General features: G+C 40.7%; 2 protein-coding genes across 6 annotated transcripts; both read left to right on the top strand.

Annotated features, from left to right (window-relative positions):
• The first annotated feature begins 69,632 nt into the window (after positions 1-69,632).
• Positions 69,633-124,050, top strand: LOC134214300 (ras-related and estrogen-regulated growth inhibitor). Of its 5 annotated transcripts, XM_062693712.1 has the most exons (6): positions 69,676-69,776; positions 71,002-71,242; positions 71,378-71,637; positions 113,701-113,757; positions 113,907-113,980; positions 123,290-124,050. In XM_062693712.1, the coding sequence occupies exons 3-6, from the start codon at positions 71,550-71,552 to the stop codon at positions 123,716-123,718; spliced, it is 648 nt and encodes a 215-aa protein (XP_062549696.1). In that variant the 5' UTR covers positions 69,676-69,776; positions 71,002-71,242; positions 71,378-71,549; the 3' UTR covers positions 123,719-124,050. The 5 variants fall into 5 exon arrangements, with proteins under 5 accessions (XP_062549697.1, XP_062549695.1, XP_062549694.1 ...); XM_062693713.1 differs by lacking the exon at positions 71,002-71,242 and having other exon boundaries at positions 69,633-69,736; XM_062693711.1 differs by lacking the exon at positions 71,002-71,242 and having other exon boundaries at positions 69,645-69,776.
• A 134-nt stretch (positions 124,051-124,184) lies between these two features.
• On the top strand, positions 124,185-125,588 carry LOC134214298 (uncharacterized). Its single transcript, XM_062693709.1, has 2 exons — positions 124,185-124,697; positions 124,872-125,588. Exons 1-2 carry the CDS (start codon positions 124,353-124,355, stop codon positions 125,202-125,204), a joined length of 678 nt encoding a protein of 225 aa, XP_062549693.1. The 5' UTR covers positions 124,185-124,352; the 3' UTR covers positions 125,205-125,588.
• The last annotated feature ends 18,591 nt before the right edge of the window (positions 125,589-144,179 follow it).

Here is a 144,179-nt window from a genome sequence, read left to right as displayed (position 1 = left end):
TTACAATCAATTGAACGACATTGCATTGTTACGAGGAAATAATTCGTTCAATTAAAATTATCAGCACATCATCCGGCGGCTCATTAGCTTTGAAATTATTGAGTCTTGATGCCATACAAAGCTAATAAAACAACTCCTACCTGTTAATCCTCGTCGCCAGTTGTAGAGAAACGGGATCAGGAATAGGCCAAGCCAGGATATTCTTTACACAAACACAGAAATAACCGGATTTACAATTTAACGTTTTATTCCACCAGACTGCATTACATGCGTCCTACTAGTTTTGCTCTTCCTCACTGACTTAGGAATGGGCGATACCGATACGATATATCGGGAATCGATATTTTCGCTCCGATTAATCGATATTTTGTATCGATTTTTTCATGTTCGATATTTGACCGTATCGATTTTTTGTAGCTGATATGGGATTTCGATTTTTTTTCTAAGACATTATCCGTAATATAACAAAAGTAAAAATATAACACATTAGACACAATCTGTTAAAAACAGTGAAACTATGATGTGTGATTCGATGACCTAAAATAGAAAATCTAAAGTTCCTATTTTTTTTGCTCGTGCTTTTAAATTTTTGGACGTATCTATATATCGATGTTTCAACGCCGATATTTTTCGGCATCGATATTTCGACAATAAAAACATCGATTCGGCAGTATCGATATTTTCCCGAAAAACGCCCATTCCTACACTGACTAACTCTTGTTCTAGTTACCGCCTACTATTCTCTTCCCCTACACTTATATCACATTGACAGTAGATGGGAGAGATTATCGCGGGGGTGAAAAATTCATTTTCAGTGCAAAACATAAACAAACTCCGTGGCTGCCCCATATAAAAATCCAAGATGGCTGAGTCATGAAATTGACATACTGCAACACCTGTTTGTATTCATTTAGAACTCGATTGTCTCTCCAATATCAAGTAAGGGAGAGTTCACTGTATAATTATTCAGTATGGAATTGGAGAAAAAACGATTTTTTAATTCTATTTAAATTTAAACCAACATATTTTCATGATTATGTCTGTTATTCTGTATTCTGTGAAAGATAAAATTCCTTAACTATTATCAAAAACATGCTTACACCCTAGAATTAAGTTACATGCAGTGTGTCTTTCGGCAGTACAGCAGAACATTCCATGTAGAACTCAAAACACAAATAAATTGCAAAATATCCAAGATGGAAAAGTCGTAGCTACTCAAGTTTAGTTCAAAGAATAATTGTAGTACAAAGTTGCGAAAAGTACAACAATACACATCCACAATACAAAACTTTTGTCGTTACCATTAAAATGTGTCTCCAAAACTTCAAGAAAATCCCAAATATACGTAACAACCCCCAACCGAGTGCTTACCGGCTGCATGTGCTCCCATGTCTAGATAACGCACTCCTCCCAGCCGGCCGTAGCACTATTCCGGGCGTAAATTGGAATTTAATGGTGTTTCAGTTTCGGTTTAAAACATTTCCAACGAACCCTGCATCCGTACACATTTGCAATGCATTTTAATTAAAGTAACATAAAATACATGCTTCTGCTTTGTTGTTTGTTGATGATGCAAAACTTTTCCTTCCTCCCACTGGCCGGAAGCCACCGTAAATTTCTCCCCTTCGCCCCCGTTGCTCACACACACAGAGCATAGGGATTCTGCACATGGCTTCAGGAAGAATTAGCCCTGTTATGTTGCTGCTGTTGCTCCCCGCAAAGAACATGAAGGAGTGCCCCCGGTTTTATCACTTTATAAATGCTGCTGGAAGCCAGGCACTCGTGCAGGAGGAAAACTCCTGAGCAATTTTGTGGCGCTACATGAAATGATAAAATAGTGGGTAGGGTATATCGGGGTAAGAGGGAACCCCTGCATCACCCCTTCAAAATTATTGTTCCTAATGCAATGTTCAATATCTTAGCAGTGATGCAGCCTAACGGATATTTTTCTTTTCTGATCATAGGAATGAGCATCCAGTGCCGGTCTACTCTACTGGAAGACGAAATTTCGCATCACGTGAAGATGCATGCAACATTGGAACCGGCTTAACGAACGACCTCTACGGTGTAGGGAAACAACGTGTGGATTTACTGAAGCTGCTAGAAGCGGCTAAGCCTTTACGTAAACCCGAGTAAAGGACATTTTTCGTTCCACATGGGCGGTCACACCGACGACTGCGACGTAAAGAACACAAAGGACATTCATTATAATAATTTAACTTTCAGAATTATTCAATTAAACATGAGCGTAAATTAATTTAGTTAGTTTCATGGGAGTCGTATTTTGCGGTTATCTCCGAAAGGTATATAAATTAACATAGTTGCTTACGGCTTTGAACAAATTTGATATCGATCTCAAAAAAATCAAATCTGAAACATGTTTTCTGCTGTCAATTTCGATCGCTTCATCATTGTACCGACAGGAAGAACATCAGCGCATCACTAAATCACGCAACGGACGCGGCAAAGCCATGCATATTTTCAGCGCCATCTATCGCATCGAATTAAAATTTCATCCAAATCTTGTCACGATATTTTTACTTCTATTTTTGTTGGCTACCGCAGTTCAATCGAAATAACGCGCCTCGCATAGAGATAGCAGCGCTTCAACAACATGAAAAACACCCGCCGAACAGAAAGTTTAATGCAATGATTGATGGAAACATGTGTTGAGCGGCGGCCGTGGCTGGCCATTTCGACCGAATCGGAAGCACTCCGAGCACACATGAGTGTTCCCTGGTGGGAGCTGCTGTTGAGCACCTGAGGGAAATTTTGAATGGCCGTGACAGAAACGGCTGACTGCTTTTTTTATGCGTTAGGGTAAAATGTGAATAGTGCATGGATAGGTGCAGCTTTAGACAGAAACTAGACACACGTGATCCCCGGAGACACTGTTTTATTTTTTTCAAAAACTAATCACTAAAATTTGAATAACATGATGTTAGTTACTTTATGTTCATATAGACATTAATTTAGCCACTAGAGTTTCATGATCGGTAATTTTTAAATCACAAATCGTTGTAGTCCTAAACGAAATCGAATTTAGAATATGCATGATCAATTGAAGTTCTCCTGTGCTGAGAAATACGTGTATAATCGAAGACTCTTTTTCGAATCAAATCAGTCTGCCAATCACCTCAAATGACTCGATTTATGGATGTCACACAAATTGAATCGCAAATCGCCAGCAAGCATCTCCAAAAGACCAACAAATTGTTGGTCATTTGAACTAGGAGAGTTTGTAGAAAGACAAGCTAAACAAAACATCGAATTTATTCATTTATTTCTACTAGAACTTGGTTGCAATTCATTCAAGTGCAAGCTGCTCTTTATACGATCAGCTAATCCTTTATACACTTTGCATTCGGGGACTCGCGCCATTGTAAAAAGTACAACAGGTTCGAAAAAAGCACGCTTCTCGTTCACAACACAGGCGGGACTGTGTGAGCGGTCCAGGATGAAGCGAGTCCCGGAAGGTTAATACAAGTAACACATTTCAATAAAATTGACGTGGATGCAGATGTCTTGTGACGTTTCGTACACTTTGAGTACGCGATAGCGTTTCTGTTATAAAGATTTGAATGAAACTTTTGAAGCATTTTCCGCAAATCTTCCGAAATTTGAATTCCACTAATTTCCCATGGAAATATCTAAACTTTACACACCCAATCGGCGACTGTTAGATTTTCTAACAATTCTGTATAAGAACCTACCAAAAATTATATCCAGCTTTTTCCACAGGCCACGCTATAAAATTTGAATCGCCCCTTTTTGACATCTGATGTATCCACTATTATTGCTGTAGTTGGATCAAAGTATGCCTTGTAATACTTGAAAAAATACGTCAAAAAAGAAAAAGTTTTCATAATCGCTCGTGAATTTAGAATTTTAATTTTGCCGCTGCCGATGGCTGAACGTTATTTACTCCACAATTGGGCAACCAAAAAGCTTCAAGGATCATTCTATCAATTTGCACAGAACTGGGCATATGCGAAATTGTTAGATTCTTATACAAAAAATGTAAGCTAACAAACAAGTATTGTAAGAAAAGCTTGCAAAATTGAAAGGTCTCATACAATATTTGTATAAGAATCTAAAAATGTCCAGTTCTTATACAAGTTATTGCACTAATCGGTTTGTGAGTGACCAGCTGTTTGGGATTAGTTTCGGATACCACGAGAGGACAGAGGCACGTCTTATACTTGTGACACATATATGATACCAATATCACTGTACAGCATAAAATCATATGTCTGTCACCCAGAATCACGCTGGTATCACGATAGCACGATGATTTCCGTACCCTGCCCTTCGACCGTTGTATTGTACACGTAAAAAAAAAACCTTATATGTTATGGCAAAAAACCATTCGAAAATACTTATACTCTTCATTATGCCACCTAATGAATGATCCCATATCAAAAAGCTAATAACATTCATAAGTTAATGAAAAGTATAAGTTTCCGAACGTATGTGACTAATGCGATGTATAAGTTTTTTCTTATACATGTCATTAAGCGCCTGCTTTGGCAAAAAAATATTAGAAATATTAATAATAAACAACATTAAATTTTTTTACGTGTACGAAACAGAACATAATTTGTTGTTTGAAATGTCAAATACGCCGTTTGACATATGAAATAAAAACAAACATTTGCAAGCTGACTGAGTAAAAATCGTTTTTCTGCAATTCTGCGGATGATATTTTTCATAACATTGGCAAAATAATTATTCGTAAGCCCATTATTTGCTACAATTATGCTCCGAAGATGTCTTCCTATTGATTTTGCCAGTTTTTGGGTTGTTTCTAGGAAGATCTACCGCCACTTTTGCCTGATATTCGATGGTTTGAGATCTGTATCGTGTGATTTCGAACATTTTGTGCAAGGATCGCATGGGTTTTAATTGGAATGAGGTCTGGGGATTGGAAAGGATGCGGGATCTTTGATTTGCCATTAGTCAGCATCTACTTTTTTAGATGGGAAGAATGTTTTGTACCGTTGTTTTGGAATTCAAAATTGGATTATTACCCAATTGAATGGTGCTGCGGATTTATCCTGCAAAATGTCCAAATGAATTAAACGATCAGTGCCGTTTGCACTGAAATCACCCCAAACCTTAGAATAGAGTGATTAAAGTCCGCAGAAATAATTGCCCTGCGGAATATTTGCAAGAACTCGCATATTTCTGCTAAAATACCTATACGAAGAATTGGAAAGCTATGACGTTTTCATATCGATGAATGAGCTGCTGACGCGAATTCACAATTAATTAAAAAAATACGGGTAAATATTGTGTAGTACTCATAAAAACTATAGTAACATTTTATGATTTCTATACATGATGAAAAATATAGTTTTGGAACGGTAGAATCAGTTTCAAAACAAGCTATCAAATTGATACAACGGTGGAAAGAAAAGATGTATGTCAACTTGACACTGTACGCGTACAGCGTGATACTAAAATCATTGTGCGGCAATCATATGTCTGTCCATAGTCATGTCATATGTCATAGATACCATTAAATTTCCAACTTTTACCAACAAAATATATTTAGTGCCCTTCTGTGGATCCACAGTGAAGAGATAAACACAATTTTAGAACAATGTCTTAAAGATAAAATGACAAATAGTTTGGAAACTCGTGATATATGGGGCATTAGGGCAAAACGAGCTCGATAACTACATACAGAAGTGTTCCACGTCCATGAAACAGCACTCACTGAATTCTTTGCAAAATTCCCTTTCGAATAAGCTCTTGATCTCTTCTGTAAGTTGTTCGTGAAGAAAGTTATCAATTTTTTCCACCTTTGCAATCGAATTTCCCCATTGTGCAGTGCGTGTGACACGACGAGTCCGAAACAAGAGATTGTTGTTGGACGAAAACTTTGTAAAACAGGAGGAAATTGGAAAAGTGCTAAAAGGTAGTGGTAAAAATGTCGGAGGAAGTGCTAAGGAAGAAGATGGGTGGAATTATTGAATCCATAGCGCTCCTGGAGTCATACAAGAAGGACATTGAGAAGGAGAAGCCGTCAGCAGGACACGTCCAAGTGTGGTCGGAAAAGCTGGAGTCGTTAAACGAATTGTTCCATCGTTCCGCAGCTAAGTATTAGACCATACCGAGAGAAGAGGAGGAACCGGTAAGTCCGAAATCTGTGAGATTGAAATTTGATGCACGTCACTATTCTCCGTGCATTTAACATTAATAATTCTTCCTCCCAATCGAATCAACCATCGCGCTGTGTAAAGCTTCCGGAGCTGAATCTTTTCAAGTTCTTCGGTAAGCTTGAAGACTGGTGCGCTTTCCGAGATTTGTTTAATTCGGCTGTAGGTTCCCACACGGACATTGGCTCGGTCGAAAAACTGCAGTTTCTGAAGGGATCCGTTCAGGGTGGAGCTGCACGTCTGCTAGAGCCGATCAAAATATCCGAGCAGGGATATAGGGATGCCTGGAGAATACTACGGCTGAGGTACGAGAATAAGCGGCAGCTGATCAAATGTCATATCAGGAGGCTTTTCGAAGTTTCATCGATGAAGAAGGAATCTGCAGACGAGCTGCTTGGTTTAGTCGACCGGTTCGAGCAACAAACTTTGTGCTCAAGTCTCTTGGCGAGCCAGCAGATAAATGGAGCTTGATTCTCTTATATTTGCTATCCACCCGATTGGACGCTTGCATATTCCGAACATGGGAGAGCAATTGTGCCAACCACTGCCTCTGTCTGCTTACAGGAAGTGTTTCATACAGTGTGATGCACCTCACTTCCTCTATCACTGTCCCAAGTTTCAGAAGCTCGACTTTAAGGGGAGAATCAACGTTGTGAGGCAGCACAATCTGTGCTTGAATTGTTTGCGCTCTACGTCTCACTTGGCACGGGACTATCCAGCGCAAGGTTGTCATCGCTGCCAGCAGAGACACCATACGAGTCTTCACGTCACTAACTCCGATCAGAGAACCACCCTGATGGAAGCTAGAGGGGAATTGAGTGTATCTGTTTTCGCTCCTCCTGCTTCGACTTCCTCCGCAGAATGTTCCCAATCTGGAATGTTGCTGTGTGGTATGTTGCCTATGTGGCTTCCATCGACACCATGACCGTCAGTGTCGTCTTCCTTCCGACTGCGCTAGTCAACATTCGTGACAGCAAGGGCACTGCTTACACTGCTCGTTGTCTGCTGGATAGTGCATCGCAGCATGACTTCATCGCACAGAGGCTGAGCGACCGGTTGAAGCTTCTTCGTCTACGACTCCCGTTCCCATTCGCAGATCATGTGGAATTGGCGGATCCAACGTTTGCGATACCTGGCGACATCGATGTAATTCTGGGTAGCGCACATTTGTTCCGTTTACTACGTTACGGTTCCATCACAATCTGTGACCAGCTGCCGACGCTTCAGCGGACATAATTTGTTTGGGTGGTTTGGGCGGCTGCACACTGTTTAACCATGATCAATCGGATCCACGGACCTGCCATTTCAGTCCGAGTCCTCGCTCGAGGAATTCGTACATCGTTTCTGGACCCTGGAATAACTACACGACACCAAAGGTTGGTCCCCTTCCGAACGGTTCTGCGAAAAGCACTTCGTCGAAAACACCATACGAAATCCGGACGGGCGAATCGTAGTAAGGCTTCCAAATCGGGAAGAAATTCTCTGGCAACTGAACAGCAACCACTACAACGCCACCCGCCGCTTCTACGCTCTGGAAAGATCCCTGTCGAGGGACACGGAGAAGAAGGCTATGTATTTTCGATTTATCCAGTAGTAAGTGTCGTTGGGACATATACGAGCGGTCACAGCCGAAGAACTGGACATCAATCCCCAGTACGTTTTGCCTTATCACGCGGTGATGAAACCGGAGAGCACGATTACGAAGCGGCGCACGGTAGTCGACGCTTCCTGTCGGTTAAGAACCGGACTTTCGCCTAACGACATACTGATCGCCGGACCTACTATCCAAGACGACCTCGTGTGCTTGATTTGACGTTTCTGCATGTACCGTTTCGTTGTGTCTGCCGCGATAGAGAAAATGTTCCAGCAAATTCTGGTGCATCCGAGCGATCAACCACTAGTACAGACAAGGACTCGCCACTAACGACATCCCAGTTTCTCACCGTTACGTACGGTACCAATAGCGTTGCGTTTCTGGCGGCTCGTACATTGCAGAAACTCGCCGATGATGAAGAATCTCGCTTCCCACTGGCCGCACCAGTCGTTCGCAACGATTTCTATATCTGCTCAGCTGATTCGAATCATGAACGCAGGTGGGATGGCCATTCATGTTGACCTCCGTGAAACAGAAACTATTCTCGAACTGGATCGGGAAAGTTTCGTTACTGCTTTGGGGCTCCGTTGGGAGCCATCTACGGCCTTCTCTCCTTCAAGCAACCGAAGTGGCTGCGAACGATTAACGAAACGTGTTATACTTTCGTTTATTAGTAGCCTGTTTGATCCGCTGTGTTTGATCGGTCTGTTCATCGTCAAGTTGAAGATGGACTGGGACATCGAGGTACCAGCTGGATTCGCACGGGCTTGGTCAGAACTTACACCGCATACACCGCCTCAGTCAGGGCTGGATTTGGGGGGGGGGGTGTGGTGGGTGAGCCGTGACCCTGGGCTCCCACAAATATTATGTACCAAAACCAACATTTTGAGTACATGATGGGGCCCCCACAAGCTGTCGGCCTTGGGGCCCCCTTCATGCTAAATCCGGCCCTGGCCTCAGCCAACTGAAGATTCCTCGACAAGTCGTTGAAACGAATGCCCAACTGGAGATTCACGGGTTTTGTGACGCTTCACTAGACGCCTACGGAGCTTGTCTTTATATCCGATCAGTTTTGACAGGTGATTCCGTCGCAGTACACCTCGTCACCGTAAAATCGAAGGTCGCTCCACTTGGGAGCAAATGTATACCAAGGCTTAAGCTGTGTGCTGTGCTCATACTGGCCCATCTGCTCATGAAGTTATCTAACAGCGTCGATATCAACTGCAAGGTTTACCTCTGGTCTGATGCGATGATCGTCTTGAACTGGCTTGCAGCAACGCCGTCGACCTGGGAAGTTTACTTCGCAAACCGTGTATCTGAAATACACAAGCTGACCGCACATGTCTCCTGGCACTATATTGCCACCGGCGACAATCCCGCTGATCTAAAATCTCTCGTGGCACTACGCTCGATGTTCTCCTTGACAATTTACTATGGTGGCATGGCATACCTTGGCTGTCGAAAGATGAAGAAGAATCGTCGTTTGCATCAGTACTCACTTTCGAGATGGAAAGACGCCGGGTTGTCGCACTTCCAGTCGTCGTAGAAGACGCCGACGTCATCGATCGCTACTCCAGTCTCAGTTGCCTCCTTCGCGTTTCTTCGTGGTTTCAAACGTGTTCCACGTTTCGTGGAAATTTTCGGCGAAAGGCAGTGGAAAGTGGACCCTAATGCCGAAACAAATCTACTGTACACTGATGCGATTGGTTCAGAGGATGCAGCAGCACCATTTCGATTCCGAATACCGCCGTCTGGCCAACAACCAACAAGTTGGCCGGTTACATAATGCGCACATTGCGGTAGACGTGCAGCACCCTATTGTCCTGCCTTCGAAACATAGGCTCACCATCCTCATAGCCAGACAGACGCACCTTAAAACTCATCACGGTGGACCTGAACCACTCTTATCCACCCTTCGCAGAAGATTTTGGCCTATGGGGGACCGGAATCTGGCCCGCAAAGTTTACCATAATTGCTTCACCTGCACAAGGATGAGACCATCACCATTGCAACAATTCATGAGGGATGCTGTACGAGTGCATCAAGCGTACCCGTTCCAAAACGTTGGAATCGACTACGCGGGGCCTGTTTACGTTCGAACAGCGAATACCCGACGAACCGTGCTGGTCAAGGGATACATTGCAGTATTTGTCTGCCTCGCTACGAAGGCCGTTCATTTGGAACTGGTCGACAGCCTCACAACGGAAGCATTCATTGCCTGTATACGACCGGTCGTGGCAAGCCCTCTAACGTCAATTGCGATAACGTTCAGACATTCGTCGGTGCCTACCGAGAGCTGGAAGACCCTCGACGTAGATTCGTGTCTTAGCAACACCGAGAAGCAGTAAGCAATACATTCGCTGAAGACAGAGTACACTTCCACTTCATCCCTCCCCGATCTCCCAATTTAGGAGGAATATGGGAAGCCAGCTTCACAAGTGTGCGGCCCAGTTCTACCGAACGAGCTATCCGTCACGAGGTGTGCTGTCTTATCGCGCGTGCTACTCCGTTCGTTGTCCCACGAGGAAAGAGGCAAAGTCATAGCCTGCTATTTACTAGTCGGTGTTGGCAACCAAACCGTTATACAATATTTGCATATCTGTCATCAATGCACTCTAAAAGTCGATTGCCCAATTCCTAATATATCTCACCCTCACAACAAGTTAATTGGAAACGCACACTTCACCGAGTCGGAGTTCATTACTGCGTTGATCCAAGACGAAGCTCAGCTAAACTCGCAGCCAATTACACCGTTGCCGAACAGTTCGGATGACCAACTGGCCCTTACACCGGGACATTTCCTGGCGGGTAGACCACTAAATGCAACACCGGAACCTGATCTATCTGAGGTACCAGAGAATCGGTTAATCAGATGGAGAAGAGTGCAGAAAGTGAGGCGCAATTTTTGGACTCGTTGGCACAACGAGTATTTGGGAGCTGATCCTTATCTTCCTTCAGACGTGGACTGTATTTGGGTGTTTCTTGATTCCTTAATTCCAGGGTATTTCGGTGGGTTACTTCGTCGATTTGTCCACAACGCTACTATTACATTTGGCACAATTTATTCACAAAAGTCCATTACACATTACATTTTACTATTAAATGACTACACCTTATTAGACAGGAACTACATTTATTTCTACTAGCTAAACATATATTTTAGGGCAATTTTCCGTAATATACTTGGGCTCAGACTCCATCTGACCCTATAGGCACCATATCCAACTTAACACTATGGGTGACTTCGTGCTGGGGTTAACTGCAATCGCCTTCGACCTTTGTTGTATTCCTTCAACCGAGCTCGATTGCAACGAGGGGTGCAGCGATTTATTTAATCGTTGATCCATAGACAACGAGTATCTGCAAACGTTGCAGAAACGCTACCGTTGGACAGAAGAACTGGACAACGTTATGGCTGGATCGATCGTTACACTCAAGAACGAAAAGCTACCACCGCAGAAATGGTCACTTGGTCGGATTTTTGCAATAAGACCACGATGGTCTATTTCAGGGCCCTTGGCTCAATTTTTCGTGGCCCGCGGCGTGTAACAAAAAATACTTCATGACCGGCCCGGAAGTTTTTCTATCTGGCTCGAGAAGCTCCTTCTTATTAATAAATACTGTAGGTTATTACTGAGTTATGTTGTTAATGAGACTTTGGCAATACGGATGAAACCTTTTCAGGACGGAGAACTTGTTAGGGAATGCATATCGGCTGTTGACGATATCGTGTGTTCCAGAGAAAAGCCTCTTCCAGTAGTATAAGTTTCTCGTAAAGCACGATGAAGAGTTAAAGTTCTCACAAAATATTTATAAATTACGTTTCGTTTAAAATCCACCTTGTTCTGATTCTACCTGCTCGTAATCGATGAAAAAATAAATAAAACAAAACACATGCAGCTGTCTTCATAAGGGGCATTTTATGATCATCGTCAAATCAAAGTGGAATTAGCAGCTTTGATCCCATTGTAGGAAACGGTATAGACCTGAGGAAAGCTGTTAAGACCTGTATGAAGGAGCATGAACTCTTCTTTGAAAACTTAAGGCCTAACAACTGCTCAGACAATGAAAAAAAAATAACACGGGCATTGCGACACTTGAATATTAAAGCAATTTGTTTTTTTGTTAATCCATTGTTAATCAGCCACAAAAGTTAATTTGTGATATTTCTCTGCAAATTGATTTTATCATTTTCATTTCCAAAAAGATCTTCATATGTGCAAAAACGATCAATATTTGTGATGTAGCGACGCTCGTTATTAAGAAAATCAACTTTACCTAAGCGAGGAAACTCAACCACCACTAGTTCCAAATTATGTTGACGGAAATGGAAGCAAAATAAATAATTTCTCTAATCCTGTAGAAAACAGTTCATGAAAATCTGTAAAATATGCTGGTAAACTTGAATCTTTTCGACAGAAACTTTTAAGCCTATTAGCTAATTTCTTAGAACATAGTTCCACAACACCGTTTACTGATGTGAATAATGTGCTTGAAATGTTTCAAATGGAGAAAATTAACCTACAATGCAAAAACGAGCTCAAATCTAAATTTCAGAAAGACACATCTGACCACCGATTGTGAAATCAATATGCGTCGAGTATTGGAAAGAATCCAACAATTCCATGTCCTGTACGTTAAGAAAAAGAAAATAAGCACACAAAAAAAGATTGTTCAAACGCAATAAGGCCGATACAAATATTTAAAATCTATTTTGTCTCCCCCCCCTCGGATTTTTTTTGCCAAAAAAATAATATTTTGATATTTCAATTCGGATAATTTTGAGGAATTTCCGAACATTCTTTAACAAATCCGAATAGTGTTTTGATTTTTTTCATTTTAATATTTATTTTTTATTACCCCCCTCCCCCTTGACCTTTCGGAGACCAGTAGGACAAAAAGTTAATTAAATATTTGTAACGGCCTTAAATCGCGTTTAGTTTTCCTTTAAAAAAATGCTATTTGCAAAACAAAATGCCATTCTGAATAAAAAAAAAAAGAATAAAAAGAATAAAACAAATCTTTGGCTATTTCTGAGATGTATAAAAAAATATCTACCGACTATTTCCTGGTCCGCCAGCAAATTGTTATTTTGAAAATTGGCCCGTGGCTTGAAAAGGTTGAACAGGCCTGGTTCGAGTAGCAACAGTACGAAAAGCTCCGTCACATCAGATCGTGCAGTATCTAGGCTGTGTTTACTCCCAACGGAAATTGATCCGGTGAGAATTCGCCTTCGCCCGCTCGATCCTGCGTTCAATAATCGATCGGCATCTTCAATGGGAGCCGATCGATGTTCAATAGGATGTTCAATGGGAGCACTTTTTATAGTGAGAAGTGAGAAATGAGGAATGAGAATTGAGACGTCTCTCTTCTCACTCTTCATTTCTCACTTTTCAAATGACCTATTCAGCCAAATGTCCTACTCAGTCAAATGACCTATTCGAGCAAATGTCTTATTTGGTCAAATGTCCTATTCGGCCAAATGTCCTATTCAGCTAAATGACCCTTCCGGCCAAACGACCTTTTCAGCCAAATGACCCTTTCGGCCAAATTACCCTTTCGGCCAAATGACGGTTTCGGCCTAATGGTTTGTTCGACCAAACAAACCCTTCCCTCGTTTAGACAATTGACCTCGCTAACCGCACGGCCACAAAGCCCACTCAATTGTTAGGCCTTTTCCAACTGTTTATAGACAATTCTAAATATCAAACTAATTAATTTTCATTAATGCAGTGCTATCGCAAATATCCTTTCAAAAATACTTTTTGCCATCATATATTATACAGAACAAACGTTTATCTGCCGGCAATCAATGCCTCGCAGGAGGTCCAGTCTCCGAGCGGAAAGGTTCATCGAGTGCGTATTTTCCAACGAACCAAATTTTCACCCCCATTAGAATAAAGCACTCGGGACAGCCTAGCTTGAGAGCAGAGTGCTGCGTAATATTTTTCGGCCCTTTTTTTAATACTTAATTCATGTATTTTGTTTACCTTTCTCCATGGATGGTATGGGTACAGTGATGTTTATGAAAGTGCAACAAATTATATTTCATTTGATTTTTCTACAAACCTAAATAATCATTTTTGTTCTTCATGTCTCTCTCAACTTCTCTCTTCCGTTAGCGAATCTCATTGCTGTTCTTTATGTCTTCAGAATTCAAGATACTTGATTACGTTAACAAATAAAATAAATAAATACTTTATTGATTGCCTACTCGATACTTACGAAATTATAGTTTTCTATGACAACGACGACAGTTTCGTCTACCACTGTTATCACGAGGATGCCTGTGCGTATATGTCTCAGATGATGGAAATATCATTTGATGAGATATTTTTTTCTAGGAGCACGATTCGCTGCATCCTGGCGAACGAGCGAGCTCGCACGAGTGAATCCGGTGCGCTGCAGCAGATGCGTTCGCCGGCTTGATGTTGATTAAATTTTATGAAACATGAACGCTTTAAAGTTTTATCTTGTTATGGCGGTATTATTTGTCCGTCAAATAAATCGACATTCGACACACGCGGGTAGGCTTCTTTCCGTGCTGTGGTGATTTGTGTTCGTTGCACTGGGTGTGGGGCTTTGTGTGCTGTGGGTTTCGTTTCACAAGGGTATGTTTGTTCTCTATGTGCACTACATCTCGCTTTTCTCCATTGGAGTTGAATGTTTGTTGAAAAGCAATTTCAAATATTTACGCAGTGATTTTTTGTGTGAGTGTAAACAGAATGTTCCATCTATGGATGATTTCATCGGAAAATGATTGCATCTACAAGATAATAATAGTTTAAGTGATTGCGGTATGATAAAAGCATTTCAGCAAAACTCAAGCCATTGCAGCAAAACAACATAGCGATAATTATCCTATAAATAAACACTTTTCTCATTGTTATCAAGTGCGGCCGAAATGAACGACTTTACAGTTGGAAAAGAGGGCCGAACAAATAAAGAAGCATTTGGGGCCGCCATAGGCAGTCACAGGCAAAAATGGGAAGTATCAAATATTCTAAATGTTAAACTAAAGTTTTTATAATGGTTATCAAACTGTGACCATAATTGAATTATTTAAATATGGAATTCCATTTTACAATACAAATATGTATAGCATGTTTTACTTGTTTGCTACCTACATTTTTTTTTAAATAAACAAGAAGGTGAGATTGTCATTAATACCTTAGCGTTGAAGTTCTAAAATCAATATTCCCTTCGACACAAGCCTTCATATTTAATTCAATTGAAAGTTCATGAACCCTTCAACCCCTCGAACGGCCCTCGATGGCAGCACTACTCAAACTACATCATCGAGTCGGATTCTTCGGTGGGCGTTGATCCTGGAGCTGATGCCAAGTTTTATTTAGGGCCGACTACAGCGGCACCACACACACAACACATAATGGATAAAGTTTTATCGTACCGCGCCGTACCGTGTTTGGCCAGAGGAAACTTTGGCTTGGGCGGCATGTGCTATACAAAGCGGCACCCGGCCGAATGGATGGATCGGCGCATTCCACCTATATGCTTTGGAGCCACACTGTAGCTGAGCTGTTGGATAACATTTATCGCTCTATCACTCGTCAGCAGTGCTTTCGTTTGCGAGAAATAAGATCTCGCTTGGATGCTAGAAGATAGGCGGATGGATGCAGTGACGGAGCTTCCAAAGCTCCTGATGGAAGTTGAACTGTTCTTCGCGAAGCAATTTGCTTGGAACTTGTATTATTTTAGCTGATAAGTCCAAATTGTGCCTCAATTCGTAATTGTGACGATCATTATCCGCGAATTAAACTTTTGAGCTAATTTAAACGATCGCACTAATTAACGTTCCATATTTTAATTTAGCAAGTCCTCGCACTCTACTCCAATGGTTCTACATTCTAACTGGAACTTGGCTTTGATCTTTTGTTAGCATTTCCACCTTCATTAATTGAAAGATTTTTATGAATAAATAAAAAAATCTGGCAGTAATTTCTATTACATCCAGTATAGTTTTTAGTCGAGTCATTTATAAACCTAAGATAAACGTTTAATTTTGATTAGCAATAATATTAGAAATGCAGTCTATTTCTTAAATGAGAAATTAATAAATGTTATAAAATAAAAAAAATAAAAAAATAGAAAATTCTGGGAAAAGTCTCATTGATTCGACAGGACTTCCGGATAACAAAATAACCAAAATCTAAATAAGGCATTCCTGTAAATTGAAATTCTAATAACTTGTGAAATGAACTACCAAGAATTGTTGAATAATATTTTTTTAGAAATTCGAAGAGCAGGAACTCCCCAGAAGTTCAGTACAAGGAACTCCATAGAAACACGGAGAGAACTTTTCCCATAATTCAAGAGGGAGAAATTCCCCAGAGTTTTTGGTATCGGATTTGTTTAGAATATATGGTCTGGAGCGAACGATTCCCCAGGATCCTCGGAGGAAGAATTCCTTCATATTTCTAAAGGAGTAGTTCCTCTGAATTTATTTGGAAGGGATTATCCAAAATGCGTGCCAGAGAAATTGCTCTGAACTCTTGGAGGAGTATAGGTAGGAGGAGGTAGAAATAGAATAATCCAGAGCTTCGGTGAAATTCTCCAAGAATCCTGAAGGAGGAACGAGGTTCCCTAGAATTATTGTACAAAGAATTCCCCATAACTCCTGAAGGGGTATAGACCTGTGCGCCGCTGCGCCACGCCGCCGCCGCCGGTGGTTTTACTCGCGCCGCCGCCGCCGACGATTTTGGGTCGGCGCGCCGCCGATCATAATTTGGCCACGCCGGTGACTAATCGCAATAAAAAAAATTAATTAACTTAAGTCGAGTCGAGCCAAGCACGAGATTCAGTATCTCGGCCTAATAATTGAGATCGAAATACGTATCTGTGAAGAAATACAGCGTGGTAGAGTTAATTGGAATAGTACTAAACTAGTCTTATGGAAGTCAAAATTCAATTTCAAATCTACCTCAAGCTGTGGTGTCTCTAGGTCAGTGTAGTGACATACATTGTATTGGTTAATTAACAGGTTGGTTGATTAGTTTGAGAGTTTGAATGAGGATTTATCTAGTATAATAATACATAAATTGTTAAACTGATCTTTGGAATGCGTTAAGCCAAGGCCTCATTTAGTCGGGCACCTAAACTTGTAAGTGACTCGCAAAATGGGTTTGTTGTGGAGCCTGAATACATGCCCAAAGCGTCCCCATTCTTGAAGGATCTGCCATTGGTGAAGTTAAGAAATTTAAGTTGCACATTAGTTATTTTGACATTTATTTATTTATTTAGATAAACTTATCTAATCAGTTTCTTTGTTTTAAGATTTGTGCTATTAGGATAGTTGGCTTATAAGGCAAACTGATTTGGCAAAATAATTAAATCCCAACTGTTAATGCTTTACCGATTTTTTTACGACTCACGAGTAAGTAATTCATATTTTGAAATCAATTTCTGAACATAACTGACAAAACCACTTGCTGAGCATCAGCAAAGCAAATATTACAAGCATCAGTTAAAAACGCTACCCAGACGTAACCCAGAACTGGGGTGTTGTCGCCTCGCTGAATAGTATTTAATAAAATTATTTAGTTAAAACGTCAGGTATTTTCAAACATAACGAAAATTTAATTTAATTTTATTGTCTTGAAATTATTTACTGTATTATAAAAGCCTTATTGTGAAATTCCTGGAATTTCGGAGAATATTCGAAGAAGTATCGTATCAAGAAATTTATTTGATAATTCCTTCAGATATTCCTCCGAAAAGTTCCTTTTTAAAAGCCTTAGGAGATTATTTTAGGAATTCTTCCTATTTTTTTGGGTATTCCTTCGGAGATTCCTTACAAAATTTCTCCGAAAATTCCTCAAGAATTTTCATTACGGATTTCTTCAGAAAATCCTTTACGAATTTCTTTCGGAAATTGCTTAAGGAATGCTTTCGGATTTTTTTCCACGAATTCCTACAATCTCCTTCGGAGACTCCTTGAGGAATTCCTTTGGATGTTTCCTTAGCAATTCCTGTGAAAATTCCTTAAGGAATTCCTTAAAACATTCCATTCGTTCTTTTAAGAATTTCTTCGGAATTTTGTTGAGAATTTCTTCGACAGTTTTTCCTTTTGAAATTGTTTCGGCATTTATTTCATGAATCGCAGGAAAAAGTTTTTCTAGATATTCATAAGGAATTAATTCAAATTTTGCCTAAAGAATTTCTTCAGAATTTCTTCCAGCAACTCCTTTAAAAAATTCTTCAGGAATTCTTCCGGTACTTCCTGCAGGAATTTCTTCAAAAATGCCTTCATCTTGCCTAAAGTCTTTGTTTGTTTGTTGTTTATTTTTGGATTTTTTTTTTTCGAAAATTCAATAAGTAACAACGTCGCAAACAATTTCATTTTCAATAAATTTAATAAAAAAAAGTCTGGAGAAATCTCCGAATGAAATCTTGGAGGTTTTACGAATAATCTTTTAAAGAAGTCCCTGGAGGAATATCCGAATGAATTCCGGGCGGTTTTTTTTTTGTTACTTGAGAAATAAAATTCTGGAGGAATTCACAAATAAGTTTTTGGAGGCGTTCTTAAAGAAATTTGTACTGGGCTTAGTGCAGCAATTTCCAAATAAACTTTTGAAGGGATTCCCAAAAGAGAACCTGAATGGATTTTCGAAAATAATTCCTAAAGGAACATCTAAAAGATTTTTCAAAGGTAAAATACTTCCCTAAAGAATTCCTAAAGGAATTTCTAGAGGAATCGATAAAGGCATTTTTGAAGGATTTTATGATGGAATTTCCGAAGGAATTCTCAAAGGAAATTACGGAGAAAATCCTAATAGAATTTCAGAGAAAATGCCTACTGGTTTTTCTGATGTAATTCCTAGGTTTATCCAAGAATTCCTTTGGAATTTTTCTCAGTAATTTATTCGCAATTTCCTCCAGAGATTCCTTTGAAGATTCGTCCAGGGATTCCTCAAAAAGTTCTACAAAAACTCCTCCGTAAACGAATTCCAGAAAGTTCTTCGGAAATTCTTCGGATATTTCTTAAAATTTAGTTCGGGATTACGTCAGAATTTCCTCCACGTATTCCTTTGTTTAAGAAAACCTTAGGAAATTCGTTAAGGTTCGTTCTTTTAGAAATTCCTTTGAAAATTTCTTAGGAAATTGCTTTAGGAATTGCTTCATAAAACCCTTAGGAATTCTTTTGGATATACCTTCCGAAAATCATTCGCAAATTCCTTTTGAAATATCAACGGAAAATATTTTAGAATTCCTCCAAAATTCCTCCAGGAATTCATTTACAGATTCCTTCGGAAATATGTTTAGTCATTGAAAGTTTGCTTAGGAATTTCTTCGGAAATTAATACGGAGGATTATTTTAGGAATTCCTTCGGATTTTTTTTAGAATAAAAAACGTTGGAAATTTTATAGAAATTCCTCTAGGGGTTCCTTAGCAAGTTCTTTGACAACTTTTCCTGAAATTCCCATAGGAATACTTTCAGAACTACCTTAAACAATTCCTTGGGAATTTCTACGGGTAATCCTTTGAAAATTATTTGGTAACTTTAGAAAGAAGTTCTTGGACATTTCCCTCAATAAGTCCGTCACAACATTCTCCCTTTCTTTTGCATTTTTTCGGGAATCACTTCAGAAATTAATTCAAAGAAATTTCTTCGGAAATTGCTTTTGGGAACCATTCGGAAATTCTTCTAAAAATTCCTAGAACATTTTTTTCGAAATTTACTGTAAAGATTCTTTCTGATTTTTCTACGGGAATTTCTTCGGTTCCCTAATGTAAACTATTTTTAAAATCGGTGCTTCCGGGCAAAATTATAAAAAAAAAACCTATACATATAATAAGCAAGGCCTGCGTGCCCAAATCTTTGCTCCTTATTACGAATAAACGAGTCTACATTAAGCAAGGTTTTGTATTTTCTTGGTGTGATTTGTGGGAAATGTGTCGTGGGATCAATAGTGAATCTTACACTAAGTTCTTTCGAAAATTCCTTCAAAAATTTTGCAAGATTGTGTTTATAATCTCTTTTCGCTATTCTCTCGGAGAGTGCTTTCTGAACCCCTTCGAAGATTTTTTCCAGCAATTTCTTCGGAAACTGTTTTAGGAATTCTTTCGGAAACTATTTATACTCTTTCGGAAACTAATTTTCGAATGAAATCCTGAAATAATATTCTACGGCAGCTCAACCTTTTTCATGAGAGGTACCCCTTCAAACTTTTGCATTAATTGAGGTACCCCCTCTTGAAAGTAGGCTTCCAAGCCTCTTGAAAGAATAATTCTGAGCATTTTGAAGGGAGCCTCCAAGCCTACAAAAAGAAGCTTTTTAATCTCTTGAAAGTAGGCCTCCGCAGCTCTTGATAATAGGCTTCTAAGCCTCTTCTAGATACGCTTTCTAGCCGCTTAAAAAGAGGATTCTTTTGCATCTTGAAAGGACGCTTCTGAACCTCTTAAAAGTATGCTTCCAAGCCTCTTGAAAGAAGAATTACGAGCTTCATGAAGGTAGGCTTTCAAGCATCTTAAAAAGAGCCTTCCGAGCTTTTTGAAAGAAGGCTTGTGACCTTCTTGAAAGGAGGCTTCTTTTGCACCTTGAAAGGACGCTTCTGAGCCTCTTGAAAGTATGCTTCCTAGCTTCTTGAAAGAAGAATTCCGAGCATCTTGAAGGGAGGCTTGCGATTCACTTAAAAATAGGCTTTCGAGCCTCTTAAAAAGAGCCTTCTGAGCTTTTTGAAAGAAGGCTTCTAGCCCTCTTAAAAGGAGGCTTCCGAGCCTCTTGAAAGGAGCTTCTGAAAGTATGCTTCCGCACCTCTTGATTAGAGGCTTCTGAGCCCCTTGTAAAGAGGCTTTCGAGCATCTTGAATGGTGGCTTTTGAGCTACTTAAAAGGATCTTGAAAGTAGGCTTCCGGACTGCTTAAAACGAGGCTTCCAGGCATCTTGAAAAGAGGCTTTCGAGCCTTTTGAAAGAAGGTTTTCGAGCTTCTTGAGAGGAGGCTTCCAAGCCTCTTGAAAGAAGGCTTGCGAGCCTCTTCAATGGAGGCTTCCGAGCCTCTTGAAAAGAACCTTCCGAGCCTCTTGAATGAAGGCTTCCAAGTTTTTTGAAAAAGGCTTCCGACCCTCTTGAAAGGATCCTTCAGAGATTTTTGAAAGAAGGCTTCCGAATCTCTTAAAACGAGGCATCCGGGTCTCTTGGAAGAAGACAAAGGCCTCTTGAAAGGAGGCTTCCGAACCTTTTGAAAGAACCCAGTCAACACAAAATCATATATGATGCAGCATAAGATGCTAGAGTGGAGACGATATACGAACATGTTGTATGGGGAAGTACCTATAACGCCTCCACTTTAGCATCTTATTCTTGTTGTGACTGGGAAGGCTTCTGAACATCTTGAAAGGAGGCATTCGAGCTGCTTTGAAGAAGGCTTCCGAGAAGCGTAGAAGAATGCTTCTTATTCTCTTGCCACAAAGCAACCGAGCTTTTCTGTAAAAAAAAGCCTTCATGCCTCTCAAACGGAGGCTTCCTAACCTTTAGATTCTAGATTTTGGTTCAAAACCATGTTTCTAACATATTTGTCAACATTTTGTTTAGATCAGGTAGATTGCAATAAATATTTTTTTTAAATTTGGTTTTTGTCCGATTGTTTTTTTTCGTTCAGCAACCCTTCATACGCTGTTCTGGTTTAGGAGGGCAGGGTTCAATTGGCTTTGGTTTACTGATTGCCATGCACATTATGTACAAGACAAAGTTTTGAAATAAAATATACACAATTATCAAAACTTTTTCAATAAGCTCTGATTGGAATTGAAATACGTCCGCCATTATGCATTTTTGCCCGAGGTACCCCTTAGGGCCAGTGAAGGTACCCCCAGGGGTACATATACCCCAGGTTGAGAACCGCTGTTCTACGGTTTTACCTGTGGTTTTACTAAAGGAATTTCCCAACAAAAATGCCTTCATGGAGTTTCCGCAGAATTTCTTATAGGGTTTTACAAAGGAATTTCTAACGAAACTTCCGGAAACCCCTTCAGGAACTCCACGAAGAACTATTCTGGCATATTTTACCAACTTTTAAGAAAAATATTCAATTTGGTTGGTCATCGTGCCCAAGTCTTATTCAGCCAGAGCTCATTTTAGTTATGTTGATCATCTATTGAGATTTGTGCATACAAAAACGCGAGGTGGGGAGTAAACTGTCCATTGTGGTTGTCATTAGTGGACTCCATCGTGAATGCCCTTCCAGGATCTAAGGGTCACAGCAAATGAACGAAGTAGCACTGAAATTTAGATATATTGAGAAATAAATCGAATGGAGTTTATCAAAATCCAGAATTGGGAAAACTTTTGGAAAAAATATTAACAAATTAGTCCTATGACACCGAAGTCTAATTCTCAATACTGCTCAAGGGATACGAAAAGTGAAGCAGGATTCGTTGTTAAATTTTGATTCATCAAAATCAGAGAATGATAAAATAATTTTAGTTTAAATAATATTTTGAGATCAGGTACTTATTAGTGTCGCTGGTAATTTACTATGGAATGTGCTGTTTGATGATCGACAAACATAGAATATTTCAATTTTAATCCACTTAAGTTGATTTTTATACGGGCGATTCGTACGGTGTGAATCAAAACCACGTGAATTCAAAAATCCGCGTTAATTTTTTTTTGTCGTTTATTTTTTCATCCACGCCGGTTCACGCCGCCGCCGCCGATAAAAGCCAACGGCGCGCCGCCGTGACGCCGCCGCCGCCGGGGCAAAAGTGACCACTACGCCGCCGCCGCCGATTATATGACCGGCGCACAGGTCTAAAGGGGTATTTACCCAGTTGCGACTTTATTTGCTGTTTTTTATACGATATGTGGTTTACTGGGTAGAATTCATGGAGTTGGAAAAACCCAGAATTCTTGGAGTATGCGTTTCCCAGGATTCAATAAGCAAGAATTTCTCGGAATTTTGTTATTTAGCAAACGAAAATATTGAGTTTATCATCAACGAATGGAGCACATTTTAGGGGAAGAGGCCCCAAAACGCACCCGAAATTTCCCACATTTTGATGAAACATCTAACATTTCGGCTAGGAAAAACGCCCTAGGAGGACTCGCATATGTACAATGTACCACGCGTCTCCACGCACTGTCCATACCAAAATGCTGATTTGCCGACGCGTGGTGCGTTGTTCCCTAATAGCTGCCAGCTAGAAGGCGTTTTGCCTCGTAAGTTTTCCGGCAGCGAAATATCACCACTTTTTTAAAATGTGAATATATGTGTCAATATGATTGAGATTTTCTACAATTTTTAGATGGCATCAGTTAGCTATATTGTTAAACTGTTGCATGAGGTAAAAATACCCATAAAAATCGTTATAGCTAAGACCCTAAAGCAGTCTTTGTTTAACTAGGGCATACTGCCCCTCCTTCCCCACCGGTTTTCGACATATGCTTCACTATTATCGATCGAAGCACATATCATCTCACGGGTATCAATAAGCACCGGAAAAGGATTCACTTTATGCTTCGATACGTATTTCATCCAACTCAAAATTAAAAATCCGCTCCGGATCTATATACAATCACGAAAATGGGTCTAACTCATTAATATTTCTTCACCGAAAAAGCTAATTTTCACGAGATACATTCCATGCGACCAATCCGTTTTGCCCTTGAAAGCTATGCATCCTTGGAGGAAACCATCTCACTGGGATGGATTTTGGGGTGATTCATTGCTCTGGTGCTCCACTCGCAGCTCTATACAGCGGGCAATTCAAACTGTTGCATCTGTCTGCTGGCAGACAGGCTCTACCGGATTTGTGACACTACCTTACGATCCGGAGTATAGCACTTTGTAGTGAGGAATGAAGCTCACTTTGTTCAGCCTTGCGTGAAAAATGAGTATGTTTTCGGCTCAATCGTGTAGGTACCTACCGACCGGAGTGTGGGAGGGAACAGTGATGCCAACTATTCATATTTGTTTCTTGTTAATTGTATAAGATTGAACCTGACTGCACTAGATAGTAAAATAGAAAGGAAATTGAATGGAAATAAATATCGATTGACTAATTACGCAAAAATTAAACTGGCATCCACGGCACGGAGAACATTCCCCGACGAAAACGACCGAAAGACCACTCGCTGTAAAGCTAACGATAAGTGAAGGAATATTTATTGCACCCAGCGGGATTCGTGCTTTTAACGGAGAAAGCGTTGCACATGTACGGGCACACATTGGTTTGGTTGGTTTTAGAGACACGCGGCCGCCAGCCGAATTCGACAGAAACCCAGACCCAGCCGGAGCTAGCCGGAGCTTTCTTCGTTGTTGGTGGGCAAACTGCAATCCGCTGGTTCCTGGAGTTGGGTGGTAATTTCGACGCCAGTTTTTTATTGTACCGTACCACACCCTCTGGTCGTCAATGTGCGAGACCCTTAAGTGCAGTAAAGTTGCTCATGTTGCGTTTTGGAGCGAGAAAGCTGGGTTGACAGCCAGAAGAGATATGGAGCCCCCCGAAGATCTATCCTATGGAGATGATAGCCGGTCGGTTTGGCTTTGATGACGTTGTTTCACCGCCTCCCGGGCTGCTTGCCAGTTAGTAGACACGCTGTAATCTAGGCGTCCACACTGTCATTTGACCGCACAGTGATCGTCCCGCTATAGATTCTGGATTCGCCAATGGATGAAGAGACTCGAGCGGACAGTGCAATCAGATGTTTTAGTGTCACCGCATAGTGGCTCTCCGGTGTGGTAATTAATGTTTTACGACTTCGATATGGTGTCGTTATGGCACGATTTTATAGAGGGGAGAATATTCCGCGCAATGGGTAGATTAAAAAGGAGATATATCAACTTGAACTGGGAAAAGTGAAAGTAAGTAGCAGATAGGTTTTGTTCCTCAAATAACTTTAAGGATTTGAAATAACAATTTTGAACACAGTTGGAACATTAATTTCTGAAGCACAAAAACGCGCTGTCGCATATTTCTAGCTCGGTTCTGGCGATTTCCAAGGAACTTATAAATATAAAGTAGTGAAATCCGTATTGATTATTTGATATCCATTCATGAGTTAAAGAACATGGTAATAAAACGGGCAGGGGTCTCGTTTGAGCTAAATCATTACAAATTTGGCACTTGTTGCTTGATTTAAATTGAGGGGGTCAAACGCAAAGGGGTGTAAGTGACAAAAACTTAGTTTTGAGCAAAATTGGTGCAAAGTTTTTCAATACTTTTTCGTTACATTTAAATTGTATGAAGCTTCAAAAAATTTCTTTAATTTCTGTGAATTTTAACCTTCCTAATGCATTAGAAAAAGTTACACATAGTGCTTTGGAGTCCGTTTGGACCCAAAATTTCATCACGATCACAAAAACTCAAATTTCAACCGATTTTTGATTTTTAGGCACCAAACAAAATCTGTAACCCAAATTGCCCTTAATATAATAGTAATAAGCCCAAATTGACCTTTCTGGTCCCCGGGGAACCTGTACTAAATAGGTACTGTTTGAGCTTCCCAATTTGGCTACAAATTTTCGAGTTTCGTGTTATCTCTTCTTCTTTTCTTTTCTATATATAAAAATGTGTTTGCATTTTCTTTGAGGCAATAAGAATCATGAACGGATGGACCGACATCAACATTTCCTTACCAATCGATTCGTCTTGGGAACAGCTGTGTTTATATACACAAAAAGTTTGTGCATTTGACGGGAAAAGTTGGAAAATTGTCAAAATGCAACATTTTCATGAGTTCTGCAGAAAGCCCTGAAACTCGATCTGAAATCGATCTAAAGTGTGATGCTGCAATCAACTCTAGACCAACATTTGAAAAGGGCGTAACAGCCAAAATTTATTCCTTCTGATTCTACGTCCACATATATAGCTTTATATGTAGACAAAGAATCAGAAGGAATAAATTTTGGCTGTTACGCCCTTTTCAAATGTTGGTCTAGAACTAAACGATTGACAGTTTGACCGAGAAAAAAAAACAATCCAATCCTCAGGTTCGACAAGTGATACATAAAATTGCTTGCAAATATGTGCTCTGATGATTCCAACTGTATTTGCTATCTCTTATACCTCATTTATTGGCAATTTTATCATAACTAAAATAATAAAATAGTTTCGGTCATCGGAAAGCCCTCTGGAAGATCTGGAACATCCGTAAAAGTGGCCAATTCAAAAAGCTCACTCTGGCGAATTGTGGGTGCAATCAATAGTAAATGTCTTCTGTGACCTTCACATGTCCCAGAAACGGTACTCCGGAAGATCCGGAATATCCGTAAAATGACCAAATCCAAAAGTTCATCTTAGAGCTTTGTGTGGCGTTAGACAGGCCTATAAGGTCACTCCTGACGGAATCCAAGTTTCAAAGTGCTCGCGTTTTCGGGGGCACACCACTCGATACGGAAACAACGCACAACTGTCATTTTTATTTTTTCACGCATGCTGCGACGCAGCAAAGCTAAATCAACAAAAATGACAGTTGTGTGTTGCTTCCGTATCGAGTGGTGTGCCCCCGAAAACGCGAGCACTTTGAAACTTGGATTCCGTCAGGAGTGACCATAAGTATGACCAAGTCTAAAATACTGTTCCTCAGTCACATGACAGATCGTAGACTACGATTCGTAGTAGCCATCGCATGCAAGAGACACATTCGCAGTTAGTCAGTTCCTCCTTTCATAACGAGGTGAGTCGCGAGTGCAAGCAATTGGAAACATGATGAGTGATTCATATGTGCGATGTTAAATTGCACAAGCTTCGCGATTTTTTTAAGCAATCCATCCTGGTGAATTGTGAGAAGTGAAAGTCTTCTGTCAACCATAAATGCTCCCGTAACGGTCCTCTGGAAGATCCAGAACATTCGTGAAAGTGGACGAATAATAAAACCATTCCAGAGCATCGCTATTTTATTCGTAAGTATTTAAATATGAACGTAAGCAATTGTGAAATCTGGTAGTCAAATACTACCAGAATAGCGGTTGAACCAAAACAATAATATCTATGTTTGCTTCAATAATAATGAAAAGCATATTTGATTTAAAAATAGCTTTTATTCGCTTAAAATGTCACACTCTTTTTGATTCAAACGTTTTTATTTTTGGTGCTAAAACAAACTGAACTTCTGTTTTAATTTACCTCAAATATGTTTGTTTGAAGGTATCGTACTTTTTCCTGCGTTTTGAAAAAAAAATCTGGGAAAATCTCAAAACTTTTCGAACAAACTTTGAATAAGTTCCAACTTCCATCATTTTTTTCCAAATTATTTTATGAAGAAATTCCAAAAATTTACCCGAGGAAATTCGAAACGATTACCGATGAAATTCCAAAGAAATTCTTAGGAAATTTTAATGAATATTTCGAAAAAACTGTAAAGCATTTTCCAAGATAACACGAAAGAATTTTCAAATTCACTATTAATCGGCATTTGACATATTCGACCATAAGCCCGTTACGCTAAACGGAGTTTTCGACCAAATGCACCCACTGTGGGGAGACCGACGTACAGTGGGACCAATTCCAAAAAAGACGGTCATAAATGTTAGAAGTGAATAAAATGGTCTAGCAGGCCACATATGGTGATTTTTCATTGAATAGATGGTTTATCTTCTCGGCATCACCGACCCGGTAGCTAGAGTTCCACTACCGGAGGTGGGGCACCAGTCGTCGCAAGCACGCTATAGTTCTCTAAGACAACGTGCTTGCACCAAGTGGTGCCCCATCAAATATCAATGGCTGGCACCGCCAATGTAGAGTTTCTATGAGCATTTCCACAGGTATTTAATTACCGATTTCAGCCGCCTCACCGCAGTGCTAACGAAAAATTTATTTTATTGTTAGAAATTGTAAACATATGGAATAGGTTTTGTTTCGTCCCTAAACTAAGTAAAGCTGTAGAGGCGCAAGTTGTTACTTGATATTACGATTCATGTGAAAAACTCATGATATTTTTACAGAGTAAGTTTGGAAAATTAAAAGTAAGGGATAAAATAAAATCCTGTTCTGAAATTATCCATTGCGACTAGACATAACATGACTTGATAGTTTATCCTACTTTCATTATCAATATTTTCAAAATCTCAGAGCGCAGGAGCCTGTAAGAACAAATGATCACGTGGGATTTCCTTAACAAAAGTATGCGTGAGCCAAGAACAAATGGTGCTAGGGGGAGCGTACACATATTACGTAAGCACTTATAGGGGAGGGGGGGGGGTGTGGCTTCTATCGTTTTTTACGCACCATGTAAATAAAAAACATTTGTATGAAAGAAATTTTACACGAGGGAGGGGGAGTCGAAAACCCCTGAAAAAAATTCTAACGTAATAACTGTACGACCTCTAGACAATTTTAAGCTGATATCACACCATTGCATTGGGGCAAATGAGAAGTAGAAAGAGAAGTGAATACAAATTGTGCTTTGCTGCACTTATCAAAATCGATTGGCAAGACCAAAAGGAACACCGTCAGTAAAACCGAAATAACTGAGCGGGCGGAGGGTGGCGGAACCTACTTTCTTCAGGATTAGATTCCTGACAAAAAATGAAGCTTCAGTGTGAATTTCATTGATGGGTACCGATGGGTACCCTTTTGAATTTTACAATGAACACAGCTGGAAGATAATAGGGGAAAAGACGGCTTTGGCAGGTTTTGTTCTATTATTGGCAGGGGGGTTTTTGTCGACCGAATTTTATGAAATTTGGCCACAATATTCTTTGATATGCAAAGAATGTTTAGGCCAAATTTGAGCCTAGTCAGTCATAAAAAAACCCCCTGCTAATAATAGAACAAAACCTGCCAAAGCCGTCATTCCCCCTACAATAATAATTTTATACATAATAAAGACCGAGTACTTTCTGCGCGATCAAAAATAACTTACGAACGTATAAGCGTGGCTTTATTAGTTTTAGGACTACACTTTGTAATGGTGCCAAATATAATTGGCCAACATATTGAAGCAGTTAGATTAATGTTACAAGATTTAACAGAAATAAAAATCGACAACATGCTCAACTTGTATTGGCTGTAAAGGTAAGATCCACCCGAATAAAATGACTCAAAGCTATGTTTACATCATCGTCAGTATCGTCACTAACAACCCATGACTCATATAATCAATTTGGATCATTTTGAAAAAATGGTTTTTCACCGTCTTTTTGAAGATTGGTCCTTCTGTGCGACGCCGGCCATCGTTAGCAGGATGCGATCATCTTCGAAAACGAGTGGGATACGGTATTCTCCGGATGTTGGGGCAGCGAAAGAGACGGCTTAGCGGAAGATGGACGCTAGCACGCAATGACGGAATAGGAGCGGAGAAGTGTATAGTGTCGTATAGTGCCATCTTCAAAAGTTTAGAGAAAATGTCGAAATAGTAAACAAATATTTTGCACGAACAACAAGTTTTATTTCTTAATTTTTCGGCTTATTTGTGTATAAAGTGCGATATTTCTTTAATTGAGATTGACAAATTTGTTCACCTATAGAATCTGTTTTCGTTGTTGTGGAAGAATTTAGCGCAGACGACTTGTTGTTGTTCTAAAGGAAGTAGATCAGCGTAGCGGTTCATAACTGGTGAAATGTTCTCGTTATTCAATATACTTTTTTGTGCCATTGGAGTAAGTTATTCACTAAAAATTAATTATGAACGGTTCATATAGAAGTCAATTAATAGTTATGTATTTACAAAAAATCAGAATCATGTGCTTATTCACGATTTTGTCAGTCATTTTAGGTTGGTAAAATGAACGAGTACTACGAGAGACCTTCGTCCATCAAGTGCGTAGTACCATCTTGCACTCAGAAGCGTGAAGCTGGGGTATCTTTTCTCAAATTTCCGGATAAGCAGCGCGACCAGAAGAGATATAATACTTGGATCCTTGAGCTGCATTTGAAATATCCACCAAATAAAGGTTCTGTTGTCTGCAGTCAGCATTTCAAAGTAGAAGACTTCCATCATCCCAGTAAGTAAAAAATAAATTCTAATTAGCATGACATTTAATCCCATCTTTTGATTAATCCTTCGAATGTTCTTATTACACAGGAAATGATCAAACGAAGCTAGTTTTGAAGAGCCATGACATTCCAATTCCCCCTGAGAAGGTCAAATGACCGGGCTGCAGCCAAAGCTGATTTGTCCCACAATGATTCGTCTTTAAGCAACAACACTACTCAGCCTCCTTCTTACGACGATGCTGCGGTCCAGGTTGATACAACTGACCTGAACTGACGTTCTGTTTAAGAAAAAGGAGATGATAGTTTTTAAAATCGATTCAGTAGAACAACTAACAGCGTGGACCGGTTTGGGGAGCTTTAAGTTGCTAGAGATAATCGTGAGTGCTGTCGAGATGACACCAGAGCCAAAACAATTTTCCAAGTTGGTCATTAGTATCAAACACTTGGTAATACTCGTGTTTGTAAAAAAATAAGACGAACATGTCGTTTCGTTGCATTTCAAGTTTGTTTGATATAACTCCCAAAACCACGTCCAAATATTTCCATACAACTGTTTCCATTCTGGCTGATGTGATGCGCGTAGCTGTTCCATGGTCAACCAAAGAAATAATTGCTAACGATCTTCCATATTACTTTCAACAGTATTCAAATGTGCGGGCTGTGTTGGACTGCACTGAAATTCCCATTCAGCGATCGAACTGCTTGCACTGCAGGATTTTGACATACATTACAAAGGTCGAGAGACTGCAAAATATATGATTTCAGTGACACCGGGAGGTTGTATCAGTTACATCAGTGCTGGTGATGTTGGCAAAGCTTCAGATAAATATATCTTTAATGCATGTGACATTGTTTCGCTGTTCTAGGAGAACGATGCAATCATGGTGGATAAAGGTTTTTCTGTAAAGAAAGAGCTTGAACAACACAATCCAGTACTGATCAAACCACCAACACAGTTTGATGCCCAGCTCAGTCAGGAAGAAAATCGAATGTTTTAATCGCAGGAGCTAGTGTCCATGTCGAAAGAAGCATTCAGCGGACTAAACAGTTCAAACTACTAACGGATAGAGTAGATTCTACGTTCATTTATTTGTTAGACGAGATCGTTTTAATTGCGTTCGGAGTAGCTAATCTGTCAGCACCGATACTGGCGGACAAAAGTTTCAAATGATGTAAATAAAAATTCGACTTGAAACTATGAGGTGAACCGGTCAAGGGCCGAAAACCTCATTAATAAAGACAATAAAAAAAAAAAAAATTCGACTTGAAGATAATTTTTTCAGTTAACTTGTTTTATTCCTACTAATCCGTACATAGTATAGGTAAAAATATGTTGAAATAGATGTCCCTTAGCACGGGGATAAGTTTTGCAATGAATTGACTATCATATTCAACATTAATTGCAACAGTGTCGTTTTCGTACTCATTGTAAATAACAATTTTTGCCTTTTTAGTTCTCGTGAGACATATGCCTAACTGTACCTGACCATAGTACGCACTTCATAGTTATTGGTGATAATATCAATCCATTTCAGTTTCTTCAACATTACTTCTAATGTACTGCCCTTGTCAGAGATGGGGCATTTTATTTCGATTAATTTATGGTCATCTACAACAACCGCATCTGTAGAGCAACCAAAGAAAGGAGCCGATGGTGGTACCACAAAACCCATTCGTATAATTGTCTTTCCTGGGTTCTTCTTCTTATAACACCGTTAAACAATGCTTCCCTTCTCCTTGCCGTACATAAGAGATGGTAGGCTTTTTTCCATGGGGTGGATGATCGACGACAACTTCGTAGACTTAAGATATTTAACAAAAGATATTTAACAAAAAAAAAATAATAATATGTATACAAAACATAGCATTCACTAGCGGTTATGCGGATGCTTCTCACACGTCGTCAAATATCGTTTGATTGACTGTGTGTCTCAGCGCTAATCATGAGGCTTTTCTGTGGGGACCACAAACCCTGGAGTCATAAAATAGATGGCCTGAGAAACGACTGCGCTTGTTGCACTTCGTCAAACTCGTTTTGGTGCGTTACTGTGCTTCGCTGGTGTATAGGTATTTAATTCAGGCAACTTGGCAGGCAAATTGTATTTGTCAATGATGTGCATGGTTGATTACAAGATGGAGAAGGACCATCCTTCGACGGGTCCAGTATATTCCTACCTGGTAAAGACTTAGTTAATGCAAAATCTGGTAGCTCTAAGAATGGAAAAACAATTTTGTTACACATTTGAGTAAATCATAAGTGCAATATTATACCTGTTATAAAATGTTTTAAAATGGACGTGGCGAGATCATCAGACATAACATCAGATATTGTTTTCTTGCGCTGGTTGCACAATGACGACAGTGGGGCAGTCTCATACAAATTTGCCGCCTGTATTTTTGCCACTTTGTACCATTGTTGACGTATATCAGTGCTTGACAACATCTTCAAGTATCTAATCCTATAACTTAAGACATTGAAATATAGTTCATTTAATTTAATATTAAATTACTGGTGACTGTTTAAAAGAAACAAACAGATTTTTTTTTATTCATGTATTTATTTGGTAGGCACTCTGTGTTCTTAACTGCTACCGTGCCGTGATCTACTATGGTATTCTACTGTACAAAATCACAGAGTCTATTTTTAGATATCCATTATTCGTTATTGTTGTCGTTGCCAGTCCATCTTGTCGTAGTCCATTGTGTCCATTTGTCCATGTCGAGTATCCAATGATCGTTGCATTTTTCGGTTGCCATTTTAATCCAGGTAACGTTGGAGGAATGCCTCCGAGAAGGGAGCAGGCCATTTGGCATAAAGTCATTTGACATAACGCCATTTGGCATAAGGTCATTTGGCATAAAGGCCATTTAGAATAACGGTCATTTGGTATAACGGACATTTGGCATAATTGTGACCAGCGTCAAAAGCGAGGTTCTTTTGACATAACGGACATTTGGCATAATTTTTCTTTGCGTTCGCTAAATGGTGACTTGGTGGTGCGAGAAATACCCCGGAATAGTAAATATAACACTTGTCGATAACAATATTAAAAAGACATTATCCTCTCGTGGAAAGAATGCATTTTCAATGCAAAAGTAGGCGCATGCCCGGATTAGAGCAATGGTGGATGTAATCCCTTCTTTAAAAGTAGGCGCTTGCCCGGACTAAGGTCATGGTGGATGCGATTCCTTCTTTGAAAGTAGGCGCTTGCATGAATTATGGCAATGGAGGATGTGATCCCTTCTTTAAAAGTAGGCGCTTGCCCGGATTATGACAATGATGGATGTGATTCCTTTTTTAAAAGAAGGCACTTGCCCGGATTGAGGCAATGGTAGATGTGATCCCTTCTATAAAAGTAGGCGCATGCCCAGATTAAGGCCATGGTGGATGCGATCCCTTCTTTAAAAGTAGACGCTTGCATGGATTATGGCAATGGAGGATGTGATCCCTTCTTTAAAAGTAGGCGCATGTCCGGATTTTGACAATGGTGGATGTAATTCCTTCTTTAAAAGAAGGCGCTTGAGGTAACGGTGGATCTGATAAGCCTTCTTTAAAAGTAATCCCTTTAAAAGTGATCCCTTCTTTAGAGGTAGGCGCCTTCCTGGATTATGACAATGGTGGATATGATTCCTTCTTCAAAAGAAGGCGCTTGCCCGGATTGAGGCAATGGTGGATGTGATCCCTTGTTTTAAAATAGGCGCTTGCACGGATTATGGCAATGGAGGATTTGATTCGTTCTTTAAAAGTGGGCACTTGTCCAGATTGAAGCAATGGTGGATGTAATCCCTTCTTTAAAAGTAGGTGTGTGGCCCGAATTGTGGCAATGGTGGATGTGATCCCTTCTTTAAAAGTAGGCCCTGCCCGGATTATGGAAATGGTGGATGTGACTCCTTCTTCATAAGTAGGCACTTGCCGGGAATAAATCAATGGTAGATGCGATCTCTTCCCCGAGTAGCACAATTCAGATTGATTTGGTTGCAGTAACTCAAATGTGACTTGATTGGTTTTAGTAACTCGTCTACGACAAGTGTATTGCTTAAGTTTTTAAAGTTAGGCGCTTGCCCGGATTAAGGCAATGGTGGATTTGATCCGGTCTTAAGGCGCATGCCCGGATTGAAACAATGGTGGATGTAATCCCTACTTTAAAAGTACACGCTAAAAATGAACTACTCAAAATCGAGTCGAATCCGACTCATTTTCATTAAAAACGGGACAACTCAAAATTTGAGTAAAAGATACTACTTCAATAAAATGATGATTGCACTTAAACTAGGAGTCTGTTTGTCGTAAAATGCACTTAGATAGATAGATAAACTTGATTCGCATCTGTCGTATTAAAAATTGATGGAAGGCCAAGCTTAACTTTCGCGAAATCATCATTTTATTGAAGTAGTATCTTTTACTCAAATTTTGAGTTGTCCCGTTTTTAATGAAAATGAGTCGGATTCGGCTCAATTTTGAGTAGTTCATTTTTAGCGTGTAGGCATGTGGCGTGAATAAGTCAGTGATGGATGTGATCCCTCCTTCGGAAGTAATTCTGCCGTTTTGTTATTTCGTTCTTCCGGAAAATGTCTACCATCAGTCCAAATTTATCAGAAAACAGCCTCGACCTACTTTATCTACGCTAAATAATACATGAAGGATCCCTTTTGCTTGCACAGTTCGAAATTATGCCAAATGTCCGGTATGCCAAATGACCATTATGCCAAATGACTTTATGCCAAATGACCCAGACCCCTCCGAGAAGAACAAGTTGTCAGTCGTCATCAGGCAGCCGTGACGGTGAGTCGCGTATCCCACACGCCACCATATGGGCTGCGGATCCGGCGACTGACGAGGGATTGGTGGAGGGGCTGAGAATCGAACCCATGACCATTCGCATATAAGGCGAACGTGTAGCCCACTACGCTACGGGACCCCCTCATGCAAACAGATATTTGCAACGATAATTTCCCGCTGGGCAAGTGTACCGCATCTCCCAATCTTTTAGGTACTAAGATGTCACCATAAAAATTTCTCTCGGTGGTTCTGCGGGATTCGATCCACAATAAAAAGACAAATCATATATTATATCACTCTTAATCAAATACACAATATCAAAATACATACCGTTGGTTGATCCATTATTACACGCTGTAATGAAAAATTTACCTGGCCAAAAAAGCGAATGAAATTGTATTGTATGTCACTTTTCACATTTTTCCGTGTCAATATCAAAGAATATACTTTATTCTACGTAACAAACATTGGATATTATTATACTAGTGGAATTTTAATTTATAAGTTACATGTAGAAAAGTGCTGTTATTTTTGCAGTTGCTGAATTTCCCATGTGATCATGCTCGTTTACATTAAAAAGTTCATTAAATTTCGAATATGTTCTTTATATTTGAAACTTCAAACGTATCTCTAACTTTCGCTTTAAATAAACACGCAGATTTATTTTAAAATTAATTTAAAATAACATTTTAATAACCGATCTGAAATCACTACCTTGTGTTTACCGTTTTCCACTTTTTCTCGAACTGTCAAGTGACAACACCATCAGCCTAGAGCAAGATGCGTGCCTCGGCAGACTCAGCCTGTGTAGATTGGACCAATCCAGTAGCAATTCTGACGTATTGGCCAAAGGTTGGCGATATAATCAGTTTCCGGTAGGACAAGCAAGTGAGTTCCAAGTCGTGGCTGTCAGGCTGTCAGCTGTCGGTAGTGTACTGCTCAATCCGCAGACGAAGCACTCAGTAGTTGGCCTTGTGAGCCGTTGCTCTTTTTTTTGCTTAGTTTGGGATAGGAAGCTCGCCGAACCTAATTCTCCACCCGGATAGCTGGTACCTCCTTGTGCAGACGTGCATCCTGATATATGATGGGCGAAAAACTCCGTCTATGACGATAAGAGAAAGTGTGTCCCCTAGGACCGGACCTTGGATTTCGAAGATGCTTTTCCGATGAGGACACAGAAAAGTGCTCCGGAAAGAAGACGCGAAAAATCGCCATTCACTGAGCTGCTGGAAAACTGTAGACGCCCATGTGCGATTGAACGTCTTCGAGAAGTCCAGATACTAAGTTCGGAGACTTGACGTGTTTGAAACCGTACTGAAGGACATCCTCCAGGCCTGCGGAATAAGACTCTGTCCCGTACCCAGAATGTCCTGTTGGAAGCCCAGGCTTTCATCCGCCTTCATCTTCTCGGCAAACCGGCGGTTGACCATTTGACCAATCTCCAAACCAATCTATGTGACCAGGATCAGTAAATTCTGTCGCCACTCGTCCGGAAAATACCAGTCCGTCTAAGGTCAGTTGACTACGACCAGAAACAGCAAAAAAGCACAAAAGTGGAGGGGATTTTTAATCATGGGGTAGGGGAACTATGTTTTAAAAGCGGCAGTCAGTTAATACGAGCCATTACATTTTCCTGGTTAAAAGGCGAAATCAAGTTACACAACCAAATGCAGCGTCCGAACATGTTTTTAGATCACTAAATTTCAAAAAAATTGGCAAGACATCTATAATAAAATTAAAAATAGCTCAATAACTTTAGCATGTGTCTGGAAAACAAAATATTATACATTGTGCCAAGTTACTAAAAATAAATTTTACTACGTTCTTCATAGAAAACACAAATTTATAAAAACTTTGCATACAGAATAAAACGCGCCAATCAGATATGCTTGACTAAGAATGTCATAGTTTAATAAGGGCGTGCAATAAATATATATTAAATAAGGCCGATACAAACATTAAATTTATTTTATGTCCGACAGCTCTTGAAAAATACCAGATGGGAGAGGGGAATAAAAAAATAACAAGGAAACGAAAAAAAAGTCTAAAATGCGAATAATTGCATGAAAAATTAGGAATTTTGATGAAAATTGATAGCAAAGAATGTTTAGAGAAGGCAAATGCCCTTTTGGATATGTAGAATAGAATGTGTCAATGGCAAAGGTTCTCAGTCATCCAAAAAATTCCTGGAGTTTGGCCTCAAGTAAAATTTCCCATTAAATAAATAAAAATGTTTGTACGAATTCAGTAAACTTTTCTAAGGAAATTTATTAGAATTATCCATAGCATTTTTTTTAGAATAATTTCCTGTGCAAATTGGGAAAACCTTCTCAAGGAGGATAAATTAGTGGGGATAAATTAGTGGGGAATCGAATGCAAGTTTCATTTCGCCGCCTCCACCGGCTAAACTTGTTTTCGGCATGATGCCGAATACGCCACCACCCGTCGCCAAGTAAATGTTTTGGATAGCTTGAGATATACAATTTATATGCATAACTTTGGTCCAGTTGCCCTAATATAACTTTTGCACACATCTATCGAAACAGCTTGTTGGGCTCCCTAAATATATCCCTTTGCAACTTCATTTCCAATCAAAATATATCGTCCCACTAATCCCAAACAACCGGCAACGGATCTTTCCATTCCGCATCGTCAACTATTTATGTGCGATTCGTTATCCCACGGGTTACCTCCTCGTCGTACGCAACCGAACGGTGAAAGCCCTTATCAGAGACGAGAACGAAGCCCTTCACAATCAATTAGGATCCTCCAATAACTCATCAAAACGTCAATTATCCGAACTGGTTGTGACAAACAGCCCAAGTGGCCCACCTCATATCAAGGGTGATCCAGAGCGCCACGCACCCGTTCACCTGCCGGGCCCAAGTTTATCCAATAATGGCTTCATTTCAGACAGAGGAGGACTGGGGGAGAAATCTTTTTCACGCATTAATTGAAGATGACATCAATAACACATTCAACGCCGGTCGTCGTCGGTGCCTTTCCACAACCTCGCAGCTCACTATCTGTTCGACTGGTAGACGTACAAGACGTGTATGTCAGTGCGTGAGGGAGGGCAAATGTGTTATGCATGAACCAACCGATTTTAGTCGGAGCGCAATTGATGACTGAGAGCAAGCGATAACGGCCATCCGGAACGTGGTAATGATGTGGACAATCAAGATGGATGGATTTTGCCATTAACTTTGTTGACATCGGCCTGTTCCAGGAGAGTGTTGTTCCGGTGAATGTTGCGCAAAGCAAACTCTATTTTCGCACCACATCTCAATTCCGGGGGCCGGTGAAAATAAATTAACGGGTGCTTCAGTTTCACTCACGCCATTATCAATCAAGTGTGAGAGCACAACGTTGTTGCTGTTGCTCGTCTGGATTCCGACGGTTCGAGGATGGTATGTTGGTCATGGGGCGAACATTCTTTTCCTGAGAATGGCGATTGAAGGCGGGGAAAGAAAGTTAATCAGTGCTGAAAAAACTTCGTCAAGTATCACCTAGCAGATGTCTAGGAGAAGCAGCTCCGAGGCTGTCATCAGTCACTCAATCATCTGCTGGTTCAGGAAAGAACAATACGCATTCTTGCTTCTCTGTCGTGTCGATAATAACGAATATTTGAAGATGAAACTAAGACTATGCAATGACGACAGATTCGACATAATTTTTATCAACTACGTACCAGAGCGCAAGTTTTCCTAATTTTTGACAATCCCTTACTCCGAATCCCTTAATCTTACAGACATGTTTTTCTGAGTAACAAAAAAATCTGTTGGATCGCCAGTGTGAGAACTGAGGTTCTTTTTTGGCGTTTGCACGCGGTATTTGTCCGAGAAGCATGAGGAAGACCTATGGCTTGTTATTCGTCGAACCTGTTGTCTGGCACCAGTGGGTGATAATATGACTGGTTGTTATGCTGTTCATGTAGAGACTCTAATAACATTCAGAATCGATATTCTAAGGGAAAACATTTCACGCAAAAACAACGGAACATTCGGTTTTCCCTCGAATTATGGATTGTAAACCTTTTATATAAATAGGTAGTTCTTCTAAAGTCAGCTCTGTCATTCTCTCGGAAGTACTACAAATAAATTCACATTACTGAGCACGATAGGAATCACCCCATTTCAATCACACGAATGGCCAATGGAATCAAAAAAATCAAAATTCACCTGCATCCAGTCGAATGGCTCTACTTATTATTGCACCCAATATCACAGCAGAATTTTCGGGAAACTATTTTAAAGGTTTCCATCCGGTTGGCTTCTCTCCGACAGGTGCAATGAAAATTTGCGGCTGGTTGATTTCCCTCGCAGCAGAATAAGAGAATAATGCTTGACTGAATGGGACCAACGCGGCGCGGCCGTCAATGCTGCTGCTGCTGCTGATGCTGCCGTGTGGTCACCAATGCGTGCACGACCTCCCCCGCTGCTGGAGAAGAGGCGCGCGTATAGTCAGTCAATGGCCGAGTGAGTCACGTCGGTGCAGCTGGAAGGCGTGCGTACGTTGGGAAAATATTTTCCGGTGGTTATATTTGTTTGAAATTTCGGAAATGTTTAATTGCTTAAGCTGCGCGCTGGTGAGAGAGGTGCAAATTTCGGCTGGCCAACAAATAACAGCCGGTCAGCCGGGATTTCCGGACAAATGGGATCGATCGGAATTCAATTTTCAATCGAGCGAAAATATTTAATATTTTATGAAACTGGTGTGCCGCGAATAAAAGATATTAAATTTGGAGAATGGTTTCAATGCGGTAGGATACTTTGAGGCAATTAAGTAGGAAATAGCCAGTAAATGTGTTTTTGTATCTTGGTATTTTATTTCCATTCAGTATCTGTGTTCGCTTACACATTCTACTGTGGTAATTGTTCTTTATCTGAGAGCCATATTTTCACTCGCTAGATTACGCTAATTTCTCCAAATAATTTATCTCCCACGAAATTCCGTCTGCAATGGCAGCATGTTTTAATCTCTTGTAAATTACTTCGCTCATACTTGTAAGCGCAAGATTTTTTGCAGCCATCATCCAGTCAGCGTCAGTGTCCTTTTCCTCGTCTGCATCGTTCACATCGTATCTAGGACTAGCAGCACAGTTTGAAGCAGGAGCTGTGAAGAATGGAACTTAATGGAAGAGGACCAATTCAGGCAAGCAAAAAATATGCCCACAAAGAAATGAGGTGAGAAGAGCCTGGAAGCGAAGTGGCATTAGATCAGAAATTATATCCTCTTAAAGAGGATTAGGACGCATAAGCTAAATCGAAATATGTAGTACACTGTTATGAACGATTGGGATGATTTACGCCGTCTGGCTGGTTGTCATCGAATGAAGGAAAAAGTAAGATTTATGCTATTGGTTACACCAAAATGTAAAATAACTCAGATCAACATCCCGATATGGAATATTGAATAATTTGTTTTTAAAAAGCCATTATTCAGCAAGGGTTTTAACATACTGGACTGACCTTCGAACTTGATACAACTCAAGTACAGTCGAGCCAAGTACGGGACAGTGAAGACGACCTTACGATTGTGGTCGAAATACGTAGGAGAGATTGGGTTAAAATTGACAGGGTGAATAAAACGGACAGGGAGAGACGTCTACTCGGGTCTGAGGTATCGTTTTGGTTCAAATCTAGACTAACATTTGAAAAGGGCGTAACAGCCAAAATTTATTCCTTCTGATTCTTCGTCGACATACAAAGCTATATATGTAGACGAAGAATCAGAAGGAATAAATTTTGGCTGTTACGCCCTTTTCAAATGTTGGTCTAGAAATATCTAACATGGGATGCAAAATGGTGGGTTGACATCAAGGAAGGAGCGCCCAACAGAGCTCTGGTCCCCACAAGTTCCTATCTCACGCTTCCACGGGTCGTCCGATGACAAAAGACCGGCAGCTAAGGGTTGTGTACTTGGCTGGTAGTCCAGCATGGGCACTGTTGTCCTTCTGACATCAGCTAGAGGTACGCCTCGAGCGTCTGTTCACCAGGAGGTGCGGCTCAAACAGCGTCTGCCTGGTACCCAACGGCTGATCAACGAAATGCTGTATCGCGTCATCTATACCTAAGGTGGCAGCCCCACCAATGCGGTGTAGGTAACGCGACCCCGGTAAGGTAGCTTACTGAAGCCTCTCAAATACCACGAAAAATGGAGATAGAAGATAAAGAGAACGTTATTTTTCGCAACCGACCCGGCAACGAAATAAGGACTATGATTGGAAACTCGGTACCTGGAATGTCAGGACCCTAAATGAACCTGGACGAGTGAGCCTTCTGGCTCGTGAACTGCAGAAGGTTGGAGTGAACGTGGCTGCTATTCAAGAAGTCCGATGGCCTAGATCCGGAGAACGTGAATTCCGAGCCGTGGACCCCATGACCAATACTGCATTCAAGTATAACATCTATCACAGCGGCGGTGAAAAAGCAGAGCATGGAGTTGGTTTCGTAGTGATGGGCAAGCAGATGAAGCGAGTGATGCGGTGGAAACCCATTAGCGAACGAATCTGTGTGTTGAGGATACGGGGCAAATTCTTCAATTACAGCCTAATCAACGTTTACGCACCGACAAACGATAAATCCGACGACGTGAAGGACACGTTTTATGAATGTCTTGATAAAGTCTATGGAGAGTGCCCAAAGCATGACGTGAAAATTGTTATCGGAGACGCTAACGCTCAGGTCGGTTGAGAGGATTTTTGTTTCGTCCCATAATCGGTAGGGAGAGCCTTCACTCCGCTACCAATGACAACGGCCTACGGCTAGTAAATTTTGCTGCTGCCAGAGGGATGGCCATCAGAAGCACCTACTTTGCACGAAAGAACATCCGAAAGCACACCTGGAGACACCCAAATGGTGAAACATGCAACCAGATAGACCATGTTCTGGTGGATGGGCGCCATTTCTCGGATGTTATCGATGTGCGGACATTCAGAGGTCCGAACATTGACTCTGATCACTACCTCGTTGTCAGTAAAATTGGATCACGGTTGTCAACTGTATCGAACGAAAGGTCACAGCGAACGATGCGTTATAATATCCAGCGATTGTCGGCGGAAGGAGTATCGGCTGAGTACCGCCAGAAGCTCGACGAACGGATAAGTGCAATCAACGTTAGCGACTACATCAACGATCTATGTGAGTCGATCCATGGAGCGGTGAGCACAACAGCACGAGAAGTGATAGGCACTGCACAGAGGCGACCCAAGAAGGATTTGTTCGATGTGGAGTGTCAGACAGTGACAGACGAGAAGAACGTTGCCAGAAGCCGGATGTTGGTGTCGGGTACCCGATCGAATAGAGATCGGTACAAGGAAGCAAGAGCAGCCGAAAAAAGAGCCCACCGCAGGAAGAAGAATGAATATGAAGAACAAGTGATTAGCGAGGCGCAGGAAAAAATGGAGCAGAACGATATGCGGAGGTTTTATGAGTCTGTCAATGGCGTGCGGAGAAAGAAAGCGCCATCTCCCGTCATGTGCAACGAGCAACCAGGGAATTTGCTGACAGACAAAACTGAAGTGGCTGTCAGGTGAAAGCAACACTTTGAGACTTTGTTGAATAGTGGAAGTGACGGTGCATCGGTGAGCAGAATAAATATTAGTGACGATGGACGATGTGAAGTCGCCTAAACTAGATGAGGTTAAAAAAAACTGTTAAAGAGCTGAAAAACAATAAGGCTGCGGGGAAGGACCAGCTCCCGGGTGAACTTGTCAAACATGGCAATGAGCAGCTTTATGAAGTTCTGCACCATATTATGTCGAAAATATGGGAAGACGAGGAAATGCCTGCTAGCTGGTTGGACAGCCTCATTTGCCCTCTCTTTAAGAAAGGGCACAGACTGGAGGGCACTCCTTAATTCGGCGCACAACATTGTGTCCCGTATTCTGTTCAACAGATTGAGACCGCTTGAAGAGTCCTTCGTCGGCGAATTCCAAGCAGGTTTTCGTGAGGGCCGATCAACGACGGATCAACTGTTTACCCTGAGACAAATCCTTGATAAATTCCGGGAGTACAACTTGCAGACACATCATCTGTTTATTGATTTCAAGGCGGCGTACGATTCAGTGAAACGGAATGAATTATGGCAAATTATGCTTAAACATGGTTTTCCGGCGAAACTGATACGGCTGATTCGTATAACGTTGGACGGATCAAAATCAAGTGTAAGGGTTAACCAGCTTAAGTCCCGTAGTCTGCAAACGAAAACAAAACTCGCGCTGTATACTACTCTGATTCTTCCGGTGGCTTTATACGGCCATGAAACATGGACGTTAAAGGAGGCTGATCGGCTTTCGGAGCTTTCGGAGTGTTTGAGCGTAAGGTGCTGCGGACAATACTCGGCGGCAAACAAGAGAACGGTATCTGGCGGCCCCGCATGAATCACGAATTGTACCAGGTGTATAAAGGGCTGGATATTATTAAGCTTATTCAACACGGCAGACTACGGTGGGCTGGTCACGTTGGTCGTATGCCAGAAGAACGTCAAGCGAAGATAATAATTAGTAGAGAACCCGGAAGAGGCCGCAGGCTTCGTGGAAGGCCGCGTGGCTTTTTGCAGTTGAAGAGGACCTGAGGGCGTTCAATGTTCAGGGCGACTGAAAGCGATTGGCCCAGGATCGAGTCCAGTGGAGAAGGATACTCCATTCGGCGTAGGTTCATCGAAGAACAGTAGCCCATTAAGTATCAAGTAAGTACCTAACATGGCTCATACTCCGAACACTGGCGTCCGGCCGACCCGCTCAAACGTCATAATATCTAGGGGAAGTTCATTTAGTGTTAGTCTATGAATGATAAGAAAGGCGCTTTGTGGATCAAAATCGATTCTTGTCAAATCTACCATTGTACACAAGAGAAGGTAGATCCGAAATATTTTCTTTAAATTGCACATCATTAGATCGCTTGGTGACGGTAGAAAGTTGGAATCTGCTATCTTTTAAAAGTGCGGGAAGTAAACAATGATGACGTCTCACATCATTGAGTTGCGTTAGCAGTCAAATGAGATTTTCCCAAGATTCTGATTTCGGTATACTTGCTGTTTATTATTGGAAAGGCGCGTCATTGGAAACAAAATCATCTTTTTACACGAGAGAAGGTTGAGCCGAGACAAAAATTTGCAAAAAATGCAAATCATAATCACTTGGTGACGGGCAAAATTCTTTGTCGGTAGCAGCCCATGCGCTCCTTGCAGGGAGACGTTGCAAAACAATGTATTAGAATGGATGACGTCTATCGTGTTCCAGCGGCAAATCATAAATTGGCAAAATTTAGATTTCCGGCGTGCGCGGTACGAAAATTCCTCTCCTCTTTGAGTGGGACTGTGGCTCTGAAAAGGGCCGTTTTAAGTGAAGCTACTTCCTCGTTCATTCACTAGGAGCTGACCCTGACTGGTGACGATTTTGGGACCCTCCGAAACGGCGGGCTTGGCCAGCTCGACACGCACGAAGATGTCGTTTACGAGGCTGTTTATAATGCTCGACGCCTCGACGCCTGAGCCTTGCTGCCGCCGCTCGTAGCAATTATCGTTGCTGCCACTGCCCGTAGCAACCATCATTTATGTTGCCTTCTTCGCAGTCTTTCCACCGCCATTGAAGTCTATTTGACGCTGTGATGCAATTATACTTACTTACTTATGGATCCTGTACACCTCCGGTGGTACAAAGGGCCGACTTGAAAGATCTCCATCCTGAGCGTTGCCCGGCTATCGCTTCAACCTGTTGCCAGGTTAGATTTCGGTCGACTTCTTTTATTTCTTTATTGAGGCTTCGCCGCCATGAGCCTCTGGGTTTTCCTCTGTTGCGATGTCCCGCTGGGTTCCAGTCCAATGCTTATTTACATATTTCGTCCGTCAATTGCGATGCAATGGTCCAATGCACCGAGTTCATCATTGACGTTTGAGCGGTGCGCTGTTTACTAAGAATGAATACTTTTTCATTCATCGAGTTCATGCAAGTGTTCATTTTTAGTAAACAGCGCCCGTCTCAAACGTCATTGTGTTCATTCGGTGCATTGAACCATTATTTTCCGATTTTCCGAGAAAACCATACTTCGGCTGGTCAGAATACACACTCACTTTTTATTCCTGCAACTCGGCAAAATCCGCACAGCCGTGTGCCCAGCAAATAAAAAAACTGATATCCCGTCAAAAATGTAGTTTGTTAGCTGAATTTCGGCAAATTATTTTCAGCAACTTTGACAGAAATCTCGGCAAAAAACATGTTTGCTGGGGCACGACTGTGCGAATCTCGGTAAAAGTTCAACATTTTGCTGAGATCCCGGTAAAAAAAAAATAAGTGTGTACGTTTGCATGGAGTCCGAGGCCCCGCCTTTTTGAGAGCAGCATCATTGGCATCGGATTGCTTGCTCCGCCTTTCTTTCGTTCGATGCCAGTGCTTTCGTACATAACCAGGGCATCTTCTTCTCCTTCTTCTTCTTTAACTTCTTCAAAGTGCAAATTATAATCGCTTGGCATCGGCTTGCTTGCTCCGCCTTTCTTTTGTTCGATGCCAGTGCTTTCGTACATAACCAGGGACTCTTCATCTTCTTCTTCTTCTACTTATTCAAAGTGAAAATTATTATCGCTTGGCGTCGACAGCAGCGCAAGCGATCTTCGGAGGGGGATGCTGCGAAAATTGATTCGCATGGATGGTGTCTATCGCGTTTTAGCGGTAATTTATCGAGTGGCTGACATTGGGGTCAGTAACCATGAAATGAAATTTTCTCTAGATTCTGCTTCGGTTTTGTCGCTGCTTGTGATTGGGAAGTTGCATTACTGAAAACAAATGGGTTCTTTTCAAAATCATAACTTCACACGAGAGAAGATTGAGGCGAGATAAATATTTTTCAAAGTACAAATCATAAGCTGTGTTGCTGCTTGTGATTGGATAGGGGTATTGTGGAAAACAAATTTGTTCTTATCATAACCATCATATTACATAGGAGAAGTTTGAGCTGAGATAGTGTGTTTTGTATAAACATATTATAAAATTGAAAATTTATACTATTATGCTATTGTTGTTTATAGTACGCTTTACCATAATTTTTCATTTAATCTTTTATGTTTTTACATGTCTTATTGTACTTGGTACAGTCATTTTAAATGCGAGTGCATCTGTCAATTATGTATATCTGTCTGTCAATAAGGATTAATGTTCCCGTGTTACAATTTCTTCGAGTAGAATTCAACTTATTCCGTGCTGATGAAGATTCTGACGCCGGTGAAAATGTTGTGATGCAGTCCGCAAGAGCAGATGTCGATGATGAGCGTGGTGACGTTGAAGAAAACGTGTCTCCTGTAGCTGATGATGGCGAACATATTTTCTTCGCTTTTAAAACAAGAAAAAACCAATTTCGATCGGGCTAATCGGGAGTTCCAGAAACAATTCGTGGAAAACGTTTTCGGTTGCGCATGTGATGTGTGTGCTGACATCAGGTTCAGAAATGATTTGAAACCAATCTCCAACTCAAATGCTACCGACTATTTTTTTTCGAAACGATGGAAGGATTTTCGGCGTGTGCTACGTGTCGAACAAGCCTGAACCAGGGATCAATTCCCACTTTTATGTCGCAATCGAATGGCTTTACATATTTCAAGTTTCCGTCCAATTTTCCTCCACTGGACTCACACTGACCACAAGACTGGTGTCTCCCAGGATCAATTTCATGCATTTTTGCCGTTTGCGGCATACTGCAGGTTTGTATTATTATTATTTATTCAGACTAAGGCCGAAGTGGCCTGTGCGGTATATAAGAGTCTTCTCCATTCGGCTCGGTCCATGGCTACACGTCGCCAACCACGCAGTCTACGGAGGGTCCGCAAGTCATCTTCCACCTGATCGATCCACCTTGCCCGCTGCGCACCTCGCCTTCTTGTGCCCGTCGGATCGTTGTCGAGAACCATTTTCACCGGGTTACTGTCCGACATTCTGGCTACGTGCTCGGCCCATCGCAGTCGTCCGATTTTCGCGGTGTGAACGATGGATGGTTCTCCCAACAGCTGATGCAATTCGTGGTTCATTCGCCTCCTCCACGTACCGTCCGCCATCTGCACCCCACCATAGATAGTACGCAGCACTTTCCTTTCGAAAACTCCAAGTGCGCGTTGGTCCTCCACGAGCATCGTCCAGGTCTCGTGTCCGTAGAGGACTACCGGTCTAATTAGCGTTTTGTAGATTGTTAGTTTGGTACGGCGGCGAACTCTATTCGATCGGAGCGTCTTGCGGAGTCAAAGTACGTACGATTTCCAGCCACTATGCGTCTCCGAATTTCTCTGCTGGTGTCATTTTCGGCAGTCACCAGTGAGCCCAAGTACACAAATTCTTCTACCACCTCGATTTCGTCACCACCGATGCAAACTCGCGGTGGGTGGCTCACATTGTCTTCTCTTGAACCTCTTCCTATCATGTACTTCGTCTCGACGTGTTGATGACTAGTCCGATCCGCTTAGCTTCCCTCTTCAGTCTGATGTAGGCTTCCTCCATCTTCTCAAAGTTACGTGCCATAATATCAATGTCGTCGGCGAAACCAAATAGCTGGACGGACTTATTGAAAATTGTACCACTCGTGTTAATCCCTGCTCTTCGTATTACCCCTTCCAAAGCGATGTTGAATAGCAAACACGAAAGACCATCACCTTGCCGTAACCCTCTGCGGGTTTCGAAGGGACTCGAGAATGCCCCTGAAACTCGAACTACGCACATCACCCGATCCATCGTCGCTTTGATCAACCGTGTCAGTTTATCCGGAAATCCGTTTTCGTGCATTAGCTGCCATAGCTGGTCCCGATCGATTGTATCATATGCGGCTTTGAAGTCGATGAATAGATGATGTGTGGGCACGTTGTATTCGCGGCATTTCTGGAGTACTTGGCGAATGGCGAACACCTGGTCCGTGGTGGAGCGTTCGCCCATAAAACCCGCCTGGTACTGACCCACGAACTCCCTTGCAGTTGGTGCTAGTCGACGGCATAAAATTTGGGAGAGCACCTTGTAGGCGGCGTTCAGCAATGTGATTGCGCGGTAGTTGCTACAATCCCGCTTATCGCCCTTTTCGTAGCTGGGACACACGACCCCTTCCATCCACTCCTGCGGCAACACTTCCTCCTCCCAAATCTTGGTAATGACCCAGTGCAGCGCTCTAGCCAGTGCCTCACCACCGTGTTTAAATAGCTCTCCTGGTAGTTGGTCAACCCCAGGGCTTTGTTGTTCTTCAGCCGGCCAATCTCCTCATGGATTTCCTGGAGATCCGGAGCCGGTAGAATTATGTCCTGCGCGCGTTCTCCCAGGTCCATCACCATACCGCCATCTACGTCTGCCACATCGCCATTCAGGTGTTCTTCGTAGTGCTGCCGCCACCTTTGGATCACCTCACGCTCGTTCGTAAGAAGTTTCCCGTTTATGTCCTTACACATATCAGGCTGTGGCACGTGGCCCTTACGTGAACGGTTTAACTTCTCATAGAACTTTCGTGTGTTATTAGCGCGGTACAGTTGCTCCGTTTCTTCACGGTCTCGATCTTCCTGCTGGCGCTTTTGCCTCCGGAAAATCGAGTTTTGTCTGTTCCGCGCCTGTTTATATCGTGCCTCGTTCGCCCTCGTGCGGTGTTGCAGCAATCTCGCCCATGCTGCATTCTTCTCTTCCACTAACTGCTCACATTCGCCGTCATACCAGTCGTTTCTCTGATCCAGGGGCACCGTGCCAAGTGCAGCGGTTGCGGTGCTACCAATGGCGGATCGAATATCGCTCCAGCCATCTTCAAGAGACGCTGCGCCTAGCTGCTCTTCCGTTGGAAGTGCCACTTCCAGCTGCTGCGCGTATTCTTGGGCTAGTCTACCGTCTTGTAGCCGCCCAATGTTAAGCCGCGGCGTCCGACTTCGACGCGTGTTGTACCGTTTTGCTTCGAATTGCCGGACGCTTCGAAAGCCGGACACTTCAATTGTTATTTGACTTTATTCACCATCTTAACAAGTTTTTCTTGGGTTATCAATGCAGGGAACGATTCTTGGACTTGAAACCATTCTAACAAATGTAAGTAATTCGTGATTTGTGGTAAAAACTTGAAAATTAGAGGTAAAAGTTGAAAGCATTTCATCTACGGTGAATTTCGTTTTTCTTAGAATGCAGCTTAAGACTCAACATTAGAAAAACTAAGCTCATATTTTCTATATTCTATCATTTGCAAAGGGTATTAGTAATTTATTAACATAGTATGGCAGCACTCTTTGTCATGAATTAGAGACATTGCTTGGGAATTCATAGCTTTTTAATTTTTATTACATTTTCTTTGTGTCCGGACTTCGAGGCAAGTTTTTACAATTGCTTCGATTTCCGGACATGCTGAAATGATGTTGAATAACTGTTCATCAGTTAAGTTAATTGAAATCAAATGATTCGTAATGAGCAATCATAGTTACAATTTCATTAGATTTGAGTTGCTACACCCCAAATGGAACATTGCTTGCTCTCAGCTTCGATATATACTTATACACATATTGTAAATGGTATCACTTTATTAATTGTACACAAGTAGCAAAACTTGCCTACAGTTTCTAGTAAAGGTTGTCTTCAAATGTATTTTTTTTAACCATTCACACTTTTGTAGAAAAAAAAACAAGTTCGTAAAACTAGCTTTTTTAACAGAATTGTATAAAAAGACGCGTTGTGAACGACTCCCGTCGAATAAAAAAAACTCAACATTTCTCGGACACGCCCGGGTTTATCAATCCGCATGAATTCATTAGGGGAAGAGGCCCCAAAACGCCATATAAAATAAAATAAAAATACGTAAAAATACCCATATAGTGTTACAAATAAGACAATAAAGCTTTGTTTGCTTAGCTAGGGCATACTGCCCCTCCTTCCCCTATTCCAATCGCTCCTTTCAATCCTTGATTTCCAAAAGCAAACTGAAACGGATTTCAAAAGACACATAAATACCTCTAATTGCAGCTTACCCACGTTGAATTTGAGAGGTAGTATTGAAGAAAATATTTCATTACTCACAGACACGTCAAATGTCAAAAAAGCGTTCTACCTTGGAAGGGAAAAGGAAGGAAATTGTATGAAATTATTAGATTCCCAATGTTGTATATTGCAGTTAAATGCTCCCGCTTGGTTTCAAATGCTGTTTTTGATAGTCCTGGTCAATCTCGGAGCAGAAACTTCGGATGGTACACACAACCGGGGGATGCCAGATTTCCATAAATTTGTATAGAAACCTTACCTTACGGATTGATATTAATCGAGAAATATGAATGCTGTATTCTAGTTGTCTCTGAACGGATTGAATTGGCTATTTAAAGATCAATATAGCCAAACTCGAAGTGTCCGGAAATTCGAAACAAAAGTGTCCGGAATTTGAAGCATCCCTTATACTGTGTCCGGATTTCGAAGCACGCGACGTTCAATGTTTTCGATTATATTAGCTATTTCGTGCATACAAAATGTCATTTTCAGTACACTACAGCAAATTCGATAAGTTAATCTTGAGAGTGTGTGTTATCACTCAGTGTCAAGTACTTAATTCCGTTTGTAATATTGAACTGAAAATTTAGCAGTGCTTAGGTGTCCGGACTTCGAGTCGAAACGGTACACCGTCGAGAGTTTTGAGCGCAGGCATACTGCAACGAGGTAGTGGTCGGATTCAATATTCGCACTGCGGTAAGTGCGGACGTTCGTGATGTCGGAGAAGAATTTACCGTCGATTAGAACGTGGTCGATTTGGTTTTCCGTTTCTTGGTTAGGTGATCTCCATGTGGCCTTGTGGATATTTTTGCGGGGAAAGAAGGTGCTTCGGACTACCATTCCGCGGGAGGCTGCGAAGTTTATGCATCGTTGGCCGTTGTCATTCGATACGGTGTGCAGACTATCCGGTCCGATGACCGGTCTATACATTTCCTCCCTTCCTACCTGTGCGTTCATGTCACCGATGACGATTTTTACGTCCCGCAGTGGGCATCCATCGTATGTCTGCTCCAGCTGTGCGTAGAACGCTTCTTTCTCGTCGTCGGGTCTCCCTTCGTGTGGGCAGTGCACGTTGATGATGCTATAGTTGAAGAAACGGCCTTTAATCCTCAGCTTGCACATCCTTGCGTTGATTGGCTGCCACCCAATCACGCGTTGGGGCATCTTACCCAGCACTATGAAGCCGGTTCCCAGCTCGTTGGTGGTGCCACAGCTTTGGTAGAAGGTAGCCGCTCGATGCCCGCTTTTCCACACTTTCTGTCATGTCCAGCAAATCTCCTGCAGCGCCACGACGTCGAAGTTGCGGGGATGTAATTCATCGTAGATCATCCTGTCGCAACCTGCGAAACCTAGCGACTTGCAATTCCATGTTCCAAGCTTCCAATCGTGATCCTGTATTCGTCGCCTAGGTCTTTGCCGATTATATCGAGTCGCATTATCTCTTATATTGTTCGTAATGATTGGTTTTCTAGGCGGCTTATTGGGCCTGCGCAAACCTCCTGTCTCGTCGGAGGGCCGTCGTGTCAGGGCTGTTTAGCGTCCCACCTAACACCAGGACTCTGGGCTTGTGCGCTTTGAGCAGCACACGGTCGCTTTGGTGGGAGCCTACTTGCGGATACATGCAGCTTTTTATAGAGGTTTAACAGGGCCCACTGTCAAACCCCACCACATCCTAGGCAAGCCCCACAACTCGCAGATGGGCTGGGGAGGGATCGTCAAGCCCTTGGACATAGTCTCTGCTGCCCGCAAAGGTTGTGGAAAAGTTATTTTACTTAAAAATTTATTACATCAAATAAATATATGATTTTCCTAATCTTTTCTTTTTTTTGTCTTTATTATCGAGACTTTCAGCCCGAGGCTGGCTCGTCTGGTAAGTTTCCTAATCTATTTTCATTAACATGAAACAGGTAGTTTGGCAATTATCAGCCAAATTATCAACATTCCAGTCGACGTGGCCCAGATGGTAGGCGAACTTCCCCGCCAACTGGATGACGGCTATGCTATCAACAATACACAAATCAAGTTACTTGTCCGGCTACGTGAAGAAAGGTATCTTTAAAGCATGGCTGAGCAATTTGGTTACAACAACGCCCTACAGGCGGAATGGAATTGTTTTCAATGAAGAAAACTTGGCTGCGATCGGACAAACAGAGCAGACGGGTATTTCGGAGGAACGTAGGGCAGTATTCCTTAAAGTCGTCGACGAGATGAACGAGGTAGAAATGATGATTGGACAACAACATACACTCATGTGGAATGAAGACAAGTGTCTGGAACTTGCACCGGCACAAAATCAGAAACCGCTTTCCATTATCTATGATGTTTGCTGAGGAGCTGTCTTTCCCTGATATTGTCGGTGTAGCACCAACTTAGAATTCGGAAGTCAGGACTTCCGAACCGAACTTTCTTCCGAAGTTTTATATGTAAAACTAATTGATGCGTTGTTTAACGCATCTTTAGGCGAATCCAGCGCACTATTCTGAAGTTGGAAAAGTTGACTGTATCTGGAGAAATCCAACTTCTGTATAAAAAGCGTTTTAACTTTGTTCCGGATAGACAATATTTAAATTGGACATCCGAGATGCTTCAACCGTGAAGTCCATGTAGCAGCGTTCATGATGGCTACTAGAGAGGTGCGGAATCGACGGGGTGCGAGACCGGAGCATATTTTCTATATGCCCATGAAAATCATGCGGCTGCGGGTATCGAAAGGATTAAATAATACCTTTAAATGCATGTGCACTGCCAATATAACAAGGGCACAGTCCGCAATACCGCAATATCAACGCCAGGGAACATATTTAGAATTTCAAAATAAAATCTTTTACACTTCACGTAATCCTACGTCCAATTGGCGGTCGTGTCTCGGATACAACCTTCTACTTTTTATCGCTGATGTAGCTGCACATCTGCGACGTGCTTTCGTTGTCGTGTGGAAAGAAGATGGACCATTCCTTCTGATTCCCCGTTAAGATAGATAAATTTCTAGTAACAACTTAACGAGACGCGAGTTGGATGGAAAATCCTAGCGTTGCGTTGGCTCTTGGATCTGCTTTTTCGTCAAAACCGTCTCACAGCAAATCCACCACATTCGAATCACCGTCAACTGGGCCCTTGTCTTCGTCTTGTCCTTCAGAACGTAGTATTGTTTTTTTTTAATACGCTTCCTCTTCCCTTACAACAGTGTCCGCGCAGCATCCAGTTGTTGCAGCTGAAATTCTAGTCTAGTTGTATCCTTGGCGAAAATCAATGTATCATTTTTGTTCAGTTGCATCATGCACGAAAAACATGAATGGAAGATTTGATGATTCAATGATTTGGTCATATTTTCTAAAACAACAATTGAATGAATAATGCATTTTTTGAGATACTCGTATAATTTATTATTTTGATCAAAATAATAAAAAAAAATCCAATAAAATATATCCCAAGTACGAGCACTATTGGAATCATCACACCTACTGCGCATCAAATGTGACGTTTCCTAACGGTTGCGTTCGATCCAAACCCGGCAGGTCCGCTACGCTTTCACTGAGATTTTGAATAATGGACACATTGGGACCGCTCACCGTCCGAGTAATTCGCTGGAAGCTTCCATCGGGCTTGGTGGTGTTGATCGTTTCCCTCACAGCGTACGTTCCATCCGGTTTGCGGAAGGTACGTTTGGCTGCACCACTGGAACCTCTCAGTTCTTCGACCCTTTTGGGCAAACGTGCACTGGTCATGGGCGACGATCTGGAGAAAGTGTCGTCGAAATTCCGTTGAGTGCTCTGATGGACGGGCATAAATTGATCGCTCGAGTCCAGATCCGATATGTTTCGGTTCATCGACGGGTAATAGTCCATGTCTTGCGAGTACTCGAATCCACTAATCATTGGGGTTTCGTCGAATGTGCCTTCGCTACCCATTCCTAGCTCCATGCCGGACGACTCGTTGAAGTAGTCGTCCAAGTTCGATATTTCACGCCAACCGGGTGGGATATTGGCTGGCGATGCCCGGGTTGTATTCAACGGTCTTGTGTGATTTGGTCTATGTTCCGACATTAGCTGCCGAGGTTGAGAAGTCATTTGACGCCTTGGAGTGGAGGGACCAGAACGCATGCTCGTGGTGTGGCTTCTCGGAGTTGTTCCAGCCGTCAGCCTGGGAGTGGACGGTTTCTTGAGGCGAAGAATGAGCCTACTCAACAACTGCTGGATGGGAACCATGAACTGCAGCAGCTCGGGGTCGCTGATGTTTTTGTTCATGTTTTGAAACATGGTTACGGAGAGCGACACGATGGCACCGATGAGTCCCATTGTGAGCTCACGGTTCGATGGAGCCCCAACGGCTGCCGAAATGTTGCGGGTTCTATCCATGGTGCTCGGGGGTCGATGGAGGCAAATAGAGTTTATGCTTTCAGACAAGTTTGACACGACAATTACATTGTTTTCATTGTTTCAAGGAATGCTTTGATTCGATGTTAATATTTTCTGAAGTTTCTGATAAACGGTACTTCAATTTTCAGTGAATATGAACCATTTGATTTTTTTGTTTCCTTATTGGCATTGCGTTTTTATTCAGACAAAATGATGTTGATACATTAGGTGAGCATGAATATTATTTGATATTTGATTCGGTATTAACAAATTTAAGCAAAATTCAAATTCGAAATTCATAATTTTACGGAATTGATTGTTTTTTCACCTTAAAATTATTTAAAAGGAGCTTATATAATATGTACACATAACATATAGGCATCTTTGCCGTGGAATGCGGTCCTTCGATGATTTTGGAACGCTAGCGAACCTAGCGGTGGAAGTCAAGCTTTACTGAACAACGCACATTAGGCAGAGCAGCATCGCATGCTTTGCTTTCTCTTTCTGTCGCCCTGGATATACGGGAGTGCCGTTCGTCGATTGTTGATACACAAAGAGCCTACTTTGAAATTTGCAGTTTGTTCTATGATGTCTATCTGTTTTGTGATATGTAGGTAGATCTTCATTAGGGAAGTTTTACTAATTTTAAATTTTTCAATAAATTAAATCAATAAAATTTTGACAACCCTTCCACGTTTCTCACATTTCATAAATAACATTCGGCTATTATTGGCTGAAATGGTGTTCTTGGCGACAACACTGGTACAAAACAAGTCACGCGCGGATGCCGGGTTGGTTACATTTTTGGCCTTTCGTTGATTGCTATTACTTATAAGTGAGTGTAAAATATACAGTCAGCTTTTTCTTGTCCGACTATTTAGCAAATAATAAAGACACTTTTTCCTATACAATCTATGAATAGTTGATCAAGAATGCAATATATCAATATCAAGAATATAAGCCTAGAATTTATATGACACATATTTATATGACACATTCAATCACTAACATAATTATGTTAGCACTAAGTGCTAACATAATGGCTATAAACTTCGAAAATAATACAGAAACTTTGTACAATCAAAAGATTCGACATACATTGCCAGATGAAATAATTCGCAGTTAACAGGTTCTTGAACATGACCCAAGAGATCTCAATGTATTGTCACTTTGAGCCGCGAAAACTTTTTTCCTTCACTGTAACTAGAAAGTTGGGAAGCGTTTCGTGTACCGAAATATCGAGCAAGAGAGAGTCCACTGTAAATTTGTAGTCCATTCAAGACGAATTCTCTCACTTGTGTCCCATGAAAAGATAAGTGGGATGACAATGGATCTGGGGAAACCACACGGGTCGAAAAGTCCAACCAGCCAGTCATCGTCAACGGAAAGAACGCCAGCAAAAAGTGATTTATGGGCCACAAATGGATTCAAATGCAAATACGAAAGACGACGGCAAAAGGAAATATTTCCCTCGTCTTTGATTCCAACAGAGAAAAGCATGTTGCCCAAGTACTTTGTTGAAGGTGGTCGACTGAGAAAAAGTTTGAGAGCTGTTTTTTTGAATAAAATTGAAAGAAATGAAAAACTCCTGTATGTGGCGATTTTGAGATGAATGTCTTACTGGTCAAATTTGATTAATTTATGAATTTCTCCAGAAATTCAGAATTGATTGAAGGATTCAGATGCCTCGGCGAAACAACGACTTGCGGCAGATCAATACAAATACTTTATTTAACCTATTTACCGCACACGTACGTACCATACTTAAATATGCTGCCGCACCACGAAAGTTACTTACCATTTCACAAATAATTACTTCCTATGAACCTTTTGGTTGACAAAATTGGTCCTAAATGTTCGCTAACTAATTCTGATTTCACACAATCGCTGGGAAGCCAACCATCAGAAGTTGATGTCAAACCATAAGGTACTGGTACTAACAATTTACTTCTGCTGCTAATGGTTTCTCAGTTTTCCAATAAAACATCATATTAAGCAGCCGCTAGCCCAAATTAGCAAATTCCGAGCGCTAATTGGGTTGCCAAAAAATCTTAAAGAAGTTTTCTCCTCGAAAAGTAAAATTATCAAACTGAAACAGTTCGAAACCACTGCGCAAGACTGTCTGCGTGTGGTTGGTTCATTGCGTTGGATGATGCGACGACATCGGAAGGGCGCACTTATTGAGTGTACTCGGGGTAAATAAATTATTTTTAATTGTGCTTTATTAAAGTCTGCTCTTGTGAACAAGAGTGCGAGTGATTGGGTTGGCGGAAAACAAGGCTAACAAGTGGCAATGGGATTTTTGCTGTTTGAAAAAGGATTGTACGTACTTGACCAGATTAGAAGTGTAATCATCCAAATTTTGGATCTGGATGGCTAGGATGAACAAAACAGATAGAATGTATTGACCTTCAGAATTGTTTGTAGATAAAGAAGAAAAATCTGTTTTCGGAAATTTTTTTTTATTGTGCTGATTATAGCGCTTCTCCATCAAGCATAGCCGAAAAGAAAACCTACATAGCTAAAAGGAATATTCAAAAACGTTCACTCAACGAAAACCGCATGTTGATTAATTGTTTCAATAATTAGTACAGTTATATAATTATATCTATTATCAATGGTCTATGCTATGGCGTCATAAAAATAAACTGGGTCAGTAACGTAAATCAATGTGTTATCAGCATATCCTTTTGAAGTCGAGTATTTTGTATACGGTTTTAAAAAAAAATGTTCACTAATGGCATGAAACAATCTTCGCAAACCTTATAATTTTAAGCAACGCTTTCTAGAACGTATCCTGCAACATGGTATATCTTATTCTTTTCCAAGTTGTCGAACGTTTTATCATAAAAAATTCATTGGGGAACTCCATGTCGCATTGTGCGTTATCTTGTCCGTTTTAATTTGTATCGGATGTTTGGCTCAGGTCTCGAATTTCAATCGTAAAGTCGGCTGCCACGTCCTATCATCGGATGATACGTTGACGAGGTGATTTGCATCAAAAATTGGTACACGGAAAGCAGTTTAAGGTTGTCTTCAAACTGTAGAGCAGTTGGGCGTTTCTGCTTGAATCTTATTAACAAGAAAACATACTCCGCGCAATTTTGCGTGAAGCGTGTTGTAAACAGACAAGAATACTTTTGGTCGATTAAGAAATATGTTTGTAAATGAAGAATGGAATGTGTACACAGGATAGCTGCTTCTTGCCTGGGTTTCCAGATCTTACGAAACCATCCAAAAATACATAAATTTCCTGAACGATGAAGATGTTTGGTATGCTTCCATGTTATGGAGAGAAAGCACCAAAGTTGACCGACGAGATGACATAAATTGGAACCACCGCCAGATGTTTTGTATTAAAAAGCCGTGATTAGGAGTTCCGTCCTTCTGGTTTCAGCACAAAATTTACATCTTTCCAGATTTGTCGGGAAGCCACCTTCAAGTGCTTGGCTTTCTCAAAGTTAACCAATTGTTGCAAATGAAAAACATTACCGACATCTGATGTTAGACCGTTTTCTCGCTTGATATACACCGGTTCATAAATGGGAGAAGAGTCATTTGACCGAAACCTATTTGACCGAATGCCACTAGGCCGAAAGTTGTTTGGCCGAATATACCATTTGGCCGAACAGACCATTAGGCCGAAAGTTGTTTGGCTGAATATACCATTTGGCCCAAAGGGTCGTTTGGCCGAAAGGGTTATTTGGCCGAAAGGGTCATTTGGCAGAAAAGGTTGTTTGACCGAAAGGGTTATTTGGCCGAAAGGGTCATTTGGCCGAAAAGGTTATTTGGCCGGAAGGGTCTTTTGGCCGAAAGGGTCATTTGGCCGAAAGAGTCGTTTGGCCGAAAGGGTCATTTGGCCGAAAGGGTCATGAGGCCAAAAGGGTCATTTGACCGAATGGGTGATTTGGCCGAAAGGGTCATTTGGACGAAAGGGTCATTTGGTCAAAAGGGTCATTAGGCCGAAAGTGTCATTTGACACGTGACCACATGACCACATGACCGCATGACCCTTTCGGCCAAATGATCCTTCCGGCCAAACGTTCGTTTCGGCCAAACGACCCTTTCGGGTAAACGACCCATTCGGCCAAACGACCTTTTCGGTCAAACGACCCTTTCGGGTAAACGTCCCTTTCGGCCAAATGGTTTGTTCGGCCTAGTGGCATTCGGCCGAACGGGTTTTGGCCAAATGACCCTTCCCCGTCCGGGAATTATGTTATCTTTGAAGTGTTTCTTATTGCTTTCTTATTGTTGCCATATTCTCTCTGACAAAACCACAACAAAAAGCGCGTTGCCGATGAGAAAGTTCGCCACTCTTCGTCGCTCTTCCCATACTCTCTGTCAGAATCCAATGAAGCTCTATTTATTATTATATTTTGTCCTATTTAACACAAAGTATACTTTTATAAAACGAGAATCCCAAACATGGATATGTTTAGCGCTTATTTTGGCAGTTTTTCCATGGAAAATTTAACAAACGTATCCGAGAAAGTGAAAATTTGTTTCTTGTTCAGTCGTGTTTCTCCAGTAAGCGGATCGGGGATCGTCGAAATTTAGTTTTGCTTTGTGCGGGTGAGTAAATTAATCAGAAAGTGAAAGTTTGTTTTTTGTCCAGTCGTGTTTCTCCAGTAAGATAATAGCCAACGAGCAAGCGTTGTGCAGTGCGTGTTTTAGTCGTTGCGAAGTAGTTAAGATATCAGTCTTCGAGAAAAAACGTAAGACACGCGTTGCTTTTCCGTTTTTGTATCATCATGAATATGACGTCGTTCACAAGAAATAATTAGCCGCATACCAAGGTGATTTCCAATATAGTTCCTTCCCAACTAACATACTATTCCTTTCCAGTGCGCTCATGGAGATGCAGAAGACTCCTCGGTCTCTTGTAGCAATGAGTGTCGAACTAATTTTCCTCCCCTTATCCCAATTGACTGTGAGGACGTGGCCGGCATCGTTATTGGTCTTGAATAAAAGAAACTCCGAAGCATGTACAGTGAGAATAGTTTTCTTCTAGTCCCGAGAAATCTATTCAAATGGTGAGCTGTGCATTATTTGTTGTTTCTCGGCCAATCACGACTAGCAACTACGATGGGTACAGTCAATCAAGCTAAGCTAAGCTAAGGAAAATTTTACAAACGTATCCATTTGGCGGGGCTGCTGTCTGACTCAATGCACCTGACTATCAACATGCCGTCATCACTACCAGACCAACCCATGAACATGCTACAGACTAATAATAAAAGTGTGTCAACTCATTTGTGCTGATATTCGTAATGGAATCCTCTAAATGTATTTATTTTCGACGTTAATAGAACTAGCGGTTTGATCCAGAATGGAGTTACTGGGAGCGAAAACAAGACAAGAGCAAAGCTTAGACAATAAATGTATAGAAAAACAATCAATTGGTCGGAGTTCTTCCAAAACGCACCAATGATAAATTCCCCATTTTGTCGCACACGTTTTCGTGTAGCAGATCCAAATAATTACCAAAATATTACCAAATCGTATATAATATCTGTCCATCCTACAACTTGGGATGCCTAACAAATGTACGAATTAATTGAAATGAATTGATTTTCGTTTTCATTCTACGAACAACATATCACAAAACCGTCTAAGACGAATTAAGTACTGTCCATTTAATTCCACCAGTTAATTTTCGTTATCTTTGCAGATACGTATTTCGACCACAACTGTGTGGTCGTCTTCAGTGTCTTGTACTTGACTGAGTGAATGAGTGAGTGTTTCTGAGCGTGTTTTGAGCGTAACATCTGAGTCAATTTTTCAATCTGGCCAATTTCCAATAGCAAACAATAGGACAAGATTCCCCGTCGAATGGAACAGGTTCCGAGCAATTCGGCCAATGTCAATGTTACATTCATGCACACATAACAGACCTCAACAGTTGACAGAGACAGAGACAGACAGTTGAGTCGATTAATATATAACACTGTGGGTTTCCGAGCCTTCTATCAAAAGTTTAGTTATGTAGTGATCATATAGCCTTTACGTATACGTAGTATACGAGAAAGGCAAAAATTGGGAATGGTACACAATTGAGCTTTGGCTGACTTTTACGCATTGGTGAGGCGACTACCCAAAGACTAAGTTAAAGTCTCCCACTATAACCAATGGTTTTTATCCGGTTAGCTTTGTCGCTATAATGTATAAAAAACTGCTATACTGATCTATTGTTCTCTTTGGAGGAGCATAACAATTGCGGAAATATACTCCATTGACTTCTGATTTGATAATGCCAGTGTCATCGAGAAACGCGAGAATCTCCTGAATGCCGACCACTAGTCCATATTGCCACAACGTTGGACTTATCCGCGATCCAACCGGGGGGCGGATCCGGCTGGGATGTGGTACGGTCAAAGCCAAAAATCGGCCATTTTGTAAACCACGCGCGTTTCCAATTTTTTTTCTAGAGCACGAGATGAAAGAACCATAACGCGTATGGGGCTGATATAATGGTAGATCGTTTGCTTAGTTATGCTGAACAATCATAATTTGATTTTCGGCACTGTACGAAAGCTATTAGGGGAACTGGGGTAGGACGCCCACGTTAAGGAAAATGCCATTTTTATCAATGAAAACCACCATTTCAGCCAGTTTTCATCAGCGCATACTGAAGAACAGCATATCTGCGACTGACTACCGATAACAGATATCTAATTGTCCATTTTATTGCACAGAAATTTGATTTTAAAAAGCACCCGAAAAAAATGATTTTGAAACGATGCGGGGTGAGATGCGCCAGTGGATGGATTAAAACGCGCATGTGCTCATCGTACTGATTTTAATTTTAATTGCCTACATTAAGGCAATTAACCGAATGTTTCAGCTGTTTCGGTTATACGAAAAGAGCATGGACGTACTGCCTCACACCGACCTCAGAAGTTTGAGGGCCCATAAAATCGTATTAAGACCGATTTTGACGACGATTTTGTTTTGAACATAAAGTATGAGTAAGCAGCATGGCTCATGGCTCAATTATTAATTTATCAATGTATAACAGCGACAGAAAGACTAAATTCCACCGAGCTAGAATTGCATCAAAACACGCAAAAATCGTTTTTCGAGTTTTTCATGTATAACTAGAGAAAAATCATGAAATATATGTATCCAATGGCAATATTTTTCATTGCTTTATCGTATAGACTATTGAAAATAATCAAAATGGGGATATTTAACCTTATTCAGGGGTGGCGCGTTTTAACCCCTATGGGCGTGCTACCCCCACTTCCCCTACGCCAGATTTGGGCTTTTGGAAATGTATGTAGATAAACGTGTGGTGAATTTGAAATTCACCACGGGCTTCATTCTATAATCACCTTACGGGCAGGTGATTATAGAATGAAGCCCGTGGTGAATTTCAAATTCACCACAAGTTTATCTACATACATTTCAAAAGCTCAAATCTGGCGTAATTAGTTTTGCACAGTGCCGAAAATCAAATTATGATTGTTCAGCATAACTAAGCAAACGACCTACCATTATTTCAGCCCCATACGCGTTATGGTTCTTTCATCTCGTGCTCTTGAAAAAAAATATTGGAAAAGCACGTGGTTTACAAAATGGCCGATTTCTGGCTTCATTCTATAATCACCTTCAGCTCTCCTGCCTAGCCACTGTGTGTACAGTGACCTGCATAATAAAAAGCCCACTTGCCGTTTTTCATACAAAATGGTCAACTTTGGAGATCTAGATCTCGATTGCGTGTGAACCAATTTTGCTGAAAATTTTACCAGAGCTCAGATATAACTTGAATTTTACCACATCTATGTTTCGACCATATTGATTCATAGGGTAAAAAGTTATCGCGGTAATACCAAAACGATTTTTTCGGCAAAAAATTTATTTTATAATATCTTGAAAACTCCAACTCTTAGTGTACAAGTATATTCCGAAAACTTTTTTGTATTGCCAAAATACGCGTTTTTGCTGAATAGTTCATCAGTTTACAACCTATAGAATTCAAGATATTTAAAAAATAAATTTTTGCCAAAAAATTAATTCTAGTATTACCGCAATAATTTTTTACCCTATGAATCAATATGATCGAAACTCAGGTGTGGTAAAATTCAAGTTATATCTGAGCTCTGGTTAAATTTTCAGCAAAATTGGTTCACACGCAATCGAGATCTAGATCTCCAAAGTTGAACATTTTGTATGAAAAACGGCAAGTGGGCTTTTTATTATGCCGGTCACTGTAACTAGGTTGCAGATGGTCAGAATGGCGAGTTTGATATCCTTGCTGAAGATGTGGTGGCCTGAAAGGAGATCAAGCAAGCATCTAGTTTGGTCGTGATTCACTTTTCGGTCGCCTGTTTTCCAAGTTTCGGATGGAGTTTCGGTCAAAAAGTTACCTGCCATTTTTTTCGTCTTCCGCGAGTGAGACTCGGCCAGTGCGTCGGGACCCAGGTTTCTGGACCGTACAGTGAAAACCGGTCCGATCCGCCTGAGTTTTGGTGGTTTTTCGGTAGTTCTCGCGTGGTGTGACATCGACGCGTGTCGCGCTTATTTTTCAGTCATATGGCTTTTTATCATTCATATGGCTATTGCGTCTAAGTGTAGTAACACTTGGCTTTGTCCCGCACACCGGAAGGACAGTATGTGGCGGATCGCCGTCAGGTTCCCACCGGTACGCAGTGAATTTTTTCATATTTCATAAAATATCACAAATGAGAAAAAAAATGCGACATTCCTCCAAGGATTCCGACGGGGATTCTCCAAGGATTTCGAAGCATCAAATCATTGAAGGATTTTGAGGCAAATCGTTGAATGATTCCGAAGCAATTCGTCGAATAATTCTGAAGCAATTCGTCAAGGAATTTCGAAGATTCGTTGAGGGTTTGGCAAAATGTCCAAATCCGAATTTAATAGTTAAGGAATTTTGAAGCAAATCGTCGAAGTATTCTGAAACAAACTGGCAAGAAATTCCGAAGCAAATTTTCGAACGATTCCGAAGCAAATTAACGAAGCATCGACATCTACAACACTTCAAACTGTCTTTGAGCTTAGATCCTAATATTCAAATCGATCAACATAAAGATCTTTGAGGTCCTCACTATTTCTATAAGTTGAAATAGCTCCACGGGACTTTGTTACACTAATATAGACACATTATAGAATTCGTTGAACATGTACGACAATCCAAACTGTTCATGAGTTCAATTCTTTATATTCAAATTGATCAACAAGAAGATGTACGATGGTCTAGCATGAACTCACCCCCAAAAATTGTATGGTGAAGGACATCTAGGATAGATCCATATACAGTGAACTCTCCCTAACTCGATGTTCTGTAACTCGATATTTTCCCTTACTCGATGAAATTCAAAGTCCCTTGAATCCAGCATACTGCGTTCCCTCCGTAAGTCGATATCTCCCTTACTCGATATTCTCTAAGTCGAAGTAATTTTCCAATGCATTTTTACCTCGCTAACTCGATGTTGTCTGAAACAGTTACATGTACGATATAATAAGAAGTTAGAAGTGAAAAGTGATAAGCGAAGAAGTGAGAATGAGAAGTGAGAATGAGAAGTGAGAAGTGAGAAGTGAGAAATAAGAAGTTAGATGTGAGAAATGAGAAGTGGGATGTGAAAAGTGAGAAATAAGGAGTGAGAAGTGCGAAGTAAGAAGTGATTAGTGGCGATTGAAAAATGAAAAGTGAGAAGTTAGAAGTGAGAAACTCTAAGTGAGGAGAGAAAAATGAGAAGTGAAAAGTAGTAAAGAAAAAGTTAGAAGTTAGAAGTGAAAAGTTGTAAGTGAGAAATGAGAAGCCAGAAGTGAGATATAAGAATGTATAAGTGAGAAGTGAGAAGTGAAAGGGGAAGAATGAGAATTACGAAGCGAGAAGTGAGATGTGTGAAGTGTGACATGTGTGTGACATTTGTAGTGCGAAGTAGTACTGAAACGAAGTGGGAAATGAATAGTGAAAAGTGCGTAATGAGAAGTGAATAGTGGGGAGAGGGAGGTGAGAAGAGAGATGTAAGAAGTAAGTAATGGGAAATCAGGTGTGTGAAGGGAGAAGTAAGAAGTGAAAACTGAGAGCCTTGGAAAGAGAAGTGAGAAACGATTTTTTTTCTGTTTCCTTCTTTTTTATCATCTTCCTTCTTGTGTCTTCCTTCTTTATGTCTTATGTCCCTCCACTCACTTCTCACTACTCAACATCTCACTTCTCACTACCCAATTATCATCTCTCATTGCTCACCCCTTGCTTCTGTTTATCTAACTACTCATATCGCACTATCCTCACTTTGCAACTATCACATCGAGAAGGGAAGTGACTCCTCACTTCTCATGTCTCACTTCTCACTACTCACATGTTACTGCATAGATCACACTACTTAATACTCACTTCCGTTTCTCAGTACTCACTTCTCACAACTCTGTACTCATTTCGAACGTCTCATTTCTCACTTCCCAGTTCTCGCTGTTCACTATTCACTCTGAACATCTCACTTCTCAATACACTTTATAAGGAAACAAATTTAAACTATTCGGCTAAATGGCATTTGGCCAAATATAAATATATTCCGTATCTCGATACCTCCCTAACTCGATGGTCCCTTCAATATCGAGTAAGGGAGAGCTCACTGTAGTACGTCATGCAGAACTATTACCATTTTTAACACCCCTCTCCCCTTTGTCACACTTCTTGTAATGAACCTCTAGTTTTTTTATTAATCGTCACGCTGCCCAGACCTCCCCCTCCATCCCAGTAAGGATGTGACGTACTTTGTGAATGGCCACCTTACACAAATTTCATCAACAATGAGAGCATTTCTCGAAAAAAAAAACAATGACCTGTTACCAGTCTACTAAATATTTTTTCGATGAAGAAGATTATTATTGAGAAACTTAACTATTGATTCCTTTTGGTACACTGCTTTCAAAAAGTTTACTCCTAGTGTGCTGCATGTTTGGAGCAGTGCACCAGAGCTTATCATGTCGATTCGACAGTTTTACTAAAACGCCTTCTGTTGACGATCTCGCATTAAATGGTTGCAGAAGAACTGAGGGATAGATTTATTTTTGCAACATATTTTGGCTAAGGGGGGTGCCGTAGCGTAGTTGGCTACACGGTCGCCTTACAAGCGAACGGTCATGGGTTCGATTCCCAGCCCCTCCACCAAACCCTCGTCAGTCGCCGGATGCGTAGCCTATACGGTGGCGTATTGGGGAGCGCCCTTACCGTTACGACTGACAAATTGTTCTTCTCGGAGGCATTCCTCCAACGTACCCGGATAAATGGCAACCGAACAATGCAACGATCATTGGATTCGCGACACGGACAAATGGACACAATGGACTCACGTTGAGATGGACCAGCAACAACAACAACAATGAATAATGGAAAATCTAAAAATAGATTCTGTGTGGATTCTGGCTGCAGAATACCACAGTAGATCTCGGCACAGTAGCGGTTAAGTAACACAGAATGCCTACCAAATAAAGAAAGGAATAAAAAAAAAATATTTTGGCTATTACATTTACTTCATTTTGGGATGAGTATGGTAAAAAGCGTTAGAAATGAAATTTTGCGATATTATTCATACGTAAATTACTTTACTTTTACATATAGATATTAGTCTTAGTAAAATCCACTTTAGTGCAATACTAAAACCAATTATATTGTCGATTGAATGTGTTGTAAGCTTTCTTAAGTTCTAGGTACGCAATCCTCATTCGTTGGATAGACTGTCATCTTATGATACCCCTTGATGGATTCAATACTTATAGAAATGGTAAACATATCGTATAAAATATTTAATATGTATAATAAGTATGAAGCAAGTAAGTATGAGAGTACCAACGCCTTCGGGTTGCAACTTACTCTAATTCTGATCGATTATGGATTAGCAATAATTCACATGTACAGCCGGTCATCAAGGGACGTCGTGGTACCCGTAGACCAAGCTTTACTCTATAACACTATTGACGATAAATGGGACGAAAAAAATCTGGATGCGATGTTTGTGATCATAATAACACGTTTTTTTTTTGTACGTACGTACTGTGTACGTAATGATGTCCTTTGGAGCAATTCCAACTAACAAGCAAGTTTGGGAACATATGCGTCACTCTGTTATAGAATTCTGGAGTTCCGTAATTGTTTTGAGAATACTGTGATTTTTATATAATGGTGTTCCATTATGGTTCTCCAACTAACAAACATGCTTCAGAATCTATGATTCACTCTGTTGGTCTTCCCCAATATCTGAACTCATTTATGGTACCGTAGATATTCTGGGAATTTATTATTTGTATATACTGGTGTAATGATAATGATGTCCCATGGGGTTTTTACAACTGACACATACACTCAGGATCCTATGAATCACTCTGTTGGCCTCGTAGACCTCCAATATCTTTGGAGTACCGTAGATATTCTGGGAATGTTGAAATTTTCATATACTGGTGTAATGATGTCTCATGGGGTCTTTACAACTAATATATAAGCTAAGCAGCCTTTGAAACACTCTGTTGGTCTTGTAGACCCCCAAGATCTGAATTCAAGAATGATTTGGAGTACCGTAAATATTCTGCGAATATTGTATTTTGTATATACTGGTGTAATGATGATTCATGGGGCTTCTCCAACTAACACACAAGCTCGGAAATAAATGAATCACTCTGTTGGTCTTGAAGACCTCCAATATCTGAACTCAAGAATGATTTGGATTACCGCGGGAACTCTGGGAATGCTGTGGTTTGCATATACTGGTGGAATGATGTCCCATGGGGTTGCTCCAACTAACATACAAGCTCAGGACCCTATGAATCACTCTGTTGGTGTTGTAGAACTTCAATATCTGAACTCAAGAATGGTTTGGAGTACCGTAGCTATTCTGGGAATGTAGATTTTCAATATATTCACTTAATCATGTCCGTTGGGGTTTCACACAAGCTCATGAACCTATCAATCATTCTGTTGGTCTTGTAGGCATCGAAGATCTGAACTCAAGTATTGTTTGGAGTGCCGTAGATATTCTGGAAATGTTGTATTTTGTATATACTGCTGTAATGATGTTCCATGGGACTTCTCAAACTAAGACACAAGCTCGGGAACTTATGAATTACTCTGTTGATCTTGTAGACCTCCAAGATCTGAACTCAAGAATAGTTTGGAGTACCGTTGATGTTCTGGTATCATTGTAATTTGATAAAAATAGTTTAATTATGTCTCAAGAAGCATTGCCAATTTCAAATTAGGATTGAGGCCCCGTAAAACGCTTTGTTGTTTATGTAGATCATCAAGATCTGAACTCAAGGAAGGTTTGGAAGCCCTAGAAGAACAAAAAAAAAATTTTCCCCCATATTTCTACTGTTTCATGGTTTGCATACGTTTTTGAAGCAGAATATCCAAAATTTATGTTGAAATACAACGAAAAAAAATCCGTATTGAATCGGTTAATTAATAGTAACTTAATTATGCGACTTTGCGTAATAGTGTCTTCCAGACATTTTATAATTAAGTTAACGCGCGTCTTTGTTAATCCGAAAGTTAATACGATACAGGTCGTTTTTAAGTAAGAGTTCTTTCAGAATGGAAGATTTTCTAGATTTCCCCTACATATTCTGTAGATTCTCCACATCTTACAGATGCGGGACAAATATAGGCTGAATCAGAGACTGTGCCGATTTGTTCAACAATCCAAATAAGAAAATTACACATTTTGTATGTCAACAAGTGACAAGTTCATTGGCCTTGGCCAGTTTTCTCCATCCAACATTTTCTACGTTCGATGGGAAACAAAAATCGATTCATTTCAAAGTCACTCGGATGGTGCGGAAAAACATGACAAGTTCATGGGAGGTGACAACGCCCTACCAACAGCTGACCACCATCCTAAAGCCGTCAATAGTTGGGGAGAATGACCTAAAATGCACTCCTTGGTCCAATGTGTACCAACTCGAGCACGATGCAGAAATTCATATTTTTTATAAAATCATTGAAGTTATTTGAGATTTTTGGAATTAATATGCTGGAGATGCTTTCGTTTAAAGAAGTTTAATCCACAAACAATCTGAAAACTCAAGAGCTACGCATTGGATCAACCTCCCCTGAAATGAACCGCACAAACTGGCGCATTCCAATTCTAATATGTTCGTATAGGTGGGTGAGATCGGTATCACCGTCACGACATTTCCACACGGCCATTGATCACTCAACAGATCGCAGAATCCAGTTGGCAGACGAAGGGGAAACAGATGGACCAGCAGCAGATTGGGATGTTTTTCTTTTCTCTTGTCGGACGCGTGTAGCAACAAGGTAAATAAAACATCGGCGTGTTTGTGTGTCTATAGCGTCGAGCCGATTCCTTTGCATCGCACGGCATGTGTATGTGAGAAAATTTTGCATGTAAAACATCCAAAGGTGAATGGAAAGATCAACAAATTTTCCTTGGCAAGGGGAAACTCGCGTGCCAGCGATCGTACGAATACCAAACCACTCGCGCGTGGTAGATGGTCCATATTGGTGTGATCGAGCGATGTGGAAAGCCTAGTTGATGGCCTATTTATAGGATTAGTCGTTGAAAATCGTAGAAGAATTGTTTCATGGCGCCAGTTTGCTCAGTCCTAAGACATTAGAAAAAATAAAAAAATAAAAGTAATAAGCAGATTTTTCAAACTTAAATCGGCCATGCTTAAGTGGGGGAAAAGGTGTTTTCTCATAAATGGAAAGCAATTAAAACGAACGGCTTGTAGACAATTTGAGATATCACAGAAAAATTTCTCTAATATAGAGATAAGAGGATGATAAAATAAATATTACACAATTTTTAACAAAATTAAGACAAGCATTCCTTTAAGCTTATCTTCTACTTGATGGGATACTCGATGAGCCAACGCCGTTTGTGTGATTTGACTGAATGACCAAAATCTCGTATAAAATCTTGTCAAATCTCAGGGCACTAAGGGGGAGCGTCTGTTATTTTAATTTGTTCAATGTCAATGTCGGTTGACGCTCTTCCGGTATACGATCCAACTTTAGTCATATACTTTTAAAAGAAACCAAGCAGGCAATCTTCTTCTTCTTATTGGCATTACATCCCCACACTGGGACAGAGCCGCCTCGCAGCCTCGCATTCATTAAGAACTTCCACAGTTATTAACTGCGAGGTTTTGAAGCCAAGCTACAATTTTTGCATTCGTATATCATGAGGCTAACACGATGATACTTTTATCCCCAGGGAAGTCGAGACAGTTTCCAATCCGAAAATTGTCTAGACCGGCACCGGGAATCGAACCCAGCCACCCTTAGCATGGTCTTGCTTTGTAGCCCCTTTGTGGCAGGCAATCTAGAATTCCTAAATAATAATAGAAAATGTAAAATTACAACACAAAAAATATTGTAACGAATAACTTCAATTAATAGAAAGTCAAGTTGTCTCGATATTTGGAGGCATGTAAAACAAAATACACATTTGCAAACAAGTGAAACAAAAATATCTAAGTTTTTCTTTGGAATGTACTAAAAACGACAAAAAGATTTGAACGAGTTTTTACATCCATATTGTAAATCAAACCAAGTCCCAATTATAAATGTTATAGGGTATAATTTGACAGGTTCTATTCGTTAATCCTTTGCGTGAATCGCGTCGTGTCGAACTTCGCGTTTACTCTGGCAGCCATACAAGACTGTAAAGCACAGATAATCCAACACTAGCTTAAATTTCTTTCTTTTCGATCTCCAGAAACAACACTCCAACAATACAAACATGTTGAAACAAAAACTTTTTCATCCCGCAGATCAAACTCCCCGTACCGTACGGTCATGAGTTTCCCACCGCATTGCTGACTGGTATTGGTACACTTTTCATCTGCGTCTCTGTTTCGATCCGCATTTTTGCCTGCTTTTCGAAGGGAAATCGTTGGCCAGCGCCATTCAGTAGCACATTTTCCCATCGTTCGACCCAGACGCGCCGAATTCCTGCTGATTCTGGCGCAAATCGAAAAGGCGACGATAACCGTAAACGACGACGTCGCTCTTTTTCTCGTTCATATTTCAGGTGCGCGCGCTGTGATTGATGAAAATTCCACGCTTTGCGTTTTCCAAAATAAGAAGAAAAAATCGTCGAAATTCATGTTCCACGGATTGGAATTTAAAGTGACGGGGCTGCTGGCTGCATGTGCCGAGTCGTGAGCGACAATTATCGGGAGGAAAAATAATTTCCTGGGGTGGAATGTCTGCTCCCGGAATTCGAAAGAATGATTTTAAAACGATCGGTGAATCCATGTGTTAAATGCTGCACAACAAAATTACCCAACCGCGCCAGTAAGAATGCAATAAGTGAAAAAGGAAATACGATTTAATCTTCGGCATGAGGGATATTGAGATATGCAATAATAAATGCAAAAGCAGTGAAATGTCTTCGTTATAATTTTCAACACACCTTTGTAAGAAAGGGAATCCAGAGAATTTCTTTTATTGAAGGTATTTTTCAACAAAACATGTTTGCCTCCGGAAAGCCGAATAAATAATATACTACAAGTCATTTCTTTGCTGCAGCATGACACAGTACGACTGTGACACTCGATCTAAGAGCTAAATGGATTACAATAAATCGTCTAAAAGACAGCATTCCCATCATGCGGAATATTTGATGCATGTCATTAAATATCTGTACCACAAATCCAACTTGAAACTATTTAGCTTTTACGATGAATGCGTTTCTTTAGTATTATTTTGAGAGGAGCCTATGAAAACTGGTTTGATTGAATCACTTAATACTGAGAAATCGATCAGTATTGAACATAATCATAAAAATAAGAAAAAAAATAGGTTGTTGGTGCTTTACGCATTCTAGATTCAATCCATTATCAACATTTTTAAAGGAATCACTTCGCTGGACAATTTTTATCAACTGATAATTTAAACGTATATTCACCTACGTGTAATTTTATTTTAAATGTTTTAGTAAAGAGCTGTCTACTGTCTACCTGCCTGACCATTTCAAACTCACCAGGTATTCACAGCAAATCCAAAATTAATTTACATCCAAATCAAACAACCTTGTCAATTGAGTTGTTTTGTTTTCTTTCATACCAGAGAAAACAAATTCCGGTTTATTTGCCGGTGCGTGTGGTGCATTTAATGTAAGCAAAACTGATGCGCACGTAAAAAAAAAATCAGTGCTGGTGGTGGGCTTCATGCCCCCGTGGACCTCGTAGAGCAGCATCCCCGCTTGTTTAATAAATGGCGTAAAATAATTAAAATTTGATTCAACACGTGAGGATGCGTGTGCGGTTGCGGAAAAATTGATCAACAAAGTGTTGCCCCCACAACGCGGATGAAGAGGGAAAAAGTGGTAATGCGTGGCCCAGCAAAGTACGTGCTCGTGCGGTTTCCAGTAGTGAAGCGAGTGAAAGTTTTCCATAAACCGTGGCTAACAAATTGGAAAATGGTTGGACTTTAAAGGTTCTCGCTTTTCGTGTAACGAAAATGGGGGTGTGCCGGGTAGGAGTCTCGATGTAGGTCAGTTTACAGAACAGAAAATCCGGGAGCAGATGTGCACGGGATTGGAAATCGTTATATATACAAAATTAAAGTTTAACCGTTTTCCATTTCCACTGATTGCATTGTTCGATTGGGTGGATTTATTCAACGCAGTCAGTGAAGCAGAGAGTGATGCATCGTTCGAGTGCGTAAACAGAGATATTACTGCTGGTAGTGCTGCGTGGTGCAGTGATTTATTACGGAGAAGCAGTCAAGTCATCGACGGACTCGCTGCAGTGAAGCCATTCGGATTGAAGGAAATTACTTTCGAGTGTGAGCCGGTGGAATGACTACCCGAGGGATAAGGAGGAAAAAGTCATACTTAGCAGAGATTAAAGTAGCTGTAATAGGAGCACCGAGTGTGGGGAAAAGCGGTAAGTAATTGATGGACACGAAAGAGGAACATTATGAAGATTGATGCATTATTAATAAGCTGGAAGCGGAGGGGTGGCAAACAAAAGGAATTTACTTGAAATCTTCCGCATGCGTGCCATTAATCCTTTCACTCATCACTGCTTCCAAGATATTTTATTGCTGTCGATTGAAACCAGACAAACCGTAAAGTATAACAGTTAGAATGAAACCAATAGTGCTCAAAAAATATTTTAATCTGTGATGAAGTTAGGGGCCCTCCTTAGCCGTGCGGTAAGACGTGCGGCTACAAAGCAAGACCATGCTGAGGGTGGCTGGGTTCGATTCCCGGTGCCGGTCTAGGCAATTTTCGGATTGGAAATTGTCTCGACTTCCCTGGGCATAAAAGTATCATCGTGTTAGCCTCATGATATACGAATGCAAAAATGGTAACTTGGCTTAGATACCTCGAGTTAATAACTGTGGAAGTGCTTAATGAACACTAAGCTGCGAGGCGGCTCTGTCCCAGTGTGGGGATGTAATGCCAATAAGGAGGAGGAGGGGGGGGGGAGTTCTTATTCAAACTTGGACAATGGATTTTAGTTACTTCATTCAATTACTACGACCTGTTAAAAAGATTCACTTTAGTGCAATACAAGCTTCAATATTCTGTTTTGAATATTCTCATTACTTACATACATCTTGCACACTTTGCGATTGCGAAAATCGGAGACCGTCACGAAAATATGATAGACTTTGAACGTTAATATCTCAGCCGTTTCTCGAAGGATTTCCAATATGTTTGGACCATTCAATCAAGGATAAGTCAACGCTTCATTGTATTGTTCCAAAAATACAGATTTTCAACTATTTATTTTTAAAAATTGGCAAACAATTTAGAAATAGTAAAACAACCAATCCAGTGAATGCATCGCAAGCACCGACATCAAAATCAAGCAACTTGAGGGTTTGAATCTAATCCTCAGTTCGAACAAGATTTCACGCAGAGCGGACTCAGTGGAGCGGAAACAGCAGCACGATGGCACTGGTAGCACTTTCAACGAAAAACAATCGCATTGATGGAGGTCGATGGCGTCGGTGGTCATCTGTCAACCTCAACGAGCTAGCACTTTATGTGAAGAAAGGGTTGATTACAAAAATATCGTCTACTGTGATTTTTTTTTTTAAATGGCTGCGTCTTACCCAAAACTCATTAAGGTTGGTTGCAGTTAGTTAGTGAAAAAGTGCATTGGGGAAAGAAAATTGGATCTTCTCAGCATTTTCTGGACAGAAGGGTTTAATTTCAAAATCGATAAAGACGCTACTTTAGAGAAAATTTTCTACAGTATCCACCCACCGGCGACCGTCACTCAGACCGACAGACGCCAAGCGATTATGTTTTGTACAATGAAGGAAATTTCGTCTTGGGTAATAGTAGTTTGTGCAACTAGTTGCAAAAAGATGATTTTTTCAGCACGAGTTGTGCGTTTATCCAACGAGGCTTGCCGAGTTGGATAAATACTACGAGTGCTGAAAAAATCGAGTTTTGCAACGAGTTGCACACGCTATTTTTTGCAATGACGAAAAATGGGCTTTAATATGATAAATCTATACCAAAATTGTGCAATCGAATTTACTCCACATGATCATCCATGCCAATAAATTATGTTGCGGCAGAGAACAATAAGATTCCATCTTATCGTGCAAAAATCGCTATGAAGCGATGAATGCAATTGCCTTTGGAAAATTGTGATGTTATGTCCAACAAACCATTTCATTTATTACGAGACGCTTAGAGTACACTATTTAAACACTCACCCAAACTAATTCAGCTAAATGTAGTCAAGTAACTACTGTCCCGATGTAGGTTTTTCATTATAGCACCCAAATGAGTGCTATAATGAATATTATGCAACCCATTTGAGTTGCATAATGGTCATTAAAGCACCCATTCTGTTGGTATGGAAAAGTAGGCCGTTTTATCACTCAAATGACAACTGTAAACCAGGTATTATGATCAGGAATTGCAAAAAAATTATTTTGTTACTCTTTTCAACAAAACGTATTTTGATTTTTTCAGCATCTTGCGAGAAAATTTCACAGGATGCTTTGAATTTCCAATCTACCATGCTTCAAGACCGCTCTCTAGAATCCCGATCAAAATGGATTCCTCGTAGTATAGTAGTAAAATTCTTTTTTATTTATCTTTTTTCTTATTTAAAAAGTTAACATTTCGAGTGATTTAACCTATAGCTCTCCAGCTATAATAGTAGTTGAATATAAACATTATTAATTAATTTGTGTGTATGTGTGGAAACTATTTTACATTTCACGCCAGTTGTGGCGTTTAATGTGGGTTTTAATTAATTAATTTTCATAATCCTACCTATCTTTAACATAAACCTAAGAGACCAATCATTCAAAGCTGGTGTTTTGATCAACCAGTTCCAGTCTAACATCCGTTTTCAATCTCAAACGCGCCGATATTTGATTAACGATAGGAGCCAGTTACTCTGGCGACCTTCGGTTTGATTCCGATATCCTGGAGGAGGTACTGGAGGCTTTTGGGGGTGCATTGGATGAACCTGTATGGTTGATGCTTGATGCCTAGGGATGAGTTCGTGGAAATTTTGCGCATTGAGTGCCGGGGGTTGTTTTCTCGTCGGCTGGTTTTTGCTGCTGACCTTTTTACGAATCTCTACGAATTCCGATCGCTTTCTTCAAACCTTTGCGGTGGCCTCATGATTCTCGCCACAGTTGGCGCATTTTACTTCAATCTGCTGCATATCAGGATTTTTCGCAATGATGCGCCACATATATTTCTCTGCTTGGTGAGCCTCGCCACACTCGATGCAACGGGGAGCCAAACGACAATTTTTGGTATCATGACCAAAGTTGCAACAATTCATGCATAGCGTGACGTCACTATGCACCGGCTTATACCGTTGTCACTCAACAACGGTGCTGTCGATCGCTTTAATCATCTTCAACTGCTTCAGCGTGATTGATTCATGTTGCAAGTGAACCAGATGAAGCTGGTCACGGTACTTCTGAGATTTATCCTTTCTGGCAATCTTGTATATGGCAATGGGAATCAGTCCAGATTCCATCAGCATCTTCTCAAGATCCTCGACCTTCCTGTCGTCGAGACCACCTTCTCAGTTTTCAATAACTCCAGCAAACTGAAGTAGTGGGACTTCGTCTCGACCATCAGTTTCAGCTAAGCATATGCGGTATTTCGAAAAATTTCGTTTCAGGTGATTCGAAACGAAATTCCGCGGAATTTCGCGGAATTTTAGCATGGCGAAATCGCATTTCTTGATTTCGTTTCGTTTCGTTAAATTACAAAAATTTCGCTAGAAAAAACTAGCTTCTAACGAAATTTAACGGAATTCCGCGGAATTTCGAAACAAATTTAAACTTAAACCATTCTTCATATTATCAAAAATTTTGGCTGCGCCGCTGAACAAAATCGTTAAGTTGTTTTTAAAACTTTAGGTTATACATTTTTTTCTAATAACGCTTACTACATAACCCTATTCTTAGTCGACAAATACGTATGTAGTTTTCTTCTATGAAACGTGTTTCCAAGTTTCAAATTTATATTCAGTGATATTTTTTACTATTTGTACAATATGAATGCGGAACCTATCGTGTTGCTGCTGGTCACGGGACGCTAGCTGCCGGGAGAACGCGAAGTGAAAAAAAACTACCTCGCGTAGCAGAAATTTGTTTAACCAGTGTACAACCGATCTTGTAGATGCTGATCACTAGTGTGGGAGAACGCGAAGTGATAAAACTAATGTCTGCATCGAAGAGCACAGAATTATTAAGTGCGGAATCGATCGTATTGTAGAAGCTTAATAAACGAAGCACATTGAATTGTGTTGGATTGATTTCAAACACAGTTTTCGTCTTCTTGTTTTCAAAATAAGTTTACAATAAATATTTAGTCGCTTACCAAGGGGCTTCACATGAATTACCTTTTCTACTAACCAACGATTCTTTTCCCGTAGCGCTCACGGAGATGCAGAGCATTTCTCGGTCTTTTATAACAGCGGTTCTCAACCTGGGGTACATGTACCGCTGGGGGTACTTCCGCCGGGCCCCGGGGTACCTCGGACGAAATGCTTAATGGCGGATGAATTACAATTTTAATCCAAACTTATTAATAAAGCCTTGTATTTTTTTTTATTTCTAAACTTTGTTTTGTACATAATAGGGTAAAGGATGTATTTTGGACCAAACTTACTGGGGCTCTTATTTTGAACCACCAAGAAGAATTTGCTCTCGGTGGTCCAAAATATGAGGCGTCGAACTGGTGGTCCAAAATACCTTCCTTACCCTATGCATGGCGATCAGTAAATCATGGACCTTTGAATCCTGTCCTCCTCAACCAGTACAATGGATGAAGAGATGTGGGACAAAAGATCAAAAGGGCAAAACCTCGAATGAACAAATTTTAAAAATCTTCTATGCAATCTTCCGGGTCAAAACATAATGTTGTATAATATGTTAAGAATATGATTCTTAACTAAAATCTAGAGTCTACAGATTCGAAAGCCTCCATTTGAAAGACATGAAGACATTTTCCCGAAAAGCTCAGTTGCTTTGTTGCAAAAGAATAGGAAGCATCCTTCTACGCTTCTCGGAAGACTCCTTCCAAGCAGCTTGGAAACCTCCTTTCAAGTGACCCCTTTCAAGAGGTTCGAACACTTTCTTTTAAGACGCCTGGAAGCGAAGCTGTTTCTCTAGAAATTTCTTTTTTTCTGCTTCTTTTAAAAGCCTCGGATCTTTTCAAGGCTTTTTGAACAGGCTCGACAGCCTCATTTTAAAGGCTCGGAAGCCTACTACCTACATTTTAAAAGGGTTGGAATTCTCTTTTCTAGAGGCCCGGAAATCTTCTTTTAAGCTTTCTTCTTCAAACTTTCTGTTTTTTCTTTTCTCCTTCGTTTAAAAGGTTCAGAAGGTTCTTCTCAAAAGGCTCGGAAGGCCTCTTCCAAGAGCCTCGAAGCCCTCTCGAAAGCCTTGGAAGCCTCCTCTCGAAAGCCTCGGAAGCCTCCTTTCAAGAGGCTCGGAAGCCTCCTTTCAAGAGGCTCGGAAGCCTCCTTTCAAGAGGCTCGGAAGCCTCCTTTCAAGAGGCTCGGAAGCCTCCTTTCAAGAGGCTCGGAAGCCTCCTTTCAAGAGGCCCGGAAGCCTCTTTTCAAGAGGCTCGGAAGCCTCCTTTCAAGAGGCCAGGAAGCCTCCTTTCAAGAGGCTCGAAGCCTCCTTTCAAGAGGCTCGGAAGCCTCCTTTCAAGAGGCCTCAGAAGCCTCCTTTCAAGAGGCCTGGAAGCCTCCTTTCAAGAGGCTCGGAAGCATCCTTTCACGAGGACAGGAAGCCTCCTTTAAAGAGGCTCAGGAAGCCTCCTTTCAAGAGGCCCGGAAGCCTCCTTTCAAGAGGCTCAGCCTCCTTTCAAGAGGCTCTGGAAGCCTCCTTTCAAGAGGCTCGGAAGCCTCCTTTCAAGAGGCCTGGAAGCCTCCTTTCAAGAGGCTCCGGAAGCCTCCTTTCAAGAGGCCTGGAAGCCTCCTTTCAAGAGGCTGGAAGCCTCCTTCAAGAGGCTCGGAAGCCTCCTTCAAGAGGCTCGGAAGCCTCCTTTCAAGAGGCTCGGAAGCCTCCTTCTAGAGGCTCAGCCTCCTTCAAGAGGCTGGAAGCCTCCTTCAAGAGGCTCAGCCTCCTTTCAAGAGGCCTGGAAGCCTCCTTTCAAGAGGCCCGGAAGCCTCCTTTCAAGAGGCGCGGAAGCCTCCTTTCAAGAGGCTCGGAAGCCTCCTTTCAAGAGGCTCGGAAGCCTCTTTTCAAGAGGCCCGGAAGCCTCCTTTCAAGAGGCTCGGAAGCCTCCTTTCAAGAGGCTCGGAAGCCTCCTTTCAAGAGGCTCGGAAGCCTCCTTTCAAGAGGCTCGGAAGCCTCCTTTCAAGAGGCTCGGAAGCCTCCTTCAAGAGGCTCGGAAGCCTCCTTTCAAGAGGCTCGGAAGCCTCCTTCAAGAGGCTCGGAAGCCTCCTTTCAAGAGGCTCGGAAGCCTCCTTTCAAGAGGCTCGGAAGCCTCCTTTCAAGAGGCTCGGAAGCCTCCTTTCAAGAGGCTGGAAACCTCCTTTCAAGAGGCTCGGAAGCCTCCTTTCAAGAGGCCCGGAAGCCTCCTTTCAAGAGGCTCGGAAGCCTCCTTTCAAGAGGCTCGGAAGCCTCCTTTCAAGAGGCTCGGAAGCCTCCTTTCAAGAGGCTCGGAAGCCTTGTTTCTCGGCCAATCATTATTAGCAACTAAGATGTGTACAGTTAATCAAGCCAAGCTCTTCGTTGACTATTTCCACAATATGTAAGGTACATTGAAGATTTGTGGGCATTTATAGATTTTTGCATGAAATTTGAAAAAAAAAATCCATAATGGGTTGAAATATCATTAAAATTGCTGATAGTTCTTAACTTATGATTGCTTTTAGCTCATACTGACCATAACAGCTGTTCTCATATGCCAAGGACACACAGACAATAGCTCAGTTCGTCGAGCTGATTGTATATAAGACTGTGCTGCCGCTAACCGCAAGTCGAGCACATCTGTATATGGTAAAACAGTTATTTGACTTTGAAAAAGTGAAATCCGAATTGCGTACGTAAAACCAATTTAATCAAAATTCCGCGGAAAAAAAATTAAATTTCGTTTCGTTTCGAAAAATTTCGAATCAAATGAACCTTGATTTCGTTTCGTTTCGAAGTTTCGAAAGTAAATTCATATTTCGTTTCGTTTCGATCCGAATCAACATAGACATTTTAAATTTCGTTTCGTTTCGTTTCGTTAGGAAAAAGTGTGTTATCGCATACCCTTAGTTTCAGCCCATCTGAGCACAACTTGATTGTGCGCTTTTATGTGCCAGATCACAAAGGGGCGGGGCTAAAGGGTTTATTTTAGTGAACACGCTAACTTTCACCTACTCAGTGACTGAGTAAAATTGTATTGCTCTCTCTTTCTATCCCATGGAAATTTTACTCAATTTCCGTCAAAAGCAGGACAACTCAAAACGACTTGAAGTCGAGTCAAGTACGAGACACTGAAGACGGCCTTACTGTTGAGGTCGAAATACGTATCTGTCAAGATACAATTAAGTGGTGGAATTCAATTGGATTGTAAAAACTCGTCTTATGACAAGTGAAAACATTCCACTAAAAAGTTCAAAATAATTTTCTTACCGAATAGTCTGTTTATCTGGGTGAAGATTTTTCCCAATGGTAAATACCTCTTCTTGGATAAATAGTTTTAGTCCTGAAAAGGACTGTGTGTAATAAATTCTTGAAGTTTCTCTCACTTTGCCACCGGTGCCATAGAAAACGATATACGTACGCTTGCAATGGAAGGCGGAAACGAACGTTGCAAATAAATATATTCGTGTTTGGTTTCGCGCCACATTTTTAAAGATGATATCTTCTAGGATGCTGATGCCATACACTGAAAAACAAACGAGTGGCTTCAGTGGAGATGCGGCCTATGAGTTATGTTAATCTCTTCTCCATGGTTAGAGTTTCAAAGTTCAATCAACTGGGAGCTAATATTCGGCTTCTTGATTCGGTTGACTTCCGAGCAGTTTGCTCAATGTTAATAAAGTGACATAAATTATGATAACAAATACCATCTATTTCGTACAGTGGTCCTAGGTCACATTTGCGTACTTGAAAGAATAAAATAGACCCCATTTCGCGGTGCTTAGCCTCTTACCCAGCAACTCCTATCCCTACCTCCTCGTGGCGCTGGCTGGGTAACGAGCAACCTTAATGAAGATCGGGTAACCAATCCCTGTGGGAACTATGGTCTTATGCTGACAGGGAAGCGGGGATTGAGGTGTAAATCTGATCGAGCGTCTGTTTTTCCCCATGTTATGGGCGGCTGATAATCGTCCGAGTGCCAGCGACTGTGATTCTAAACTAAACTGTGCACACAAGGCTGCATCGTGTCAGGATCGGGAAGGCAACGCGATGTAGGTAGCGCAACCTTGCTAAGGTAGCCTAACAAAGTCTCTACAGTTACCAAGAAAGGCAAAAGTAGAGCAAACGGATTGAGTCAACGGCAACATGCAGACCCGGCAACGAATAAAGGACAATGATAGGAAAGTCGAATCTTGGAACGTGAGAATTGCTGCAGAAGGTCGGCGTGAGTGTGGCAACAATCCAGGAAACACGGTGGCCCAGAACTGGAGAACGTGAATTTCGGGCTGGGGTTCCCATAGCGAACACTTTCAAGTACCACATCTACTATAGCGGCGGTGACAGAGCAGAACGAGGAGTTGACTTCATGGTGATCGAGAAGCAGATGAAGCATGTTATCCGGTGGAAGCCGATGAACGACCGTATTTGCGTGTTGAGAATGAAGGGCAAATTCTTCAACTATAGCCTGATCATCTTCTATTGCTCCAAAGAACGATAAACCTGATGACGTGAAGGATGAGTTTTATGAGAGCCGTGATAAGGTCTACGAAGATTGCCCAACACACGATGTAAAGATTGTCATCCAAGATGCAAATGCGCAGATCGGGAGAGAAAGTTTCTTTCACCCTGTCATTGGTACGGAAATCCTTCATTCCGCTACCAACGATAATGGTCTGCGACTTGTGACCTTTGTTGCTGCTAGAAGGATGGCAATCAGCAGCACCTACTTCGCACGTAAGAATATCCGCAAACACACCTGGAAACATCCGAGTGGAGACACTTGCTCACAGATAGACCACGTGCTGGTCGACGGACGACATTTCTCGGATGTTATAGATGTAAGGTCCTTCAGAGGTCCGAACATCGATTAGGATCACTATCTTGTAGTTGCCAAAATTCGGGCGCGACTTTCCAGCGTCATGAATTCACGAAGCAACATAATGATGCTTTTCAATATCCAACGCTTGTCGGTTGAAGGAGTTGCTGGACAGGACCTGGCGACGTCAACAGATTGTGGAAAAGTATCCACGAAGCTGTGACTACAGTGTTAGTCACTGCACAGCGACGCCAACGAAATGGTTGGTTTGATGAGGAGTGTCAGCAAGTGACGGACGAGAAAAATGCTGCTAGGAGTCGAATGCTAGTGGCTCGTACCCGTTCCAACAGAGAGTGTTACAGGCAAAAGGCAACACGAAGAGAACATGGATGGAAACGATATGTGTGAGGATTTATCCAACTGTCAATAGCGCGCGGCATAAGACTGCGACAGTGTCCGCCATGTGCAATGACTAAGAGGGGAATTTGTTGACAGACAATACTTTGGTGGCAGCCAGGTGGAAAGAGAACTTCGAAGATTTGTTGAACGGTGAATATGAAGGTGTATTAAGGAGCAGGATAGACATAGTCGACGGCGGTCATGCTGTGGAACCAACAATGCTGGACGAGGTAAAGAAGGCTTGAAACAAGCTGAATACAGTAAAGCTGCAGGGAATGATGAGATTTCGGTCGAGCTTCTCAAACACGGAAGTGATCAGCTGCATTAATCGATCCACCACAGTATCCAGAAAATATAGAAAGATGAAGAACTGCCTGCTGGCTGGTTGGATTGCCTCATATGCTCAATCTATAAGAAAGAACACAGACTAGAGGGTAGGATCAGATTTAGCCAGAAGGAGGCCCCGCCCTTCTTTACTTCCCCCTAAATCCGGCCTTGCTAGAGTGTACCAATTACAGAGGGATCACCCTTCTGAACTCGACGTACAAAATTCTGTCCCATATCCTGTTTAACAGACTGAGACCGCTTGAGGAGTCGTTCGTCGGCGAATACCAGGCAGGTTTTCGTGAGGGTCGATCAACGCCGGATCAGATGTTTAGCCTGCGGATGATTCTTGATAAATTCCGAGAGTACAACTTGCAGACTTTCATTGATTTCAAAGCAGCGTGCTATTCAATTAAAAGAAATGAGCTATGGAAGATAATGTCCGAACATGGTTTTCCGGCGAAACTGATTAGGCTGATACGTGCAACGCTGGATGGCTCGAAATCAAGTATTCGGATTGCAGACGAAGTGTCAACTTCGTTTGTGACCTTAGACGGATTGAAGCAGGGTGATGAACTTTCGAATTTTTTGTTCAACATTGCACTCGAAGGCGCTATTATAAGATCTGGCGTGCAGAGGAACGGCACTACCATCACATGGCGGCAGGTAGAGATAGGGGAAGACCTAGTGGTGTTAGTGCTGAGGTAGTGCTTGATGGGGATGTGTTTGAAGTTGACGTTTCCCATGACGTGTAGTGAAAATGACGTTTCCCGTGAAGTGAAAAGACGTATTGTTGCTGCGAATAGGGCCTTTATGGATTACGTAACCAGTTTAGGTCCCGCAACATGCAGACGGCAACGAAATTTGCTCTATACAAAACTCTGATTCTACCAGTGGTCCTTTATTGACATGAAGCATGAACGTTAAAAGAGGCGGACTGAAGAGCTTTCGGGGTTTTCGAGCGAAAAGTGCTGCGTACAATACTCGGAGGGAAACTAGAAAATGGTGTGTGGCCCAGACGCATGAATCATGAGCTGTATCAAGTATACAAAGATAAAAATATTGTGAATCGTATAAAATACGGCAGACTTCAGTGGGCTGTCACTTGGCTCGAATGTCGAAAGAGAAAATAGCGAAAACAATATTTAACAGAGAACCGGATAGAGGCCGGCGACTTCGTGGAAGGCCACGAACACGCTGGCTGCACGTGATGGAATCGGACCTGGGACCCTAAACGTTCGGGGAAAATGGAGGAACATCTCCCAAGACCGCCGATTATGGAGCTCTACAATACGCCAGGCATAGGTGTACCGACGCTGTAGCTAACCAGGTATCCAGGTAGATATAGGTTTTATTTAAAAACATCACATTTAGCTCTCATTACAATACAGAACTGTCAGTGGGATACAGTCACGCAATAGCGGCTGCAAAACAAATCTATTGTGTGAGATAGGAATGTCACCGATCTGCGTAAAAACTATTATGGCGCTAAGCTCACCTATGCAACAATCCTGCAAAGGGTGAGCTGTGGAGGCTCCTGTATAGTCGAACGGAGGTCATTTCGGTTAATGCGTGGAAGTTGATTCCTGGCCGCTCTTATTTTAAGTAGTGGAGCGACAGAGACCGTTAAGTCGTCGTGGCTTGCTAGTGAATTTTCTCTGATGAGTTTCTGTCGTTATCGTCGATAAGGCTCAGCATTCGGGATCCAGTTGTGAGATCGCCTTGCCCGAGTTGTAAAACGTAGACATCGGTTGGTGAATATTTGTAATTTCTGCGTGATCTTTGCTGATATGCACCTCACTGGCGTATAATAACACAGATTTCACTTGTCATAAGACAATTTTGTACAATTCCATTTAATTTCACCACTTGATTGTATCTTTGACAGATACTACTGATATGTGGTCAATCCTGGGAGCCTTATTGGATTCTGTGCCCCGGATGGCTTCGACGTTGATGCGGGTAATGCGTTGCATTCTTGGTGGCATTTGCCGAGATTTGGTGATGGTTGGTGGGGCGTCAAAACTTGAAGATACTCGAGCAAACGTTTCAGCTGATCAGTTGGATCTCTTCGGTGAGTGACTTAGTTACATCTGACTGATGTTTTCATTCATGCGTCGTGAGGTATCGTGGAAAAGGTGAACCTTACCGATTGTTGTGGCTTCGCCCCCATCGTCGGTCGGGGAGTTCACCCGCGTCCGCGTGTCTCGTCTTCAGTAGCGTTTGATTTTTTTTTTCTTTTTTTTTATGCGACCCTCCACTCTCCCCCACACCAAAAGGCTCGACGATTGAGCCTCCTGGAAATGGACGCATCTATGTTCTCAGTAAATTGGCAACACAAAAAAAAACTAACAATTAGACTAATTGCTGAGAACTAAAATTAACAAAAATAATAAGGGCAGTGGAGCAAAAGGACATGAAAACTGCCATTGTGTTTTCAGTGGACATTAGTCCTTTTAAGAAAACACATTACTTAATTTAATACAAATATTTAAACAAAAATGAATCTTTGGAGGGTTAATATATTGCCTTGGTAATTTATATCAAAAGTGTACTAATGTTATTTTTCAAATAATGCCTGACACTATTTTTAAAGCTGTATCTATTTGTTATGCGCTGCAAGTCTTGGGGAAGACTGTTAAACTTTGATGGGCCAATAATTGAAAATCGTTTCTGACCAAAACTGGAGATAGCTCGAATTTGTACAAGATTATTTACTCGCCTTGTGTTATGAATTCGTGAAGTTGTTTGTAAAACAAAATTATGATGGATAGTTGTGTTATTGATAACATCATGAACAAGCATAAGAGCTTGTAGTTCACATACTCCAATTAGTGGTAGTATTTTATGAGGTAGGTTCGAATATAGGTTCACTGTAGGATAAAGTATGGGTAGCTTGAATATGGTTTTTATGCATCTATACTGTAAAGTTTGTAACCTTTTGAGTTTCGATTTACATGCACGGCCCCAATTCAAAATCAAATAGCTCAATATTGAGTGAATATGTGCATTATAGAATTGTAGAAGTATTTTTTGAGGGACAAAACTACTGACACGTCTTAAAACTACACACAATGATGATACTTTATTACAAACATGCTTTATATGGACATCCCAAGAAAGAATATTGTCCAAATGAACGCCCAGATATTTGAAAACTGAGACACATTCAATTTTATGAGGCCCAAGTATTGGATCCTCTAGTTGCGGCAAAGATCTTCTTGACGAATCGAATATCATGTACTTAGTTTTACCAATATTTAGTGATAGCAGGTTGCTAGACAGCAGGGGGCAGCAGGGACTATGTCCAAGGGCTTGACGATCCCTCCCAAGGCCATCTGCGAGTTGTGGCGCCTGCCTAGGATGTGGTGGGGTTTGACAGTGGGCCCTGTTAAACCTCTATAAAAAGCTGCATGTATCCGCAAGTAGGCTCCGCCAAAGCGACCGTGTGCCGCTCAAAGCGCACAAGCCCAAGTCCTGGTGTTAAGTGGGACGCTAAACAGCCCTGACACGACGGCCCTCCGGCGAGACAGGAGGTTTACGCAGGCCCAATAAGCCGCCTTGAAAACCAATAATTACGAACAATATAAGAGATAATGCGACTCGATATAATCGGCAAAGACCAAGGCGACGAATAAAGGATCACGATTGGAAGCTTGGAACATGGAACTGCAAGTCGCTAGGTTTCGCAGGTTGCGACAGGATGATCTACGATGAATTACATCCCCGTAACTTCGACGTCGTGGCGCTGCAGGAGATTTGCTGGACAGGACAGAAAGTGTGGAAAAGCGGGCATCGGGCGGCTACCTTCTACCAAAGCTGTGGCACCACCAACGAGCTGGGAACCGGCTTCATAGTGCTGGGTAAGATGCGCCAACGCGTGATTGGGTGGCAGCCAATCAACGCAAGGATGTGCAAGCTGAGGATTAAAGGCCGTTTCTTCAACTATAGCATCATCAACGTGCACTGCCCACACGAAGGGAGACCCGACGACGAGAAAGAAGCGTTCTACGCACAGCTGGAGCAGACATACGATGGATGCCCACTGCGGGACGTCAAAATCGTCATCGGTGACATGAACGCGCAGGTAGGAAGGGAGGAAATGTATAGACCGGTCATCGGACCGGATAGTCTGCACACCGTATCGAATGACAACGGCCAACGATGCATAAACTTCGCAGCCTCCCGCGGAATGGTAGTCCGAAGCACCTTCTTTCCCCGCAAAAATATCCACAAGGCCACATGGAGATCACCTAACCAAGAAACGGAAAACCAAATCGACCACGTTCTAATCGACGGTAAATTCTTCTCCGACATCACGAACGTCCGCACTTACCGCAGTGCGAATATTGGATCCGACCACTACCTCGTTGCAGTATGCCTGCGCTCAAAACTCTCGACGGTGTACAACACGCGCCGAAGTCGGACGCCACGGCTTAATATTGGGCGGCTACAAGACGGTAGACTAGCCCAAGAATACGCGCAGCAGCTGGAAGTGGCACTCCCAACGGAAGAGCAGTTAGGCGCAGCGTCTCTTGAAGATGGCTGGAGAGATATTCGATCCGCCATTGGTAGCACCGCAACCGCTGCACTTGGCACGGTGCCCCCGGATCAGAGAAACGACTGGTATGACGGCGAATGTGAGCAGTTAGTAGAAGAGAAGAATGCAGCATGGGCGAGATTGCTGCAACACCGCACGAGGGCGAACGAGGCACGATATAAACAGGCGCGGAACAGACAAAACTCGATTTTCCGGAGAAAAAAGCGTCAGCAGGAAAATCGAGACCGTGAAGAGACGGAGCAACTGTACCGCGCTAATAACACACGAAAGTTCTATGAGAAGTTGAACCGTTCACGTAAGGGCCACGTGCCACAGCCCGATATGTGTAAGGACATAAACGTTAACCTTCTTACGAACGAGCGTTAGGTGATCCAAAGGTGGCGGCAGCACTACGAAGAGCACCTGAATGGCGAGGTGGCAGACGAAGATGGCGGTATGGTGATGGACCTGGGGGAACGCGCGCAGGACATAATTCTACCGGCTCCGGATCTCCAAGAAATCCAGGAGGAGATTGGCCGGTTAAAGAACAACAAAGCCCCTGGGGTTGACCAACTACCAGGAGAGCTATTTGAACACGGTGGTGAGGCACTGGCTCGAGCGCTGCATTGGGTCATTACCATGATTTGGGAGAAGGAAGTTTTGCCGCATGAGTGGATGGAAAGTGTCATGTGTCCCGTCTACAAAAGGGCGAAAAGCTGGATTGCAACAACTACCGTGCAATCACTTTGCTGAACGCCGCCTACAAGGCACTCTCCCAAATTTTATGCCGTCAACTAGCACCAATTGAAAGGGAGTTCGTGGGGCAGCACCAGGCTGGTTTTATGGGCGAACGCTCCACCACGGACCAGGTGTTCGCCATTCGCCAAGTGCTGCAGAAATGACGCGAATACAACGTGCCCAGACATCATCTATTCATCGACTTCAAAGCCGCATATGATACAATCGATCGGGACCAGCTATGGCAACTTATGCACGAAAACGGATTTCCGGATAAACTGACACGGTTGATCAAAGCGACGATGGATCGGGTGATGTGCGTAGTTCGAGTTTCAGGGCATTCTCGAGTCCCTTCGAAACCCGCAGAGGGTTACGGCAAGGTGATGGTCTTTCGTGTCTGCTATTCAACATCGCTTTGGAAGGGGTAATACGAAGAGCAAGGGATTAACACGAGTGGTACAATTTTCAATAAGTCCGTCCAGCTATTTGGCTTCGCCGACGACATAGATATTATGGCACGAAACTTTGAGAAGATGGAGGAAGCCTACATCAGACTGAAGAGGGAAGCCAAGCGGATCGGACTAGTCATCAACACGTCGAAGACGAAGTACATGATAGGAAGAGGTTCAAGAGAAGACAATGTGAGCCACCCACCGCGAGTTGTCATCGGTGGTGACGAAATCGAGGTGGTAGAAGAATTTGTGTACTTGGGCTCACTGGTGACTGCCGAAAATGATACCAGCAGAGAAATTCGGAGACGTATAGTGGCTGGAAATCGTACATACTTTGGACTCCGCAAGACGCTCCGATCGAATAGAGTTCGCCGCCGTACCAAACTGACAATCTACAAAACGCTCATTAGACCGGTAGTCCTCTACGGACACGAGACCTGGACGATGCTCGTGGAGGACCAACGCGCACTCGGAGTTTTCGAAAGGAAAGTGCTGCGTACCATCTATGGTGGGGTGCAGATGGCGGACGGTACGTGGAGGAGGCGAATGAACCACGAGTTGCATCAGCTGTTGGGAGAACCATCCATCGTTCACACCGCGAAAATCGGACGACTGCGGTGGGCCGGGCACGTAGCCAGAATGTCGGACAATAACCCGGTGAAAATGGTTCTCGACAACGATCCGACGGGTACAAGAAGGCGAGGTGCGCAGCGGGCAAGGTGGATCGATCAGGTGGAAGATGACTTGCGGACCCTCCGTAGACTGCGTGGCTGGCGACGGGTAGCCATGGACCGAGCCGAATGGAGAAGACTCTTATATACCGCACAGGCCACTTCGGTCTTAGTCTGAATAAATAAATAAATATAGGTTGCTAGACAAATATTTTTGTAGTTTCTCTAAATCGTGATTGATATGCGAAATTATAACTTGGGGATTACTATTGGGGTAAAACAGAGCAGTGTCATCTGCAAAAAGTCTAGGGATTCCTTTCAGACCAATTTTGTATAAATCATTAACATAAATTAAGAAAAGTAACGGTCCAATATTACTTCCTTGTGGTACACCCGTGTTGATTAATTTGAAAGAGCTTTTTTCACCATCTAATGATACGAACTGCTGACGATTATGTAAATAGCTTGCGTTGCGTTGCGTTGCGTTGTAACGGAGTATTTCGTAGATTGCATACTGATAGCTGTCATGTATATTCTTTATCTTTCTTACCCCAACTGCTTATGGATTACTATTTGGGAATTAATAGCAATCCAATTGGAGGTCCAAAATGATAAAGCATGAAAGCTACCATTGCTAGCCACGCCCATCTTCTCCGTTACTAGGGAAGGGAAGGAAATGATGATATGACATCTACTTAAAGAGAGGCCAGCGACTCATCGACGCCCTCATAGATGTCAAGGAGTTGGATGGTTGGAAGGGATATAGTTTAGGAGTATCATCATAAGCAAATGATATGATAAGATTGAATACACGTTGGGAATGACCATGCTAAGAAATTTATGTCACTCCATAGATGATTTTGCTGGGATGGGGCGAAGCTATTAAACTTGCCCTGGCTAATAAGCCTAGGTTTAAGCGCCATTGATCGCTCTCTGAAATGAGAAAGAAAGTTAAATATTTAAATCCCTTCCCCCTTTTTGTTTCTAATTGAAATTGTTAGGGAAATATTGATATCTGTATATGTTTTTGTAATGAGCAAGATTCAAACATGTAACTAGACACGTAGTGCATCATGAACGTCACATCACCGCAAACATGCGTACTAATGTACAAACTGAGTGAAAGAAAGTAATTTTCAAGGCTGACATTTACCGGAAAATTGAATATTAGATGCAGCTAATGCTTATATGGAAATCCGTTAGTATCAATGGGCTACTACACAACTGCTCAAGTATGACCGTTACGAAGAGCAGTTCTTAATGCGAGTAATTCGATGTTAAGTTACTTGAGTTTGTCAATTACATTTGGATATTTTTGATTGATTTTGATTGCCAATCAATGTCATATGGAATCTTATTTGGAGACAATCAGAAGTATGAAGAAGATAAAGGCATAACATTTAGTTAGGGGTCACTGCGGAATACAATTCAATTATAATTTAAGTAAGTATAATACATAAAGACCATGATGTCAGATGGATAAAACAATAAATAAAGAAATAAAGAGAGGAAAACGAAAAAAAAATAGTCTGAATTATAATAATGTTTGTACATGTTCCATTAAGCTAAATGTGTAGAACAAGTAAGATCTACACTATTTATATGGATTTCACGAATGGATAAAGATATGGATTTTGCAAATCAAATTTGGTCTACAGAAATTGAAAGCTCTAGAAAAATCGTTTACGAAATTAGTACTCCAATTTACACTCATGTTCGCCCTTATTTATATCGGAACAAACTCACCGAATCCATTCCAACAGTGGAGCTCCATCCAATTTATCATCGACAAATTCATTTTGGGCGTATTTTGGGATGCTGCAATGGTTGGGCTCATATTGAAATTACTGGAAGAAACACGGCTGAGGTTTGTTCTAGACTTGGCTTCCGAACAACCGTTTCAGGACTTCCTCGTTTACACCTAGAAGTACTGCTTGCCATTCCGTAGTAGTTCTGAATATAGTTAATCACAACTCCGGGAAATTTTGCGGTCAACCGGGAGGTTCTCTCACTCGGGGGTGTACGCATCGTTGGTGATTTGTATATCGTACTCGTTTGTTGCTTCATAGATCCAGAAGTTGCGCATCGATGGACCTCTATTTTCTTCAATTTAGCTATGGTTGTCATATGCAAAATTTAATACACAAGAAGACACTTGACGTCTGTGAAATAACGACCAGTTACAACCGCAGCTTACTTCTGCTGACGATTATGTAAATAGCTACAGATTAAGTCATTAGCTCTACCTCTGATACCATAACGATCAAGCTTCTTAAGTAAGATTTCATGATTCAATGTATCAAAAGCCTTCTTCAAATCGAGAAACAGAGCGCCTACGTGTTTTTTTGAGTCGATATCAGATATCAAACTATCAACCAACTCAGTAATGGCTATAGTTGTACTACAGCCTTTTCTAAAGCCATATTGCATACAGTCATACCTCGATATAACGTAACTCAATTTTTATTTTCGTTACGTTATATCGAGGTTACGTTATATCGAAGCAAAATTTTTTTCCCAAAATTTTTTTTAAATCTTTTTTTTTATAAAAGAATTTTAACCTAAAACCAATGTTATTCATCCAGCAGGGTGTTCCAACCTTTCTTACTTAACTTTTTTTTTCAAATTAAAAAAAAAATCTGTTTTTTCTTAGATGAGAAATCTATTTTTTTTTTCATAACCATTTTTTTTATTTCTGTCTTACTTTTTACATATTTACTTTTTATCTTAGAATATAGCTTTAATCAGAATTCGTTTAATGATTTATAAACAAAAATAAACCTAAATTAAATATTATTCTAGATTACCATTCTTTATTCATGAAAGTAGAACTCAAGTTCATAACAATTCACAAACCACAAACAATTTAATTACGATGTCCATGATAACTCGTTTACATATTCGTTATCATTTCCAAAACTCGCAGATTATGATCCCAGTGAACACAAAATCGTATATGCATTATACGATGCTAAAGTGGAGGCGATATACGTATATATTGTATGGGGAAGTACCGATGTGGCCTCTACTTTAGCATCTTATGTGACATCATATACGATCTTGTGTTGACTGGGATGCTTCTTCCTGCGTTGACATTGACTGCCTTGTGTTGTCACCGGCATAGTGTCGGTATGCTATCTTCTCATCAATGCTTCGCAGTGTGCCTCTTAAGACTGACAGTGGTACATCATCCTCATTCTCGACTTCATGGAGCATTGTAAATAATATTGTAAGATTTGCGAATCGAGTCAGCTGGAACAACCTCCCACGCTTTGGCGACCAAAAGATTTTCTATGATGATCTTCTTCACAACCACAGTAAGATGTCCCTTACATGAGATGTGCTATGGTTTGTTGGTCAGAGGAGGTGCCCGCGGACTCGAAAATATACGAAGCCATTCTGATTAATCTCTAAAAACGTGCTGACCAACTATGTAGAGAGGGGGAGCACCCAAATGGGAGGCTTTATCGGAGGCCTCCAGACCTCTCAAACTCATAGTGCGACTCTTAAAGTGAGTAAGGTTGTGCATGATGCCACCCCAAAACGTTAAGTGCAGTAGTCTCACCGACTGAATTTCATCGGTAGGACAACCGTCCCTGGTGGGAAATGGCCATCCCTAAAAAGCCGAAAATGAAAACAAAGTGGGCCGTAAAACAGGTGGCAGAGGAGGTAGCAGCGGCAAAGAAAGAGGTGCTTGTAGAAGTAGGCTATTATGACGGAGTTACGCGGATGTCCCAAAGGCCATGAGAGGAGAGCAAATACTCTCTGGTCAAGTAGAAGATGTCAACTGCATCCATAGGGCAGAAGGGCGAGTTGATTTTCGGGATCCTGCTCAGAAGAGCTCGGCGTACACAAACTTGACTGTAGAGGGGCTGGTTGATAGGGTTCATATCGAAGCCCTATGCCCAGTTGAAGTCATGTAAGGGTTTGGATGAAATGACTGAAGCCGGTGAACTGGTCGATACATTGAAAGATCAGTGGAGAGTTGATATCCAGACCATAGCTATTCATTTACGAAAGAGCTATGCGGGCACGCAGGTGATGAGCCTATATGTGTGCTCGCCAGGTACGTCTGGCGGCAGCCAAGAAGTTGCTCGATAAGACCAAGTTGAAGGTAAGATTGATGGTATGTTACGTGATCATACACCAACCACTTGTGGTCTGCTACAAGTGCTTCGGCTACGCTCATAAGTCATTTTATAACTGAACTTCGGCAGGTAACGTCGTTTAGTACTGATTCTCAGCGAAATATTTACTGTATCTCAGCAACCGAAACGTCACTTTTACCGAGATCTCGGCAAAAATCATGTTTATTGAAACTCGGTGGTACCCACCTAGAGAAAATTCGTAGAGCTGAAAATTTCTCACTTCATCGAAAGCACATGCATACTCGGCGATGTGCTCAAGGACCGTGGCTTCGACATCGTAACGCTATAGGAGGTTCGATTTAAGTGATCTATAATGGTACGAACGTTTAGAGGTAATCATACCATCTACCAGAGCTTCGGCAACACACACGAGCTGGGAACAGCTTTCATAGTAATGGCCGATATGCAAAGGCGCGTGATAGGGTGGTGGAAGATTCATGAGAGAATGCGTAGGTTGAGGTTCAAAGGCCGGTTTTTCAACTTTAGCATAATCAACATCCATAGCACATACTCCGGAAGCACTGATGATGATAAGGACCCATTCTACGCCAGCTGGAACGTGAGAACGACATCTGCCCAAGTCACGACTTCAAAATCATTATAGGAGTTTTGAATGCTTAAGTTGACCAAGGGAATAATTTTAAACCGACTTTTGGAAAGTTCAGTGCCCACGAACGAAAACGGCCAACACAGCCTTCCGTATTGGTACACCTGGAAATCACCACTGCAGACAAAATCACAAATCGACAAATCAATCGTTCTGATTGATGGACGGCACTTCTCCGACATTATCGACGTCAAAACATCTTGCATCTTGACGGACGAACGTGTGGTGATCAAAAAATGGAAGCAGCACTGCGAGGAACACTTGAATGGTAAGCAGCTGGTACGGATGGTATCGGAGCTGAGCTCATTAAGATGGGCCCGGATGGGTGGGAAGTTATCAAACCGGCTTCGTTGACGGCCTAACGACAACGGATCCGATCTTCACTGTACGGCAAATCATACAAAAACGTCGTAAATACCAGGTCCCAAAGCACCGTCTGTTTATCGATTTCAAGGTGGCATACGACAGTATAGCCCACGAAGAGCTATGGAGTGTTATGGATAAAAACAGCTTCCCTGGGAAGCTTATCAAACTAATCAAAACAATGGTGGACTATGTGCAAAACTGTGAGAAGATTTCGGACGAAAACTCCAGTACATTCGGATCGCACCGGGACCGCACATTACACTAGAAGGTGACATGCGGAGAGTCGGGTGTAACAGCTGGGGTACGATTTTCAAAAGATGCAGTCAAAACGAAAAATTGCAAAGGTGGCAGAACTGTACACCCGCCTAAAACGTGAAGTAACCAAAGTTGGTTTGGTGGAGAATGCATCGAAGATAAACCACATGCTAGGTGGCGAAACCGAGCGCGACAGGGTCCGCTTGGGAAGCAATGTTACGATAGTCATGGTTACCTTCGAGGTGGTCGATGAATTCGTCTACCTTGGATCCTTGCTAACGACTGAAAATAATGTTGGTCGTGAAATACAAAGACGCATCATCTGTGGAAGTCGGGCCTACTTTGAACTCCAAAAGAAACCGCGGTCAAAAAAAATTCACACCGCACCAAATGTATCATGTACAAAACGCTCATAAGACCGGTAGTCCTCTACGGACATGAAACTTGGACCATGCTCGAGGAGGACTTGCAAGCACTCGGAGTATTCAAGAGACGGCTGCTTACGACCATCTTTGGCGGTGTGCAAGAAGACGGTGTGAGGCGGCGAAGGATGAACCACGAGTATGCTCAGCTCTACGACGAACCCAGTATCCAGAAGGTAGCTAAAGCCGGAAGGGTACGATGGGCAGGACATGTTGCAAGAATGCCGGATAGCAACCCTGCAAAGATAGTGTTACCCCAGATCCAGCAAGTTCAAGAAGGAGTGGAGCGCAGTAAGCTAGGTAGGCTGACCATGTACAGAACGACTTGGCGAGCGTGGGATTCTTCTTTCCACCCTATGTCTGTTAAGGATGGTCGGTCATATAATGGCCTAGAATTGAAAAAAAATATTTTTATACTCAATGAATCACTTTTATAATGAAAACTGTTAAAAACGGGAGCGAAAAAAAAGTTACGTTATATCGAGGTAAAAACTACGTTATATCGAGTTACGTTATATCGAGGTTACGTTATATCGAGGTTACGTTGTATCGAGGTATTACTGTACTATAAAGTACGTTATTCCGTTCAATGAATGTTAACAGACGGTTGACTAAAAGCTTTTCAAGAATTTTGTTAAAAACTGATAGCGTGGATATGGGCCGGTAATTATCCGGTTTGCAAGGATCACCATTTTTAAAAATAGGCACTATTCTGGCTAATTTGAGACACTGTGGATAGCACCCAGTTTCTACTATTTTATTGAAGCAATCAGATAAAATTTTATTTTATTTATTTATTTATTTATTTTATTTAATCTTCAACTTATTGTTGTACAGATTGAAACTTATACTATATGGAGGATCCTTCGTTTATATGTAGACTTACTTAAGCCGAAATCATACACTTCACTGGTTTCATTAAATGCACGGCAGCACAAAGTCCACGGTTCGTTAAAGCTATAGTTGGTGCGACGGGTAGATTGCCAAAGGAGCGAGTGTTGACGTAGTTGTCGTTGAGGAGCATGAAAGTTTACTTGGCTTAGAAGAGCGCTGCATTCAACATCCCCGTTGAGAAGTCCATAAACATAGAGCCGTTGTAGAAGTTTTCTCCTAGATGCCAATGTCTCCAGAGAAATTAGCCGGCATCTTTCTTCATAAAGTGGTAAGTTGGCGAAATCATTCCAGGGCAGCACACGTAAAGCGTATCGGATAAAATTCCGTTGGATAGCTTCTATTCGGTCGGTTTGTGTGACGTGGTAGGGTGCCCAAACAACTACAGCGTATTCCAGCAGGCTACGAACGACGCCACAATATATAGATTTGAGCGCGTAAACATCCTGGAAAGCGTTTGTATTCCTTTTAACAAAGCCTAACAGAGCATAAGCTTTAGCTGTTACCGTCGTGATGTGCTCATTGAATCTCACTTTTGAGTCTATTACTACTCCCAGGTCCTTGACCGTGCTAACTCGGAGAAGATTGCTGTTTCCCATTGAATAATCAACATGCAGGGGATTACGCAAGCGGTTGAAAGAAATGACACTACATTTGGAAATGTTAACCTGCATGCCATTCAGAGTGCACCAGTAAAGGAGAGAGTCTATGTCTTGCTGGAGTGCACAACAATCAAGATTAGATCTAATCACACGAAATATTTTCAGATCATCGGCAAACATAAGTTTCGAGGATTTCAGACGAGTTGAGAGGTCGTTGACAAATAGGATGAAGATTAACGGTCCTAAATGACTTCCCTTCCTTGGCAAATAAGTCAACATTGTTTTTTACTATACTAGATGGAATGTTATCCGGACTTCTCTAGAGCCGGATACAGTTGGCGGGACTAGTATTCAGCTGCTATGGCTCTCCCGCTATATGGAAATGGAGCTGGGAATGGCTGAAAAAGGAGACGGAGCCTCCTTGACGTCTGACAAAAATGCAGCGTTTTTTTTTCAAACAAAGTCTGACTAGAAGTACAGTCCAGCTATGAGGTCCTTGAAAGTCGTTGAAGAACTTGGAAGTCTTTCATGCGTTAGTGGACTTTCTGATCGATGAGGAGGAAAGTCGCAGCAATCGGAGATTATCGCCTCATCTGCGGTATCTCACGACAGCTGGGGGGAGTGGGTCTGGTTTCGTAGATGCCAGTGCCAGTGAAGAGTCGATAGGTCAGTTACTCACCGACTTGAACAGCTCTTCGAAGCTTTTTCAAGCTTCAGCCAGTATTCTTCAAGATACAGCCATCCGAAGCGTGGAAGCCAAAGGGGCCTTCGAAGACGAACGGCAGTCGCTAGTGGTGCTCTGGGATGCCCTTATGATCTGTATGTGAGTGTTGCAGCAACTAGTCTACCATATATGGCACTGCTTATGATCATCCTGGAATAGGTTAACAACTTGAAAGAAATGCAGTATTTCGTACCGTGATAAATACGGTACATAATGTTCAAAATTGATTCATTAACATTTTGTTTGGGAAGGGAAGGTGTCATAAATAAAAACATATATTTATATCGGCCTAATTTGATTTGTAAATCTGAGTGAACATTTGAGCTTAAGCCAGAAAATGCATTTTTCCATTTCATTTGTTAACATTACTTAGCTGGCACTTTGCAGTTTGCATTCACGTCCAAGGTTACTTCGCCTTTGTTAGACATAACCAACCAAACAAAGTGGGCATATCTCAACTCAAGTCATATTTATAACCACGTCTCGGCAACGTCTAATACGTCGCGCCAATGATCGCGTGGTTTCCCTTACAAACGGATGAAAACCGAGTCGGAAAATGTTAACAACTTGACAGACTAATTTTCCGAGAACCATATTTCGAGCGTCACACATCATGCGGTGGTGCAACGATCTCACGATTTTCACGCGCAAAGCCGGATGGACAAAGTTAATAATCTCGGTCTTTGCCTCTCACCACCCGCCACCATCGAAAACACACACAGGCGTGGCGCGACTCCGATCGTCTGTTGACGCCGCCATCCGCCGCGGTAAGGTGATCCGCAAAATGGGAAACAGCAATATTCATATTTCGTCCAAGCTCTGGCACGTGTTTCGCGGTGTTAATTAATTTCGACCGCACAGTAGCAGCAGTGCGGTGCACACACAACCGACCATTTACGAACCTGGTTAGATTCACTTAAATTTCCATGTTGACGTTGACGTTTCTGTAGGTAGGTATGATTTGTCGAAACGGCTGATGGGAGGATAGGGCGAGGCGGATGTACATACAGGCTGCGATGTTGTTTACAATACTTTCGAGGAAAGTAATAAGCCAATTGACCGGTGCGGCGTGGTTTTGAGTTTTACCGCCGGTAGACCCGCGGCTGCCAAATTGCCAGCCGGTCAAACCGACGATGATGGATTCATTAGTCATCTTCTACCTCGCCGGTTCTAACGGCTGCCAATATGGATTGCTTTAGCGAGTAATTACAAGTTGTACGAATTATAAACTCGAAATGACCAATATGGAGTGTCATTAATATAAATTTTAGTACAGTAAACATTCACTAATTGGGACTTTTTAGTTGGGGATTTGCTAATTTGCTTAGCTTTGACTAACTACACAAAGGTATCTACTCCGTGATCAGAATCAGTGAAAATGCACAAAGAATCAACCGAATGATTGACTGGGACCATTCTTACATTTTCAGCGTGCAAGTTAAGTGTCTTAAATGATAAATAATGGTGCCGGTCACGTCCTTGTAGTCAGTTAAGAAAAAAGGAAATAATATGAGTAGTGCTTTTTGAAGATTGTATTTATCCCTGCGGCTTCACAAAACCACAGGAAGGATTATAAGTTAGTTGGTTTTATTGACATCGTTGGATCTGAATTCACTCTGATAAGAGATGCGACCGTGCCAAGTTTTTCTACACAATGATTTTTAGGGAGTAACCTAACAAAAATTCTAAAGTGGTCGTCATTCAGGATAAAAACTCAAAGCTGCAGCCCAATCGGGTTGTACGCAAAGGTGACGTTGAACTACGTGGCTGTATGTAATGTACAGGTTTTTGACTTTTCTGTTCGATGAGAGAAACCAAAGCAAGCGTTTTTCAAGCCCAGGTTGAATCTGTTTTCGTTATTTCTAAACCAACATTTGAAAAGGGTGTAACAGCCAAAATTTATTCCTTATGATTTTTGGTCTACATATATAGCTATTGTGGACAAAGAATCAGAAGGAATAAATTTTGACTGTTACGCCCTTTTCAAATGTTGGTCTAGATTTATCCTGCGTTCCTAAGATTGAGTGGGCATTACGCACTCTGGTCATAGATATAATTATCAAGATGTTGGGGTCAGAGCAAATTAGTACCGTCAACTGGGGGGAAGATGATCATTTTTAAGACAAAACATGCAATAACAATGTGTGTTTACATTTTAAATCGAAACAAATATTTTCAAAACATGTACTGCTATATGTTGCAATAATCAATAACTTTATTTTTTTGAAATGCGTTCGCATTTATTAAAATAATTTAAATTATCACACATTTTTTGAGTAATCTGGTTTGGGGTGAAGTTGATCAAGACAGCTCTACTAAAATCATTATGACCTAGTAGTCAAAATACACTAGGTTATTTGTATGAATGTTGAATTTACTACGTAAAGAAGTCTACGAAGTCAATATTTGAAACGAAAAAAGCGTCATTTATGACTATCTCTCTCTTTCTTCCACAAAATACATTTTCATGTTTATAATCGAAAAACTCGGATTTTCTACCTAGCGGTAACATTACTTGAACGGATAATATTGTTGACTACCGTTTCATAAAAAAAATTGGCACTTTTGACTGACACATCAAATGATCATCTTCACCTCAATGATCATCTTCCCCCCATTTGACGGTACTCATTTTATGATTTCTCAGTCTAAAACCCCGGTGGCTCGTTACAGAAAATCACATCGTGAAAGCTGGGCTGATTATGGCGTTTGGTGATCTTCCTATGGAGGAAGTCAGAGTAGACGCGATAAATAAATTTGATAATAATTATTATTCCTTCGTGTAAGTTGCGTCGGACTTTGGACACCTAGGAATCTGCAAAAAAAAACCGAAGAAAGTTTCCCAGAACACATCCACTGCAGCACCGAAGAAGACTCCGAGCATCTCTACTGGCATCCATAGACGTAAGCGAGATGCTGCCGTCAAACGCCCCCAAAGTTTTGAGAGAAAACGGGCGTGTAAGTTAGCTGAAACGAACTGCACCAGCTGGTGCAGCCCTGTAAGTTGCATTAATTTGACTTCTGTGCTGGCTTGAGGTCTCCAGTTAGCCTTGCGAACAAAGGTTCAGAAACCGGAGATGGCGAGTTCGATTCTCTATCCAATCTATGATATTTTCGGGTGGGAAACATTCTCGACACCCCGAGCATAGTGTATTCATTGTATTTGTCACACAAGATACATACTTAATACTCATACAATATCGGGCATATAAAGCTTTCAATTAATAACTAAAACAATGCTAATAGATTACTTTGAAAAGCAGGCCAAGTTCCAGTTGGAATGTAGTGCTATGGAAGAAGAAGCTTGCGATACACTTACGAGATTGACTGATTCACCGAAACCTAAACTGCTAAATATTATTATTATTGCTAAACTGTTAGCAAGTTTTCAATACTAAATATTATCATACCTAAATATTGTCACACTGGAGTCGGTTTTTACGCGGAGGATGTGGGCCGCGTGAATTAAAACAACGTAAAAAACCGCGTAAATCCCAAAATGTGTCTGAATGAGCCATGGAAATCCCGAAATTCTAGTGAAAACAAAATCGCATAAAAAGCGAATCGTGTACAAAAACCGCGTAAAAAATGACTTGAAGCGTTGATTCTTCCTTGATCGAATGGTCCAAGAAAATTGAAAATCCATCAAGAAACGGCTGAGATATTAACGTTCAAAGTCTATCATATTTTCGTGACGCTTTTTGATTTTTCGAAAACGTAAAGTGTACCCCAATATAGAAAAGACAGACGTCAAAAATTATCTGCATCAAGTTACGATTGCGCACAAATGTACACAAATGCGTATCGTCATGTGCTAGAAATGGCGTTGGTTCACGAATGAGTGCAACTAAGTTTAGGAGACATTTCATTTGGATAATACTTGATTACTTATTGTTGTGTATCGAGCATTAGTAACCCATGATATGAGGGCACCGTTATGCCTAGTAACCAAGCACTGCTTAGTAGCAACCCAGTTTGTTTAATTGAAGTAATTAGTTAAATAAATTTTCATTAGTCCCTTTGAGCCCAACCAGTATACACGCGTCTTATTAACTCGCTAGAGGTTAGGGGCCAAGAGCTGTTCAAAGCTTGAAGTAGTCAAATCAAGAATAGTTCGTTCAATTTCAAGAGGATGATTCCACGGGATAATTCCAATTCAGATGGTGAAAGGCGTACTGGTACAAATGCGAGACAATCAGGCGAAGGTGATGAACCGGCTGCAAGCGGAAGCAGTGTGCGGTCTTTAACTGCTAGTCGGACGCATTTTGGAAGTGCCGTAGCTTTACCGGCCATAGAGAAATTGAAAGGAAGGCAGAACTATGCATCGTGGGCGTTTTCAATGAAAATGTTGCTCATACGAGAAGGTATGTGGCGTGCAGGAAAACCATCGGCGAATGTGACGATCGAGCACTTGCGACTATATGTCTGAGCTTGGAGAAGCACAACTTTAGTTTAGTCAAGAATGCTGGTACCGCAAAGGAAGCATGTGAGAAACTGCAGCAAGCGTTCCAGGACGATGGACTAATCCGGAGGTTCGGTCTGCTGGACAAACTTACAACTGTCAAGTTAGAAGATTGCGAATCCGTTGAAGATTATGTTGACCAGTTGGTTACGGTGGCAAATGATTTAGGAGAAATTGGTTTTCAAGTCAACGATCAGTGGCTGGCGTCTTTATTCCTGAAAGGACTGCCTGAATACTATAATCCGATGGTGATGGGTCTTCAAGCCTCAGGAATTGCATCAACTGCTGATGTTGTGAAGACGAAGATTATCCAAGATGTCAAATGGCCGCTGAAGAGTTTCAGCAGTGAAGGCGCTCTCTATTCAAAGCAGAAGTCGAAGCGAAATAAAGGGAGTGCAGAAAGAAAGAATGGTGCTTATTTCAATTGCAAGAAACCGGGGCATTTCGCTGTAAATTGTCCTCAGAAACAAGGAGCAAGTTCTTCGAAATCAAAGATGAAAGCTTTGTGTGTATCGCTAGCTGCAGGTATCGGCAAATAAGAAGATTGGTATTTTGATTCTGGTGCGACCTCACACATGACACGGACTGAAGAAGGTTTCATCAAGCAAGCGGACTGGATACATTCGATCGATACAGCAAGTATCAAGCAAAGCATCAAGTCGATAGCAAAAGGTATTGTAAAGTTGGAGTTGGAAGAAGGTCCAATAGAAGTGGAAGATGTTTGGATGGTTCCTGATCTGATGACAAACCTGTTATCTATGAGTAAGATTTGTGCAAAGAACATGGCTGTACTTTTCAAGAAGGATGATTGTGAAGTTCGCGATGAAGATGGTAATATAGTTGTTACCGGTATTCAAGAAAACGGAATGTATAAGTTGAACACAAGAAAGTCGAATAAAGCCCTGATGGTACACAACTCAAATCTATGGCACCGGAGACTCGGACATTTGAATCAGCAATATATGACCAAGCTTTCTAAGATTGTCGACGCAATGTCACTACGACTTGGAATAGCGACAAACTGTGTGGCATGCTCTCAAGGTGCGCACGCGAGAAGTTCTTTCGGGTCTAGTTCGTCGCGCGCAGAAAATCTTTTGGATCTGGTTCATTCAGATGTATGCGGACCGGTGGAAGTTGAATCGATTGGTGGAAGCCGTTACTTCGTGACTTTTGTTGCCGATGCTAGTCACAAGGTGTTTGTGTACTTTATACAATCCAAAAATCAGGTAAATGAACATCGAAAGAGATGGAGTGATTCACCAAACATCATGCCCCTACACGCCCGAGCAAAACGGAATTGCAGAACGGATGAATAGGACACTCGTTGAAAAGGCAAGATCGATGTTAAATGATGTCAAACTTCCGAAAACGTTTTGGGCAGAAGCTGTTTCTACGGCTGCTTATCTTGTGAATAGATCTCCAACTCGTTCACTGGAAATAACACCAGAAGAGGCCTGGTCGCAAAAGAAACCGGATGTGAAGCATCTAAGAGTATTTGGATCTCAGGTGATGGTGCATTGTCCAAAGCAAAAACGAAGAAAGTTTGATCCGAAATTGATTGAAGGATTTTTGTTGGTTATGCTGAGAATTCTAAAGGATTTCGGGTGTATTGTCAAGAAAAGAATGAAGTTATTATAAGCCGAGACATCGTGTTTATTAACGAAGAGCAAGATTTTCACACGACAGCAACAAGCATTGAACAACCAAATGTGGATTTCGTTGAGTTAATTACTTGGCCAGAAGTGGATGATCATCATTCAAATGAAGTTAGTTCTACTCAACCACAAGCAGTTATTCAGCAACAAGATATTTTTCATGAAGTTAACAATGATTCAGAGCCTGAAGCTGCGCTCCCACCGCAAATTGATAGATCCACTGTTGAGCAGGACGGATTAAGGCGCAGCGGTCGGGAGCGCCAACCCCCAGGCAAGTATTCCGACTTTAAATGTTTTAGTTCAATCACTGGTCCAGATGACTTCGCAGAACCAACCCAGATAACAACCGAGATGCCAGATGATCCAGCTAGTTACACCGAGGCTGTTAAACGAGCTGAAAGAAAACGATGGACGGCTGCTATGGGTGAAGAAATTCAAGCGTTGATTGAAAATGAAACATGGGAATTAACTGATCTTCGTGGTCGTGGGTCGTGTGGTCATCGTTGTCACATTTGGGCTATCGGTTGCATGTTTCGCTATGATGGTGTCTGTGGTGGAGTAGAATTCTGCAACGGTGGTATCTGCAGTACCATCTGTAACAGTCAGGAGTTTTGTTAATACTTTTTATTCATAAATTACTGTAAATAGTTTGCATAGGATAGATTGTAAGAAAGGCAATCTATAAATCGCCAATAGTTTAGGATAACATATCCCTTAACATAGGCAAGCGGGCATTAATCAATTAGCCAGGCTCTCCAAGGTCGAGGCCATTTGTTTTCTGGATAAGGTGGGAGAGGGAAAGCAGCACAACTTTCAAGTCAGATTATCCATCGTACCAATAAGGTCACGATCATACACGAGGGGAGTCGGAAAATGACGTATTTCCGGTTGTGTCCGAGCCCACCTTCCTTAATCTGGGGATTTACGGACTCAATCATTTTGTTCGTAATCAGCCAATGAGTTCAAAGTTTCCGCGTTTGCTAATTTATTTTTCAATCGTCTGAAATATGTTTCCTATAGTGGCGTTAGATGTAATTAATTAATTTAAATGAAGTTTGTTTTTATTAGTTAGGCGAAACAGTGTGCGTGAAGATTTGTGAGCGAAGTTACACTAGATGGTCAAATCTCGTGAGCAGTGCTGGTAGAATCATGCTCAAATCGAATCATCGAGGTTTCATGCACTTGCTAACTTGCTTGCGATTCTGTAGGGGGAGCATCGGCCAGAATCGCATCGCATCGCTCACTACCCGAAAAATGATTTCGCTCTAGAAAGCGTCAAAACGCAATCGAGGCGTATGTTTTTTTGCCTTTCTCGTACAACTAAGTTGTAGCGAAAGGTTATCATTTCACTCCGAAAACGAACTTTTTATAGAAGCCTCTGAGACCCATAGTATTATATACCAATCGACTCAGCTCGACGAGCTGAGCACATGTCTGTCTGTCCGTGTGTATGTATGTGTGTATGTGTGTGTATGTGTGTGCACAAAAGCTATAAAAAACATTAGACAACTTTTCGTATAGTAATCCTTAACCGATTTTCTCGCAACAAGTTTCATTCGACAGGGGACAAAGCCTTGTTGATCACTATTGAATTTTATAACGATCGGTCATTGCGTTTAAAAGTTATGAAGAAAATGGTACATCGGACCATATAAACCCCATGTAAGGTTGGTGTCTTAACTAAATGCGAGAAAGGCACCACCAACGCTAGGTGGATTAATCTGGGTTTTTATATATGCATTTATTAGCCATTGTTTTAGGCGGAAAAAGTTAATTCAATGCATTCAACAATGAAGAACACAAAAATTAAGCAATGATGCAAATCGCGACTAGAATCATGAGCGATTCTCTGGGCTAGGATTTGACTCACGTATGATTTGAATCGCCGATGATGTTTGAGAATTTTCGAGCCCCGTCCTCCAATGTTGAATGACTGTGGGTTGTTTATGTCGCTACCAGCTTATTGATGGTTCTTGGTGAGAGGAGAGAGTCTGCCGATGATGAGAGCGTCTCTCAAGCTTAGAGTGTATTATGTACTATAGTCACTATAGGTTCCATAGACGAGCTGAGGCGAAGGTGAGTGTAGCCAAACGAACTGTCAGTTAGTGTTAAGCATATGCGGTATTTCGAAAAATTTCGTTTCAGGTGGTTCGAAACGAAATTCCGCGGAATTTCGCGGAATTTGAGCATGGCGAAATCTGATTTCTTCATTTCGTTTCGTTTCGTAAAATTACAAAAATTTCGCTAGAAAAAACCAGCTTCTAACGAAATTTAACGGAATTTCGCGGAATTTCGAAACAAATTTAAACTTAAACCATACTTTATATTATCAAAAATTTTGGCTGCGCCGCTGAACTAAACTACAAAACTATTTTCAAAACTTTTGTTATACATTTTTTTTCTTTTAACGCTCACTTCTTCTTCTTCAATGGTTCTACATCCCAACTGGAACTTGATCTGCTTTTCAACTTAGTATTCTATTAGTACTTCCTCAGTTATTAATTGAAAACTTTTCTATGTCCATTATTGCATGAGTAGGTATCTTGTTTTTTTCTTCCTAAGCAATGGAGGGGGAATCTGCTCAACAGACATCCTGGGTTGGACGTCCAGGGAGTGCGGGGTTAGGGACCATCAGCAAACGAGAGAGGCAGGACTACATCCCCGACCCGCTAAACCGTTTCCATTGCCGCCAAGCCCATCGTCCCTTCGGTACAACCAGAAAGTAATGCTTCAAGCCAGTGCACAACGCACCCTCGAGGTTGGCTGCATGTACTTGCAGCACCAAACATCGTGACTCGCTTTTTTAGAAGAAAACCATGTTATCGTGCAAGCGCATTGTCGGCTTTCCAGGTGGCCTTACCACGCCCTATGTTCTCGGAAGGTGGGAGGGTCGACTTCGTGCCTGCTTCCCTCTGCACGGCTGGTATCAAGAAAGATGATGCCGCGTGCACCCCAAATTGACCTCTCTGCGATATGGCCAATTCGTCAACACACAGAGGGACTTGCCGACGTGGTGCCTACACCTGCCCCAGCCTTGACGAGGATCCCTTTCCGTCCTCGGGCTCGGAACCCGCCCGGTTGACCGACGCCGCGAAAGCGACGATACCATGTTGTTCTTCGCGCGGCCACTTGTTCGATAAAGCCCTTGGACCACCTCTTATTTGCGCCTGAACTAGCCATTCCTCGAGTCCACGCGCCACCTCCTGTGTAGCTCCGAGACGATTTGGACAATAGCCGATAAAACGGCGTTCCAGCCAACTTGTCCATCTACCCTTAGTAGAACTGTCTCACGCACGCTGCCATTTGACCATTGAGGCCAACCAGACAGTCCTACGGATGCCTCTCGTGCCGCGCATTTATAAACACTCTATGTCTTCATCGATAACAATGTCAATAGGCATCATACCGGTGATGACGCAAAGTGCATCGTCCGACACGGTACGGTACGCGCTCGCAAATCTTAGGCACATGAGCCTATACGTACTTTCTAACTTCGTTCTGTAGCAGTTAATACGCAGGGCCGTGCCCCAAGCTGGCCCCCCATACCTCAGTATGGACAGAGCGACACTAGCCAGAAGCTTGCGCTTGCTGGCATAAACCGTAGAGCTATTGGACATCATCCAGGACAATGCCACTATAGCTGTGGAGGCACGCTTGCAGGCGTAGTTAACGTGGCTACCGAAGGAGAGCTTATCGTTGATCATTATCCCCAAGTGTTTGATGGAGCGTTCCGACTTTCGGTTGTTAACAACAACCACCTCAGTCTTGTGGTGAGCCTGGAACTCATCCACTCCTCTTGGTCTATATGCCGATGGATCCCCCGGTGGTTTTTCCGCTTTTGGCAATAGGACCAAGCTCTGCCTTTTCCATGCTGCAGGGAAGACTCCCTCGTCCAGGAATCTCTGCATGACAAATCTGAACATCTCGGGAGCCTCAGCAATGGCCGCTTTGATGGCCAGGTTCGGAATACCATCCGGTCCTGGCGCCTTACCTACACTAAGGGACTGTGCAATCCCCGCAAGTTCCGCCACAGTTACTCTTCCCTCGTCGGCCACCCTGAGCCCTGGCAGCTTCACAAAGTTAGGCCAGGGACTTGGGTCATGACGTGGGAAAAGCCCGGCGATGATCCTCTCAGCATCTCTAGAGACCGCTCTGTAGGGGCCATCGCCCCACGTGTCTTGGCCATTACGACCCTATAGGCGTCACCCCATGGATTCGTGTTGGCACTTTTACACAGGCCCTCGAAGCCACGAACGCCACCCGTTGTTCAACATGCTCCTCTTCTGTGCGTACTCGCTGCATCCGCCTCCGTGCACGTAGGTAGGCGCGGCGCAGGTTCGCAATTGCTTGAGTCCACCAGTAAGCCGGTGGCCTCCCATTCCTAGAGTGGACTTTCCTAGGCATGGTGGCATCGCATGCACGCGAGAGTACTGTTTCCAGCTGCTCGCCGCTCAGACCGAGAGTATTGTGCTCGCGGCGGAGCGCTTTTTAAACACCTCGTTGTCGAAGTACGATGTCTTTCACATACGAGGGCTAGGCCTCGCCCCTTCCGTCCGCTGAATGCTGGTCGTATAGTAGATACTGTAGCGAACCGCCAGGTGGTCGCTGTGAGTGTAGCCATCATCTACCCTCCAGTTTGAACTACTCGTTTGACCAGAGCTCCAGAACGTAACGAATGTATCTTGTGTGGCAAGACATCCCGAGCAGAAGAAAATAACTTATTAATATCAAATATTGATAAGATATCAAAACATGATATGGACATGATTGATATAAGAGATAAAAGATCAGACAATAATTTCAATATTTTGTATTAAAATATCATCAGAGCATCAAGTTATGCTATTTGTAATAAGTGATCGATATCATGTGCCATTAGTTTGTTCTTGTCCATAGCATATCTTGATATTTAAATGATATTTCGGTGCAAATTTTTGATATTGTTGTCTGTTCTTTTATCTCTTATATCAATCAAGTCCATATCATGTTTTGTTATTCTGTTCATGGCTTCTGCCCGGGATCTTTGACCAGACCGAGAATCGAGCTCGCCATCTACGGATTGGCAATCCTACGCCTTTGCTCGCATAGCTATTTGAGATGCTTGCTACATAGCCCCGTTCTGAGTCGACAAATACGTATTTAGTTTTCTTCTATAAAGCATCCTCAGTATTTTGTTAGAAATATCTAACAGAAAACTAAAAGTATCTTAACATATTCTATCCTATTTGTGTAAATGTCCCCAGATATGAATCAGTTCACCATAACTTTGTCAAAGATGGAAAGTCGTGTCGTGGATTCCAAGGCCCGTTTTGAAGTCCGAAGCAAGTGAATAACTTTTTTTTATCCAGAGTAGATTACACCCAGTTCTTTTCATACACGGTTGGTTTTTACTCGATTACGACCTTTAGCGTCAATGAAACTATGAGTTAATCCTATGAAAAAATTCACAAAAAATTAAAGAAAATTCAGGTTAAATTAGGTTTTTGACGAAATTTGAAACGAAAAATCAAACAATTTCTATATTTTTATATACTTCCTAATATAAAACTGAACTGATTGATCAGATTCGGGAGCACACGCTCCACAATGTATTGCTTTCAAAGTGGCACAAATGCGGGGGTATAGCCTTATTGGCAATGGTATATAAATGGAAATAAGGCGATTTATCACAAACGACTAATTCTCATATTATAACTCTATTAATCGCAAAACAGTTATTTGACTTTGAAAAGTGAAATCGAAATTCCGTACATAATATAAAACCAATTTAAAAAAAATTCCGCGGAAAAAAAATAAAATTTCGTTTCGTTTCGAAAAATTTCGAATTAAATGGACCCTGATTTCGTATCGTTTCGAAGACTCGAAAGTAAATCTATATTTCGTTTCGTTTCATTTCGAATCAACATAGACATTTTAAATTTCGTTTCGTTTCGTTTCGTTGGGAAAAAGTGTGTTATCGCATACCCTTAGTTAGTGTAGCCAAACGAGCATGTCGTCACGATTGCAATCCGAACAACGAAGCGTGTGACGTCAAATTCGCGTGGTACACTGTGAAAAAGTGGAAAACACACTTAATCGAAATGACTCAACCGGGCCTGCGCTCGTCTATGGAACCTATAGTGTCTATATAAGGTACTGGTGGGCTCTCACCGTCTCTTTGAGTGTATGATGTTGCTGTAAGATATGGATGGAAGATAGGGTGGACCCGATTTGACACTTTTCGTTGTTTTGTTGCTGGCTGGACCGATCCATAAATCCTTATCGGGAAAATTTAATGGACTCGCCTTGAGAGAGTCTCATCCGGGCAAATTAATTTGGTCCGTAGTCTCCCTTGTGCCGGCTACAATCATTAGAGAAAGTGAAAAAAACAATTTGCAATCATTAGCCACAATTTTTATTCCAAATCAAAATTTTTGAATGATTGCTGATAGTGATTCAAAAGGCGCATGATTGGAAATTAATCGGATCCATCCAGGTCTACCGTTCTATACAAGAAACAGTTGAGCCGAAACAAATTTTGTTCAAAATGCAAATTAATCTCTGGATGACGACAGAAAGTTGCCGTCCATAGTAGAACCACGAGCGCGCGTCTGCAAAAATATATTCTCCTGGAATAATGTCAAGTGAAGTTTTCGCTCAAGATTCTGATTTGGTTTCGTTGCTGTTAGTGATTGAAAAGGCGTATTATGACAAATAATTCGATTCTTTTCAGAATCACAGTTTTATAGAATATTATAGAAGTCCAGACAATTTTTTTTTTTCAAAGTGCAAATCATAATCTCTTGGTGACGGCAGAAAGTTTCCATTTATAGGTCATCACTAGCGTGCATCAGAAGGAGACCTTGAAAAATGTATTTGCCTGGATGAACAGTCAAGCGAAATTTTCTCTCAAGATTATGATTTTTGTTGATTCATTGCTACTGATGCCATCAATAAACATCTCCCTTTCATGCGCTCCTCATACAGCTGGCGAAGGTAACTATCTGCTGACACAAACGATTATGATTTGCACTTTGAACCATATTCGTCTTGCCTCGATTTTCTCTTGTATAAAATGGTGGTCTTGAAAAGAACCGATTTTTTTTCTATAATATGCATTTCCGCGTCTTTTTTATACCCAGAGAAATTGGAACAGAAGGCCGAAAGGCCTGACACTTACATCATTCTGATTTGTCATAAGACGAGTTTGTACAATCCCATTTAATTCCACCACTTAATTGTATTTTGTACAGATACGTATTTCAAACAGATACGTATTTCGACCTCAACCGTAAGGTCGTCCTCAGTGTCTCGTAGTCAGAACTGAGGATGAGAGTCCAGCTCATCAGTTACGCGATTTTGATGTCTGTGCTTGCGATGCACGTAAGGGTTTGGTTGGTTCACCGGCTTTGGACAGTGCTTGCCGAAATTCGATTTTTCAATGGTTTTGTCACTTGTCATAAGACGAGTTTGTACAGTCCCATTTAATTCCACCACTTAATTGTACCTTGACAGATACGAATTTCGACCTCAACAGTAAGGTCGTTTTCAGTGTCTCGTACTTGACTCGACTCGTCGACCAAGTCGAGTCAAGTACGAGACACTGAAGACGACCTTACTGTTGAGGTCGAAATACGTATCTGTCAAGGTACAATTAAGTGGTGGAATTAAAAGGGATTGCACAAACTCGTCTTATGACAAGTGAAGACATTCCACTAAAAAAGCTCAAAATAATTTTCTTAATCATTCTGATGTCCGGGCTAGGAATGCATGAACGGAATTGATTGGTTATGAAATTTCAACAAGGGTATGACAGGAATTGAATTTTTTAATAGCTTATCATCAATAATCTTGAATTTCAATGAAATTGACAAATTTGTGGAAAGTTTGCGAGTCAATTAATATATAAATATCCACAATCCGTTATCGAAAGATGCACGCGCTGTTAACGTTCAAAACCTTACATGATTTCATGACGGTCCCAATTTTGATTTGACAGGCAAATTTTGATCAGACACCCAGTACCTTCGGATAAGACGTTGTCAAACGTCAAGACTACAAGCTCGGCATACCATTCACCAAACCCTGCTACAATCCCTACCCCGTATATCCAACATCTCAATGATTTCTCGCGGAAGTCCAGATGGCTCGTCGGCTTTCTCCTCCAAACCGAGTATCTCGTCAACATTTTTCTACATATTCCCTAATCGACCTGTATTCGGACTCAGCCGGCGCTGGTATTGCCTAATTTTGGGTCACCCGTTCTTACACATTAAAGATGATGTTAGTTCCAACAGATGATAGATTCTCTGTAAGTAAATCGGGTCAGTGACTAAATTAATTCAAGATAGGACGCGTTAGTAATAAGACGCAAAATAGTCGTGGGATCCAAGTTTGTGCATTGTGCGTTTGGTGAGTAAATAAGCCACGATTGAACGTGTTCGTGTTATTCGATAAAACGCGAACTTTTAACGTAGGATTACGTCCTTCGGGAAGATAGGGTGGTCATTCTGCAGGTTCAAATTTGAGACCGTCACGAAAAGTGGTCAGGAAGTATGGGGTTAGATTATGCCCAAGATTATGCCCAACTATTGAAACAATCGAGAGAAGTAACAAAGCCATTTTGTTAAGAAAATTATTTTGAGCTTTTTAGTGGAATGTCTTCACTTGTCATAAGACGAGTTTGTACAGTCCCATTTAATTCCACCACTTAATTGTACCTTGGCAGATACGTATTTCGACCTCAACAGTAAGGTCGTCTTCAGTGTCTCGTACGTGACTCGACTTGGTCGACTGAGGTCGAAATTCATATCTGTCAAGGTACAATTAAGTAGTGGAACTAAATGGGACTGCACAAACTCGTCTTATGACAAGTGACAAAACCATTGAAAAATCGAATTTCGGCAAGCTCGGTCCAAAGCAAGATGAATACAGTAGTAGGTGCTCCAACCTGCCAAGTTCGTGGAAGAGAAGACGGCGGGGGTGGAAAATTCATATGACTGGCTCTCCCATACTAAAATCCAAGATGGCTGAATCGTGAATTTGGCAGATTGGAACACCTAGTGGTATATTCATCTTGGTCCAAAGTCGGTGAACCAACCAAACCCTTACGTGCATCGCAAGCACAGACATCAAAATCGTGTAACTGATGAGCTGGACTCTCATTCTCAGTTCAACCAAGACATCAAGAAAAGTGGACACGAGAGCCGCACAGCAGCTGTCTCAAGATGACGCCGGTAGCTGCGGTCGCAGCCGAGAGAGTGATTTATTCATCGATTGACCGTCGCCAACAGCAACAACACTCAAACGAAAATTCAACGCAATGAGTGTTGCTGCTAGTGATTAGGCATTGCGGGTAGAAAATCGATTCTTCTCAGGACAAAATGGCGTTGCTGGCGGTCCCGGTGCCTCTGTAGCGGTACTGAAAATGTATTCTAAATGGTGGCGCCTTAGCGGAAAATCATCGAGTGACTGTCGGACAGCAGCAGCAGTCAAGTGAAATTTTTACGCAAGGTTCGGACTAACTTTTGGTTGCGTGAGTTATTATCAAAGCGCATTGTTGATTGAAAATCAGTTCTATTCAAAATCTCCGTTTTACACAAGAAAAGGTAGAGCCGAGACAAATTTTCTTCAAAGTACGAATCATAATCACGGTAGAAAATTTTCGTCGGTAGCGCTGTGCTCGTCAGAGGGAGACGCTCCAAAAAGTTATTCGCAGGGATAACGTCCCAAATCATCGAGTGACTGGCGTTGACGTCAGTTTCAGTCCAGTAAAACTTTCAGTTTCTGTCAAGAGAATGCTTCTGATTAAGGTTTTGTTGCTGGTTGTGATTGGAGAGGCGCATCGTGGAAAACAAATTGGTTCATTTCAGAACCTTCATTGTATACAAGAGAAGGTTGAGTCGAGATAATTGTTTTTCAAAGTGCAAATCATAATCTCTTGACGCAGGCAGAAACTTTCCGTCGGCAATAGCGCAAGCGCTTGGCGTAGGGAGACTCTGCACAATATATTCGCATGGATGGCGTCTGTCGTTGGCGTCAGTAGCAGTGAAGCGGAATTTTCTTCCAAAATTCTGATTTTCTGTGTGCGTGCTAAGAAAGCCCCTCTCTTCTGTGAGTGCGACTGGGAAAGGATCCTTTTGGGTGGATCTACGTCCTCGTTCTTGTTCACTTGGGGCTGGTGTAATTGGTGAGGATTTTGATTTTCTCCGAGACGGCGGCGTGTTTGACAAGTTCGGTCGGCAATAGAAAGCGAACGGCGATCTGGTGATCGTTTAGCGTTTGTTGTAGTGCGCCAGACGAGAGGCCTCATCCGCGATACGCTCGAAGATGTCGTTTATTATGGACATCGCTTTTCACGTTGTTCAGTGCTTCGTTCTGTTCGTTTTGCCGATCGATCGTAACACCGGATTCGGCTTGTCAGTATCCGATATCTATTGAGACGATGGCCTCTCCCCTGTGTCGGCTCGTTGGCTCCGCCTTTCGTTTGTTCGATGCCAGTGCACCCGTGCAAAACCTGGGTGACGGCATTTTCTTCAAAGTACAAATCATAATTGCTTGGCGTAGGTAGCAGCGCAAGCGCTCATCGGACTGAGACGCTGTGAAAACTTATTTTCATGGATGGAGTCTATCGCTTTACTGTGGCAAATCATCGAGTGGTTGACGTTGGTGTCAGTAGCAATGAAAAGAAATTTTTTCAAGGTTTTGATTTCGGTTTTTTACTGCTTGTATTATTGAAAACAAATCGGTTATTTTCAGAACCATCATTTTGCACAAGAGTCAAATATTTTTCCAAGAGCATATCATAATCGCTTGATGATAGCAGAAAGTATACGTCGGTAGCACCGTCGTTTAGTAATGCTACAAAATGGCGTTCATTTTGTTTGAAATTGGTGAAATTTTGTCCCAAGATTCAGATTTCGGTTTTGTTGATGATAGTGATTGAAAATGAATCAGTTCTTTACGAAGCTAACATTTTATACAATAGAAAGTTTATTCTAGAAGAATTCTCTTTATAAAAAAAAAACAATTACCTGATGATTGCAGTTCATCGCAACGATGGCATCGATAACGGTCCAAGCTGCATATCATCGGCTTTAGTAAACATATTGATTTTTTTAATTAAATACACTGCATTTTACATAATCCTACGTCCAATTAACGGTCGTGTCTGCGATACAACCTTCTATATTTTTTAGTTGTAGTTTTTCTAATTGGAGCTTAGCCCAATCAAACTTCTTGGGATAATTAGAAAAACTTTCGAATGTTCGGGTCATATTGACCCAAAAATGTAAATGCTTATAGAAAATGTAAGTGCTTTTAGTGAAGCGTGTTTTTCCGTAGATGTTTTTTTTAAACGAAACATGTCCCAAAACATTCATAACTGTGTAGAATAAAAAATTTAAAAAATTATATGGTAAATCAACAAAACACTACTTTAAATGAAGCACAACTTGATAATGAAAAAGCACCGAAAAATAATTAAATTCACATACTTTAGTGTGCTTACAATCTGAAGACAACATTTCATTCAAGCAGAAATACACTTACATATCTGCTAATATGTATTTAAACGCTAGTGGAATTGAAAGAGATTAACTTCATTTTATCCTCTCCCACCATTTCTGATATATTTGTTTATTACTTTATTTCTCTGAATTTCTGACATATTGAAAATGTACCCAACAGCTTTAAAGACATCTGGTCCGTGATTCGGGAAGCTTAATAGCTTGATCCGCTGTCACAACCAGCGCTTCTCGTCCCACAAGAACGCACCGTTGTTGCTCTTCCAATGAATTCCATTTGCCGACCGGCAGACAGTTTGATCAATTATTCATCACAATAGCGATTGTAACCGCAAGCAAGCATGATTGTGAATTTTTCGTCCTCGTTGTCGGATCGGCGGCATGCCGCTGACCAATGCGCGAACATCGCGTCCTCCCCATCCATCACAGCCACGCATAAGCCCACCTGAATAATTAAACGGAATTATTACTACTCGTTGTTCTCCTCCGTTATTCATTTCAGATGTCATATTTTTTGTTTCAATGCATTATTTGATATTTTTTCATTTCCCTTTGATTTCCACAGCGTTAACGGTTCGTTTCCTCACCAAGCGGTACATTGGCGAATATGACCATCAAGCAGGTGAGTTGACAACAGCGTTTTTCCCTCTGTTCCCAACTTTGGCTCAATTTCGCATGCGAAGCAAAAAATATATAACCGAACGATGAGATGGTTGAAATTGTTGTTCATATATTATTCTTGTCGTTTAATTTTTTCATCTCGTTTGACAGAAAATAGACACAAATATGAAATCATGGTCGATGGAGAGGCGGTGCTGTGCGAAATTTGGGATACATGTCCGAAGGTAGGTGCTACGCATTCTAGACGTTCGATCTCGTGACTGGACGAACTGATGACAAATTGTGTGTGTATCTGTTTTTCTGTTCCTGGGATCAAATGATTGAAAATATTTACCTCTTCAATTTGTGAGTTTATTTCTACGTAATATAAATGGAAGACAAACATATAAATCTGTTTGAAGAGTATTTTCGAGAGAGCTTGTGCGGGAGACATGGGAAATCTCAAATGACACCAAAATGTCAATAAATATTAATTTAGAAATTTAGGGATATTGACAACATCATTGACATTATCAACGATAATATTTTGTTTTTGATATTCCGACACTTCACAACGGGTTTTCAAATTATTTCAGAGCAATATAAAGATGAGATATAACATTGGTTAGACGGATTTTTCAATCTTCTGCACTCTCCTTACCTCAATCCATTGGATTTAGGTTGGTAAAGTTTGAATATAATTCAGTTGTATACCTTTCGAAAACTTAACATAGTTTCAGTGTACTTTTTTCTCCATGTTATGATGACTAAGATTGTTGGACTGTCTTTTAGTTTCGACTAAAATGTATACATTGTCCACGGTGCACAAAGTGCCTTTTAGAAGCTTCTGGTCGGCTTATTGGTTGGTTTTAATGCCTTCTTCGATGAAATGATAGAAAAAAAATGTTTATCGCAGCCTATACTTAAAAATCTAGAAATCAAATTGAAACAGAACAGTTTTGACAAAATTTTAAATGGAATTTATTTTCGTTAGAATACAGATCTGTTGATATTGAGGACAAGTCTCCCGGAATACAAAAACTAACTGCCCATATTGTAAAATATGTCCACTTCTGGCTTACCTGATTTACCACCAGGGTGTCAAAGCCCGAAACCTTCGTGTCATTTGTAGTAGATTACAAAAAAGTTTTCCAATTACTTGCAAAAATGGAAAATGGATATAAGCCGAGACCTCCTTATATGAAACCTTCTAGCAGACATATTGTCACTATGAATGGTTTATTTGGTCTTCTTCTTCTTCATTGGCATTACATCCCCCACTGGGACATTACCGCCTCGCATTAAGCACTTCCACAGTTATTAACTGCGAGGTTTCTAAGCAAAGTAATCATTTTTGCATTTGTATATCATGAGGCTAACACGATGATACTTTTATGCCCAGGAAAGTAAAGAAAATTTCCAACCCGAAAATTCCCTAGACCGGACCGGAAATCGAATCCAGCCACCCTCAGCATGGTCTTGCTTTGTAGCCGCGTATCTTACTGCACGGCTGAGGAGGGCCCCAAATAGTTGGTCTGGCGAAGCTAAATATTTAGGACTTCTGCTAGACCACAAATTAACTTTTAAAAATCACATTTAAAGCATTCAAACCAAATGAAGCAAATAAATTAAGTGTAGAAAATCAAAACTTTGTCCTAAACATTTTTTTTTATTTACAAACATATTTTTAGACCAGCCAATTTGGACTAGTTGTTGCAATACCAGAATGAAGTTGCCTCCGTGGTATACCAATGAACTTCATAGAATTTCTAATATTGAGACATTGCAACAAATGTCCAATAAAATAATTTCCAATTTTAGACAAAAATCGTTGCAATCTTCTATTGCAATGATTGGCTCCTTGTATTCTTAGTATAAATTAGGTTAAGTTTAGTTTAAGTTTAGAAAATTGTAATTCCTTCATGGTTCAATTCAACCAGAGGAAAAATCATAACTGCCAGAGGCAATTGAAATGTATTTAATAATAACTAAAAATGTATCATAGGAAATAAGGATGATAGTGTTAAGAAAACACGGAACACCTAAGAGATGAATGCATGTATTAGCAGGAAAAATGGAACAGCAACGAAGGCAAAAATGAACACACATTTGGATTATCTCAGCGAATTAAATATTTGCTTAGCATTTTTCAACAAAGACGCTGCGGTAGAAGTTAAGAGAAAAATGGTTCAGAATATTGACAGATCTTCTAAAAACGGAAAGCGTGAAGTATCTGATTTATCAGACTACGTAACTTCAAAATCAAAGATATTTTTTTTTTAATTATGAGAATTCCTGTGGAAAACTTTATTACCAGCAATCCAGCAAATAAGTCTTTCCTTCAAGCAAAACAAATGTGTTCAAGTTCAGCCCTCGTCAACGATGCTGCAGAATGAGTCATATCGCTAAGAAACAAATACAACAATTTTGCTACTACAGATGAGAATCAGAAGTGAGCAATGCTGTTCAACATGAATCTATACCATTTCGTCGAAAGACATTTTGTCGAATGCCATTTAGTCGAATGACATTTGGTCGAAAGGACACTACGTCGAATGGACAATTAGTCGAAATAAGATTTTAGCATGAAGAATCATCGTACATTTAGGAGAATGAAGTTTGGTCCAAAGAAATTTGGTTAAAAGCGGATTTTTGAATGAATCATTTTGGTACATTTAGTAGAACTATTTTTTTTTTGCGGTGTTCCAAAAATAGTATAATTATTGCACCAATATTTTCAAAAGAATTATGGGTTCATAAAAAGAATAAATAATAAGAAAACGGTGAATATTCCCGACAGGATATTGACTTTGGTGAACCTCTCTAACCAAGTACAATGAATCTATACCATCTGGTCAAAAGATATTTAGTCGAATGATGTTTCGTCAAATGGCACTTGGTCGGAAAAATATTACATCGAAAACAGGGTGATTTCCTGGTCAATGTTTGAAAACTGTAAGCTTTTTTATTGTTCTCAAGTTACGTTTTTATCTTTTTTTCTTCGAAAGTATGAAATACTAAATTAATGCTGGTGATTTTTTATGAGTTTGCCTTTGATTCAACTAAAATAATGGTTATTCATTAAAAATTGATGCGAAAATCTATTAAAAACTTCTTAAACAAAAATGTTATCATTTACATACCTTAAAATATAACGCAGCGGCAGTGGCAGATGATCCTTTAAATATGATTTACGCCAACTTCTTTCATAGTTTTGTTGAAAAATATTAGGAAGCAGCATCGTGCGTGCCAGCTCCATTTTTTGTTTTAAAAAGTTTAAGGGTTTGTGTTCGCTGAAAGAACTAAAAGTTCAGTTCAACCCAAAAACTATAAACAGTTATGTATGATATTTGATTAAAATCTAAGTTTGATAATATAGAGACTTGAGTTTCGATTTTATGTATATTTACTTTACTAACAACCAACCCTACTCACCCTGTAGACAGTAGGTCGTATGACCATTTGGTCGCAATTAAATTTTCGGCCAATAATTAACGGATTATAGTGGGAAATGAATTTTATTCTGAAATAATTATTGTATAAATATTGAGTGGAAGAAACAAAATCAATGAAAAGAATAAGAAATCCATTTCCATTCGATCAAATGTCCCTTCGACTAAACGTCCTTTCGACAAAATGTTATTCGACTAAATGCCAGTCAACTAATTGTTCCAAAGCCGACTACGATGAAGTATTGGCAAAAAAGATTTTTGAGCTTGTACCAAAAAATAGAATAGAGGCATTTAACCATCAGTGCTCAATATTTTGCTATTTTTGTAGGTTTTCATATAAACCACCAAGATCTCCAGAAGTTTATATTTGCTCAGATGCAAAATCCTCATTAGCTTTCGTATTCGTTTTTCCGCTGCCGATTGAACTTCCTCACGTCCACTGAATTCCTCTAAACAGTCCCTATTGAAATTGAGCTAAAAATCTATTGACGAATTATCCATTTTACTAAATTGACTATTACCGACTGAAACTCGCTTTCGACATTCGACTAAATTTCTATTCGGCTAAATGTCCTTTCGACTGAATGTCCTTTCGACTAAATGTCCTTTCGACTAGATGTGCATTTGACCAAATGTCCATTCGACTAAATGTCCATTCGACTAAATGTCCATTCGACCAAATGTCCATTCGACGAAATGTCCATTCGACGAAATGTCCATTCGACTAAATGTCCATTCGACCAAATGTCCCTTCGACCAAAAATCCTTTCGACTAAATGTCACTCGACTAAACGTCATTCGACGAAATGTCATTCGATGAACTGTCCCAAAGCCGTTCAACATATTTTCCCACCGGAAAAAAAATGCGAAGCTATCGAAAGAGGCTATCATAGAGCATTACATTTTCATGGGAACCAAAACGCAATAAAATTTTATTATATGCTTTAATACCAGCATGCCTTTCGACCCGCTTTTAAATTCAAAGACTTTTTCGAATTTCTAATAAAAGTATGACAGTTCAATGTTTTCAACAGAAAACTTCAACGAATCATTGATTACTTGGATCCATCTATAAAAAATATAGTAAGCACAACATGTGTCAAGGGAGAAGGGTCGTTTGGCCGAAACCCATTCGGCCGAAAGCCATTTGACCGAATGCCACTAAGCCGAAAGTTGTTTGGCCAAAAGGGTCATTAGGCTGAAAGAATCATTTAGCCGAAAGAGTCATTTGACCGAAATGGTCATTTGGCCGAACGGGTTATTGGGCCGAAAGGGTCATTTGGCCGAATAGGACATTCGCCCGAATAAGACATTTGTCTGAAAAGGTCATTTGAAAAGTGAGAAATGAGGAGTGAGAAATGAGACGTCTCACTTATCACTCCTCATTTATTAAGTGAGACGTCTCACTACTCGCTTCGCGCTCCTCATTTTTAACAGTGAGAAGTGAAAAATTAGGAGTGTGAAGTGAGACGTCTCACTTCTCATTCTTAATTTTTCTTTTCTCACTTCGCGCTCCTCTTTTTTTACAATGAAAAGTAAGAAATGAGGAGTTAGAAGTGAGACTTCTCTTTTCTCATTCCTAATTTTTCACTTTTCAAATGACCTATTCAGCCAAATGACCCTTTCGGACAAACGACCCTTTCGGCCAAACGACACTTTCGGTCAAATGACCCTTTCGGCCAAATGACTTTCGGTCAGATGGGTTTCGTCCTAATGGGATGTTCGACCTAGTGGCTTTCGGCCAAATGACCCATGCTCTGTGTCAAGAGGGGCTATTCAAAGTATTATTCGATTCGTAAAAATCAGAAGGGTTGTGTACAAGACACGACCGCAAGGTAGACGTTGGACAACGTAAGGATATTTTTTATATGATCAGACGCATTCACTTCTTGCGAAATGAGTGGTCGTAAGCAGGAATAGCGCAAGGAGCTAGCAACAGTTTTGGAAAGCAGCAAACGGAAGCGCTGGTGGAGGAAATCAAAGTACGTCTACCTATACAGATCGGTTTTCTTACAGGGCAATTGCATTCGAGTTACATTTAGCTTGGTGCCGCTGAGAAAATGAAGCGGATTAACTGTCTAATAAACCAAAAGGCCCTTTTCAGGGCCACAATAATCCCTGAAAAAGGGTAATTACCGATTTTGACTTCATTCATTGTTCGATTTTATTGCACCACTTCGTTCGCAGCATTCGGACTTGTTCCGCAGGCGTTTGTGGCAGCAGCGCTGAAGTACACTTCTGCATGTGAAACCAGCTTTTCACGCATCGTGCCATAATGCTTTGAATCATCCCTCTTGACACATGCTGCGTCCACTATAATATTTATAAGTTGATCTTAGCAATCGATGTTTAGTTGAAATTTTCAGTGAAAACATTTGACTGTCATAAGTTTGTTTAGAATTTTTATGTTCATGAAGCATGGTTTCATATTTAAAAAAAATGTTTCTCTTAGACCATAATTATTTTCTTTGCGACCAAAAATGTCAAATTCGATTCACCTCTTGTTATTTTATGGCTAGCGTAAAAAGCTGGATACATTTTTACAGTCTCTCCCTCTGATACACGTTTGTGATTCTGCTACAGACGGAAATTTTCTGTCATCACAAATCGATCATGATCTGCACTTTGAAGACAAATTTTCTCGGCTCAACCTTCTCTTTTGTAAAATTGTAGTTCTGAAAAAAACCGAATTATTTTTCATGAAGCTCATTTCCGAATGCTAATAGCAACAAAACCAAATTAGTATCTTGAAATATAATTCCACATTACTGATACTGATGTCATCCATGCGACAACATCTCCCTCTGACGCTTGTTACGGACGGAAACTTTCTGCGATTGGCAAGCAATTAATTTTTACTTTGAACAAAATTCCAAATTCCAACTTCCTTAACCTTCCCTTTTAAAGAATGTTTGGTCTTAAGAAAAACCGAATAATATAAATAATGCGCCTTCCGAATCAGTAACAGCAACCACTCAATAGTCCGACGCACCGCTTGTGATTCTGCTGCCGAAATCAATTTCCGCTGTCGCCAAGCGATGATGATTTGTCCTTGATGAAAATGTATTCTGCTCAAACTTTGCTTTTGGAAAATTGAGGTTCTAAAAAGAACCGATTGATTTAGAATAATGCGCCTTCCCAATAAACTGCAACAAATCCAGATCCAGATGCTGGTACCGCTTGCCGCTTTCCACGACATATCGAACGAAATGGCTCTTTGTTAATCGGTATGAGTGCGAACACTCACCAAAGAGGCGGGGCTAGAGGGTTTACGTTTTTGCTTTTCTCGTACAACGAAGTTGTACCGAAAGGCTATCATTTCACTCCGAAAACGAACTTTTTATAGAAGCTTCGGAGACCCATAGTGTTATATATCAATTGACTCAGCTCGTCGAGCTGAGCAAATGTCCGTCTGTCCGTGTGTATGTATGTGTGTATGTGTGTGTATGTGTGTGCTCAAAAGCTTGCAAAAACATTAGACAACTTGTCATATAGTAATCATAGACCGATTTTCTCGCAACAAGTTGCGTTCGACAGAGGGCAAAGCCTTGTTGATCACTATTGAATTTGATAACGATCGACCGTTGCGTTTAAAAGTTATGGAAAAAATGGTACATCGAACCATTTTACCACCATATAAGGTTGGTGTCTTGGCTAAATGCGAGAAAGGCAGTATCACTACTCGGTGTATTAAGTTGGGTTTTTAACTACAAGAAAGCTGCTTCTCCGCACACAAGCCATTTCGTTCGCGACATGCTTGTTCCGCTGGCGTTTGTGAAGATCGTGGAAGCAGCGCGGTGGTGTACATCTGTATGCGAATTGAGATGTCACAAATTAAACGATTACTTCGATTAATCGCATAATCGTTGTGATAATTGATTAATTTTGAATCGATTACTACTCAACGATAAATCTATTCAATAATCGTCAAGAATCGAGAGTAATCGATTAGTTACTAATCGATAAATCGAGATTTTACCGCATCTCTACATGCCAATACATTTTTGCTGTCTCTCTATCTGACGACGAAAACTTTCTGTCATCACAAATCGATCATGATATGCACTTTGAAGACAAATTTTCTCGACTCAACCTTTTTTTTTTGTAAAATTGTAGAAAAGAACCGAATTATTCTCCATAAAGCGCCTTTCTGAACACTAGAAGCAACAAAACCAAATCAGTATCTTGAAATGAAATTTCACATTAGGGGAGACTGGGGAGACTTGATCCCCTTTTCTTATTTCCGATGTATCACAGCCAAAAATAAATAAACATACGCGATTTCCACACAGACTCTCTAAAAAATATAGTATTTAACTTTGCTGATGTATAACAGTCCTTAAATTATTGTTGTTATTTTCACACAATCGATTTTTTGGAGTGCTGTCAAAAATCGACTTTTAAAATATTCGGTGGACATTGATCCCTCTCCAAAAACTTGCTTTGATAAAATAAGAAAGGTGCCCTCAGATTTTAAAAATATTTTTCTTTCAAAATACGCGGAAATTTCGAATTGCTGAATACATGAACGATTTTTGTTATTGAATTCGACAGCACATGCAATTTTAAAATTCGGGGAGACTTGATCCGCTTTCTATGATATCTACCCAATAAATATTTTTTTCTGCCAACCCTTCATCAAATCTGTCAAATCTACGAAAAATTAGAAACATGAGAACAGATTTATATTTTTTGAACTTTTTTGCCAAATTGTTGTATGGGTGACTAATGGGGAATCAAGTGTCCCCATACTGAGGCAGTAACTTCGAATCCAAATATCCTAAAACTTTGATGGAATGTTGACATTTTCATCAGTAAAGATCATTAAGCATATTTATGGCTTTGTGGTAAAAAAACGAAAGCATTTGGTCATTGTTATGAAAAGATGTTCAAATTTTGCTTGGCCAATAAATAAATCTTTAGGGAGGTCAAAACATACAAACCGCCCTGCAGAATGAATAAGGTTGTCAAGCCAAAAAATAACTCACCACATAAAGGTCATTTGTCTAGAGAATCTATGCTAAAAAATGCGCTAGAACAAAACTACTTTAGTTCTCGAGAAACAGGGGGTGATAAAGTCTCCCCACCCTCCCCTACATACGTGATGAGCCTGCCTTGTTTTTTGTATGCCGTGATTGGCATAATACACATTGGCATGGAAGCATAATTCTACCTTCTTTATGGCTTAGGCTTATGGCTAACCTACCGACGTAAATATATCATAAACTCTCTTTCCGAAGCACAAACTAGTCCACAAAATGACTTCTTTTGCAATGATTCTACATTAAGCGCAAGACTATTACGAAAAAATATTTTAAAAGGAGGCAATAAACACTTTTCGCATTTTCTAGGTATGTGGCACGAAGATGGAATCAAATTCCGGATTCGAAAAAATGAGGATGGAATAACTAATCATTGAAAAATTGCTTACACCAGAACTAATCCATAAAAATTATATTTCCTGGGATGAAGCCTAGGAGAAAATGATAGAATTATTAAGGAATTTATGGAATTTTGAAGAATTGATGTCTTGTCTTGTCTTGTCTTGTCTTAGCACATGCACAGCCAGTATTGAAAAGCATCCTGGAAATGTCGGTTGTATTCCCGAGCATTTTCTTGTCTGTAATTAATATTTGCAGCATATCATAAATATGACACAAGTATCAAAACGGCCAGGCCCACCGTGCAGGCTTGAAATTGGGAGAAAATTCAGAGCTCCCCGGCAATCAGATTATTTAGTTATAAATAACATGATCAACGAAGAGTTTTGAATCTACGAAAGGAAGAAACGGGGACAGCCGTACCAACCGTTTCACATTCAGGGGAAAAGATGATTGACGAATCGATGTTAAACAAAAACAGTTTCGGAATAAAATTTCAAGAAACAATTCTGCTGATATATCCGGCAAAAATATTTCAACTCCCTAGTTTATTTTCAGACGAAAATTGAAGAGATTTTTTTTTTCTTTTCGTTATTATCACTGTTCAATTTAATTTCCACAATAACTTCATTTTGATGTTTCTGAATATTTGAGTGATCGAATAAATATTATTATCAACTTTAAATCCAGATATAACAACATTTCCTCTCAATCTCCCCAGATCGAAGGAAACAGCGAAGCCACCCTGACGGCCGGTTCCGATGCCGTCCAGTGGGCGGACGGCCTGCTGCTGGTGTACTCCATTACGGATCGCGATTCGTTCAACTACATCCGCAAAGCCAAGGAGGAGCTACCGTGCGACACGACCCCGGTGGCCCTGGTCGGCAACAAGGTGGACATGGTCCACCTGCGGCAGGTCAGCACCGATGAAGGCGAAATCCTTGCCAAGGACTTCGAGTGCAAGTTTTGCGAAATTTCCGCCGCCGAGCACGTGCTGCAGGTGGCCGACGCATTCCACGACCTCTGCCGGGAGGTGATAGCGGCCAAGCGCAAGTCGAAGCAGAGTTTCATCGAGAAGATCGACCGGATGCTGAGCGGGTCACGGACCTACAACCGGGGCAAGAGTGATAGCATTTCGCCGAAGGACTAGATGGGTGGACTGCGGCGGGCGAGATCTTGGAAAGGACAGAATGGAAACGTGATGTTGTATTATTAGCTAATTCATTAGTTCATATAGGGCTGGACTCCTGTCAACGGTATTAATCGTTCATAATATTTCTCGCTAATTGTTGATTCACGTTGCAGATGGGGGAATAGTTTCTATTTACCAATGCCATAAGAGAGTTGAATGTTTGCCATTTAGAATAAATTTATTTAAATACATACAAGTGTCTTGATGAATAAAAAATAGTGAATGAAGTGGCCGATGTGTGGCCGGTCGGGGGCAATAAAATACTAAGTCATTGCGATAAAGCATACAAATGCTGCATCAAATCGTTGTTGTTCATTTTTTATTGTGAAACTCCATTTAGCTGCAAAAACAACAATTTTTAAAAAGCTAAAGTATTTCGTGGTTAGAAGGCTCCGCTAAGCAGTCGAAGATTTATTTTTGAAAGTCTACCGTGGTATTACATCTCAGTATTACTCGATTTTTTATTCCTGCCTAAGACATTTATCACTTATAGTAGGCTTCGATGTGGCAAAATTTCGACAGTTTGACAAATCCTGAAAACAAATTTCCCGTTTAGCGTTCATATGATTACTAAAACCCTTTGAGATTTGAAATGCCTTCCGAAGCGAAAAGAGCAGAATTGTACTTGCTACTGCTACAATCAATTACTGCTCTGGTAATGGCGCTAATCAACGCAACCCCATCCTGTAGGTACGATGTGCAGTTGACCATCAAGAAACGGTTGTTCCAGTTGGTTAAAACGTTGTGGAGTTACCTGAAAGATGAAGCAGCCGAACTAGAGACCTTGGTGGATTCTGATGCCAACAGTAGGGCGTTGGAATCCAGCCGAGGCTTCAATGAATTGATTTCCGAACATCACGCTGATAGCAGGGCGTTGGACAGCAGCCGCGGCTTCACTAATTTAAGCTTAGAATATGAGAAGTCTCCGAATGTCGAGGTGAGATCGATTTACTAATCTAATCTGTTCTCAAAAAGAAAACAATGGAATATAAGTCCTTTTATAATTAACATGATTAATCATATTAATTGCAATTTTTAAACAAGCATTACCATAATTTATGTTCAGAACTATAATTAACAGATATATAATATTATTTTATTTAAATACCAGCACTTCCACCACGCTTCATTGAATTCGACGTTAGCCAGCGGAGCAGCTGATCCTATGCATGGTTCTCGCTTTCCGCTGATACATCGCCTGCTCACGGTGCTGGCGCGAACTCCGAATGACGAAATATTCACCCAGACGGTGCAACCATTCCTCCACGAGCCGGACTTCCATCAGCACTTGCAGGACGAAATGGCGGTTTTCCGAAGAATGCTCGCCGGTGAAGAGCCCTCGCTGTATCAAGCCGAAAAAGTGCTGGTGAAACGATTGAATCGAATGGAAATAGCCATGCAACGCATAATGGAGCAGTTGGAAGCGTTGGCGGAATCCGGTTGAGGCAGACGATTTTGAAGCGTTTGCATCTGTTGGGTGATGCTAGCGGTGCGGTGCGGTGGTGAAGGTAAATTCCTTGTTCGAATCGTTTGTGTCTTGGATGCTGCGGTTGGTGTCAAGAATGTGCTAGTTTATATCATTCTCCGACTGACGACGCTGGTGGCATGAGAAAGGCGCATGCGTTCACATCCAAATCTGACCCGAATACGAAGAGACACAAAATCATAATTGAAATACATATTTGAATATATCTGTGCATTGAGTCGTGTTAGTCGTACAAAAAAGTGCAAAAGGCTATACTGCCGCTGCAAGCATAACTGACCCATATTTGCCTATGCTTTTATGGGCAGCTATGCTTGTATGGGCAGTGATAAATTCTTAAACAAATCTTTGATAATATGTACGAATAATCTGGTGGCATTCATGTTTGCAGGAAAGTTTAGAAACGCTTCGTATCGGGGAAAATGTGGTAAGAGCTGCTGTTAATTATTAACTAATTAATTATTTATTAATCGCTTGCTCCTAATGTAAGACCCAAATACAGGATCTGAAATACAATCTCTATTATTGTGATAGTTCTCTGGAGCTTTTGTAATCCTAATGTTTAATTTTTTTTTAGATTCTGAAAAATTTCTGTCGTTGAAAATAATAAGCTTTTTCTATTTTATTATGCTGTAAAGTTTTAATTGAAAGCCTGGTGAGTTCTAAGTATTTCAAAGTTAATTTTGAATTACAGGTCGGACTCGATTATCCGGAGACTCGATTATCCGGGGACTCGATTATCCGGGGTTCGATTATCCGGAATTTTAGACTCGATTATCCGGAGTATTATTTCTCATAAAATTTTTTTTTATTCTAAATTTTTATTTTCAATAAGATAATATACACTATGATTATTTTAACAATGTGACGTATCTAGGTTGTGAGAGAGAGTTAAAAAAGGGGTCGTTTTGTATACTGAAATTTGACTATAGGCTTGTATATCAACTTCATGAATTGAAATGATTATACTGTTATATTCATGCAAAATAAGATTATATGAAGAAATATGAACGTAGCTTTCTAAAGGAACTTATCTTGCAAAATATCACCCTTTAAGGAATAATCCATTAATTACGTAACGCAAAAATCGTAAATATCCAAGAGAAAATCTTCAGCAACAAACGGAAACACGTTACCAAGAAGAGATTGCAAGGACCTGTCATCATTGGAAATCCATCGAGAAACGTTTGTTGCTGAAGATTTTCTCGTGGAAATTCACGATTTAAGCTATCAGTACACTGTTCGTCATAATGACAAATATTTGTCAAGTCAGCCTGATATCCATGTCAATTTCTAGTCGGTTTGGTAGATGTCCGGATCAACTTGACAAATGTTTGTCATTATGACAAACAGTGGACTGAGGGCTTTACATAACTAATGGATTATTCCTTAAAGGATGATATTCTGCAAGATAAATTCCTGACCTTGAGCTTGAGCTTGATTGACTGCTCGTAGTTGCTACTCCATTATGACCAGATCAGCTGTTCTTGCACAGGGAACCAACAGATGTTTGCTTGGGACTAGCACACATCTTCAATGTACAAGTACTGGTGATCTCATTTGTTAGGTCATACTGGCGCCTGCCACGTCAGAATGCAAGTCAATGTAGGGAAGGGGGAGAAAATGATGATGCAATCACTCGCCCACTGCAAGCCGAATATACCTCTGCACTTGCCACGAGTTCATGCGGAATTTGTTGGAATTTCTGGGTTAGGTTGGAGAGGCAGAGGTCCGTCTTGGTTAACGAGCTGCCAATGTGATAGATAGGAGAAGGTAACTGATGGAATTTCTAATTGGATGAAGGAAACGAGCTCTATAGTTCATTTCCAATTCTAGCAGATTACTGGTAGAATACTCAAGTTGAAGGTATAGGACTAGTAATGGAAACGGTATGGAAGTCCATTTCCAGTTCTAGCGATTGCTAGAACATGAGAAATAAAGAGAAAGATACAAAGTAGGAGAATGGAACGGACCTGGGATTGATCCCACGACCTCCTGCGTATGAGGCAGAAGCAGTAGTCATATGACTACCAAGCCCGCTAAAGGATGATATTCTGCAAGATAAATTCCTTTAGAAAAACTCCAATTGAAAGGACATTATTGGCGCTGATGGAGCATTTTGACTTGTTTTGCAATTGATCCTCTATGGCAATTGTACTAGAACGAAGCGTTTTATCACAACATGGGGGAAATGGGGAAATATTCCTCTGCCCCGTTTCTCTCATTTGAATCAGGTGACGAGCAATTTGTTTTCATGTCTTGTTATGATAAAAAAAAAGCCTTATGCTTTATGTCCATCGTCGTTAATTATAAATTGAGAGCGAATTCTGCAACCAATGTTATGCATCCAAACGGATCGTTCTATGGTGGCGAGGCTTCCACGGAAAAGTTCTTGAAGTGAGAAGTTTGTGGACATGTTTAATTGATTCATCCAAATAAAATAAATATGTAGAACAACTCTATTATTGCCCTAATATTTGATTCAAAAGACCCCTTTTTGTCTCCCTCGGACACAAAGTGTACCGAAAGGCTATTTGTTCGCTCCAAAAACAAACATGTTTTTGATGTCTCGGGGATTCATAGTATTATATACCGATCATCTATGGTCGGCGAATTGGGACCCATTTTTGGCACTTATCCTTATCCAATTTGCTTGCGACTGGTTGCATTTCTCGCTTAACTTTTCAAAAGGACCTAAGTAACATTTTTTTCATGAATTAATTTGAGTAGTGCAATCAAAAGCTTTCATGTTTTTCTGTTGATTGCGCTATTCAAATTAATTCATGAAAAAAATGTTACTTAGGTCCTTTTGAAAAGTTAAGCGAGATTTAATGGGAAATCTTATCAAGGTCCCCCCTAACACACGTGACCGAAAAATTGCGACGCGATTCTAACGCTTGGCGATTGCGATTCTGTCGCCGTTGGAGTGGAAGAGTAACTGGAACATTGCCTACAGCGACCCAACGATAAAATCGCGCGTTTTCGCTATAGATAGTAGAATCTATAGATGAGCGAAAGCATGGCTGAGTCGATTTTTTTGCCCGTGCACACGCGCATATGACGTCACAGCCCTTAACGTTTCCATTGAAATAGTGACGTCATGCTCGTTTGGAGACACGTTTGACAGTTCGTTTGGAGACAGAGGATTTATCTTCGCTCATCTATATATTCCACTATCTATAGTTTTCGCCGTTGAGGCGATGAAATCACTCAGGTCTGGGAGAGCCTTTATATTGTTTCCTATTGAAAAAATTGATAGATCGGGCAATTGACTCAAAAGTTTCATAGCTTTTTGTTGAAAATTGACTAAATAGATAAAACTTTGGGTTCAGAAATAATAGCCAAAATACTATTTTTTTTTACAAAAAGTGCGTAAATAGCGGAAGTGCACCGGTTTTGGCCAACTTAGTGCCTATTTTGGCCAACCCTGAAAAATACATATTTTTCCAAAATAATCGATCAGTTAAAAGCAGCGCTGAATCGTGAGGGATATAGGGGAACTGTTCCGTTTTCCATCTCACTGTACATATATTCATCTCATAGCGAAACAAAGAAATTCCGCACCAATTTCGTCGCTTCTTTTCGCTAACATGCATGCTCACTGCTGAAAAAAATCACAAACAAAATACCTTTTCATTGCTTTGTTTTTCGTGAGACCAATATCGGAGCTATGAGATGAAGTCCAGGAGCAGTAACCCTATCTCTTGTTAGAACTAATAAAACCCTCCCGAATTGCTTTATTTTTGGAGTTATTCGCAAAATTGGCCAAATTAGGAACATGGCCAAAACCGGTACAGTTCCCCTAGTCTAGTTATTTTTTGGCATCTATTCTTAACCATCAAGTTCGATTCGAATGGGAATCCTGTCTCATCATTTCATATTGAAAACTGGCCAGATCGTACTATAGACTCAACAGTTATGGCAAAAATACTATTTTCCATTATATACCAGAAAGTCACCGATACCGGTAGGTGGATTAATAAGGGTTTTTCCAAAATAATTTCTGACTACACCACTGCAAATACAATAAAACATAATTTTTTCGTCATTTAATTGCAGATTTGATTTTTTTTCTAGTGATTCGATTATCCGGAGGATTCGATTATCCGGAGTGAAAAAAAAATCGACCGCTAAAATGTCTTAAAAGTTTCTGTCTGAGTTTGTTGTTTCTGTTTATTCTTTTATTATATATAGGCTATTCATAGGTTTAATCATTTTCACAATTTTTTTATTTCACAACATTATTTATTTTTGATGAGATATGCGTTCTACGAATTCAACCGTAAGAACAAAACAAACATATCTGATTAGGAACAGAATGCCGAGTTACAGTAATATCCCGATTTTATCACCCCCTGATGAATTTTGGGGTGATAAAAAACCCAAAATTACCCAATTATTCATTTTGGGGTGATAAAATAGGGCATAAGGCCCTCCTTAGCCGTGAGGTAAGACGCGCGGCTACAAAGCAAGGCCATGCTAAGGGTGGCTGGGTTCGATTCCCCGTGCTAGATAGATTGGAAATTATCTCGACTTCCCTGGGCATAAAAGTATCATCATGATATACGAATGCAAAAATGGTAACTTGGCTAAGAATCCTCGCAGTTAATAACTGTGGAAGTGCTTAATGAACACTAAGCTGCGAGGCGACTCTGTCCCAGTGTGGGGATGTAATGCCAATAAGAAGAAGATGAAGAAGAAATAGGGCATGTGAGCGATTCCAAGCAACAGCATCAAAATATAAGAAAATTTTTAATTCGTGATTTTCTATTGAGTTGAAACTTTGAAACAGTTTTCAATTTCATCTAAATCGTCATTTTTCGATATCAAATCTTAATATTGAGTCACGACTAACTTTTCAAAAGGGTGTATGGGAAAATAATTGAAACATATTTAAAAAGCTGCACAGCAAAAACGGAATGTGATTGTTATTGATTGTTATGATTTTTTCAGCAAAGTTAGACAACTAAATGGTGATTCTTAAGAAAATGTAAACCTTTTGTCACAAAACTCAAATATCTTAAAACCCTATCTTTTTACGAACGTATTTTTTTAAGGGAATACGGCTCATTATATTAGCTATCTACCATAAATGATGGTAACCTAATAAATAAAAAAGTTATGACATTTCAAACATTTCACAATTTTCACATATAGTAAACAAAAAAAAATCCGTCTAATTTTTTTCGAGAATTGCAGTTTGATTCTGATTTTATTGTTAAGGGTCTTTCGTGAGTTAAACAAGTTGTTTTCATGATATTCCATATTTTTGTATTCATCGATATTATGTATATTATATGTATAAATGAGTAATTCTCGCTGAAACCGGGCCACTATTTGCACGAGGGTCTTAAAAATGCCTAAATTTATGTTATTTCGAATGCTTCCGGCGTGTATATTGAGAATCCGAGTTAAATTTTTCAGATAGATGAACCCCTTGTTAGTTATACACGCAATCATTTTAATGGTCCCCTGGGTGGATTTGTGTCAATTCTCGCCTCACCAAAACTGTCATAACATTTCTCAACCGATCATAGAGATCAGCATATCGTTGGGAAGAGAAAGAGTGTACCCTCAATTTGCAATAATAAAAATATAAGCAGCTTTTGTTCGGAGGATGGCTTTCTCAGTCTGAAGTATCAAAACGATGGTTTATTTACTTGCCCGACGTTTCGGCCGATGGGTTGTGGCCTTTTTCAAGGGTCGACAAAACATGTAATTACATTTAACATATAACATGAATACATATAACCTAAAACATAAATGTTGAACTCACTATAGTCTATCGTTTATCGTAAATTATTGTAAACCACGTTCGATCAGTGGTGGATAGGGTGCTTTTCATGCTTGCCTGAATGTTGAGTTAATGAGTGATTACAATTAGAAATGTGTGGTAAATTATGTAACTTACTATTTGTAAATTTTGAAAAAATGGTTTAAAACTGGGTTTGTTTGTTAACATACAACAACTGTAACTGCTATTTAAAAATGGTAGGCACATAAATAATGAGTAATGGTCATCGTTGAAGGTTGTGTGTCGTGATCATTATTTAGGGTAATTTGATCATGGTTGCATGCAACATTTGGCATATTGATATTGTTCGGATGTGTGAGTGCTCTTCTTAATGTCGACTTTTGTATAGTGTGCAACAGACATCCTCCAAACTTCAACGTGTCGTCGAAGGATCAGCCGGACAATGGGATCCCATACCTACCGTGAATGAAAAATCCATTCTCAACACTACACATGTCCAACTACCAACATAAACCAGCAACCTACTCAGTCTTGGACCGAAATTCGCTATTCCGACAGATGTCACGATTCCGAGAAACCTTTTCCATATCATCGCCGACGTCGAATCAATCCTTAACACCTCACCATACAAGACCGTTCGAGATTACACCAGATGTAAAATAACAACCGCCATACAAAACCACATCTCGAGGACACGATCAAAACAGATGGAAAGTCCATTAGTAAAATTCTGCAAACATGCTTTTACCACAACAAAGAAGTTTTTGGAAGAACACCGTGATATTGTGGTCGTCGAATCAGATAAGGGAAAACGTATGGTAGTGATGTATATGGAGGATTATGAACGTAAAATGACACTCCTACTAACCGACTCCACCTACAAGACACTACCCAAGGATCCAACTCAATCAACACAGCGACACAACAATGCCTTAGTAAAACGATTGAATAATCTAAACCTGATAGATCAAGCAACATCCAATCGATTAAACAGCTCAACAGCCACGTGTCCACGCATTTATGGCCAACCTAAAGCGCATAAAGAAGGAATACCACTACGACCAGTGGTCCCGAACATTAACGCACCAACATACCAACTCTCTAAGTTCATCGCTACAATTCTATCAAACGGCTTCCATAGTAACTATAATATCATTGACAGCTTTATGTTCGTTCAATACATCAAGGCTGTCACTTTACCAGCCGGTTATGTCCTGGTATCCTTTGATGTCGTGCCGTTATTCACGAACATCCCAAAGGACCTAGTGATGCATGACATGATTATGAACTGGGACCAACTCGGAAAATCAACTAACATCTGTTTGGACATTTTCCTCGAATTAGTATCTTTTTGCCTAGACAACAGCTACTTTCAATTTCGAGACAAGTATTATCAACAAACGTTTAGAACAGCTATGGGCTGTCCCCTTTCGCCAATACTGGCAGTGCTGGTTATGGAAACACTACTGCGGACTGTGACAAAGAGACTGAAATTTCCCATTCCAGTTTTCAAAAAAATACGTGGATGATCTCATCCTGGCATTACCACCCGACCAAATTGAAAATACCGTCCAAATATTCAATAGTTACAATCAGCACATTCAGTTTACTGTAGAAAAAGAAGTTGACAGTAAACTACCGTTCCTAGACACATTACTAATACGAAACAACGACCAAACCATATCCACCCGTTGGTATGCTAAGCCCATCTCGTCTGGAAGACTCCTCAATTACCACTCGTTTCATCCCATCACAATGAAGATCAACGTTGCAGAAAATTTCGCGAAGAGAGTTATGACCCTAACAACAGATCCATCGACACAAAAAGGTTCCAACACCATCTTCCAACAACTACGCCAGAACAACTATCCATCTGCCCTCATCAATAGACTTATCAACCGAGTCAAATCTACCATGATCAACCTACAACCTCATAATCGACAGCATAACCATAGCCACACAGATCCCGAGTAGAGGAAAATAGCTCAATAATATCAATTGTTGATAAGATAGCAAAATGAGATATGGACATGATTGATATAAGAGATAAAAGATCAGGCGACAATATCAATATTTTGCACTAAAATATCATGAGGATATCAAGATATGTTATTTGTAATAAGTGATCGATATCAAGTGCCATTAGTTTGTTCTTATCCATAGCATATCTTGATATTTAAATGATATTTCGGTGCAAAATTTTGATATTGTGGCCTGTTCTTTTATCTCTTATATCAATCAAGTCCATATCATGTTTTGTTATTCTGTTCATAGCTTCTGCCCGGGATGACATCACCGACACAACACCACAACTGGAATCTTCAACCAACATACCACCCACCATCCCTCAGCAAAACAACATTCTGCAGCCAACAGCAACTCGTCTAGAATATAAAAGCATTCCATACATCGCACACCTTAGTCCAACCATAGCCAGCATCCTGAAAAATGATTATAAAAATGTTAAAATCGCATACAAAACATGTAAAACCCAAAACATCCTACGACCAGTCAAAGATTCCGTTGATGTTCTCGACCAATGCAATGTTATTTACAGTCTATCATGCGAAGACTGCCGAAAAACATGCATTGGTATGACGAGAAATCAGCTCAAAACACGTATTAGTGGGCACAAAAGCAATATAAACGAACACTTAAAATCAGTCCAAAACAGCAACACACATACAGAAGAAGATTTATTATCGGGTGCCAAAACAGCTCTTATGAAACATGTCATTAAAGAAAAACATACGTTCAACCTAACACATCCCAAAATACTAGATAAGACCAACAGATCATCATCCCTCCCGTATTACAAAATGTGTCATATTTCCTTCAACACCAATACTGTTAACCATCGTACTGATGTGCAAGGTCTCAGTACCACTTAAAGCTATGTCCATTTAGAATCCGGAATCATTTATTGTATTGCAGCGGCACGGAAAGTGACAGCGGTTTGTCTACCTAGGCGCCCACTTGCTGTGGTATAAATTTCACGATGTTTCGAGCAGCGAGTCAAAAATTATTCCAGATGGAGGCCGGAAGGAGAGAAAAAAATCTGCACACCCACGTTGATAATTCTGCTCATCGACGATGGAACCTACGTCAAAATGGATTTCGGACAGCTTCCTAGCCAAAAATTCTACATGGCGATGGCACGAGGAGTAGTTTCTGCGAAGTTTAAGTTTGCTTTTTGGACAAACTTGCAATAAAAAAAACAGATGATTTTGGCAAGGGATATGCAGCTGTGTAGCAAAGACCTAAGTGTTTGTGACGAATAAGACGATGGACTCGAAGTTGTGCAGGGAGGAATGTCTCAAAAACCGCGGTCTACCTTCCATAAAGCCCATAAAGGTCCCGTGACGTGATGGCCAGATTTGGCGAGTTGCCACTACAGCCGGGAAGTCATCCTGTGGTACAGCGATAATAACGAAGATTTCATCGATAAAATATATCCACGCAACTGCCCACAAATAAATCCACGCAACTGCCCACAGCTCCGGCCCATCTAGAAATTTTGGGCAGTAATGAAGCTTAAGAAAAGTGGAAAAACAGCTCGGGCCGCGACTCAGATGACCAAAATGTGGAACAAATGTGCCAAGGAAGTTGACTTCGGAGGTATGCAACTTTTGATGAGAGGAATAAAGAAGGAGGTGCGAATTTTCTCTAGAAACAAAAAAAAATGATTTGTATCATATTTTTTTCCTTAGTACAGTAAATTACCTTTGTTTTGATGTATTAACCTTATTTGTACGTCAATCCATTACCAAGATACAGATGATTTTATTATTCCGGAGTCTTAATGGACATAGCTTTACGCTGGTCTGTTGCACACTATACAAAAATCGACATTAAGAAGAACACTCACACATCCGAATAATATCAATATGCCAAATGTTGCAACCACGATCAAATTACCCTAAATAATGATCACGACACACAACCTTCAACGATGACCATTACCCATTATTACCATTTTGAAATAGCAGTTACAGTTGTTGTATGTTAACAAACAAACCCAGTTTTAAACCATTTTTTCAAAATTTACAAATAGTAAGTTACATAATTCACCACACATTTCGAATTGTAATCACTCATTAACTCAACATTCAGGCAAGCATGAAAAACCCCCTTTCCACCACTGATAAAACGTGGTTTACAATAATTTACGATAGACGATAGACTATAGTGAGTTCAACATTTATGTTTTATGTTATATGTATTCATGTTATGTGTTAAATGTAATTACATGCCTTAGCGACCCTTGAAAAAGGCCACAACCCGAAACGTCGAGCAAGTAAATAAACCATCGTTTTGATACTTCAGACTGAAAAAAGCCATCCTCCGAACAGTACATCTCATCCAGTCGAAAAACACCCTTCCAATAAGCAGCTATATTGAATTTTCCCACCATCTTGGATTTCTTTTTGAATACTGTTTTTCCGCCATCTCAGATGTATGTTTTTTCTATCGAAAGTTATATACTATTTACCAATACCAAAATTATTGAATTATTTAATTCAATAAGTTGAACACGGCTCCGTAATGCTCAAAACTTCGAATAAAATACTGTTGTAGATATGCTCTTCTTTTTCAAAACGTATTTAGCATATAATAGTGTATGCAATCAAGGAACTGACGCCGAAAGCATTCGAAAGAATATAAATTTAGGCATTTTTAAGAACCTCGTGCAAATAGTGGCCCGGTATTTATGGCCCGGTTTAGAATTACTCAATTCAAAGCTGTAATTTTCAGAAAAATTACAAATTACTTAAAATTCACCATTCAGTAATGTATTTTTCGTATTTTTTAAAAAGCTGGATTGTTCTGTTTTAATGAAATCGTGAAGGATTAAACTTTCTAATTTCAAGCAAAATATAACACAAACTCATCTACAGGTTTTACAATAGTTTCTAGGTCACACCTATCCGTGGTCACCCATTGCTCAAATGATAACTGATCAATATATTTTTCTTCAAACTCAGCGAATAAAGTATTTTCCATTGATGAAGAATCTGGACAATCCGAATAAGATCGTAGATAGCAATTCGATGTTGTATTTTCACACAAAAGACTACCAGGTAAGATTTTAATATCCTTTGTTGAATTGATTCTTTTCAAACTATGTAAAATAAGGTGAATTTTTTCATGGGTTGTGCACACACACACATTATGTGTCCCTGAATTGGAAAGATGCTTGCATTGCCTTGGCCGAAGGCTTGCAAATGAGGAAAAACCTACTTTCATATTATCGTGAATTTCCTTCAAGCGTGTGTACTAGAGTGGGCGCAGTTGTATGGCAAAACGCAAACTTCATCTGATCAAGTGAGATCAAGGTTTTTCTGAATCGGCCTACAAAAAATTTTTAATTGCGCCTCTCCACATTTCGATATTGAAGGGACCATCGAGATAGGGAGAGATCGAGGAATGGAAGTAAAATTTAAATGGATACTAGATCCAAAAAAGCTTGTTGCTATGAAAAACGACAACAAAACAAATGTCATTCCTTGATGTTGTCCAAAGATGGTCTAGTAGCCTAAAAATTTGAACATATTGACATAAGGAGAGTGAATCCAGAACAAAACATGATCAGAACACACCGAGATAGAGAGATATCGAAATAGGAAGGTAATCGAGATGCAGAATGCCCAAAAGTATGTAGATAGAAGGGACCTAGGAAACCATCGAGATAGGGAGAGATATCGAGATACAGAACATCGAGATGTGGAGAGTCGACTGTATTACGTTTCGAAAATTATATGTTCAAACCATATGCAAGAAATCAATGTTTCTGCCAGCACTACCGGACAACCTATGATTGTCGGAGGGCAAAACCCATCTTCATTCTTTTCGGATTTTTTTTTCTTTTAAAATGATTCCGGATAACTCCTATTAGCTCCAAATTTATTTTGAAATAACACTCAGTTCAATTATTGGTCTACGTAGCTCGGCAGTGCTGGAAGATTAAACGATTTTTTTTGGATATGGTTTGAACACTCAATCTTCGAAGCGTTATAACTTTTTTCGTGGACGTTCCAGCAACGTGCCTTCTTCGGCAAAGTTTTTCGGCATCCTTTGGGTTATACTTTAACGTAATGTGCCACTTGGTTTACGATGAACTGCAACCTCTAAAAGTGTAAATGTAGAAATATAAGTTCTCCCATACTAATTTCCATAGAAACTTCAAACGCGATGCGGAAAGCGAGGAAGCAACCGATCGGGCCCAAATTCTGCACAGTTGTTCAGGCCCCGAATGGCTTCGAAAAAACATTGATTTTAAAAAATGACCTTGACGCCCCACTCTAGTGTGTACGCTTCTTTCAAAGTCGTCATCATTAATCGTTTTTGGATTGCTTGACGCTTTCCATCTTTTTTACTGATACATAATCATTTTGACCAGGCATAGCTCGACTTGCTTCATCATCTTTAAAATATTGAACTACTATTTCTTTTATCTCATCTGTTAATGCAGTACTAGACCTAGTATTTTTGGTTGAAAGACAGTTATTCTTCAATTTGGATACACTCATCTTCCGATTGATTTGTTGAAACAGATTTCGCTGATGGTACGGTGGCAAGGCTCCTGCACTTGACTTCCGGTAATTCCTCAGTTGTTGTCGTTTTCGAACTTCCTGTGCTCTGCTCTACCGATGATATACAGATTGCTCGTTTGTCAACGTTTAGCCGGCAGGTCATCCAAATGCGTAAATTTGTATTCAATAGTGCATTGAATAGTAACATTTCAAGTTTTATTCCGCTCTAAAAATGGTTTTCAAGATCAATTTATAAGATCTAACAATAAAACCGAATAATACACAGCAACCTTCTAATAACCACTATAAGAGTAAGATATTGCCAAGTGGCCCTCTCCAGATAGCCACTATAAACCTATTATAAGAGTATTTAGAAATCCTTTTTAAACCACCCGCAAAAAAAGGAAATTTGGCTGCGGCAGCTGTCAAAATGAGGCTTTGAAAAAAAGAGAAACAAAACTTCGCAGAAAAATAATAACAAAATGGATTATTGATGAAAATTATGATGATGACAACAAAATAATATTTTTTTCATGTTTATTTTTCGATTTAGTACCATTAAAAAGAAGTATGCCTCTGATTTTATGGTCAAAGCTGGGGAAAAAAATAAGATTGAACACCACGCGCCTGCAATATAACGTAGTTCAGGAAAATGAATCGACAATATTTATTACCACAACATCTAGGATGTCCACTAAATCGATTAGTACTTTTGCCCAAATTCATAATAAATAGAATTATTCACCAGAAAAAGTATGATACGCGGTGAAAAGATCGTTAAATCATGAATTTCAGTGATATATTTCATTGACTGCGAAATGCTTCTCCATTGTCAATATGGCTATCATGGAATTTAATCAGATTTTTTTTGCTTTTATTAAATACCGTCATAAACTCTTCGCAATGCAAACATTCTTATGGGGGTAATTCATTTGACCACGTTATGACCAAAAATTGGAGCTTTATTCGAGCGTTGAAATTTGGATTTATTACGCTCTTCATATCAACCATAGATCTGTTCATATGATCAATGAGCATTTGACGTTTAGAGCTTCAGCAGATTCAGCAGATTTATGAGAGATTTATTGACAGCAATAAGAGCGCCAATAAAACGGAGCAATTAGCTATAGTGATTGCTGTCAATGCTGTCATAAGTCCGCAATGTGAATTAGATAAATCCAAAACCATGGAAATTGTTACTTGGGTATGGTACAGGATACAGATTTACGCGAAAAAGATGCATTTTACGCCAAAACTATATTTTTAGAAAAAACAGTTGTTCTACAAAATTGTTCGAAATAGTAAGGCCATCATTATGGTGCAACCAAAAAATAGGGTGGCCCACCATATAAAAAAAAATTAGACAACTTTTTTTTTATTTTTCAGAATATTGACATGATATGTTCTACATAGTTGTAGCGCAGCTTATCCCAATCAATTCTGCTAAAACAAAATTTCTGTAGCTCTTAAGTTGGCTGATTTAGAGCAATTTTACTTAATTTGATTAGGGTGTACCTCATAAAACCAGTATTTTTGATCTACTTTCATTGTTTTAGATTTCTCGAAAAAGTCGTCTTAAGGTGATTTTTAGAGCTTTAAAAATGCAACTTTGATGGGTAAATATGCTCAATATCTATATCTCAATATTTACCGATCAAAAGTTATAATCGTTTTTCTGTCAAAATTACATTTTTTTTCGTAAGTTGATATCTCCGGTAAGGGCAGATCAAAAAAATATATTTACACGGCATTTGAAAGAGAAATTCATATTCCTCATTATGTCAAAAAATTGGAGATATGTTATTTTTTTATCTCAAGTTTTACCAATTTTACAAAAATCAAGTTTTTTCAAAAAAATTGATATAATTCGGCAATGGAAGAAGATACAGACGATATTCTTAAACAAAACACAAGCCCCAAAAGTCTTCAGAAGGTGACATTTGTGAGAAATGAAAAATAAAAAATCTACAGCTTTAACACTTTTTATAAGTTTTATCATTATCATCGTATTGCAAGATTTACGAGAAAAGATGCATTTTCGGCCTAAAGCATACTTTTAAGAAACAAAATTTGTTCTACCAAGTTGTTCTGGATACTCGGGCCCTTATTATAGAGTTACCAAAAAATGGGTGAATGAAATTTTGTGAAATTTTTATTTTTTTATTTTGTGGAATATTGACATAAAATGTTCTACAAAGTTGTAGCGCAGCTTTTTCCAATCAACTTTGCTATATAAACTTTTTATGTAGCTCTTAAGCTCACTTGTTTAGAGTAATTTTACTTACCAGAATTAGGGTGTCCCTCAAAAAACAATATTTATGATCTGCTCATTTCATTTTTTATTTTTCACGGATGTCACCTTCTGAAGACTTTTGGGGCTTTCCAAAACGCGTGTTTTGCTATAAGAATATCGTCTGTATCTTCTTCCATTGTCGAGTTATATCAATTTATTTGAAAAAACATGATTTTAGTAAAATTAGTAAAACTTTAGATAAAAAAATAACATATCTCCAATTTTTCGACATAATAAGGAATATGAATTTCTCTTTCAAATGCCGTGTGAACATATTTTTTTGGTCTGCCCTAACCGGAGATATCAACTTACGAAAATAAAATAAAATTGACAGAAAAACGATTATAACTTTTGATCGGTAAAAGATATTGAGCATATTCACTAGGGTGGTTCAAAAAATCGATTTTGCTCCACAGTGCTCATTTGATTCTTTACTATGTTCTGAGTGTCATTTGGATTAAAACTGATTTAGCACAAGCTGTTTCAAGTTTGCATGCAAATTAGTATGGGAAAATTTATTTTTTCATTATACTGTTAATGACGTTTCCCCATTAAGCGCAGATTAAAAGAAAACCTACATAGCTAAAAGGGATACTCAACAGCTTTCACCCAACGAAAACCGCATGCTGATTAATCTGCCCAATAATTAGTAATCGATTTTAAGACATGTTGCGAATCTTCAGTCATGATCGTTAAACTTCTTTGAGGGCATCACTGAAATGTGCAGTGCAACATAGTAGCCTGAATTTGTGTGTGCTATCTTTCGCGCCACGAGCAGCAATGTTGCCTGTTGATGAGTTATGCAATTAGCTCAAGAAAACCAAGGTATAGATTAAATTCGATTACTAATTATTGGAACGATTAATTGAGATGCGGTTTTCACAAAATCACTTTTAAGTTTTTACTGACTAGTTTGGTGTCGTTTGCTTGACTGAACAAAAAAAATATACCCAACCATCGAATGTGATATACAAAATACCATGCGGGGAATGTGAAACAAACCAAAACATTATGAGTCAAATTTCTTCGTTCTTGATAACTAAGCAATAAGCTGAATCGCGGGCATTCCTATCCTAGATACCACTCAATTGCACGATTGCATCTTCAAACAAACATGAGTTCTTCGTCAACAATATAGCACAATGCCAGGTAAGCGGGCTTGGTAGTCATATGGCTACTGCTTCTGCCTCATACGCAGGAGGTCGTGGGTTAAATCCCAGGTCCGTTCCATTCTCCTACTTTGTATCTTTCTCTTTATTTCTCATGTTCTAACAATCGCTAGAACTGGAAATGGACTTCCACATCGTTTCCATTACTATTCCTATATCTTCAACATGAGTATTCTAACAGTAATCTGCTAGAATCGGAAATGAATTTATATAGCTCGTTTCCTACATCCAATTTGAAATTCCATCAGTTACCTTCTCCTATCTATCACATTGGCAGCTCGTTAACCAAGACGGACCTCTGCCTCTCCAACCTAACCCATAAATTCCAACAAATTCCGCATGAACTCGTGGCAAGTGCAGAAGTATATTCGGCTTGCAGTGGGCGAGTGATTGCATCATCATTTCCTCCCCTTCCCTACATTGACTTGCATTCTGACGTGGCAGGCGCCAGTATGACCTAACAAATGAGATCACCAGTACTTGTACATTGAAGATGTGTGCTAGTCCTAAGCAAACATCTGTTGGTTCCCTGTGCAAGAACAGCTGATCTGGTCATAATGGAGTAGCAACTACGAGCAGTCAATCAAGCTCAAGCTCAAGCTCAACAATGTAGCTCAATCGAAATTAATTTATTGGCTTTTTTCGGTGATAATTATACTACTCAAAGCGAAAGGGAGTAGATGAAAGTAATGAAGATACAGATTCGATTGACACCGCAAGCGAGCGGCAAGTGTGAAATGAATAGAAACTGAAGATTAGCAGAGGGCCATATGAGAGAACAAGCATTGTTGAAATCGCTGTTATTCTGCCTAACGTCCACCCAGGAACGGCTTGGATAGTGACGTGGTGATCACTGTACCAAGACAGGCAAAATAACAGCGATTTCAACCTGCTAAAGTGCTGTTCGGCTAGCGTAAACAGTTCTATTGATTCGTGGCATATTTTCAGAGATTCATACAAGAGCGCGCTAAATCTCTTCACGCATAACTCTCGCAAGCTCATACTTCGCCCAAATTGAATCTTATTCGAACTGTATTTCATCAATTTTTTGCCAATTGGATTCTATAATTAGGAAAGCTTTGATCACCGCGTGACTTTATCGAAATTAATTTATTGGCTTTTTTCGGTGATAATTATACTACTCAAAGCGAAAGGGAGTAGATGAAAGTAATGAAGATACAGATTCGATTGACACCGCAAGCGAGCGGCAAGTGTGAAATGAATAGAAACTGAAGATTAGCAGAGGGCAAGGGGTGGGTCGCTGAGCACAATTCAAATTGTGTTCATTTAAATTTTTGCGCCACGGTGTGCCGCAATGTGCCACGTTTTGTGATTGACAAAAGTACTGATAAAACGACAAAGTTTGGCAGCACTGTTCGAACATAAACATTAGACTTCTGTCAAAAGAAAGAAAGAAAAAGAAATTCTAATTTTTACCAGTTCGGCTCCAACGTTTCAAAAGGACGATATTGCTTTTGTAAAGAAGTGTTTCTCTTGTCGCTTGTGGACTCACACACGCAATCCAATGGCAGCAGCGTATTCTATCCTTTCATTAAATGGTGCAGGATTGCATTGGTGCGCTCACATTAGCCCACAAGCGATGGAAGAAGCTTTTGTTAACAAAAGCGGTTTCGCCCTTTTTAAATGAAGATGTCGAATTAACCGGAGGGGAAGAGGTAAAAATGTTCATATCGTCGCTTCAAAATGATATCAACGCCTTTTGGATATTTGGGGAAATAATTCATCATGAACTGAAGTGTCGAAAGTGATTGAACTAGCGCCTCCTCGCACCGTCTTAACGGACCAAATTTTATGCTGAACATCATCCTGGCTGCTGGTGCTGATTTAGTTCAGCAACGGCCGGCATAATCAATTGTATTTCTAACTATGTAGTTTACTTTCTTCGCGTGTGAAACTCCGAAGTAACTTTTCAGGGAACTTCATGTTCGTTCAACCGTTCATTTTAAAATTGCGATTGGAACAGGAGTTTGCCAAAGATTTAAGATTTCCTGTCTGCTCTGAAATAGGAACATGCGGGTATATGTATAAGTAAAATATGACGGATGAGATTCCAGTGAAGAGAGAAGAGAAATATGCAAAAAGCTTTCCACTTCATCATACAACGATTAGTGAGTTTTCAAATACTTGACAACAGCAACAAATCCTTAAGCTATCTTTTCTCTTCTACAATCAATGATCATCTTGCTGATCCGTCGAATCCTCTCACCCAAGCAAGCTCAAACCACCATCAGATAGATTCATAATTTCGATCGTTTCGATATCGGGTACCATCAGTCTCAATAAATTTATGCTTGCCTTGGCTTGCCTCTTGTTCGCTAAAAAAAACAAACGATACGCTCCGAAAAACTAAGCTGTTCATGTCTAAAGAAACAAGTAATTTTAACAATGGGATGTTTACTTTACATGTTTGTAAAAAGCGGGAAAACAATGACAGTAGTTGGCAAGGTTGCCGATTTCTGACATTCTGCCAATGTCAATGTCGAAAGTGTGCCACACTGTGCCACAATTTGTTAATTTATTGTTCCTTGTTGGTGAATAGTGTTCCGACGCATGGCAAAAAAGTGTGCTTGGAACATTGTGCTCAGCGTCCCACCCCTTGGCAGAGGGCCATATGAGAGAACAAGCATTAATTTCGATAAAGTCACGCGGTGATCAAAGCTTTCCTAACTATAGAATCCAATTGGAAAAAAATTGATGAAATACAGTTCGAATAAGATTCAATTTGGGCGAAGTATGAGCTTGCGAGAGTTATGCGTGAAGAGATTTAGCGCGCTCTTGTATGAATCTCTGAAAATATGCCACGAATCAATAGAACTGTTTACGCTAGCCGAACAGCACTTTAGCAGGTTGAAATCGCTGTTATTTTGCCTGTCTTGGTACAGTGATCACCACGTCACTATCCAAGCCGTTCCTGGGTGGACGTTAGGCAGAATAACAGCGATTTCAACAATGCTTGTTCTCTCATATGGCCCTCTGCTAATCTTCAGTTTCTATTCATTTCACACTTGCCGCTCGCTTGCGGTGTCAATCGAATCTGTATCTTCATTACTTTCATCTACTCCCTTTCGCTTTGAGTAGTATAATTATCACCGAAAAAAGCCAATAAATTAATTTCGATAAAGTCACGCGGTGATCAAAGCTTTCCTAATGTAGCTCAATGCCAGG

Source organism: Armigeres subalbatus, chromosome 2 (assembly GCF_024139115.2).
Source record: "Armigeres subalbatus isolate Guangzhou_Male chromosome 2, GZ_Asu_2, whole genome shotgun sequence".
Lineage (NCBI taxonomy): Eukaryota > Metazoa > Arthropoda > Insecta > Diptera > Culicidae > Armigeres > Armigeres subalbatus.
The sequence above is the reverse complement of the archived record's forward strand: the minus strand, read 5'-3'. Positions and strand labels throughout refer to the sequence as shown.

Bases quoted from the DNA above. Each gene is read 5' to 3' on its own strand.
- LOC134214300 (XM_062693713.1), top strand. From the start codon at position 71,550: ATGACTACCCGAGGGATAAGGAGGAAAAAGTCATACTTAGCAGAGATT. The intron at 71,638-113,700 runs GTAAGTAATTGA...TGATTTCCACAG, and splicing joins ACCGAGTGTGGGGAAAAGCG to CGTTAACGGTTCGTTTCCTC. The intron at 113,758-113,906 runs GTGAGTTGACAA...CTCGTTTGACAG, and splicing joins CGAATATGACCATCAAGCAG to AAAATAGACACAAATATGAA.
- LOC134214298 (XM_062693709.1), top strand. From the start codon at position 124,353: ATGCCTTCCGAAGCGAAAAGAGCAGAATTGTACTTGCTACTGCTACAA. The intron at 124,698-124,871 runs GTGAGATCGATT...TTTAAATACCAG, and splicing joins AGAAGTCTCCGAATGTCGAG to CACTTCCACCACGCTTCATT.